General features: G+C 49.3%; 3 protein-coding genes across 4 annotated transcripts in view; 1 reads left to right on the top strand and 2 right to left on the bottom strand.

The window, feature by feature from the left end:
* The window catches only part of Igfbp1 (insulin like growth factor binding protein 1), a 9,093-nt gene extending 3,022 nt beyond the window's left edge, over positions 1–6,071 (bottom strand). The window contains exons 1-4 of one of the 2 annotated variants that reach the window (XM_050140984.1): positions 5,500–6,070; positions 3,949–4,133; positions 2,859–2,987; positions 1–1,567 (exon numbers count right to left, since the gene is read on the bottom strand). The exon at positions 1–1,567 is cut by the window's left edge and continues 3,022 nt beyond it. In XM_050140984.1, coding sequence (XP_049996941.1) covers positions 1,436–1,567; positions 2,859–2,987; positions 3,949–4,133; positions 5,500–5,878 — 825 coding nt within the window. In that variant the 5' untranslated portion in view covers positions 5,879–6,070 and the 3' untranslated portion in view covers positions 1–1,435. The other variant, XM_050140985.1, reaches the window with a different exon arrangement.
* A 9,537-nt stretch (positions 6,072–15,608) lies between these two features.
* Ccdc201 (coiled-coil domain containing 201) lies at positions 15,609–20,973 on the top strand. Its single transcript, XM_050140761.1, has 4 exons — positions 15,609–15,676; positions 17,671–18,105; positions 19,380–19,592; positions 20,798–20,973. Exons 1-3 carry the CDS (start codon positions 15,656–15,658, stop codon positions 19,554–19,556), a joined length of 633 nt encoding a protein of 210 aa, XP_049996718.1. The 5' UTR covers positions 15,609–15,655; the 3' UTR covers positions 19,557–19,592; positions 20,798–20,973.
* A 7,655-nt stretch (positions 20,974–28,628) lies between these two features.
* Positions 28,629–139,306, bottom strand: Adcy1 (adenylate cyclase 1). Its single transcript, XM_050141382.1, has 20 exons — positions 138,671–139,306; positions 124,867–125,016; positions 108,871–108,989; positions 99,512–99,623; positions 81,135–81,262; positions 73,973–74,131; positions 72,981–73,122; positions 71,694–71,849; positions 66,098–66,292; positions 65,863–65,960; positions 64,255–64,339; positions 57,577–57,666; positions 56,984–57,237; positions 56,398–56,524; positions 46,848–46,964; positions 45,951–46,097; positions 45,439–45,537; positions 41,241–41,355; positions 38,362–38,486; positions 28,629–33,547 (listed from the first exon to the last, which is right to left on the bottom strand). The coding sequence occupies exons 1-20, from the start codon at positions 139,304–139,306 to the stop codon at positions 33,245–33,247; spliced, it is 3,357 nt and encodes a 1,118-aa protein (XP_049997339.1). The 3' UTR covers positions 28,629–33,244.
* Positions 139,307–143,664: the final 4,358 nt, after the last annotated feature.

The following is a 143,664-nucleotide window of genomic DNA, read 5'->3' as shown; positions in this document are numbered from 1 at the left end:
TGCTCTCTGTTCACCTGCCTCTTCTCCTAGCCTGCCACTAGAAGCTCCTCTGACTCTCTGGCTTCTCCTTGGCTATCCTCCACTCTCTTAGGGGTTAGCTAACACCAATTCTAAGGGTTACCATGCCCAGCAACCTTACACACATTGGGAAACGGGAGATGCCTGGTTCCCTGCAGTAGAGGCGGTGGAGAGGTCTCAGCTTCCCTTTCAGACATCAAGCAGACAGGGCTGGAGGCTGCGGCCCAGGGGAATAACCTGGGAGAAGCTGTGGAAAGATGGGGAGGAGAGTGAGAGCCAGTAACAGTCAGCAGGGGGACAAGGCAGGACAAGACCCCTGGGTCAGTTTCAAGAACCAGGCAATGGAGGGAGTAGAGAAGACAACAGGGAAAGCCTAACCGGGGCTACCCTGTCTCAACAAGCACAGGAAGCCAGTGACTGCTTCTCTGTATCTGTATGTAGCTCAGTTGAGGAAACCCAGGTGTATCAATACGTTGAAGAGTGTTAAGGAGGGGAGAGGCGGAGGGCTCTGGGGAGAAAGAGAGATTCCTGCAGTCAGGAGCCTTTAAGCTACCCGCCCACTTGGGCAGAGCCTCTTACACTATTTCTGTTGCTGTTCCCCATTCCAGCAGAGGATTGTGACTTGTGAGTCTACCCCCAAATAAATAACCCTCTGTTATTCTCAGTTCTGAGCGAGGGTGGGATTTCTTTTAAGCGTCTTTCTGCAATGGGCTGAGGGGAGGTGATCTCTAGTGCGGCCCAGCGGCCTGCTGCTGCTTGGAAAAGGGGCCACAAGATCACAGCACCGACTATCACACTGTCTGTCCCCAAAGCATAGACTCAGAGGCCAGTGGGGGCGAAAGATAAAGAGATCACAGGAACAAAGATGACGCTGAGACACCACAGGGACAACAGTATTTCCAGGTAGAGTATTTATTCCAGATGTGCAGTTTAAAATGCACCCAGCACAGGTTTCCACACTTAGCTTTGATCACATCGTCAACATCTCAACTTGCCCCGACAAACGGGCATCAGACCCAGATCCGTGGCTGCAGAGAGCACATCGCTGGCTGACTCCCCTCCTTGAGACCACTGGAGAAGTCCCTACCTCAGACTGACTTGTGCATGCTCTAGGCAGCACACGCTGCCCTTTCAAAACAGAAGAATGGACTGTGGAAAAGCTGAGACACAGTATTTACATATACGGTGATGAGAAGCGCTTCATGGTATATAAATTAATATGGCACAAGTAACTGTGTAGAAAAACATAAAGTTACAGTGAATAAATATGAACCAACTTTATATATCAAGCAGTATGTGGAGTATAAAAAGTAGTTCCTGGTTATATACATATACACATATATAAAATGGTGTGCTCCGGACTATAAATATACTATATACTTAAATATCTGGTGTGAGAGAGCATGTGTGGAAGTCTTCAGTTATGGACATTGAAATACTGGTGGCAGTTGGGGTCCCCTCTGATCTCCAGAGACCCAGGGATCTTCTTCCCACTCCACGGATAGACACACCAGCAGAGACCCGCTTCTCCATCCAGCGATGTCTCACACTGTAAAGACAGGACCAAGGTCAAGAGCAGCAGGCGGTGGGGGCTCTGGGCACCCCGTCCCTGAGCGAGGCATTGGGGGCTCTGGGCACCCCGTCCCTGAGTGAGATGGTGGGGTCTCTGGGCACCCCGTCCCTGAGTGAGATGGTGGGGTCTCTGGGCACCCTGTCCCTGAGTGAGATGGTAGGGTCTCTGGGCACCCCGTCCCTGAGTGAGACGGTGGGGGCTCTGGGCACCCTGTCCCTGAGCGAGGCATTGGGGTCTCTGGGCACCCTGTCCCTGAGTGAGACGGTGGGGGCTCTGGGCACCCCGTCCCTGAGTGAGACGGTGGGGGCTCTGGGCACCCCGTCCCTGAGTGAGACGGTGGGGTCTCTGGGCACCCCGTCCCTGAATGAAGTTGAGCACTGCACAGCTACCTACTAGCTAAGACTCAGCAATGTCAGTGCCCTTCCGCTTGCCATGACAAAATGGAGTCACTGTGAGGCACATGTGCTAACGATCTCACGCATTTGTTCAATGGTGCAATGCTTTGACAATTATCTCTTCATGGCCCTGCTGACAAAGGCGTCCAGCAATGCGTCTCAGTGATTAACCACCTCTATCACTCAGCTGGGCCTAGATCTCAGGCTTTCTCAATGGAATCATAGAACTTGCACTTCTCTGAGTCCTAAAGGCTCCTCAAAATTAAGCCTTGGCTTGTTGGATCTCATTTATTACTGGACATAGCACACAGCCTACTGTACTTTACTACAGAGTTTGTGGGAAGAGAGAAAGTGGGAATTCTGTGTTTCTTTCTTCTGGTTGCAAGTGTTGATCTGAGTGACAGTGCACCTCCCTACCGACTTCACGCTGTTGATCTGAATAAAGGCAGTCCTCCCTACTGGCTGAAGTGGTCCTCGCCCATCACACCGATGCTTGGTCCTCCCTACTGGCTGAAGTGGTCCTCGCCCATCACACTGATGCTTAGTCCTCCCTACTGGCTGAAGTGCTCCTCGCTCATCACACTAATGCTTAGTCCTCCCTACTGGCTGAAGTGCTCCTCGCCCATCACACCAATGCTTAGTCCTCCCTACTGCTGAAGTGCTCCTCGCCCATCACACTACCTCTATCTAAGGTCTAGCTTCTCCCAACTGCGCAGCGATGGACCTCACGTAAGAAAGTCACCCACATTGTATATTTTGAGGCTCTAACGGGGATGTGGAAGAGCAGAGCTAGCATGTGAGACCACACAGTAGCTAAGCCACCTACCTGTTTTTTTTTTTTTTTTTTTTTTTTTTTTTTTTTTGCCACCTACCTGTTTGCTGTGATAAAATCCATTCTTGTTGCAGTTTGGCAGATAAAATTTGTAGACTTCATCTCCTGCTTTCTGTTGAGCTGCAGCCAATCTCTCCAGCACTTTATAGAGCTCTCGTTGGCAGGGCTCCTAAAAGAATAATTTTATATTAGCATGAATACAAGAAAAGAGATTTGTCATTTGAGACAATGACAGAGACAGAGCAGGAGCAGCTATGGTATTCTAGGGCTGTGCATGAAACATATGCCATCCCAGGCCTTGTTTCCCACTGTGAACGGGACAGGTTGGTCTCAGGCTCGAGCTGTGTGGATAAAAAAAAAATGGGAACACCAGCCACATCCTCACTGGGTGGTATTTTCTAAAGACCTGCTTAGTGACATCCTGGCAAACCTGGCCAATGGTATCTGATACTTCCCGATCCCTGCCATCTGCTGAGTAATTTGGGCACCTGAACTCTGGCAGGAATGACAGTGGGCTCGATCTCTGTCTATGGAATTTAGCATCAGAAAAACGTAGATTTTCGAAGAACTGTCCTTGTGGTTGAAATATGTCGTCTCCCTGTTCCTAACCCCGCAGAAAGAACAACACCGTCGTCACTGTGGAGCAAGGCACTCATCTGGATGGCTTAAGATCAGAATGAGATTTCTTATACCTACCATAATTTCCAGATAAAATTCTAAAGTGTCCCTAAAAATGGCCATTCTCTTACTTCCCTAAGTGCACTTTTTTAAGGCCTCTGTAGTAATTTAATCACTGACTTCAGTTCTCTGTCGCCCCCAAGTGGTCACATTAAAACCAGCCATTAAACTAGAGAAGTTCTTGCTGGATTGAGAATTGGAAAGGGAGGAAGAGAGCTGGGTGGTGGGGACAATTGCTGAATGTACTTAGTGACAAAGAAACCTAGACTAAAAATGACCGATTTTATGCTCTGTGTATTTTGCCATATTTTTAAGGAGGCAAAAATACAGCAGGGACAGGGGCAGCTGTGGCCCCTGTGCTCAGCTTCAGCATGCTCAGTGTCTTTTAGACATTGTCTAGACTAACACCTCCACTTAGAGATAAACCCAAGGGTCCATGTGCAGGGTCTCACCTTCCATTTCTTGAGGTCGGCGGTCTGTCGGGCCCGTATGCTGTTGTAGGTGCTGATGGCATTCCACAGGATGGGCCGGTCCTCACTGGAGGGGGCCATCAAGTGGAAGCTTTCCAACAGTTGCTCCTCGGTCATCTCTGGGCTCTCGGGAGCCTCATCCTCAGGAGCCACAGCAGTCTTTGCTTCTGAAAAGCAAGCACCACAGACCCGTGAGCCCCTGGAAGCCTTGCTCCTGTGCCCAGTCACTTCTTCTCCTTAGAACCAATCTAGAATGGCCTGGAGAATTCGGATTTTTCACCAGCGGTGTTTGGGAATGATTATGACCAGACAGCAATACTAATTCTTTTCTGAGAAAATAGTATATGTCAGGGTTAGGCAGGGGAGCCCCATGGCACAATTGGGTGGGGGAAGGGCAGGAATATAACCCTTGAAGAAGCCAAGGACTGGGGTCAATGCCTGAGTCCGTAAGTGGTGAGACTGGGCCCCTTGGCTCTCCGCTCCGCTCCACAAGAGTCTACTAAGACCCCAGGAACAGGTGTAGTTCAGGGAGAAGCAAGGTCTAGAATGTAGCCTTCCTTACCCAAACCACCACCCACCCTCCTCTCTCCTGGGGACCTTGCTTTTCCACACACCCTCACCTCTGTGCACCCCCTCACAGAGGACAGCATTAGACACTTTGCAGATAGAGGCCATAAAGGCTCAAGGAGAGGAACAATGAAGAAGCCCGGCCCCACCCAGGGGAAGTCCATTTTAGAGGACCATTGGGATCACTCTAATTTCAATTACTCCAAAGGGTCACATGCTTGCAATACAGCTTCCCACCAGAGTATGGAACCACGAGGCCCCTCCACACCCACACAGGACGTGCACGCAGCCCAGATGGGGAGATAGGGGCTGGAGCAGAGGAAGAGGCATTTCCCAAGCTTCCTACTACAAACAAACCAGTGCTTAAATTCAGGAAAGCGCCTGATTGTCAGATTCCTAGCAGGCAACATACACATCAAACGCTGTTTGTCTATAGCAATGAATGGAAGTGAAGGCTTGGGCCCGAATTTTCACATCATGTTCTGTAAACATCTGGGAAGCACATATTGCGTGGCAGGATATATGCTACAAAGAGCATTGCAAACCTCCTGGGGGCAGCGGGAGGGCTCCCATCCTAAACCTTCCTGGATCCTCCAGTCACTGGAACTGCCAAAGGCAGGACCCACTGGAAGAGGCGTTAGGTGCTTGGGCCAGCACCCCACCCACCTGGCAGCTCCATGGCTCCTCCACCGCAGCGTGTGACCAAGTACTACTAGTAGTCTGTGAATGTTCTTCCCAGCTAAGCGCCCTGCGCTTGGACCACCCTTTCTTCGGATATCCCCGCCCCCAAGACCAAGCAAGGATGAATCTCTGTGGGTGATCTGTTTGCCCATCACAGCTGAACGCTTTTCGCGGGCCTGGAGTGTCTTTGTCCCACCTAACATCGGTTCCGGCTAGGCCTCTGCTGGCCTAGGCAGTATGTGTGTCCCAGCCAAGAGATCTAAAGGCAGAATGGGGCTGTAGTACCTTCGTCTTTGCGCTCAGTGCTGGACAAGGCTCTTGTGGCTGGTACAGCGGGCTCTGGTACACAGGCTCCCTGGCCGCGGGTGAGGGCATGCAGGGGACGAGGCTCCCCGGGCAGCGCACGGCAGCTGAGTCCCTGGGCACAGCGTGCAGTGGCCACGCCGCAAGCGGCGCCCAGTGGCAAGGCACATGTCGGGCAGCAGCCACAGCCTGCAGGCCTGGAAATCTCAGGGCACGAAGCGGGCACGGGTGGACAGAGGCCCAGCTTCTCAGCAGTGCAGGGCGCACAACGCCACGGCTGGGGGGCTCCGGTGGTCACGCCAACCTGGAAGGCTAGAAGGATCAGGAACCGCCAAGAAGCAACAGCTAGGAACTCAGGCATCGCAGCCCAGTGCAGCAGGCAGTGGATGAGAGAGCCTCTAGGTAGACAGCGGTGGCGCCGGTGCTCACAACTCTCTGGGCAAGTGGTAGTAACAGCCGATGGTCACAGCTCTCTGAGCAGATGGCCGTGTGCGGTGTTCAGTGCTCGCTGAGTGTGTGGTGGCGGGCAGTGGAAGATGCTGGCTGGTTGTACCCAGAGCCTTATGAAGGGCTGGCTCGAAGGCACGGGTTAATGATTATCAGGGCAGCGTGCTAGGATCCCTGTGTTCAAAATAAGTTTGTTTGGCTGTGAGCCCTGCGCAAACTGTGGGTGGAAGGGGGGCAAAGGGATCAGGTTTCTTACTATGTTTGTCCTGTCGTGATGACCTAAGACAGGAGCTAAAGTCCAATTCTGACAGCAAACGGGTTGCCGGATGGGGGAGGGCACTTGTTTTTGTTCAAGGGGCATCAAAGACCTAGCCGACAGGCTCTTCAAGAGGACCCAATGAAAGCCTAAGAAACTGAGGAACCACAGGTTAGGCCAAGAAGGCTTCAGGCCTCAAAAGGAGGGACAGAAGTGGAGTTCTTTGTGACAAAGCCCACAGTTGTTTCTCCCACCTCCCAGGGAAGCCCCTAGCCAGCAAGGAAAGAAATCCATAGTTCACCTCAGGAGCTATCATGGCTGCAATTCCAACAGTACAACGGCCCTCCAAAGAGGAAAAAGGCCCAGGGCCTTAGCAACCTGTTCTGTGTGGCTGTGGAGTCAGACCCACGCTATCTCTAACAGTCTGACATTCCAGCTCAGATGAGATGCTTGTCAGTGATCAAGTATGGCAGCTTTCTCTTCGCCATGTTTCATCTTTTAAAATTACAAGGTAAATTCAGAAATCTTTAAGGAAATCGGAAATGGGACATACCCCAGGAGCTCCCCCAAACCTCCCAGAGTAAACTGACCAGCACCCTCATTGCCCCTAAGTATCTTCTGTGTCCCCCCAGGTCTAGATTTCACCTCCCAACCACCTTCCTGCCCCAGGTGCTAACTTAGAGCAACCAACCTCTAGCAACGGCCTAGACCGTCTCGTCTGCCCTTCATGGTACTGGTTTGGAGCAGCATGGAACCCTACAAACCACCCAAGTGTTCTACCAGCGTTCATATACCAGTCCAGCCCCTCAAGGTCTTTAAGAGTGGTACTTCAGACCTGGGGCTTTGGAGATCTCAACGTTAGCTCCTGGCTCAAGAGGAGGACATTGAAGACAAAGGTTGCAGGAGATTTCAGGTCAAGGTCATGGAGACTGCCATGGAACATCCTGTACAAAAACTCACATCCCTGTTACCCAGCAGTTCAGTACTGCTTGTCTTTGAGCCTTGGACAAATGGCTTTCTGGGCGGTTTGGCTAAAGTACTCTAAACACATGCACACTGACGTATCACCTGCTAACAGTGATTCTTACATGCAAAGGAACCAGCCTAGGTGCCCTGCTACTGCGCAGGAGTGGGGGAGGTGTTGGTGGTGACTGACAGTTCCTGAATTTGGGGTACAGCCAAAGCCCTGACAGATAAGGAATGCTATGTCCAAAACCAGAGAGATGGACACAGTGAGGAGCAGAACAGTCACCAGGAGAGAGGACTCATGGAGCGGGGGGGGGGGGGGGGGGGGGGGGGGGGGGGGGGGGGGGGGGGGGGGGGGGGGGGGGGGATTGAGGAATAGGGAGAATTACACTAGGTAAAGGGCTGGGGGAGATTTCTGGAAGGAGTAGAGAATTTAGGAACTCGATTCCACTATATAGCAATAGGCAGGCTGCAGGCTGGTCGTTCACATCCAACCACAGAAGCACTCGTCTTGATTCACCAGAGAGGGACTACCCATGGACATCACTGAAGGAGCTGGCTGGGAAGAGAAAGGGATGCTGAAGCCGAGACACCAGATGTCTGTGCAGGTCCGTGACTACAGATGACGAAATGGGAGTGAGAGCTCACTCTAAAGCTGTCCCACACACAGCCTAAATGTCCACAACCAGACAGCTAATTCTGCATTTCCTGGTAGAAAGCCTTTACGATAAGGTGTTTTTCAATTAAGGAAAACCTCCATCCTAAGACAGATTGGGAGGGTACGAGATCTGCTGCCGTCAGTACACGAGAGCAGCTGTGATTCTAAATGTAGTGAATGTCTTGAGAGGAATGCAGAACACGGAGCAGGATATCTACTGGGGCAGGGCGAGATTTAGGAGCCCGAGGACACTCTGGTTTTCCCTATCCCCTTTCTGGATCTGTGCCATGTGCTTACGCTATACAAAGAAATTATTACACTGGACTGCAGATATAGGAGAGGGATAGAAGGCGTTCCTGACATGCACAAAGCCCTGGGTTCAATTCCCCAGGCCTGAAAAAAATGTATATGGAATTACCCTGATACCTATCCCCGGCTGAACTTTGCAAAGTGACTGAAGTTTGCAAAGCTGGCTTTTGTTCAACTTGGACAGTCTCAAAGAAACACAGCTGGCTCAACATCTGCCACAGTCACTGGAGTAAAGTCAGGCGACAAACCTGCTCCTAGACACTCAGAATCTCATGAGTGTGTCTCTCGTTATTTTTGTTGATTTAATTGAAATAGCATTTCACTATACAGGCTGGACTGGACTCAAACACATAGCAATCCTCCTGCCTCAGCTTCCTGGATACTAGGATCACACTAGTGTGCTACCATGCCCAGCTATGCTTTTTTTTTTCTGATGAAAGTGCCTAAGTTTAGTACCTTGCTAAGGAGTTGAACAAATAATTCCCATTTTAAAACATTTTTATTTTAAATAAGCATTCCTTTTGTAAAGAGGTTATGCCTGATTCTGTGTAAGGCATTAGGGTTTGTGTCCACGTGATGCAGATGCCTTTGGAGCTTGGAAGAGGGTGTTGGATCCCCTGGAGTTCCAGGTGGTTGTAAGCCACCCAACATGGGTGCTAGGAGCTGAATTCAGGTACTCTACAAGAACAGTCCACTCTATCTCTCCAGTCCCTAGCATCTTACTGTAAACTATTTTAAAGGAATAGCTTAGATATAAGTCCTTAAATAATTTTATTTTTGAAAGTAGAATTTGTCCACCAAAGTTTCCTTTTGACTTCCTCAACTTGTAATCATTGTCCACACTTGAAATGTTGCCTTGATGACACACAGAGAAGGTGACACACTGACAAATATTTGGGACTTTGTGCCAGGCAGGAACCCGGGATGCTGGTCAGTTTACTCTGCTGCACGCTTGCCCAGTACACATCCAGATGTCCCTCCTCTGCTCCTGCACATAGTGGCTCTGCTCTCTGTCCAAGAATCGATTTCCCCAATGTTTCCATTGATCACCTCACAGGCACACAAACTCCACATTGATTCCCAACTCTGTCAACACACATGAAGCCAGCCCCCCATCCCACCCCAGGCCCCTGTCATTGGCCTGTGCTGTGTGGGGTGGGGTGACTGCCCTTCTCCTGAGTCACAGTCTGACTCAGCCTCCTGTCATGTCCAGCTCTAGTCCTGAACCTGGGAAGCCCACTCATTTTCCAGTGAGATGCTGCCTTGCTTATCCGCTGCCTCAGTTTCACCTTCATACTCGAGCTCTGCATCTTCACACTGGAATTCCCGTTGTCCCTTTAACCTTATATCTTTGTCCATGGTGCTTTGTCTCCCCCAGAAGCTGTCTTTTGGGACTCCCGTAGCTTCACAGGGGAGATGACCCTTCCTCCCAGCTTCTTAGATGTTTGCCCCCTTTCCTCACCCCACAGTGGAGCAGAGAGAACTGTCTTCTGGGTGAGGGGCACAGTGCCGGGCATAGAATGATAGGATGTCCCAAGCAGAGTCACAGTCTAGCATGCTCACAGCCCAGCAAGCTGTCAGTCTCTGGAGGGCTCCTAAGTTCATCCCGTGCTGCCCACGGCAGGAAGGAAGAGAGCATCCAGAATGTCTGGACACCTCGCAGATAAGGTGATGCACGGTGGGCCTTAGAGGGAAACTGAGATTCTCCAAGCAGCAAAGGTGGGGGTGACAAGACAGAAAGAGATGACAGAAGGTGAGGGAAGCCACCAAGCTCTGTGTGCCTGAGAATAGTCAGCAATTATCTCTGCCTATACGCACAGAATACTAAGTGTCCCGCATGCTGACCGTGGGAAAGCCTTAAGATGGACTAAAAACCTTAAATTTGGAGTAATCATCAGGGATGTGATGGGTGTCCTATAAGCCTCTGTGCCTTCCAAGAGCTAAGATTCTTGAATGACAAGCTGGGGGCAACCAGGGCTATCAGGAGAGGAGAATGATGTTTTTGTTTTGTTGTTTTGGGTTTTAAGTGTTGTTGCTGCTGTTTTCATTGTTTTCTTTCCTTTGGCCAGGATCTCACAGGGTTCAGGCTGTCCTTGAACTTAGTATATAGCCAACACTGATCTGAAACTCCTGATCTTCCTGCCACCAACTCCCAAGAACTGTGATCCGAGCATGTGCCACCCTGTCTGTCCAGTGTCTTGTGGGTGCTGACCCCGGACAGCTGGTGCCAAGAGGGGTGCCTAGGCGCTAGCAGATCTCAGCTAGGGTGACGCTCCTACTTTCTCCAAATCAAAGCCTGTGTATTTCCTGTACACACAGACACTCCTCCTGCTCTGTTTCAGTAAGCTCAGTGTGCTACAGAGGAAAGGTATTAAGCAAAGACGGCAGAGACATTTGCAGGGCAACCCCAGGCTGGACTCCAGAGGGAGCCAGCCGCACTCGGGCGTCTCCCTCAAGGACTCTTCACACCTCTGCCTTTTTTGTTTTGACAACTTCCGCGACGCTGACGCTGTTGAATATCACATGCGAAAACCTCAGCTCTGACAGTTTTATTAGCACCAGAAGAGGGGGTCATATGGGAGCAAAAGCTGCATTTTCACTTTGGGTTTCCTCACCCCCAGTGCACCACACAGCCAAGGCTGTAGGGAGGAGCTTAAAGGACCCTTGGCAGAGTGGCTGCTAACTGAGCTGCCAGGTGGGGGGCTCCCTGGGGGGAAGCTGTGGGGCCTGGGAATGATGAAAGCTGGAGAGGCTCTTCCATCACACGCTGTTCCCAGTCCTGCCTTCATGCAGGGCACCGCTCACCCACAGGCAGCTACAAAGTTATGCAATCTGGGATCTGGAAAAATGATCCAAGGGTCAAGGGCAAAGGGGAAATTTCAAAGGGGAAAAGTGCTGCAATCCAATTGTTTTGAACCTGAGGGAAAACACAAAAAGATGTTCTGCCCACAGCCCATGATCAACATTGGGATGATGTAAACCCATGCAAAGGCCTGGCCTGCTGCCCCCATCTCCCGAGCAGATGAAAGGTACCGCGAGCTGCCATCGGAAGCAAGGTTGGGGGTGGGGAATAGCTCACCCCTACACTCCCTAAGGATGTGAACAGCCCAGGCTCTAACACAGAGTCAGAGAAACAGGCTTCCTACCGGTGTTCAGGGACGTTGTCAAAAGACGTCAACTTCAATCTCATCAATGGCAGCCCTTCCCCAGTGTATTTGAGGACTGTGTTGAGGTTAGTCTGAGAGGACAGATATTACGTGCCAGGCACAAGGAGAGTATACACACATAATATTTCATGCTCTGGTCAGTATAACGCTCCCAGGAGCTGGGTAGCGAGGCCAGCCCCTGAAGCCTGATTTCCGGGGTTAGTGCCTGTCACTCTGTTAACAAGTGTCTAGGGTTCTGATGCACACTCCTGTGGAGCCGGCAGCTCACAAAGCCCCTGATCCCGTTCTCCCTTAAAGCCACCCCCTTAGGGGAGGGAGGAGTGGAGTTTTCAGGGATAAGGGACACATTTGGTAAGGAACAGCCCCCAACTCCCAAGAGTGGCTAAAGGTTGGGTGCTGGGAGGGGATGGAGACAAACAGAGTGCCCTCCCTGTGTGAGGACCCTAGCCTATGGTGTATTCACATCTGTACGTAAATGAGAGTGGAAACAAATTCTAGAACAGTCTAGAGGAGCGCGCTGATGAGAAGAACCTACTGTAGGCAGGAGAAGGTCTTGCAGCTCGTGGGAAAGGATACAAAGCCGATTTTTCCTGGTTTCAAATCTCTCATAAATTTTTCTCTCTTCAAGGGAGATATGTGAACTCAGCTCTCTGGGTGTTGAAATAATGAGAACCAAGGGTGTTTTCCCCCACTGCTCTGTGTTATCCGCTCCAGGCAGTGAGTGTGAAAGGCAGGCTTGCTTTCAGATCCATTAGCCGTTAGTGCAGTAGGAATTACGGGTGACTGGCCACTAAATACATGTCATATTGACCACTTTTAAAAAGTGGGTTTCTTTCAATTCTGCTGAAATCATATCAAATCATTCTATTATGTTATTTAATATGTCAATTGCATTTTTAAGGAAAGAAACCATGGAGCCAGAAGGTTGAGACACTATCGAAGTCCTTGAGTGGCCTGGTGTGTTAAGGGTCTCTGAGGTGGGCTAGGCTGTCTCTTAACATCCCTATGACCTTGAACAAATTATCTGACATTTCTTTTCTTCAATTTCTCCTTTGGCACATTGACCAGTACCTGCTACATAAGAATATATAGCAGGGGTAGAAAATGATTAACCCCTAAAAGGCCATGTTCTCCTTCCCGAAAACAGGGGTGGCTGTGGTAGGTAGCCGGGTCACTATTTTCTTTCTCAGACTGGACTCTGTTCTAAATGAGTCTTAGGGAATGCCATCCCATTTTCTCATCCCCTGTGAGACTGCAGGCCCCACCCTGGGAGACCTGTGCAGATGGGCCGCCTACCCCTTCTCCCTCCATCTTCTGTCTTCTGCTCTCTCCAGCACCCCAGGCTCTACCATGCCAAGACTTACTAATATCTTGCCTGTTTTGAAGACACTTCTTACTTTCATGAAAAGTCCCTCTGCATGCAGATTTTAGCTGGAGGGACCAAGACACGGCTATCTCTAAAAGCCAGTTCTGGGGCCACGTGTCATACTGTGACAAACCCTTGTCATGTGGTCTGACCAGTCCTTGCCTTGGACTGTTAAGGCCTGTGGTGGACACAGTGGTTTTGTCGGAAACTCACGTGCTGTCAGGAGCTCAAGGACACATCCGGAGACACGGCACTCGGTCACGTTAGGTAGCAGAGCCTGGGGGGCAGAAAAGCCGAACCCGGTTTACTAGACAGGGAACTTTATGGTTTAAAATTAGTGTGTGCTCGTTACATGATCTCTCGGGGAAATGTGAAGTAGAACTAAGTGTTGTAACTTTCATTCCTTTTTCCTCCTTTAGCCCCTCTTTCCCTTCCTCCCTCCCTCCATTCCTTCTTCCCTCCTTCCTTCTTTCCCTTCTTCCCTCCCCCCTTCCCTTCCTTCCTCCGTCTCTCCTTTCTTCTCTTTCTTTTTCTTTCTCTTCCTCCCTCCTCCCCTCCCTTCCTTTTTCCTCTCAGAAGGGTGGTTCTACTGTTTCTCCCACTGCTCCTAAAGAGGGCAGTCAGAAAGTTAAAAACCCCTTTATGGGAACAACCCAGAAGAGCACCTTTCGGCAATTTCAAAACATTGTTTACATAAAGACCAGATGTAACTGTGAAAACGGAGGCTAGTGACCATCCAGGGGATTTATCCATGCTGGGTTGTTCTTAGATACAATCTGTCTCCCAACCCAACACTCTCCAGAGCAAAGCATTTTGTCTGCCTCTTAATGAGGGAAGGGGTCAGAGAGTGGGGTGGGGTGTGCTGCTGAAACGGTAGGGAACTCAGCACCAAGTTAAGACCCTGGGGTATCTGAGGCTGGCATGTGCTTTCCGCCCTCACGATTCTGGGTGTGTGCTGGGCCATCACTGCTTCTCTGAGCTTTGTCACTAAGATGTACAGTGTTTCTGTGGATATCTCCTCCCTCAGGGAAACAAGGGGGCCCACGAGAGCTTTTCCAGCCTTGAAACCCCTACAGTTGCAGACAGCTGTGGGGCATCACATGGACTCAGCACCTGGCCCGTGGGCAGGGACAGAGCTGAGGCTGTGGTGCACACACCCACCAAGCAGGCTCACTTGGGGACCGCCCTCTACAAGAGAGACCAAGATCCCTCAAGACAGGTCTTCCTAGGACTTCAGAGAGCAAGACGGTAAGATGGGAGATGGTAGAGACTAGCGGGCTAATCTGCCACAGGTGTCAGCTCTGCGTGGTGCTGGAGAGCGCTATCTTGCTGGTGGGGCTCTGGAGGTGTAGCCCTCTGGGGGTACAAGTTGTCATTAATGTGCTGTACGTCTCAAAGTATGCCTGACTTGGAACCAGCAATCCTACTTGCTCGAATGTGCCACGGGCAGAGCTGCCTCTTAGTTCTGTGGGGTATTATTTTTAAGTGCCCAACTAGATGGCATTCACAGCCGGAAAAGACACAGACGGAGAAAATTAGGATACATCTAAAGAAGGAATCCTTTGTAGTCATTTGTGTGTGAAAGTGTGGGCAGGTACATATTTGTTCCTGTACATACGCACATATAGATAAACGTGTACACTATAGACAGGATCCCTATTTGTCAATTGAGAAAGGTTATAGAATAGACATATAATGTGCTACCATATAAAAAGTAGATATCTAATCACATATTCCCAAAGATTCAAGCCCAGTCTTTGATCTCAGCACCAGGGAGTTCCAGGCTAGCCAAGGATACATAGTGAGACACTGTTTAAAAAACAAACAAAAAACCTAAACAATAAAAAAAGATAGCTTAATCAAAAGAGTAATATCTAGGGTACTGGGAGGCAGGAGGTAAACTGAAAATAGTTGGTTAGGCCCAGTGACACCTGTTGTCTTAGCTCCTCAGGGACTAAAGGGTGAGTTGATCTTAGGAGTTCAAGGCGAGTCTGGGAAACATGAAAACCACCTTCTATTTCTGTCCCTCTCTGGCTCCACCATGCTGAGACTTACAAGCGTGCCTACCCATTTTGAAGACCCGCATCTTATTTTCACGCAAAGTCCCTCTCCAGGATGTTATAATCCCTTTGGGAGCCCAGTGCTGGTGCAGGCTGGAACTGACTCAGTTGCCTCCTGGCTCCACCCACTGTCACCTTCTGGGAGTCTTTAGAAACCTGGTTATGAGAGCCAGGCTGATCATCAATTTAACCAGGGATTTGGCTGGCCCAGTGCTCTGGGCTCTAGCAACTCCAGTCTGAGAGCCACTGAAGGGAGGAATCCTGTGCCACAGACCTGCTTAAGATTCTAGTGCTTTCCAGGACCAGTGGTGGGTAATGGCACTCGCCTTTAATCCTAGCACTTGGGAGGAAGAGGCAGGTGGACTCTGTGAGATTGAGGCCAACTTGGTCTAGGACAGGCTCCAAAGCTACAGAGAAACCCTGTTTTGAAAAACCAAAAAGAAAAAGAGAGAGAGAGAGAGAGAGAGAGAGAGAGAGAGAAAAGAAAAAGGAAGAAAAGAAAGAAAGTAAGGAAGACAGAAAGAAAGAAAGAAAGAAAGAAAGAAAGAAAGAAAGAAAGAAAGAAAGAAAGAAAGAAAGGAAGAAAGAAAGAACGAACGAACAGTGGCAGTGGCGCTCAGTGTGTCTGAATGCAGAAGTAACTTTGATTAGGTGACTGGACAGTCCTTCGTTGCGAGAATACAGCGGCATTCTAAACTGCACGCGTGGAGAAACCAGCCAGGTGAACACCCTCAGGTAGTGAGCACGCCCCGCCCCCAACCCTGCGCTGCCACGTGCTCATTAGGTGTTCACACTTGCACCTGTCCATGCCTGAGGGGGAACTCCTGCGGGGCGTATTTCCAAGCACTCTTGTTCTGAGGGCCAGGCGCTGTAACTGCCCAAGGACACCCTTTTCAGAGGGAAGGCTGGATGGAGTTGGACACAGCACAGGTAGGTATTGAGAGGGATGTATCTGGGAGTAGGAAGGAGTAGCGTGTGATGTGTGGGGGAGAATTCTGGCAGAAAGTAGTCCTGCAGATTGCTCTTAGGCTGCCTGCCAGTTAGGACCCAAGGAGTTCCTAGCCTGTGAGAAACTGTCCTAGACCCTGGATGTGCTGTGTGTTAGATGGGTCATGGCTCAGTGGCCTGGCCTGGAACCCGGGTACCACACACCTTAGGCAGCTCTGGACTTCTTGCTAGTTCCTCCTAGGTAGGGTCAGACCAGAGTTTTCCCAGCTTGATGCCGAAGACTCAGGAACATTCCTGACCTCTTTGTAGTAGAGAATCTGGGTTCCTAAATTATATAGTATTGCTCCGCCTAAGGAGTGTCAAAGTTATTTTCTAAAAAAAGAAAAGAAAAGAGAAAAGAAAGAAACAAAACTGCAAGATAGTGGTGGCACACACCTTTAATCCCAGCACTCAGGAGGCCAAGGCAGGTAGATCTCTGAGTTTGATGCCAGCCTGGTCTACAGAGTGAGTTCCAGGACAGTTAGGGCTACACAGAGAAACCCTGTCTTGGAAAAGAAAAGCAAAATAAAATTATAACATTTACTTTTGGAATATTTCAGTCCCCCTACCCCCAAGTAGCAATGGCTTCCTTAACAGTTTGGGGCTGTCACAACCTGCAGTGGACACTGTTCCTCTCCTTGCTTCATAAAGGTGGAGTAAAGCAAGAAGGACAACAGTCACAACTCTCAAAGTGACCTCAGTCAGTGCACGGTTGTGCTGCCTGCTTGAATTTGTCTAAAGCCCTAAGAAATACAGAAAACACCAACCAACAGAGCACGAGTTACTGCCCGGTGATTTCACGGGGTTGGCACGGGAAGGAGGCTCGCCCTGTGGTGGGTGAACACAGATGTGTTTAATTCCAGGTGATCAGTTCCAGGACCCTCCTCAGATTCCAGCATCCACTGACGTTCAGGTTCCTCACATCAAACACGACAGTGTCTGCGCAGAACCTAGGCACACCTTGCTTTCGCATACAGTGTGGAATTTACTGCTGGGCTGTGTTGTGTTTGGAATAACCATGAGCAAAACCCCGTATGCTCTCATGCATGCTGCTGTTACTTTGAAAATTGCCGAAATCAGACAGTTTTTTTTTTTCTTGAGCATTTTCCACCGGTACTCAGTTAAATCCACTGATGCGGGGCCTGCGGATATGAAGGCTTTTGCATCCGTCATTGGTCCCTAAGACAAGGGGTATGCATGCAGGAGCATTGTTGGTTTAATCTAGGCTTTATCTTGGAGGAGAAATGTCATCAAGATGGCTGGGTTGGGAATATTATAGCTAAACACAGCATGTCCCATCAGCTACGGCAGTGGATCTTGGTCTTCCTAATGCTGTGACCCTTCAACACAGTTCCCCATGTTGTGGTGACCCCCCAACCAGACGATTATTTTTCTGTTGCTACATTCTAACTGTAATTTTGCTATGGTTATGAATCGTACTCTAAACATCTGTGTTTCCTGACAGTCTTGGGCTCCTGTGAAAGGGTCATTTGATTCAAAATGGTGGAGAACCTCTGAACTAGAGCCACCTGCCCAGCTGGCTTCATCGTTTGTCAAAACATATTGTCTTTTTAATTCTTCCTATGTCCCGAGTCTGTTAAATGTTTCACTGGTAACATTTAGCTGTTTTCCCTGTGGGAAAGGCAGTTTCCTGGGACATTCTCTGTGCTTCAGTCCCGTCCTTGAGACCCGTCTCCAGCTGCGGCTCACTGCGCTCTCATTAACTATCCATGGACAGGTACAGGGGAGTGGAAATGTCCCATCATGCATGCCGTTTGATCTCCAGCCATGGGCGCAGACCCTCAGTGTTTCATGTTTCCTTCTCTGTGGCCTCCAGATAGGTGTCTCTGGGCGGTTGTCCTTGGATAAGAGTGTACTATGTCTTCACGAAGCATGCCGCAACTGTCTAGGACCCATATTGTGTTCTTTGTCTCTAGGTTCCGGAGTTAAGCTCCTATCTAGCAACAAACAGGCCCGGCTTGAAGAACCCTGTCATGCACAACACTCCTCAGGTGGCTATGGGCTGGAGTCCAAGGCCCCCAGGGAGGAACGTCCAACACCACTGGACCTTGACATCTGAAGACTCTGACGAGGATCTTGGGTCCCAGCTGGCAGGGTCCATTCCCACAGCCACCTTCAGAAAAAAGAGGCTTTCGACTGTCGAGGACCTGGAGAATTCCAGTGAGCAGGCGGAGCCCCAACCAGACCCTTTAGCTGCAGAGGAAGAACCACGCACGTCAGCCTCCTTGAACAAGGAGTGTCAGGAGACAGAGGCCCTGCAGGACATGAGCTGGCCAAAGAACCCGAGGATGCCTGGAATTTCAGACAGCCCCTGGCAGAGAAGACGAGACCTAAAGAAGCGGGCAGCTGCAGTAGGTCTCCTGCCTCCCGCCCCAGCCCTGTCCCTAGGGACTCTAGGTCCCTGTATGATTCCCAGCTGTGGTATGGAGGGGGCATTTACCCTCCATCACTCAGGTTCCTCTGGCCCCAAGCATGGAGCTGTGCACAGTGTACCCACCTCTGCACATGAGGTCACAAGGCCTTCCAGCTTTCTGACACCCGATTCTCAGATATCTCAAGACAGCTTTTTGTTCAGAAGGGAGGCTTTGCCTGAGGACACCATGACTTCCTGGCGCTGGTCTCTGCAAACCTAGTCCTCAGAGCAGGCTCTGGCTGTTCTTTGTCCCAGGTCTCTAACTCATGGGCATCTAGGTGCTATGAGTGTCTGTCTCCAGTACTGAGGGTTCAGTAGAGAAGCTGTTGACAGGAATTGTCTTTACTGCACTTTGATCTGTGCCTAGAACACAGCAGGATGCTGTTACTGCCTGGGAGGGTCCTGAGATTTCTGGGCCTGGCTGAGCTGCCTCAATCCCTTCCCTTGCCACAGTACTGGGACAGAGATGGCTCAGTCTCACACAGTAGGAGCACAAGCCACACCTAACCCTTGCTCTGAGGTGCTTCTGCCTCTCTAGATGCCAGGGCCAGTCTTTACCAGAGCCCTGGTGATTAAGTGACCACCAGGGAAGCATCCTGGCAAGAGTAGAGGCCAAAGCAGACGGAGCATTAAGGACATGTATCTTTAGGTCAGGTGTGGGGAAAGCTGTAACCACAACAGTGCAAGTCAGAGGCAGGAGGCCAGCCTAGGCTACATCAGGGAGACCATCTCAGCAAACACATGCTATCTGCCAGTTTCCATCCCCTGTCCACAGATCCCACTTCCAAACTCTCACCGCTGGAAGCCTGCAGTATGATGAGAGTGCTGTATAGGGAAGCTCTGGAGGAATTTTCTTCCAACTCATTTCTCCCCTGTATCCCTCCTGAGGATGCTAACCTCTAGGGTAGCAATATCAGTACAGCCAGCCACTTTCAAGGGCCCCTGCCTTCTCCCCACCGTCTGCAGATTTTAGACTATCACTCTGATAAACTTCAGGTGCTGACCTCCTCTGAGACTGAAAGCCTAGGTCTGGGACCTATACTTGGGGGAACACACAGAAGCCAGGGAGGGAAAGCTCTGTGGGTTTGGCTGCTGTCTTAGACCTGGACGAGGGTCCCAGGCCTGCTGGCACTTTTTTTCCTCAAGTGCATTGTTCATGTTGGTTACCAATAATGTTGTCTGTCAGCAGATTGTTGTCTGTCTTCTACACAGATGCAACGCTTGCAGCAATGGGAGGCCCAGATGCTTCTGGAAATTGAAGAGGCGGTCCATCATGAGCTTACCATCCAAGATGGGACCCTTAGCATGGAGTTTCCTGACCAAACCCAGGGGCCACTTAGCTTTGGCACAGTCAGTGTAGAAGCCCAGGACCCTGCCACCTTGGAATAATTGGATTATCTGCACCACACACCACAGCTGGCCCAGGTGGGTAAGGTGGGAACAGACCTTGTTACCCAAACTGTAAGGTGGGGAAGAATTGCCTAGGCCTGGGAGAGGTTGAAGGGCACATCAAGGGACAGAGCTGGCAGTTTGAAAGAGAATGAACTTCTTCATGTTCTTGAAAAGGTCACTGGGCTTGATTGAACCCTGTGACCTCTAGTGCCTGGCTGTGACCTCAGGGACAATTGCTCTGCTCCTCTGACCCTTGTTTTCCTTATCTGAAAACTGACAAAAAAAAACGTATCAGGTGCAATACAAAGCATATGGACCCAGCTGTGGCTAGCCTGGCTCCCTCTGCCCTGGGAAAGCCCTGTGCACTGGGGACTTCCTGATTCTCTGGGCTGAGTTCACTCAAGCTTCGGTGAGGCGGGACCAGAAGGAAATGGGCCATGGAGTTCTGAAATACTAGGCCAAGTGCAAGTGTGGTTGGGCTCAAGTTCCGACCTTGCCCTGGGAATTCAGCTAGGCCCAATGGTAGAGAAGACAGGCAGAGAGAGGGCAAGGTCACCTTCTGGGTGGGATTAGGGATGATACAGATGGAGAAAGGGGGTTGGTGTGTGTCCCCTGAGGATGGAAGAAACAGAAAGAGTACAGTTTAGGATTTGGGTTTTAATTTCCTCAGAAATGGATGGGATTGATTTCCCACTGGTCTTCAGGGGAGCATGGTTAGAAAGGTCCGATTTCTAGACACCTGGAGAGCTGCAGCTGCTGCTCAAGGCCATGCTGTGGGCGGGGCCAGGGGAATAAAGCTAGCCCTGTGGTAGCCTGGGTAGTTGCTTCCCTTGCCCAGTTTCTCCCCATGTCCAAACTGATGGATATATCTCCAGGTGATGTAAGGAGGAGACACTAGATGGCCACCCTTGGAGCTTCAGTTAACACCAGACTGCCTCCAAGTACTCTTGGGCTGGCCTCTTCATGTAGACATGCTGTGGCCACTTAAACGTAGAGATCGATTTTATTCTTGGATGTTTGGTGTTTCCTTGCTAAAAACAGACATGTTTCTAGTCCTAGTGTAGTCTACTCCGCTTTCTGCCTGTCCTGTCCACAGTGGCTGCAGATAAACAGTTAACACGATAGTGAAATGTTTTAAAAGGAGAAAGCAATGATACAAAAGTAGGGTCAAGGTGTATGTGGGGTCCACGGCCTTCTGCTTGCAGCCACAGGTAACAGGTTGCACTGTCTGCTTTCAGGAGGAGGCCAGTCACTGCAGCTATGGCAGGAACTTCGGATTCCGTGTGATGTTCTCTCTGAGTTGTAATTTATTTTATACTTAAACATCTGCATATTTTCGAGCCACTTCCTATTAAAATAATTCTCTATTTTCGTTTGTGTAATTATCTGGTTATAAAAATCAGTCGAGAGAGTGTCAGGGCTTTATTAATTTTTTCAAATAAGACAGAATGCTATTTTTAGACCTGATGAGAACTGTGTAACAGAGATAGAGATGAACGCATCAGAGAAAAGTCCTTCCAATCTTCGTTATTAAAAATAAACTCTTTGCATGAGAACTATTTCCAAAGTTTGTGCTTGAATGCAAATCAATTCCTATGTGTAGCCAAGAGAATTCTATTTCAACCTCACTTCTCAAAGACTGAAATTCAAACACAGAATGAGTTCAGGGAAGCAGTTTGAGGAAATGTGTTCTTAAAAGAAAGAATTGCAGGCCTTGGGGGAAGGACTTAGGTAATTTCTGGACATTTATGTTAGTTTTCTGGATTACGGTGTATTTGCCTGGTTAGAGCATACTTTACACTTTACTAACAAACACTCAGCTGAAGGCATTAGAATGTCATTCTTGGGGCTGGTAAGATGGCTCGGTGAGGTAAGGGGGCTTGCTTACCATGTCTGCCAGCCTGAGTTTGGTCCTTGGAATCCATACAGTAGGAGAGAACTGACTCTTACACATTGTCCTCTGACCTAAAATACCCGCTCATGTTCTCACATACAAACAAAACAAAATGTAAAAAAATTATGTAAAACATGCCAGTTGGGAGGACGCTTCACCAACCGGGGAGTATAAGTCGTCCACACTCATCTGCAGCAAGGTACTGATGGGCAATTCAGATAATGCAAGGTCCCTTTTGGACTCTGATACTTGCTGTGCAAACAGCAGAATTCCCTAGTTAGCAATCCCGTGATAACTGATGACTCGTGGTCCTTGGTGATGTGGTCAACATGGTTGCTTAGAGATAAGCATGGATTATTTGAGTATGCAAGACCATGTTTGGGAAACAGCAGTCCTAAAACTTACAAGAAAAAAATAGAAATAGTCTGCTTCCTGGCAGCTCCAATTTGCAACGTCCCCAGTCTCTGAGAGGATTTTCCCTCTAGCTAATCTTTTGCAGTTACACTTGTCTGCACACAGTGCCTCAACACTGGCACCCATTTCTCATGGAGTATGGTTGGGGAACAAATTTCCAATCCTATGACATGCCTGTCTTGAGTTTGAGTTACCTCATGTTCTGACTAGAAATCATGGGTCGACATAGGGCTTCCTGCTGCACTGCCATTTCCCACGGCTACAGGATGAGTGACCTGGAGCACAGAGACTCACAAGCACGCCCCTTTACCATGGCCCTGCTCTGGGGTCCCAGAGTGAGACTGAGGTCATTTCTTACCTACAATAGACAGAAGTCTACCCCCAAGTTTGTTCAAATTGGCTGATTCTGTTCCTTTGGGTTACCAATAACTGGCTGGGGTCTTTCTGTTGTACTCAGAATTGTGGGTAGACAAAGGAAAGTGCCTTTGTTATGGGCAGGCAACCAGCCAGCTCCAAAACAAGGACTATTGCTCCAGGCTCTAGAAGTCAGAGGCCATTTTTCATGCCCTGGGGTTATAGGTTTATTGCTATGGCTGTTGTCATTAGCACTGGCTGGCAGTGGCAGCCACAGGAGTGCCCCCTAGTCTGGCAGCTTTCAAGCAGGACTTGGAGGCTGGGACCCTCAGGCAGACAGGAGCAAGCATTGTAACTTCCTGAGCTCTGTGGGTGGTGGAGTGAAGACAGTCTTGCTCTCTGTGGATGATAATCCCGTTTTCAAGAGGCTGGGATATCAGGGCAGAGTCTAACAACTTAGAATTAGGTCCTCAAAGTCTATCCAAGGGAATCTAAAATTTAAAAGATGTCCTATTTTCAAAACCACCTACATGAACATTGAGAGTGATGTAACTGGTCCACAGTACTGAAGGCCATCTTAGCCCCTGCTAAGGGAGAGCAGAGCTTTCCAATCTGCTCCCCTGTAGTCGTGGGTCTGAGGTCTTGTTCCCTTGCTGGATGTCAGAAGAGAGATGCTCTGCTCCACGATACTGACCGTCTTCCTCTTCCTAGTCATGCAGCTAGCTAACCTTCTGAGTCAGTGGTTCTCAACCTTCCTAACGCTGCAACTCCTTCATGCAGTTCCTCGTGTTGTGGTGACCCGCCCCCCAACAATGAAATGATTTTCGTTGCTGTTTCATAACTGTGATTCTGCTGTTATGAATTGTAATGTAAATATTTTTGGAGTTAGGGCCTTGTCAAAGTGGTCATGGCCCTCAGATTGAGAACCACTGCTTTAAGCCATTAATGACTGTCATCCTTAAGATCCCTTCAGCTTCTGCTGCCAACAAGACAGTTTTCTGCTCTCAGGAAACATGGAAGGCCCGTGTATCGGATCATAAACCCTTGGCACAATTAGGAGTGATACCATTACAAGTGATGACAATGGGATCTTGGTGGAGAGACATCTTAGGATTTTGTCTACCACAACGTATTCCCAGCTGTGCACCAACATCAACAGCACAGTGAAAGGCTAGAAGGGGTCGGGGAACCACTAGGATTGGTAGAATAGCTAGTCATTGCTAAAACCCTGGAGTGGTTTTACCATACAAAAAAGAATCAACACCCTGTGGTCCCTGTGACATTTTACAGAGTGAAGACTAACTCTCTGTGAAGAATGTAGAAGTGTGATCTCATTGCATATTTACTAATGATGCATTGGTTATCTTTCCAAAAACATCCTGGTAAGGGTGGATATGGCATGATATTGCTTTCAATTTGTGTTCCTTTAGTTAGTAATTCATCCAATGACCATGTTTCTGCTAGGGTGTATTTCTTAATTTCAGACTTTCCACAGTTCCATATATGCCTTTTTAAAATCTATTGGAATAGTCATCCATAACTTAAAAAAAAAAACCCTTTTACTAAAACATGATTTTTTTTTTACCTTAAAGAGGCAATCTTTAACAGAGAAAAACTGTACATCCTATAGGTTGATAGTTAATTCTGGGTCATTTTGATTAAGCCACCCTCCGGCTGTCTGTCCAGACTCGATGGAGTTGTTGACATGAAGGTCCTTTAACATGGGACTGTCATTTGTAAAAGACTTAGAGTAAAGCAGGTGACCTGCCACAGCGAGGATGGCCTCTTGCTTTCAGATGCAAGCTGGGAACTAAGCTCCTCCTCCTGACAGGCTTCAGACATGCCAGCCCCCGCCCCCCAAGTCATGTGAGCCAGTTCCTTAAGCTGTTGTTTTTGCTCTCCTCCTTGACACCAGAGTACACACCCACAGCCTCCTGCCCTCCCTCTTGTTCCTTGACCACTCCAGAGAACTTTAAAACAGCGTACAAAGGAAACACAACTTGAAAGAAACACCTCCGTGACAACATGACTGTGGACATGTAACCCACGATGGGTTCACGTCTCACTTTTGAAAGAAACCTAGCACCAGTTTAGTGCTGTGCTCAGGTTATTGGTTTTTGTTTGTTTGCTTGCTTGATTTTTTATTTTATTTTTTATCTTCTAAGAAGGGACAATGAGAGCAGCAGATATATAGTAGTAGTCCAGGGGCAGAATGCTTGCCTAACATGTACAGAGATAATGGAGACATCACAGAGAGCAAAATGGAAAAAAAAATACTGAGTCCTTAGCTAGAGGAAGTTCTGAAATATTCAAGATGTAATGTTACTGACAGACTAAGCCTGGAGAATCCATATTAACATTTAAATGTTAGCAGAGAAATATCTGAGGTTCACAGAAGTCTATGACTAACATCCAGGCAAGAAAAGTGAAGGGATGGTGGTGTAAGAACTAACATGACTTTATATGACATTGAAAGGAGCCAGGAATGGCTCCAAAACATTTGTCTTTCAGTGAGACGGGCCAGAGTTTAGTCAAGCAATTTTTCTCTTTTATTTTTGTTAAATAAGACTCCAGAGAGTATAGTGCAAACACTGAGTAGAAAAGTTGCGATTAAGAAATGTACATTCACATTCACATTTCAGTTCATCCACGTTTTAAATAAAAATAGGACAAATTATTCAATTGCTTGTCTCCGTTTAACAATCTTGAAAAAGACTGGAAGGTGCTCTACAGAGTTGACATAAAAATAGACCCGTATTGATTATACAAATCTATTGTGAGAGGTTACCCAGTGATATTGAGTTATTGTGACTATAATCATTGCGTTCTCTCGGCTACGGACGGATCTGGTGAGTCTGTGTGGGAGAAAATGCCCCCTTTGTCCATGCACCCTCCATCCCACTAAGGGACTCAAAGCTTTCTTGATAAACACAGGACACAGGTGCTTACATGCCTTTTTTTTTTTTTAAGTAAGGACATACAGAAGTGGATTTTGGGGCTTATACTTGAAATCAAGATGTGATTACTGCTAAGATATGATCATAATGACATTCCCATTTGTGCAAACTGGTGAGCAATCAGCTTACGTGAGAGAATGGTGGGAAAGAGCACGGGCTGATGAGAGAGGGTGGACAGTAAATGCCCAAGTCACATGGGTTGTGGAATTGACTGGCAGAGGGGAACACTGTGTGCTCCCAAGAAGCAGTAGAGGTGACCTGAAGACAAGCCCAAGCCATCCCTTCTTTCGGGCATGCGACATAATGTCAAATTGAAACTAAGGTGCATACAATTAGGAATTTCATGGCATGCAATTCCAAAGTGCAAGTGGCTTGCATATACTCGATTTTAACAGGGGTGAAGGCAACAGAACAAGCCCCTCCTCCCCAGGCATGTGTGCTCCTGGTGGCCAGTTGTGCCCCCAGAGATGCCGGGGGCTTCCTTGGGGTCCCCACAGGATGGGAACAGTCTCCTGAGACTTGTGCTTCATGGGCCTGGGGCCTGGGGCCGAGTGGAGGCTGCTGGTGGGAGGTAAGAGACAAGTTCTGGCTGCTGTCAGGCCCACTTCCCACTGCAGTGCCACGAGGGACGGCGGCATCACCCACAGGCAGATGGAGTGGCCTGCAACTGTCCTTGCCTAAGAGATTTCTGGAACCGGTCTCAGAGAGCATCTCCACTGAAACTCAGCTCATTCTCAGAAAGCGGCTGGATGTGTTTGGAAACTGATGTATCTGACGTGGACGTCGCCTGGCATCAGCGGGTCACACTTAGAAGGCATGTGGGGCTCCTGTACTTGGGAGACTGACATACTTCCTGCCATCCGTCCTCTTTACAAGCCTGGGGAACCTTCTCTAAGCGTCCCTTTAATCCCTCGGCAGGCACCCTCAGTGCCGTGCCTGTAGGAAGCTTGTGACAGAAATGGCTGTAGAGCATTGAAGGTAAGAGCTGTAACTGGAGCCGGGCTGGCTGTGTGGAGGAAGAATACAGGAGAGGGGCTCGGACTCTGCAGGAAAGAGTGTTTCGAGAAGATTCCCACTAAACACAATGACAGTTTGTGTTTCAGAAAGTTGTAGAATTTCAAGGGCTACAAAACAAGGCTCGCTCAAGCGCGGCATCTAACTTCTTACTGGGTGTCTGTAACCTTGGAGGAATGCAACCGATGTGAAAGGAACCGGATGGCTCTAATTTAGCAACAAGAAGCCAAGGACTACAGAACCAAACAGCACTTGGCCACATGCTCCAAATACAGGGTGTAAGCAAGCCTTACCCACAAGGGACCAGCCTCCACGAGGTTCCCTACACCACAGTAAGCACTGTTGTACGGTCAGTCACATCGACAGCAACCCAGTTCTTACAGATTTCAGTTTGCTTAGCAGAGACCCTAACTGTAAGAGGAAACACACAGGCTGGCCAAAACAGATGAGGAATTGAGGCGTGGCCCCTCTCTCTGTGCATTGGGGATGATCCTACCAGTTCTTCCACAGGCTGTTCATGAATGAAAAGCCCACAGAAGGTGTCCAGGAATTGCCCAACTAGACGGGAATACTAGTAATGAGTGTTCGATCAATTTACCGTCATATGAAAGCCCCCCCCCAAAGATGGTAACTAATAGAAAGACGATGCAAGGATGATCGCCCTCCCTGTGGTTGACGGTGGACTTAGCAGGTCTAGTATCATGCTGAAGAAAGCGCAGTACATTCGTTAGATTTTAAACGACCCAACACTTGTCAGGACAGGATGTGGCACAACTCTGGTCAATTTTCTGAGTTTTAAAACATTTTTTTTCCCCAGTCACTTCTGAACCACAGCCCAAGATAGCCTCCTGAGTCGTGTTCTTCCCACTGTACAAGCCAGACAGGCAGCAGCTGGCACAACAGGTGGAAGACGTGGCCCCCACGTCAGCTCCTACAGCTTGAGGAAAGGGCTCATGTACCACTTTGCTCCTCCCTCAGAGTTCTGATGGACACTCCCCCTGGCATCTCTCTGCACAGTATCCTGCATGGGCCCTAACCCTCAAACCAGCAAGACAAAAGAAATGGGAGCAACAGATTGCCTCAATGCACCTGGGCCTGAAGCTGCTATTACAGCAGTCTCTTTGCAGAAGAGAGTGAGCGTTCCTTACTGCACTAGTTAGGGACACATGCTCATCCTACCCCCCCCCCCCCAAGGAGGGGGGTTGGCATGTGCTGCCGTGGTTTCTGGGATGCTAACTGTCAGAAAGGATGGTCAGCAGACTATTCAAATTTAGTTTTGGTCTTTCTGTTTATCACTTGATCCTAGGAGAAGTAATTTTATGCTGTATAAGACATGCACACAGGAGCACACATTGGTTTGAACTAAGTGTGGCCCCCAAGTGGTTTGTTGTTGTTGTTGTTGTTGTTGTTGTTTTTCAAGATACTGGACATATCTAGTATATGTGGAACAGAATGGCTTAAAACAGTTAATAAAACTTTAAAAAAAACCTCACACATCTAAGTTATTACATAATGACCTGTTGATTAGATAATCCGTTTAGTGATAGAATGTGGCCCTTGAAGTTGGATCTGAAGTGTTTATGAAATGGACCACAGGGGGACAAATCTCATACCTTATTACTGGAACTGCCTTTACGAAGAGTGAACACACAGGGCAAGGCCGGAGACCCCAGACATATCCCAAAGTGCTCTCTGAATTCTTGGAGGTGAGGCAGAACATGGAGGGTGTGGACACCTGCCTTGCCTGACCCAGTGTGTCTGTGAGGATGTGTTCACTGTGTATTTGACTCTGCAGGAGGAATCAGCTGCTAGAGCCTCTGACATCCTCCTACCTCAGTCCATAGAGCATCCCAGATGGGCTCCAGGCAGGAGGAGAACCCTGTGCAGCTGATGTCAGCCAGCAGCAGGACTAGGCCACCACAGATCATCCAGATGTGGAAATCAAACTCTCCAGAATTCTCCTTCCAGTGAGCTGCAGAAGCCTTCCTGAACATGCCCTTCAGTTCTGTTCTCTCTCTACCCTCCAGGCGGAGATCCTCTGACCAGGCCTCACACCCTCTGCCTTCCCAGGCACCTAGGAAGGTTCCTGGATTCTAGGCCTTGTGACTCTGGATCCACACTGGTCTCATGTGGTACCAGCTGACCAAACAGGCACCAGGAGTTGCTTAGTGCCAAAGCACATCCATATTCATCCTGCCAGCTGTGAACGTCCCAAAGCAAGCACACGCACACTGACACCCCCCCCCCACATTTTTAGTCATCAACCTATGTCCAAGCCTGCAGTTGTAAATGAAAACGAGGAACTATTGGTTCAAATCCAAAAATGGAAACATTCAAAGCCAATGACAGTCGGAGAAGCAAGATGCTTCAGGGCCCACATAACAATCAAGCTGCCAGATTTGTTCCTTATTAGCCAAACACCTGGGAGGAGGAGGGTTTTTTTTTTCTATGTTTATATGTGCCTGTGTGTGCACACGCACATAAATGTGTGCATGGGAGAGCACACTAAAAGTGGAGCCACTGAAAAGCATGAGCAAGTCCGTTTCTGGGGGTCACCTATGTATAGCCATTTCAGAGAGTAATACATCAGCATCGCTTCTGCAGCCTCTCGTGGTGCTGATGCGAGAGCAGGACATGTAGAAACGTTCTTTCCCTGCTACTGCTTGCTTGCTGTGAAAGACACACACTTGCTCTGTAACCCCCACCCCCAACGCCCACTGACTGAAGCTCTGTACGGGCTGGGAATAAGATGCCTGTGACGTGGGGAGCCCTAGAACTTACCTTGTTGAAAATGGTGATGGCTGGGCGACTGAAATGAAGCCTTCCCTAATTCCGCAATCCAAACTGCTCGCCTCGTACCCAGTCCACTGAAGCTAGCCGTTCACACAGCCTCTGCGGGTTGCTGTCAGTGCTTGTTATGGTACAAGTGTCCTTCAGACTGCACATGAATAAAATGTGAAGTCTCTGGAGGCTAATCACATCTGCCAGCTGAGCCCACAGCCTGAATCCTCGATGCTAGTCAGGGCTCCCCTCCTAGCCCTTTCCTCTTATACGCTCAGGGATGGCCCGCTCCAACACAGAGCTCTTCTCCCACCAGGATGGCACTGATAAGGGTGAGAAGTGCAGCCTTGAATATGGCACCGTTTTCTTTAAATGGCATTCCGCAAGTGCCTGGAAATGTCACCTTTTGATGCTCACACCGCTGAAACAAACCATTTCTATTTGATGCTCACACAGCTGAAAGAAACCATTTCTATTTGATGCTCACACAGCTGAAAGAAACCATTACGCTCAGTCACACAAAGCATCATGATTCGAGGGGTACAGATCCAGGATAATGTGGCTGCCCTAAGCTTTACCCCTTAGTGAGTAGTAGTGTGGGGCCCAGGACTGTCGGTTGGCTCAGTCTGCTCAGATATCTGGGGTACCAATCCTGGCTCTAGGAATCAAGAAGCTAGAGCTGAGCCTTCTGGGAGGGGTGGGGATCTGGAATGCCAGTCCTTTATAGCAAACTCACATGCACAGGTAGATTCCGAAGTATCAATCTGCTTGGGCCAAACTTGTCTCTGCAGTATAGAGTTATGGTTATTGCTTCTATGACAGAAGGGGGTCCGGAAGCCCTGGTGGCTTTGGAGTCTGAGAAACAACTGGGTTGCTGGATGTATGGGGACACACACCTGAAGGTATAGACCGTCCCAGGTTGGCACAGCCCGTGGAAGCATTTGGAAGCATTCTGGGGCTGTGTTCTATTCTACGATGTCAGGCACGGGAGGCATGCTGGGGCTGAGAAGGGAACACAAAGGGGTCATTTCCCAAGGGCCAAAGCATCACAAGCAGGGGCTGACACGGGTGCCAGGCTTTTCCTCATTTTTGGTACAAGTGAACAGGAAGCACCTGTAACTGGTGCACTATTTACAGAGCATCTTAAAATAAATAATTTGGAGAGAATCCTACCCAAATGGCTCTAACATTTGTACATGAATATTGTACAAGATTAAAAATAAATAAGGCAATATAATACATTTTTATCACAAATAAAAAGAAAGTCATTTATCACCAAACCCCGAGGAACGTTATGGCTGCAGGTGTGGATCCTGACCTCACAAGAAGTAGGTGGGGTTGGAACTGCTGATGATGGAGATGTCGCCCCTGAAGAAGAGACCCAGCCAAGGCTCCTGTGTGGTCTACTTCAGAACGGTTCTGTGCCCAGAGAAGGCAATGTCACCCTCTACGGTTGCTTTCTCTTGCTCTAATCACGCTGTGGGTAGCTTTGCCCAAGCACCCATGTAACCTCCGTTTTGCACACTCCGTGTGAGTGCGGTGCTACTGCCCTCAGCTGGCTCTGCTCAGAGTCTTAGAGGTCAGATCCGGGTGTCACCGGGCTCCTCCCTGATGGCTCTGATGCTCTGCCTGCTGCTTACTCAGGGCCAGTTTCAGTTCCCTGTGGTTGTGGGAGTGACATCCTGGCTTCTTGCTTGGCTGGAGCTGTGCTGTCCTCATGGGTCTCCTCAGTGTGTGCTCCATGCCTCTCTCAGCCTGTCCATCCTTCTGTCGACTTCTGAGAGCCCATGTGTCCACACCAACCCCATTGGTGTAGTCTAGGATCCTTCTCATCCTTCAGCAGCTACCCTAAGACCCCTTGTGAAGTTTCTTGACTGACAGAACAAACACACTGGTCCTGGGGCTATCACGTGAGCATCTTTGAGAACCACCCTCTGTCCATTACCTGGACAGCCCAGAAAGACAGCAGTTCTGGAGGCCTAGAAGCCACTCTGAGGAAACCCAGGCCATGCTCGAGGGTTTCTGCCTAGAAGACCGGGGACAGCATCACAGCCCGCAGAACCAGGGCCACAATGTACTCACTTGCTGAGTGCTCCTGTCTAATCTGACTGCTTCAAATCTGGTTAAGACAGACAGACAGGTAAGAAAGTTCTAGTGAAAATGAAGCCCATCAGGAAGAAACTATTTGTACCAAGGTTAGGCAAACAAGAGAGCAGACAGGAGGCGGGAGCTACGGAGAGTTGCCTGCCCTAGCCAGGTTCTGGCTCAGATGAAATCTGTCCTCAGTGCCCCACCCTCCAACAGTCTGAAACTTCCCTATAAATGCAATCTCTGATGGAATTCTGCACCATGGGAGAAATGCAAAGACTCTCCCCTGCCCTCTGCTCTACTGGAGTCAGCATCCCCCAGCAATGCTATACCCAAATCCCAAGTCCCCGGAACCAGACATGACCACCGGAAGAGGGTGAAGTGAGCTGCTCTCCAGCCCTGAAGGCTGCAGTGGGGTGCTGAGGTGGGTCTGGCCCCGCTCTGGGGTCTAGCCAGAGTAGGGTGTCAGAAAGGCAGCGAAGGATGGCCACACTGCCTGGCATCATTAGAAGGGCAACAGAGCTCCTCTGCAGACAGTGCCAGAGGCTCCCTTTAGCATCAACCACAGGCTCCAGCGCAGAGAGAATGTGCCGTCTTTACAGGTGTCCCACGCCCACCCGAGGGCGCCTATAGGGCAGTCTACAGTCTCAGATGCTTGGAGACTCTGCAGGAGCCTCCAGCTCTCCCTCGCTTGACACTTTCTTCCTACCAACACGCGACCTGAGTCTTTCAGGGATAGCTGGCTGACCTACCCAGGCCCCGGCAGGGCCACACACTTGAGCCAGCGCAGAGTTGAGGACCAGGAACCCCACATATGCGCCCTGCCGCTGCAGGCTGGGCTTTGCTCTGCCTCAGTCTAAGAAGACAGGACCCTAGGAAGGGAGAAAGCCCTTGGGGAGCATGAGAAGATGGGCCTCCACAGCCATGGCAGGCAGGGCCTATGCCCACCTGCTCTGTTTGCAGGCTGCCTCCCTTCCTGTGAGTGAGGCTGCGTATCTCCAGATCTCATCCAGCTATTTCTGGCCCGTCACTTCCCAGCAGCTCTTCCAGGCTCCTGTCCCCCACACTTGCGGTTTTCACCTCAGCTGCAGACATAGGGAAGCATAGATGGGAGACCCCCCCACCCCACCCCGTGTCAACAGGGACACTCTTTCCCTTCATTCTGGAGCAGGGACACCACACCCAAAACTCAGGAACACACACTCTGCCAACTCTGAAGCCCCCAAGAAGAGGAATGGTTATACCAGAGAAACGATGTCTTCCAGCAAAGAAAGTGCTTGTGGGTAGCGTGGTCAACCACTCTTAGCATAAACGAAGGCTTGATTCTTGTTACACTCACAGTGTCCAAGACACCACAGAGAAGGCAAGTCAGCATACGCCCCTCTTCTCTGAATGCGTAGCGATGGCACAGGAAGAGGAGGGCCCACTGTCGCGGGAGTCAGAATCCAGCAGGCAGGTGGGGTTGGAAGAGAATGCACAGGCCAGGAGGCTAGAAGTGGGGCTGTAGGGACCCGGAAGATTCCAGAAGACCTGCCTCTGGCTGTTAGCAAAAGCCTACTCTTGAGGAAAGCCAGCAACATTACTCTTCATGCAGTAAGAGGTGGCTTTTCAATTCTTCCTGTTCTGTCCTGTCCAAGACCTGACCAGCTCTAAGCTGTGCCCGTGGTATGAAGAGCTCAACTGTCGTGGCCCTGCCCAGCGGGGCCAACTTCCCAGTCTGGCACTCAAAACTGCTACCCAGGGTTGGAACTACCCATAAGCCAGGGCCTACGAGGGCTGGAGCCACCCATAAGCCAGGGCCTACGAGGGCTGGAGCCACCCATAAGCCAGGGCTCACCAGGGCTGGAGCCACCCATAAACCAGGTTGACTTGAGGCTCGGTCATGGTGGGCTCCTCTGCCAGCTGGACCTTCATAGTTTTTGCTATGACCGTGGAAGATATTCCCAGGGTCCCAACAGTCGGGCATCACCAGGTCACTAGGAAGAGACAGGGCTCCGTATGCCCCAAGTGGGTGACTTGGGCACATCTCCCATTGGCCTCAGGCCACACCTAGACGATGCTTCTTCTCCAGCCAAGTCGCTTGGCAACTGCTCCTCTGGCTGGTCTTGGTTGGAGCCACGGTGGCTTGTGTCACCCTGGAGCACTCTTGTGTTGCATGCATCTCCAGTGGCCCATGGGCTCCACTAGGCTTCCTTCCCTGCTGCTGTGGATGGCAGGTGCTGACTAGTGGGGGCTGGAGGAAGCCCCGGTCTGATCGGGGGTCCAGCTGCAGGACACAGTGGGGGCCGTCTGGGCTGGCCTCCACCTCTCCCATAAGGACACAATCTCCGCTCCAGGCGAAAGGTCCTGCCATGGGAACTGTTTCCTTCAGTCCTGCCTTCTAGGAAGTACGTGAGCATCTCTCCTTTGCCCTTGACGCTGACCTTGCCTCTGCACACAAACTGGTATGAGCACCTCTTCAGCAACCGGTGGACCTCCTCGGTCACCTGCCAATGGAAAGAAGCCAACAATATTCTTGATCATGCCCTATGAGGGGGTCTTCTGGAGGCCAGGAGCTCCCCCAGGGTGACGTCTACCCCTGCATCTCACTCTCCATCCTGGCTGCCCAACTCTGGCAGGACTTGGCCAACGCTCCTCTGTATGTAGGCAGGTGCAGGCAATGGGGGCTAGGGATCCAGCAGGGCTTGGGTGAACCATTGCAGCTGCTTTGTGTAGCAGTCAGGGCTATGTGGGACTAGCCTCAATGTTATGGATAGAGGAGCCGGGGCAGGTTCTCTGGCTGGGGCCTCCAGATACCTCGGCAAAGTAGTCTGGTGCTTTTACCCCACTACTCAGTTGTTGGGGTTGGGGTGCAGCTACTAAATGGCACACAGAGGGCAAAGAAAGCTAGGAGAAAAATGGCCGTCCCTTAATTCCTCTTTTCTCAGGCTTCAGACCAGTGTCCTGGCTCCAAGAATCCCTGCCTCCCAAAACCAGCAAAAAGATAAAGGATGAGATCTATCCGATCCATGGCATCACGCTAAGCCAGCAGAGGAGGCCTCTCTACCTCCTTGTCTCCTCCTCCTATTTAATGTTCAAACAATGGAATTGTCTCAACCTACCTTCCACACTCTGGCAGAGCTGGGGAGGGTGGCCCTCACATCAAACTGAGCACTAGTGTAAGAGATATCAAACAGGAGCCTTTTCTATCAGATACTAGAAATCGTGTGTTCAGGGCAAAGAATTCAAATCTTTTTGTCTCTTCCACCCCATCAGAGTTTTACGCAAATGCTTCAGTCCTCAAACCCTGCAAACCGTCTGTCTATACAAACACTGCTGTCTCCCAAGAATTTGATGGCCTATAGTAGTAAGCCCTTTCCCTTCCTCCCTTATTCCCCCCCCTTTTTTTTTTCTTTTCAGACTAACTGATCAAATCAAACTGTGAGGTTAGACCCTAGCCAAAGACACCATCACTACCCAAGTTAGAATAAAATCCAAATGCACTTCCTGTCTCTGGTGTTTGCCCTTTTGATCACGAGTTAGGTTTGCCCTGCCCGGACACTTCAGTTGGAGTGGTGGTCTCTTTCTTTGCACCCCTGACCTTACGTCTGACTCTAGGATGCCTAGAATAGGGAAGGAAGGCAGAGGCGTTGGATGGAGCAGGGAGACCTATAGGGAAGGCCATTTGAGAAGTCACGCCTGGGGCAGAGAAGCCGGGTCACTGTCAAGCTCAGAGCAGATTCTAGAAACAGATGCAATGTTGGCCTCAAGCAACAGCCCAGCGGCATAGGAGACGGTCTCTGTGATGGTGGATATTGGTTGTCAGCTGTGATGTTGTCAACCAGAATCAACTAAGAGACAAGTTAGTGGGAACCCCTATAAGGGATTTCGTTTCCTTCACTAGGTTACGTGAAGGCGGAAGACCCACCCTCAATGTGGGTGACTTCATCCAGTGACAGACAGATAAAAGGCGGCCTGAGGGGGAGTGCTCTGCTTTTGCTGCTTGCTTTGGTGTTGCTCTCCACGTCACCAAATGGGTCATCTACCCTAACTGTATCTTGCTGTGAGACCATCTGCCCTTTCGCGGCTGCCACCATTTGCTGGCATTAGAACGCTGCTTCTTTGACCTTAGAACGCTGCTTCTTTGACCTCCCAATGTGGAATGAAGACTAGTTAGTTCTCCAGGAAACTTCCAGGCCGTCAGTAGCAGACTGGGGCTACTGAGAAATCCAGCGTCACAGACAGAGCAGCTACCAGGCTCTCCGCTTCTCCAATGTGAAGGCAGACATTATTAGACTCCCTAGATCCATCCATACAGTATATTTAACAAAAATCTAATGAAATCCCCTGTAGTATATATTCATCCTACCAGTTCTGTTCCTCAGGACAATCTTGACTAACAAGCTGCTTTTATCCGGATATTTTACCCCAGCAACAGAAAGAAGCTAAGACAGAAGCGCGTATTAAGGCTGTGGCTGCAATACACCTGACCGTGCGGGTCTTAAGCTGTTGGGATGTTACCCACAGCTGGAATGTGGAAGAGTCTGAAACTCAGGGCTAGAAAAAGCCACTGGATGTTGGCAGCGGAGCTTAATGGGCCATTTCATTGGAACCTGAAAAACAGGGAATGCTGAGAGAAACATGAACCATGGAGGCCCAGCTCCTGACATTTCAGGGGGTACCAAGGACTCCATCAGGCACTGGGCTAACAACCATGTGTGTGGTATTTCAGCCAACAATCTGCCTTCATTCTGCTGTGCCCTGAGAAGTTGAGCAGAGCAGAATTTAAAGCTAATGGACCGATCTGATGGGCAGGGAAATGTAAGGAGATAAAGGCAATCAGCCTGGTGTTGAGAAGGCAGCTGTTACCATTAAAGAGCTCAGCAGGACTGAAGAGAAGCACACTGCAGTGAGAGGGGTGGCCTGAGGGTAACACCACACCGCTAGCTTGGAAAAAATCCCAATTTATTTAAAGGGAAAGAAAGCCTGAGCTAATGGCATTCTCTGCTCCTTGAACACAACTGCCTAAAAAGTGCTTCTCTAGGGTCAGGAGAAAACAGGTATAGCTATGGTCCAAGGAGTCTAGGCTCCATCCTGAGAGAGTGGCAGAGAGAGCTTGGCCGTGGCATCTGTGTGGTTGGTGCTGGTTTTGGAGGCACAAAGGATGCAAGACTGAGGGGGTCAGGAGTACAGCCAAAGCCAGGCAATAGGAGGCAGGGCCAGAGTACCAGAATAGAGGTCCCAAGAGGCTGCTGTGTGCTTTGGGAGGCTGTGGAGACCCAGGATATCAGAGAAGCCAGGCTGGGACATTCAAGCAAGGAGGGCTGTGGGCAAGGAGGACTGTGGGCACGGAGGACTGTGGGCACGGAGGACTGGGACCCAGATGATTACATTATGAGTCATAAATAAATGCTCAATAAAGATTTAGAGTTCATCCTGCTGGAGTTCGGTTCTGCTTTGGTACAACTGTTTCTAGCTATGCCCTGGCGGCTCTTCCATTTTAGAAGAGGCATGTTTAGAAGTGTCAGTATATGCTGGAAGAATGTAACTTTTTGAATTTGATATTTGGGCTTTTACAGTGTTGTCATTGTTGTTACTAATGACTATGGAGGATCTTTATTTTGGCTGGAATAGACTTTAAGATCGTCTTGAGCCTATGGGACCAAGGAGTGGAAGTTTATGACTTAAAAGGGGTTTGTTTGTATGTGAGCCTCGAGTTACCAAGGGATACTGGTAGTGGGGTGTTTAGTTAGCGTTGTCAACTGGACAGAGTCTAGAACCCCTTGGGAGGAGGGTCTCTGGGAATTGCCTGGAAGGGGGCTGTTTTGGTACGGGAAGACCCGTCTCAGTTGTGGGTGGAGCCTGGGCCAAGCTATCCGAGCACTGGCATGTGTGCATCATCGCTCTTGTGACTGCAGCACAAGATGCCAGCAAGTTCCCGCTGGCCTGACTTCTGTCACGACAGACCGTGCTAGAACAACTCTGAGCTAAGATAAACCCTTTCGCCACTGAGTTGCTCTCACCAGGACATTTTACACAGTAACAAAAGGAAGAAAGCCTCCCTTGGAAATGGCTGGTCCGGGGAAGTCGATGCAGGGTGTAAGCATACTCTCCCGGGTGACCACAGACCACATGTCCTAGACAGGACAGCAGGAGTAGCTGCACCACTATAAGGATGCACAAAGTTTTGCACGTCAATGGTGAAGACAGTGCGTTTTGTGTGTATTTTACCACAATAAAAGAAATCTGAAAAAAAAAAATTAAAGAAATGTCATCAATGCAAAAATGCAGAGCCACTAAGGAGCACTGGAACTTGGTGCTGGAACTAGAAACTGGGGCACATGCTTGTACCCCACAGTGCTTTGGGATGATGGAGACTTTCTGGCAAGTTGAAGGATCAGCGCCCAGTAGGGCACTACACCCTAACAACCACGGAGTCAGAAAACCCTGCTGTGACAGCAGCCTAGCCACAGTAGGGGACCTGCACCATCTCTCGGCTGTCCTGTGTTCATGCCCTGTTCCTACAGGTCCTGAACCCAGGGGAAATGCACCAGAATAATAACCCCAGAAGGCTGCAGTTCTCTAGTGGATGGCAGGAGGCCAGGGCACCCTTTATAGGTCCCATGCAACCCACAGGACTACGTCTAAATGACAGCTCTCATGTTATTTTAGGGGGAAATACCAAAGCTGGACCGTCCCCCACACTGATGAGGACCAGATGCCCGCCTTTCAGTGGCTCCGAGAAGATAGAGCCTCTGAGTCTCGTCCTATCTGGGAGAAGCTCCTCAGGAGCAGTGGGCATGTTCACCATCCTGCTCTCCAAACACGAGAGACATCTCTTCCCCACTATGCTCCTACAACAGCTGAATAGTGACCCTGGTATTTTTGCTTATTTGGTTTTTGCTTTTGAGACAGCATCTCACTATAAAGCTCTGGCCTCAAACTCACAGAGACCCACCTTTCTTTGCCTCCTGAGTGCTGGAATTAAAGGTATGTGCCACCAAGTCCAGGTGTGACCACGGGTTTGAACAAGGAAGAGCAACTGGGAAGCCAGGCTGTCAGGTCACTTAGTGACCCCTGATTCACTGTGATTTGCTCACTCAGGAGTGGCCCAAAGGAAGCGTGGAAAAATCAAACTGCAAAAGCAATCTGCCAACCTTAACAGTGTTGTCCAGGCTCCCAGAAGACACCAAGACACCCAGCTCGATCTGCCCTGCCACTTACTGGTCACCGACCCAAGGCTCACCTTGGATCCCTAATACCTCAATTCCCTCACTTGCTGAACGGATCGCTGTATCTTTGGGATTTCTGGGCGACTTACCTGGATTCTACCCTGGACCCCAGTGCTGTCCATCCGACTGGCCACATTGACTGTGTTTCCCCAGATGTCGTACTGGGGCCTGCGAGCGCCGATCACTCCAGCCACCACAGGGCCAACGTTGATGCCTGGAAAACAGTCACAGAATGGCCTGTGGGCAGCTGGAAAAGTGTGACCGGGCAGCCTGTGTGCTGACGCTGTTCCTGGAGAGAAGGCACGCGCCCTTCAGTCTCAGTGAGAGGACCACATAGAGCCAGGTCCCTCTCTAAAGGAGCCTCCAGCCTAACACAGAGGGCAGCAATCCGAATCAACCAATCAAACCAGCCCAGGTCTCCCCAGCGGGCAGCCCACTCGGCATTAGTGACCATACCTGCAGCAGCACTGGCTTGGATGCAGGAGAAACCCGAAGAGGTAAGATCAATGCTTAAAAGACTTTACTAATAAATTTACTTAAAAGGTGAGTACTGTGTGAACTGGCTCCTTAGAAAGGAAGTGTTGGTGCCTCAGTTGAAGCTTAGGGTTGCCGAGAAAGTTTCTGTTCACCATTGGTCACCAAGACTGACCTCTAATTAGGCTCCATCCCCATAACAAAAGGGGACCAGCCCCACCTACAACCACCCCACATCAAACAGCATTTAGGGCAGCTCAAGGGTGCAGAGTCACAGCCCTGGTTAAGCCCTGGTCTGCCTTTAAATCCCCTGTGCTCTCATCGGAAAAAGCCTAGTTCTGCCCCAAGTGGGCAAGATGAGCCAGGGCAATTATTTGAAAAGAACAAAGAAAGAATTCTGGCAGTACCTTTGCTGTGTAACTCTCCCATCTGCCCGAGTGGCCAGACTTACAATCTCCTGTCTCAGTGTACCTGGGGGCCGGGATCTGGAAGAGACTGGGGGCTGGGAGCACACGCACAGTGACGAGCCCAAGGTTTCCATAGCGTAGGGAAAAAGTCCTCGCTTTGTCACCGACTGCTCTGTGGACACTAGCCAGAGCTGGACACGTTATCAGTAAAGACCTTAGTTTTCCTGAGTGTGTGGAGTGGGTTCTCACTAGGACAAATTTCTGCATCACTGTCACCTTGTCCCTTGTGCAAAGTCCTGCTCTGCAGCTACCAGGAACTCTGGCTCAATAGCCTTGATGATCACAGTGTTCCTTGCCTCCAGGCACATCTCCTCTGCCCCCCCCCCAAAGTAGCTGTAGATTCCTAGGATACTGCTCAGAATGGGGGTCCTAGCACCAAGTACAAATTCAGATGTCCAGGAAGGAGGCCATGAACCCCGTTTCACCCCGTTTCCTTCCACAAGTCGGAGTCCAGCTGGCCTCAGGGACCTGGACAGCTCTGCAGCATCCCCTCTGGTCCAGGTACACTCAAGTCTGGGTTACCATTTGTGAGAACTTTTACAAAGTGTTCACCTTCTCTGCATGGGTTTCTTTCCCTGTAAATGCCCTGTGCCATCCTGTCCTGGCCCGCCCTTACTGGGACCTCTGGCACACTCTCATGACAGCCTACAGGTCACTGCCCCTGCTAATGGGGTCTGCGTAGATGCCACTTCCTGCCTGTCTATCTGGGCATGTGAAGCAATCAATGTTCCTGAACTTCTTCTGAAGTCACAGACATGGGTGACCCAGGGGAAGACACCTGAGGGCCACTTCACAAATGGCTGATAAGATTCTAGGAGCTACCTTTGTGAATCTCAGCTACCCATAGCCAGGTAGGGGGAACCTGGGCAGGAACTAGCCAGCTGGGAAGTAAAGCCATAAGGGACTAGCATCCAATCTCGTTGTGGAAACAACCCAGGCACCAGGGGCAGGGGCAGAGGGATCTCCAACAGATCCAGTCTGTGCCTGGCACTGGCATTGATCAGAGCCTGGAGCCCAGGAGGAGACTGGCCACTAGGGAAAAGGCCAGGGCTGCTCTGCCCCTGTCCTCAGGGGACACCATGTTGAAACAGCTTGCTCCTAAGGGCACCGACACAACACCTGCTGTGAAACCATTCACCTCCCATCAACCCTTGCACCCAAGCAAAAACCAGATGGCTTAAAAAGCCATGTTTAAGGCTACTGGACGTTTGCATAGCGGAGTGGCCATAAACCTCCAGTTAACTGTATCCCAAACAAGACAGGAATAAGGGGGGTATGGGATACAAAGAGATAGAAAGGGAAGAACAGAAATTATCCACCTCTAACTCAACTGGACTCTAGATGAGTAAGAATTGATCTGACAGTCTACATTTAGGTAAAAGCTGAAGTTCTATTTTCTTTTTCTTTTTTAAAAATCTATTTTAAGATTTATGTATTTTATGTATATGAGTGTTCTGTCTGTATGTATGACTTTATGCCAGAAGAGGGCATCAGATCCCAGTATAGAGCTGTGAGCCACCATGTGGTTGCTGGGAATTGAACCTAGGACCTCTGGAAAAGCAGTCAGTGTTCTTACCTACTGAGCCATCTCTCCGGCCCCCAAAGCGGAATTTCTAATAGGGTTTTGTAAACATGAGAAAAGGTCCCGGGTATCAAACAAGGGCCTCTCAAGTCACAAACAAGGAACAGCTGCCCGGCCCTGCTGCTGGCCTTCCTCCAAAACCTCTTAGCCAGCCTTAGCCAGCGACCAGGGCAGTGACAGCCTGTCCCCAGGTGACCAAGAATACAGAGGTGCCTCTGAGTGGCTTTAGCAGTGAATGAAGGGGCTTACTGTGTCCCTTGGGCTGCACAATGAATCCTTACTCCTAAACTCCTTTCTGCAGCACTGCACCGCCCCAGGTCACCTTCAGAGACGATGCTGTCCCCATGTGCCCCTGACCAGCAAGACCCATCTCCTGAAATCCCACAGGCCGACTCTGCCCCCAGCATCTTCCATCAGTGGCAGGGATGAGCCCAGAGTCACCTACCAACTCGGAGAACGAAGTCGTTGTAGGACTGGTAGTTGATTTCATCCAGGACGTCAAACATATCGATGGCAAAGTCTGCCAGTGTGCTCAGGTGGGAAGAGATGGACTTCTTAGCCTAGGTGTGAAAAGAGAACAGTAGTGTGCGGAGTGCCAAGACAGGAGGGGTCAGGGATTGCCTGGACAGGTCCTGGGACTGGGATTTAATTCCTACAAAGCAGCACTCCTAGAAATAGCAGGTACTCTTGCTATTTGGCTGGGGACACATCGATCCTCTTATTCTACGGGTAGAAAGCTCAGGATATTGCTCAAACTATGGCTTCTGATGGACACAGGCAGAAACCACCCCAAGTCAGACTTGTCCTAATCATACCCCCTGGAGGTATGGGAAACAGCTCCTGGGACCAGGATATCAGGTGCCCAGATGGCTACTTGGGCAGTGCTATCAATACGTATTACAGATAAACTAAACAAAGACCAGAGGCATACGTCGGTCAGGGAGGGGCACCGGTTCCCTTCCTAGAGACCAAAGCTGCATCTGTCATCTGTGTGGATGTCACTGGTGAACAAACTCCCTTCATTTATCAGACAGTGGCGGCCAGGAAGGTTTTTAATCTGTATTTCTCCAGGAGACTTATTGTCCTCGACATCAGGGAACTAACGTTCTTTTTTTGTTTTGTTTTTTATTTTGATTTTTTTTTTTAAATACAGGATTTCTCTGTAGCTTTGGTGCCTGTCGTCTTGGAGCTAGCTCTTTTTTTTTCTTTTCTTTTTTTTCTTTCTTTTTTTTTTTTTATTGATTTGAGACAAGGTTTCTCCGTAGCTTTTGGTTCCTATCCTGGAACTAGCTCTGTAGACCAGGCTGACCTCGAACTCACAGAGATCCACCTGCCTCTGCCTCCCGAGTGCTGGGATTAAAGGCGTGCACCACCACCGCCCGGCGGAACCAATGTTCTTAAAAACAACATTGAACATGCTTTATTCTTCAAAGAACTTTGGTTTATATGTAACTGAGCAGATGACGGAGTCTCCCTGTAGTAATCTCCTCTGCACACAACTGGCTGTTGCTAAATACCTGCATCCCAGCAGCCAGCGGCACCCCTGTTACAGTCAGCGAGACACTACTGGCCTATTCCCAACCGTCTTACCACTACAGTTAATGTCAGAGCTCACCCTTGATACTGTATACTCTGCAGGTTTGGGCAAAGTATAATACCATGCAGCCACCAGTGTCAGCAATAGCTGCCCTCAACTCCCCTGTGCTCTGCTGCGCCGGTCCTCCCTCCACCCCATACCCAGAAGCCACTAGTTCTGTCTCTAGTTATGTCTCTTTCGGGCAGGACCACAAGTACCTAAAGGTCACGCTGTGTCTCTTTGCCACCTGCACACTTCTATTTTATGACAGTAGTATTTAATTTTATGGACATGTCGGAAATCCTTTATCTATTCGCCTAATGAAGGGAATTTTGATGGCTTCCAGGTTTTTAGTGGTTATGGGTAGATCTTCTATTTCTAGTTATGTATAGGTTTCGTGTGGATGTGGGTTTGCATCTCATTTTGGTAAGTACCAAGGACTGCAACTGTCGGGCTGTATGGGCAGTGGTTAACAGTCTAATTGGCTTTGGAAGGAGCTGCCAAACTGTCTCCACAGTGGCTAGAACATTCTGAATTCCCACCAGTAAGGAGCAAGAGTTCCTGTTGTCCGTCATCCTTCCCATCTCTTGGTGGTAGCGGCGTTCTGGATTTTGGCTGTTCCAACAGTCAGTACAGTTCTAGGCCAATGCTTTAATCTCCTCCCTAAGAACTCAGGCTATGGGCATCTTCTCACGTGCCTCCTGTCTCTAACTCAGGCTATGGGCATCTTCTCACGTGCCTCCTGTCTCTAACTCAGACTATGGGCATCTTCTCATGTGCCTCCTGTCTCTAACACAGGCTATGGGCATCTTCTCATGTGCTTCCTGTCTCTAACTCAGGCTATGGGCATCTTCTCATGTGCCTCCTGTCTCTAACTCAGACTATGGGCATCTTCTCACGTGCTTCCTGTCTCTAACTCAGGCTATGTGCCCCTCTAACACAGGCTATGGGCATCTTCTCACGTGCTTCCTGCCTCTGTGGGGCTTCACTGACAAGGCACCTATCCAGACTGCCCACTTTTTAACTAGGTTGGCATTTTTCTTATTTCTTAATCTTACAGTTTTTAATTTATTTTAAATATAAGTCCTTTTATATAAAAAACAAACAGGTGGTTTGCAAATCTTCTCCCAGCCGGCAGAGTAATCATTCTCAACAATCCTGCTTACAGATGAGGGGCTTTTCTAATCTTTTCCTTCAGGGGTCATGCTGTGGGAGCTACATCTAAAAAGAACCGCCTCAAACTCAAGATCGTCTAGATTTTCTCCCATACTACTGTCCAGAAATTATATATATATATAGAAAATCTTTACATTTAGGTTAATCACTTGACTCAAGTTAGTGTTATGATTAGCAGAATATCTTTATCTTAGTTGTATTTTTTTCATATTAATAGGCAATTATTATAGTAAAATCGAGATCAACTGAGCGCAGCTACGTGTGTCTCTTTCTGGGCACTGCCCTGTTCCACTGACCAATCTGAAACATCCCCAGGACACTACATTGCCATGGTTGCTGAAGCTTTCTAGTTCCTTCTCCAGTGCCGTCTGGGCTCTTCTGGATCCTCTGCTTGTCACTATAAATTTAAATTCAGTTTGTCATGTTATAAGCTATCCTAATACAGTTTTGATTGAGACTGGATTAATTTCATTAATCAAATTTATAACCACTGATATCTTGACAGTCATCATCTTTTCTGTGCAGGGACACAGAATAGTTTTCCTTATAAAGATCTTGTATATGCCATGTTATATTTATACCCAGCTTTATATTTTAGCACTAATATTAACAGTCTCATGTTTATAATTTCAAACACCAAGTGTCATTTGCTACTACACAAGACTGACTTTTACATATGAACCCTGTAGTATACTGGTCATCTCCCAACCCACCGACCATTGGTTCTTTCATTTGGTGTGTGTGTGTGTGTGTGTGTGTGTGTGTGTGTGTGTGTGTGTGATGTGATCTGCACACAAAGACAGTTTTCTTTCTTCCCTCAAAGTCCATATGTGCTTTATCTTCTTTTCTTGTCTTATGGCCTTAGGTAGATTTTTCAGAACACTGCTAACTATTAGTGGTGGGAGAGTGGAGAACGGTGATACACATAATCCCAGAAGTCAGGAGCTGGAGGAAGGAACTGGCATTCTTTGCCAACTTGGTCTACATAGTGGTTCAAGTTCCAGCCAGAATAGTGAGCAAAGTCCTTACTTTAATAATTAATGATAACACTAATATCGATGCTGGTGAGAAGGGATGTCCTTGCAATTCTCCTGATCTTGGGTTGGGGAGTTTTTCCACATTAGATATAATATTAAAACTGCAGGGCTTTTATGTATGGTGTTTGTCCAGTTAGAAGTTTCCTTTTTTCTGAGTTTAATAATTTTTATTCAGGAACAGGTGTTGAAGCAAATGGACTTTGCTGCATCAATTTTTTAGGATCCTATGTTGATAGGGCAAATTTCAGAAATTCATTTTGGAACGTTAAACCAGTCTTATATACCTGGAATAAATCCACGGCCCTCGTGTAGAAATCGTTTGACTTATTATTTCATTCCGTTTGCTAATTTTGATGAGGAATTTATGCATTTACATTTGTGAGAAATAATCACTGATCTGTGGTCTTCCTTTCTTGTGGTGTCGTTGTCTAGCTTTGGTATGAGGGGGTCACCTGGGAGGGGTCAGGAAGCCTTCCCTAAGAGGCTACTGGCAACGAGCTTCCTTCATGCCTTAGCTGTGGGGTGACTCCTGCTCTGGGGGACTGTTAATTATGAACCAATCTCCTCGGCAGCTGCAGAACCACTTCATTTTCACAGTTCCACTGTGGGGGTTACAGTTTTCAGCCTTCTACGGGTAGGAGCACAGGGAGGCAGTGAGGAAGGGGTCTCAAGGCTGAAGACTTTCCTAAGGTTGGGTATCTAGAGGGAACCAGGCAATGGTAAGATAGCCTAGGATCTTCTCCCCTAACCTAGCACAGGGAAACCAAGCCCAGTATGAGGACCTGTCCAGTGTTCCAGAAACATCTACAACGAACTAGGCCCAGGCCAGAGCAAGTGGCAAGGGAATTACTTACTCTGGTTCCAGCTGTGGGCGCCAGCCCCACGGCGGCCATATAGGTGCTCCCAATGGTCTTGATCTTCTCCAGGTCCTTGTAAAAGTCCTTGTCCATGAGCTTTGTTTAAAAAAAGAAACCAGTTAAACATCACAAAACACTGGAGAGGTGTCATACAGCCATCATCCACTAGGGGGCAACAGAGGAGGTGGCCTTCAAACAGGGCACAGCAGCTAGCTCCTCAGCTTAAGATACATCCATGTCCCTGCCTCCAAACTCACAGTCACTTGGGGAAAAGGATCTCCAGTGGAGCTGGCACAGTTCCCAGTCAGGGAAAGGGCTAGAGGTTCCCACCTGCACACCCGGAGTGGACGCTGCCCTGCCCTGGTCCCTATCTTAGAGTCAATAGGCTCTGTCTTAACCATCACAGCTGCCCTGGACCCTCATGGATTCACAGCGGACACAAGAAGGATCTGTGTCCACGAAGAATCACCCTTGATGCCCTGCAAGTCGATGACGTTGCAAGGTCTCACCTCATCAAAGTCGGCAATGATCTCGTTGAGGAGCCGCAGGCACTCGACCCCCATGTTGTTGCCGTCCAGCTCGATGTAGAAGTCATTGAAGTTGGGGATGGAGGCGAACATGACGCCCACCTGGGAGTAGGACTGGTAATAGAGGTCCTGCGGAGACAGAGGGGTCAGTCCTGCACTGCTATGCCACGTATTGTCAGCCCTGCACTGCTATGCCACGTATGGTCAGCCCTGCACTGCTATGCCACATATGGTCAGCCCTGCAATGCTATGCCACATATGGTCAGCCCTGCAATGCTATGCCACGTATGGTCAGCCAGCAGGGAGAGCACTTGAGAGGGGGACGAGCCGGGCCATAAGGAGAAGCACTGGGGGCTCCAGGTTGTGCGTGTACCGCACGGGCAAATCCTGAGTGGCCGGCTTTGGACTTGAGCCTAACGAGGCGAGAGCATAGCAGGTAAGGGGGAACCATAGCTCTAAAGCTCGCTGACTACAGAGACACCAGCTGCTGGTTCCAGCAGGGCAGATTAAGGCTGAACCTCCAGCCTGCTCCTATCCTTAGAACCTTTTAAAATCCAGCCCCGATTTCTCGATTTCTTTCCTTTTTTTTTTTTTTTTTTGGTTTTTCGAGACAGGGTTTCTATGTAGCTTTGGAGCCTGTCCTGGAACTAGCTCTTGTAGACCAGGCTGGCCTCGAACTCACAGAGATCCGCCTGCCTCTGCCTCCCAAGTGCTGGGATTAAAGGCGTGCGCCACCACCGCCCGGCATCTCCTTTGGGCTGTCCAGGTGGCTGCAGTCACTACAGCAGGCAAGGCTGTGAGGAGCTCTGACCAAACAGTTCACGCAGAGGAGGGCAAGAAACTCTCACCCAGCAGGCCCCGCGAGGCCCTCCCACTTACCATATTCCGGGGATTGGACATGAGGAAGTGCTGCGCCACGTGGGCCGGCAGGAGGTTGAAGAGGATCCTCTTGTTGTCCAGCTTCACTCTCTCCATGTCATCGCGCTCCTCTTCCGCCTGGAGGTCACGGGTCATGAATGCCAGCCATGCACGCTGCCCTCACCCTCCCACCATGACACCTCCACACCGGAAAGATGATGCGATGGAGGAATAGTAAGTTACACAAAGTGGACTTCACCTGAAGGAGTGTTGCCGCTAGTTTCCCAGAAGATAAACAGCACGCTGAACAGGCTTGTTAGGGACCGGAAGGGATTATGTGTACGTCTAACATAACTGAACTTCATGCTTGCTGGGAATATGTGCCTGCTAAGATTTGTTCAACAGGATTGCCGCTAATTAGACCCTATGTCCATACCAGAGAACCATGCCTAGATCTTGGTTAGATCTAGCATAATTCTGCCAGACAGGATGACCCAGGTAACAACCACTGGGAAAGAACAATGCTGGTCTACATTAGAAGAAACCGTGACAACATCATTGTGTAAAATGTCCAACGTGTCCTAATTGTCCAGACTTGAAGCTTTCTCTCTGTGTAGTTGATCAAAGTGTATCTGTGGAGTGTTGAAGCCTACGGTCTATATAAACGTTATGTGAAGAGTTTCTGTTCGTGGCTGGTTTCTCTGTGCACTAGGCAGAGCAGGATGCGTGCTATTAAAGGGCTTTCCCCTTGTTCCCTGAGTGGCTGGAGGGGTAGACTGGTGCTCCAGCCTCCCTGATCACCCATGCAGGAATCTAGATGCACACGTGGTCCACATGACCACTCTTCATCTTTCACACCAGACACAGCACCAGAGCCTTACTGCAGGGTTGAAGGATTCTCCACCCGGCACTGTAACTTTCAGTGGTGGATAATGGCGCTCCCGTTGTCAGGGCCTGTTCCCCAGATCCCATTCCTGTCTCTCGAGCAACTCTTGGGAGCCTACGTGCCCACTCCAGATCGCACCAGCCCCAGGCAGGTCTCTAGTCTGCCTTCACCAGAAGACTCAGCACCAAGTGGCTGGCATCTCTCCAGGACGCCATATGACCCTCGCCCAGAACTTGTGCTGCCTCCACGAGAGTTCACATCCTGCTGGCACTATGACAAAAACGCTGTGAGATCTGATCTGCCGAGGATCCAGCTCATCCCAGTGAGTGCACAGTCTCTGAACCAGAAGCAGGGGATGAGGCACTAAGGACTGCCAGCCAGTCGGAGCCTGCTTACCGTGAGCTATGGCTCCATAGTGCTAAGAAAAAGTGTCAGGGATGATCCCATGCATGGGCCACCATGAGGCTCAAGCGGGCTACCAGTGCGGGCCAATCTATGGTATGCCACAGTTCTCAGAGACAGAAGTTGTATATCTCTGCTATAAAACTTGGCCCTCCGCAGGATTTGGCTTGAGAAATAGTCATATTTAAATATGTGTGTTACTCCATTCATGAACATCAAACGCCTGGTACGGTAGAAATGCCACCATGGTGCCTTGACGGTCGGGGCCTGCCATGGAAGCCATCCATGGGCCAATCCCATGTGGTAGTCAGTGATATACAGGGCAGGACAGGCAGATCTCCATGCAACAGCACCTTTTCATCCACCTTTAAACCACGGTTCCTAGGGCTGCATTTGCCAAAGGCATTGGGGAGGGCTACTCGACTCTCCCTAGAGATGACTTTACCAGCTACATGCTGCTAGGTCTCCTGTCGAGATCTAGATTACCAGTCAAGCCAGGAACTAATGATTTCAAGGAGTAAGGAGAGGAAGGTTTGAGTCAAGGAATTGTAATGGGGACACAGAGACCACAGGGTGAAAGGCCAAGCCTAGTGCAGGGGGAGGGAGGCTAAGTTACATGTATTGGTTTTGTTTTTTGTTTTTACACAAGATCAATGAGTTACCATAACCCAATAGAGAGGGGCAGACTGCAATGCATGGAAACACAAGAAAGACAGCCCTGGGCCCCAGACTCCAGGTCAAACCAGAGGTGACACTGGCCACCGCCACCCAGACAGGCTGGAGCCCACTCTGCAAACAGAGGGACATAGTAACTGGCGATTCTGAAGGGGGCTCAGAGTCCATGACCTCTGCTGGAAAGAAAAACAACATGAGGGGATTGGTCATGCTTTTGTCCTGACCCACTGTTGGGGGGGGTGGCTCTGTGGCAGCGAGTGTCCCATGAGTGACTCTGTGACTTATTCTGGGTTTCTCTCAAAGGTCAGTGGCCTCTGACTTCCGGCCTCCGTCTTTTCATCCCCCGTTCCTGTCAACAGAACATTGCAAACACCCTCTTCTCCATAGGAAATGTATTACTAATTATATTTAACTTGCTGCACACCAGTGGACCCCAAACAAAAGCCTTTAAAGGGTAGAATTAAGATGGAAAAATATATTTGAAAAATAATAGCTTGGTTGTATTAATGGCACAACATGTTTATCTTCTCTAAAATAATTATTGTTACTAGCAGTAATACTTTCATTAAAAAAATAATTGACTATTCTTTGCTTGAAAATAATGTGCTGTAATAATCCCTGACTTCTGGAGCATATGCCTTAAGGGAGAGGGGACAATAAAAGACAGATAAAATCAAAACAGAGAGGAGCTGGAAAGAGTCAAGCATGTAGGTGGGGAAGAGATGGGGAAATGAAATGTTGGCAGAGGTGTAGCCAAAAGAAATGGTGAGGGAAGAGTTACACAGAAACCTACAGGCCGGCAACCGAGGGGAAAGTTCAATTAGACGTGACCGCAGAACATGATAGGAGATGGGGAAACGGTAAAAATTTAAGTGTGGATAGGAAATGGGAAAGAAGACATGTATTAGCTGTTTTGTTTGTGAGACAGAGTCTCTCTTATATGATCCTGACTGACCTGAAGCTCACAATGTAGACCAGGATGGCCTTGAACTCAGAGAGATCCTCCTGCCACTGCCTCCCAAGTGCTGGAATTAAAGGTGTACGCCTCTACACCCAGACCCACACAAAAGTGTTATATATGTTCTTAAAAGGAAGTCTAAATTTCCTTTTATGGTTATGATTAATATATTTTATGCATGTATATGAAACTTCCAAAGACTAAAAACAGGATTTAAAAAAAAAAAAAGCACTAAAATGAAAACTATCCCTGGCTCAGCACACTGTGCTGAAAGGTTTTATTCTGGGCTCTGCTTATAGCAGCATTTGGATTTAGGGACCACTAGGGTCTTTGTTCTTCCTATGTTCGCATGTGTCTTCCTCTGTGCACAGGTCAAAAGGTCCCTGTTGTTGAATTCTGACAAATGTCCATCCTACCCAGAGCAGTTATTTTTAGAAATCAAACAGAATTGTTATATTTTTAATGAGATGAAAATCCACTGAAATTCTCTTAAGATTTTCTAAATAGTCAGAAGACTCAGATTTTTTTTTTTTTTTTAAGGAATAGCTTACTGGATGACACACATTATTCTTGTCAGCAAGGTCGCATGAGAAACACACTGAACTGTTTCTAAAATGTGCTCTCAGCACTTCTTCAAAAGGCTTCCCCTTTCTCATGTGTGCTACATTTTAGAACTGATTGGCCTGGCACATCTACCAACCATGACGAAGCATTTCCAAGGTCAGAGCTGGTGTGCTTGTAATTTTAGATAAAGTACAAAGCGAGACAACTAATGTCCTGACCTGGCAGCTCCCTGGTACGTTGACGTGTGTACGGGTGACTCTCACCCATCACCCTGAAAGAACATTCTCAGTCAGAGAACACCAGCAACCCCCAGCTTAGTGCCAGAAATAAACAGTGTGTTCCTCACAACCAAAAGCCTGCACGATTGCCCCACCCTCCCCTGTGATTCCTGCCAGGGACAAAGACACCCATCTGGAGCATGGCCACCACTTCATACTTTTTTGTTTGTTTATTTGTTTGGTTGTTTGTTTGTTTCAAGACAGAGTTTCTCTGTAACTTTGGAGCCTGTCCTAGAAACTAGCTCTTGTAGACCAGGCTGGCCTTGAACTCACAGAGATCTGCCTAGCTCTGCCTCCCGAGTGCTAGGATCAAAGGCGTGCGCCACCACCACCCGGCTCACTTCATTCTTTCATATCAGGACAGCACATTACTTGGTTTTCATATCGTCGCTGCAAAGGCGCTTCCGGATGTCCTCTTTCTTGAATCATCTAGTCTGTTTCTTTCGAGACACCCCTAGCTCTAGGAGCCACCTCTTCTGGAGCAAGCCCAGAGAGGGAAATGAACTATCCATGTACAGTGTGCAGGCTAGTTTTATATAAACTTGATACAAACTAGAGTCATCTGAAAGGAGGGAGCCTCAGTTAGAAAACACCTCCGTAAGATTCAGCTATAGGGCATTTTCTTAATTGGTGATGGATGGGAAACGCCCAGCATATGGTGGGTGGTACCACTCCCGGACCTCATCTAAAAGATCATAGGAACAATCCTTTGTTTGGTAACTGCCACATAAACTAGGGCACACCGTAAAACACACACCTTCTGCACACATAAAGACCACGGTGTAATGATGATCAGACAGGGCCTCCAACACTCCATGGTGTCTCTGCCTCTTAGATCAGGGTGGCTCAGGCCAAGCAGACTGGGCTGGAATTGTGGACCCTATAAATCTCCTGTTTATCTAATAGCAAAGGAGTCTGGAAGCAATGCGAGCCCTCCTGCCCACAACAGACTCCAAGAGTCTCCATCCTCTCTGAACATTCTGAGGTAGACGTTCTTAATATTTTCCACTGACTTCCAGTTGCCAGTGGCAGGTGGACGTGCCTCCCTTAAAGAAGGGAGATGAAGGTGCACTCTCGGCTGGTGCGTCCAGCCTGTTGTCTGGAGGACCGTGATAGTGTAACCTACAGCTAACCTGCATAAACGTGTGTATCAGGAAGAAGAATGAAGCTCGGCTAGTCAGTGCTACTGTCACGCTGGGCATGGTAGCTACTGCAGCACAATCTGCCCTGACTAGCCAAATACTGGGTTCAAAGAACTTGATCAGTAATGACCATGATCATATTCTTTCTAGCTATTCTATATAAACCGGAGGGTTTCTGTTTTGTTTTACTTTTTTTCTGAGAATAGGGTTCTAAAATGTAGGATTAGATCATGTTCTGATGAACTCTCATTTCTGTTCTGAAGCTGTTTCCATGAAAAGCCTTACAAAACATCATTGAACAGCTACAGGAAATACGTGTTCTATAGGAACACACAGACCATGGGCTGTGTAGCAAACCTCAACGAAGTTAACGGGCTTCAAGCATGAGAGTCCTCCGACTACAGGAAAATTAATTTTGAAGTTACTAACTACAAGATCTTTGTAGAATCGTCCAGATCAAAGTACACACTCCTCCTCTTTGGGTGGAGAAATGAAGAGGAAAATCCGAGAATACTCTGGAGCAAACGATGATGAAGTCACCCCACACGCCAGCACTCTCAGAACCATTAAAACCACGCTCGGGGTCTACAACACCGAGCAAGCAGAGCGCTTACTCCAGAAAGGACAAGCCCCTCTCAAGTCACCGCCAAATGGCACTAAGACAACAATAAATTCAGTTGTGACCAATCACAAGAAATTAAATAACACAATCAGGCTCCACAAATATGAAAGGAACAGCAAGGGCCGCTGTGGCCAATTCTAAGTCAACAAAGAGCAGATGTCAGGGAAGGACTGAATTCCCAAAGCCACTGCAGCAAGCAATGGAAATGGAGGCCTAGGGGGCCTCGTGGTTTGGGGGAACTTGAATTTTACTTTAACATCTCATTCGGCAGCAGATAAACCATCCAGTTCAGAGGCTTCACTTCATTCCCCCGAACATTTATGGAAGAAACAACTCTAATTCTACCGAAGTCTCCCAGAAAACTACGACAAATGGAAGACGTCCCCACTCATGTGGTTTGTGTGTTTATGTGTGTATTGAGGGGGCACACTACTCAGTCCTCAGTGTAGTGTTATGTGTGTATTTGGGGGGCACACAACTCAGTCCTCAGTGTGGTGTTATGTGTGTATTTGGGGGGCACACTACTCAGTCCTCAGTGTGGTGTTAGGTGTGTATTGGGGGGCACACTACTCAGTCCTCAGTGTGGTGGTATGTGTGTATTTGGGGGGCACACTACTCAGTCCTCAGTAGTGTTGAGAGGTGGTAGGACTAATCAGGAATGAGAGATGGACCTGGTGGGATGGTTCGGCAGGAAGGTGCTTGCTGTCGATGGCTGGCAGAAGAGCCAGCGAAAAGATGGAAGGAGAGAATCAACTCCCCGAAGCTGTCCTCAGGCCTCCATATATGTGCTGTGGCACGCTCACTGCCCCCAAACACATACATCATTTACGGCACAGTAATACAGGTGAGAAAGTTTGAAGAGGTGGGGCCGAGTGTGAGATAATTGGGAATCGTCTGGCTCCATGTGCCCACTCACAGTGCCAACCAGAGGAGAAGGAAGATATGACCTACAGCATTTCAGAGGCCCAGGAAAAGGACCCTAAGTTCCATACATGTAAAGTCCCTGCTACTGCCATATATGCGCAGAAAAGAAAGCAAGGTCAAGAACCTGTGGGGTAAAGAAAGAAAGGCAACAGGGTCTGATCTAGTTCTACTGATGGGTGCAGTCCACAGGCAACCCTCCTCAGAGTTGGTGATGGCTTCAACAGGATGGGTATTCACCCAAGATTTAACCATTTACTGGTAAGCAAGCTAAAAGCATCCATACAAATGAACATAAAAATTAGAATTATGTTTGCCATAAGGATTATGTCTACTAATTCAATGAAAATAATATTAGTTGCTGGGCATGATGAAGCACAACTTTAATCCCACCACTCAGGAGGCAGAGGCAGGCGGGTCTGTGAGTTCGAGGCCAGTCTGGTCTACAGAGCGAGTTCCAAGGACAGCCAGGGCTACACAGAGAAACCCTGTCTCAAAAAATCAAAGAAGAAAATAATGTTGAAATGGAGTAATGACAATAGTTAAAGGTGAAGAGCCAAAGAATTTCCTCAAGGGCAAAGTGAAACCTGTTTATTTATGTAGGGTTGTATGGCCAACGTGGTATCCAAAAATAATTAACCCAGCTAGTGTTTGTCCGGACAATGAGGCAAGAGTTTGAGGTCCTCTCACGTCTCTACAACCTGACTAAATATCCAGAGGGCAAACAGACAAAGTCCCGAAAGTTCCATGTTTTGCTGGGGTTACGGGAAAGCAAAAGGATGTTTCTTGTTACCTGTCTACGGAAAAAAAAAAATGTGTCGGTATGTTCCATTTAGCAACCTTGCCATCATGACATGCACGCATGAGGAACACATTCAAGGGAACACATCTGTGCCCTACACTTCCTGAAAACCTATACGGATTGGGTGGGGTGGAGAGTGTGACTAGATAGAGAACCACATGATTTAATAACATTTAAATACTACATTTAATAACAAATATGGTGGCTTAATAATGAAAGCCAAGAAAAGGCCATGTCAATCCACACAAGAAACAAAAATGTCTACCTAAGGGGTGATGTGATCGCCCCCTGAGAAGGAATTCACAGCCAGGCCCCATTTCCCCTTGCTTAGACTGCAGAACAACTGGATGTCCTCCCTAGTAAACAGCCTTCTAGACCCCCACCTCGTTGTGCCAAGCGTCCTGGCCTTCCAATCTCATCCCGTGTGCATTTTTCTCTAGTAAATATTCACTATGAGATCTGAAACCCAAGTATCTGGCTGATGGCAGGCAGGGTCAGTGGACCAGAGCAGGCCAGAGCGGGCAGCCAGCTGGGTTACGCCGGACAGACAGTTGAGTTCAACAGAGACCACGATCGATACCAGCTGCCATAGAGGCTCTTCCCATTACCTGGTGTGACTCGGGCAAAATGCAACTGGCCAGGGTTCCTTGCCAGGAGCTTGCGAATTCCGTCATCAGGGGCAACCCCCCCCCCCCCCCCCCCCCCCCCCCCCCCCCCCCCCCCCCCGCCTGGACGCTATAAGCCAATAGGCTCCTTAGTTCCTGCTTCTGCATGAGGCGAGTCAATGGTAACGGCCGCAAGAACTGGCCACCCAACAGGATCCATGACCCGCAGCCCAGGGACAGAGCCATCTGTACAACCAAGCTAAGAGAACACGGCAGGCTTCATCATGCCAGACCTGGGGACAGGGTGCCAAGAAGGGGAACGGCACTCCATTTTATGGGCGCTCACCCCGCCTTACTGCTGGTAGGAGGAGAATCTGACCAGTGTTGGCACTACATGAAGCTGTTGGAATCTGCAACTGGGACTTCTTGATGCCACACCCAGCCCTTGTCATTCCTGCTGCCACTGCCCGTCTCTGTCCTTCCACCGTCCAGGCTGCTGCTCAACTCAGCCCCCCCAACAAAGGCTCAAATTAACAGGATTTCCCATTCTACCAAGTGTGTCAGAGCTGGTCTCACAACCACAGACACCTGTCCTTCCTCAAGACTCCTGTGTCCACAGGGGCCCTCCATACCACCGTCACTGGCTCCTCCCAACTCTCCTCGACTATCTGGCATCTGAGCCCCAGCTCCGAGCTGGGACCCTGCTGTCCCGGCTGCACAGTCGAGGCCCTGGGCTGAAGACATTCCTGCTTGGCCTTACGCATTGCCCACAAGGGCTCGGAGCCTGACCAGATTATCATACAGACCAGCGATAGCCTGGCTCCGCTGCTTACTCCAGCTTGGCCACTGTCCGACACCCGCAGGTCCCTCTGTGGACCCTGTTTGCTCACGTGCCACTTTATTTCCTGGGCAGGGCTGCTCTTATAACTAAGGAAACTCAACCACTCTAACGGCAAGGGCTGTCCCGCGTGCATCCGAATCAGAAGAGAAGTTGTTGCCAAGGCTCGGGTTCACTAGCCTTCCCCCTCTTTTTCAGGTAAGGAAGGCTCAGGAGGCAATTTGCTGCTGGGGAGACCACTGTAAGTCCTGCAGATGGGAGCCAAGCCTGGGCAAGCTGATCAACTTCCCCAATTCTCGAGTGCCTGGGGAATGCACGCACCCTAGCACCAGGCAGCCCCACTCTGCCCAGCCATGGACACTGGTAAACCTCACCATGCCCCAGAGTGGTTTTGTGAACCCGGGTTCGAATAAGCACCCTCAGCTAACACTTTTCTCACACTTGGATGGAAAGCTCAGTACAGGCAACATGGCAGGCTGCCTGGCGCCCAGATAGTCAGGGCCGGAGACCAGCTCACACAGCTACTCGCTGATGCCTCCACAAAAGAGGCCCTCCTGCTTCTCCCATTAGAAACACCCTGAAAATTACTAAGTCCAGGGTGAGTGGAGCAAGGTTTGGCATGTTTATTTTTCAAAGGGACCCTGATGGGGTCCTGGCCATAGCCAGGTCCTAAGATAACAGTCACTCTGACTTCTGTCCCCAGCCCAGGCATCCTACAGCCATCTCTACAGTCATCCCATAGGCGCCGATCCTAGAGCTCAAGCCTCGAGGACAGACCTGAGTAAGTCCCTGAACAGATCTTCTGCACTACCAAGCGAGATCTCTGCTACTTTCCCCATGGCCAGCTCATGCCCCAGGAGACAGAGGGCTCCACTTACCTGTGCTGCCCAGAGGTAGTCCAGCCGCAGCCTGACATCCACCTGCCTGGCGTGCAGGGCCAGTGTGCATGAGAATAGCAAGATAGCCATGATGGGCTCATAGCTACGCCCGGAGAGAGCACCACCCCTGGGAAGGTGGAGAAGAAACCCCATTAGTGTCGGTTTCCAGGCAGTATATGGCCATCCAAGCCTAGGTCTGGGCAGAGAGCCACCTATGGATAGCGAGGCCTAAGGCTCGTGGGCCTGACCCTAGGCCTGATTCTCATCTCAGCCAAAAGTTAGAGGCTTCGCTAGAGTCTAGACTAAAGAAGAGAAATAGAAAAGCCACTAACCTAAAAAAAAAAAAAAAGCTGTATATATTTGGTTCACATTGGCTTGCTAATTGGTGCACATGCACAAGCATGTGTGTGTGTGTGTGTGTGTGTGTGTGTGTGTGTGTGTTAGAGAGGGAGAGAGTACTATGACTATAGAGTTAGTAATTGAGGCGATGATTAAGAATAATAGTGATTCATGCAAATTATTATCAGAGGAGAATGATAACTAACATCACGCTGTCTAGAGTTTTCCCTCGGGAGGCCATACTCACCCAACCTTGGTGTATCCACTAAGCTCCAGAACAAGGATGTAGGATGTTGTCAGCCCAGACAGCAGGATCATCTTTGGCAAGGAGGACACCCGCAGGAATATGGCTAGTGGGAGGGTGCCCACCAGGCAGCAGAGCAGGGCGTGGTGCGCAGACTCACAGGGCGGGGCAGGCAGCACAGTACGCCGGCCGCCAGCGGCAAGGACCACTAGGGAGCTGTTGGACTGGGAGCTCCAGGCCCAGGGCAGGCAGCCCACCTGGGGAGCAAGGGCGAAAAGGCTTAGGAAGGCCCAGTATCTGGCCTCACCGACCCCCCCACCAGCCTTCTACAGTAGCCTCTCCCCAACTTCTGCTTCCACAGCCAGGCCTCAAACTGCCTCCGCTGCTGCAGCCTTCCAGTGTCTATAGAAAAGGCTGGAGGTGAGCAAGGTGGACCAGGTAGTACCAGCCCCTGCTGGGTCTCCAAGCCAAACAACTCTATCCTGTGTTGCAGCTCCCTCTACTCCTACCGCCCCCGCTATGACTCCTAGGTCCCGGCTCAGCTTCTCCAACCTGTTGCTCCTGCCCCTGAGCACGCCAAAGTTAGTGACACTCACCACGCATCCTAGGGCTACTGAGTAGATTAAGACCACTATGAATACACACAAAACGGTGCGGATCTGGATCGTCAGGCACCCTGGAAAACACTGGAGAAGAAAACCTCATTTTAGGGTTAGGGATGCGGCAGCTCAGTGGTAGAGTGTTGCCTCCCATGTGGAAGACTCTGGGGGGGAGGTAATCCCAGTGACCCACAAGGGATGGGGGAGAAGGAAAGGGGGAGAACTTTAAAAGTATGCTGTGAGTGTTAAGGTACTTGGTGTTCACAGTGAGTTCTCCGAAGGAGGCCGGGTGTGGAGCCCTTTGCCGGCTCCAGGGGCTTACTAGACCTCCATCTGCTACGCAATGGTCTTGGTTACTTTTATCTATTTATTATCTCCCATGTGAAGAACTTGCCAAAAACAATTCATAACACAGACACACACTGACACATATGCCTACAGCACTTAAAGGAGAAACAGCCATCTCCCTCTCCCAGGCACCCTGACTGGCACCAAAGTTAACTGAGTAGAAGCACTGGGTGTTTTCATTATAATGCACTCTCCTACCTCAGGAGTTCCATACACCCCTCCCTCCCTCTCTCTACTATCTATTTCTCTCTCTTGTCATCTCTGTCTCTCAGTCTGTCTGTCTCTCTCATATTCTCAAAGTTTATCATCACAGACAGGTTTAATATAATTCTTCACTTACTAGAATTTTTATTTTTAATCTATTTATTTACTTTGAATACGGTGTGGAATAATTAACAGATGCTATCAAGGATGAAGCAGGAGGTTCTTTATTCTCACAGTCCTAAAAACAAGAGTATAGATTACAATGGCGCCCACTACCCCTTATGGAAAGTAACATATGCGGCAGAGCCTGGGTCTGCGGGACTCCATGGCAACACACATAGCTGTTTCTGTCATCCTTCCCACGAGGCTGGGAGTGTGACTTTTCTTGTTTAAAAACCGGGAGGCAACGGCCACCAATAAAACAAGCCCAGGACCATAGATTCTGGGGTCAGGACAGGGTGGTATGGGTAGCATATGTAGCTGGCAGATCTTTGGTTCGGGTTTCCAAGTCCAGACCCTACAGTGTTTCATAAGAACCCTGGTCGGTCTAGCTGACCTCAGACACCATTTGGTATGAAGCCTAAGGGCTCTTCTGATGTTGCCTCTCTCTCTATTTCCCTCTTGATCTGATCTCTGCCACTGGGGAAGGCACAGCTGCAAGTCCCTAATCATCAGAGAATGTCCCCAGCTCTTATCACAGCTTAGCTTGGTATGGTTGGGAATTCATGCAGTGGGAAAGACAGATCTCAGTCTGCGGCCCACACGGTCCCAGGAGCAAGGCCTTGGCATGCTCTACAGGTAATGACTCCTAAGAAGAGCTCTTTGCCTGCTGCTGTGAAGGCAGGCCAGCAGAGGAGAGATTTTAGTATCTTGCATGTATAAGGCAAACTATGTCCTTCAGTAAGCTTCCCGGCATGCACACGATAAAAATCAGATGTATTGTAGGAAGGGATATTCTCAGTAGAAAAAGTAGATATATGAGCTAATCTATCAATCAAAACAGAGAACTGCCCACTTTACATCCTTAGTAACCAAGTCTCTCCTCTCAAACCCCATGTAAGGAAGCACTGAGAACTCACTCATGTGGCCCACCGGAGAGTGTATCCCTTTTTAATTTAAACTATGGACTTGCTCCAATAAAATTATCTTGGTTCCTTTGAAAACCTGTGCAATCTCTTACTTTCAATTCTTTGGGTAAGCCTAGAACCTGAAAACATCTGCTCCAGCCCCTGGCAATGGTATCACTGGGACTTGGTAGAAATGGAATTGTCTGGTTACCACAAGCCCTGAGCTGCCTATCATGAACTGGGTGTTTTCTGGCAGAAGTGGCTGCACACGACAGCACCTCGTCACCAAATGGACATGGTGTACTCAACAACACTGAATTCAAGACTCAGCAACACAGACTTCCATTCACCAGGGCCAGCCTGGCTCCAGCCTCTGCACAGCCTAGGAATAACAATGGGCACCATTCATGAGTCTTACAGGAGCTTCAGAATGCAGCAGGCTCCACGGAACAGTTTAACAACCTTCTGGAAACTAGCTCACAGTGCCAGGGAGGCGACAGTATCTTGTAAGCAGGGGTCCAGGTTTTCCAGAACTCTCTAAATACTCAAAACTAGCAACTCATACAAATAGTGTATCTGGCCATGCTAGTCCAGAGCCAGAAGGATGGCCACATACACAGAAATCACACAGAGTAACTTCAGAAATTAGCAGGCAAGACTAGGAGTCTCCCATAACCCTCAGAAATGTTTCTTAGACTGTCAAAACTTCTATTCAGGTTACGAACTACAAAAAAATAAAAATCTAACTAAATGGGCATTTGTTTTGCATACTTGCTATAGACAATGGTTCTTAACAGCCCTTGAGGTTTCTCACTCCTGTTCTTGTACCAAAGACTATGAGTGCCTATGGCTGGAATCACATGACATTACAACCCTGCAGAAGGTTTGTAACAAGTCATTCAGATGGGAGTAACTCATGCATCTAATCTGATCACATGACTTTTTTTTGCTGCTCCAAAGCTCTTTAGCTGGCGGCAACCCCATTGCCCTTTCTCCCCAGCCCCATGCTTCTGGAGCTACATCCAAAGAAACAAGCTGGGCCAATGCCACAGAGCTTTGGCATCTATGATAATTAATAAATAACTCACAGATTGGGAAACATTATTTGTCAAACATACAAGTGATGAGGGGATAAATATTCAAAATAGATATGGAATACAGGCAATTCAATAGCAAGCAAATGAAAATCCATTTTTTAAGCAGCTAAAGGATTTAATATATACTTCGCAAGTCAATACAGAAAAGTCCAATACTGATCCCTGGGCAACATTCGTCACAAACCATTGGAGACATGCAAACTAAAACCAAAAAGAGATGCCCATGGCCCGGCTGGAGTGACTTATCAAACAACTGATAATTGTAGGGGACGGATGTACATTAGCACAACCATTATGGAAAACAGAATGAAGGTCTTTCGTCAAACTAAGAACAGAATTTCCATGTGATCCAGTAATCCTCCTATACATCCAAAAGAAAGAAATCAATATGAAGAAGAGAAGATGGGCCATGTAGCTAGGAGGGTGTTTGCCTAGGAGACACAAACTCCCGAGTTCCGCCTTGGGAACTACACATGACAAGGTGTGGGGCATGCTCCCGTAACCCCAGCACTCAGGAGGGTAGAAGGAGGAGGTTCAGAATTTCCCTGACTACATAGCGAGTCTGAGATCTCTCTGGGATACGGAAGATCATCTCTCAGAAATGAGGTGAAGAGACAGCTGTGCCCCCCTGTCCCATGGTCACTTCAGCACTGCTCACAGTAGCCAAGATGGGGCCAGCCTAACCGAAGGTACCCTGCTGACCAACGAACAGACAAAGAGCGGAGTGCTACTCAGCCCCAGAAAAGAAGTAAACCTTTCAGTCTGTACCAAACCTTGATAACCCTGGAGGGAGTTACGTTAAATAAAGTAAATCCGGTGCAGAAATACACCGTATGGTCTCACTGAGGTGTGGAATCTAAGACTCAAGTTCACACAAGGGGAGTGAAGAACGGTAGATGCCGGAAGATCCGGTAAGGAGCTCATGGGAAAATGCTGCAAAATTTCAGTGAGCTGGGAAGAGCGAGCTTGTGAGAAAGACTGCACAGTGGAGGGCTACAGTGAACGGCAACACAGTGCATGCTTCAGAACTGCTAGGAGTTGACTTTAAATGATCTTGCTACAAAAACAAGCCACAGTGTGTGATGCGACAATCAGTTTGCAACATAATGTATAACATCATATTGTATCCAATACATACATTTGATTAGCATTTTTTAATTAAAAATAAAAACGTAATGGGAAAAAAGAAAAGCAGAGCTTTTTGCCGGAACATTTTTTTTCCTAGACAGTGGAAAGAGGGGAAAATGAAGGGGAGTGAAAGTGAGGTTCCCTGTGCCACTGAGAGTCTGGAGCAGCAATCTGCAAGGAAATAGTGAGTCTCACAATTGCCCAGAACTGAATTCTACCAACCATAATGGACCAGGAATCAGTCATTCCCCATGGCCTTTTGAGAAGCCATGAGTTGATATCTTAGATATCAAAAGACATGCATGGACTACACTCTCTAGAGCCAGGAGCTCACAAACAGATGAGATTTTGTGTGTCTGATGGCTGTGGCTATGTCAGGAAGCAACAGGAAACTCAGATGGTTTTGACCTGCTGTTCCCCAATCAGGGACGTTTGGCTATAGTCAATGGTGTGTCAGCAAACACTGGAGTCCCGCTGCGTCTTCATGCTGATTCCCTTTCTTTGGAAAGGACTTCAGCAGGAGGAACAAGCAGGCCAAAAGAGATGTCCTTGCTTTCTCTCTCCTGGGTCTGCAAACTTTAAATTCCAGAGGCTGACAGCAGCTCCATCACAGTCAGGTTCCTACAAAGAAACTCCCTTGCTGACGGATATCCATGCCTCCCATGTTCCGCCCCTCCGAATGCACCCAGTCGAGGCTGACACCCTAAGCAGGAGGCGAATGGATCTTTTGAATGACGTGGAGGGCAGAGTCCCCTGTTCTAGATGCATGCTCATATCTAGTAGAGAAAAAGATGAAACTGCTGTCATATTGTGGTCACCCCAAGGGAGGCCAGCATTGGACCAATACTAGCACTAAGTGGCAGAGAGACCATGCAAAATGAAATAGTCGCCTGGCTTGAAGCATCCCTGAGTTCTCCCTCCAGTCCTTTCTGGTTCATGCTCAGTGTTAATTCTCTCAACGTTCTTGATGAAATAAGGAAGGAAGGGAGTCGTCTTTAGGAACGGGGACCAATGCAACTGTCCCCATGGACCGCGGAGGAAAGCATAGCTACACTATCAACGCCATAGTCTCCTTGGAGATACATCCTGGCAACTGTCCATAGTCCCACCTGTGTGGCTGGCCATGCTGGATTCGCTCCTGCTTGGCTTGACTTCCTGTCTGCTGACCTGCCCACTGTTCCACCCCCAAGCTCCTACTCCACCATCTATTCCCACAGCCTCCACCAAACCTAATCAGCCCCAAACTGAAGCCTGGTGGATACCAGTCACCATGTGCTGCCTTAGTTCATCAACCCTGACCTGGGGCACCCTCCTGGGAGCTGAGTCCCATCGGCCTCTTTTCCAGCGGAGTGCAGATTCCTCTGCTTCCCAGGTGTTGGCCCGCATGAATCTGGGCACCAGAGAAGCCCCTGAAACAATGGGAGCTGCTACTTCAAAAACACCAGTTTAGGAAATCTTCCATGCTGCTCTTCGGTGAGGCTGGGGGTGAGCAGCGGGGGCCAGCTGACCTGGCTGTTAACATCCAGGAGTTATTCTGTCCTGAGTTGCCACCCAGGAGGGCAGCTGTGTTTTCATAGGGGGTGGTTTGGGGGAAGCCGTCACAATTTGATCTCACAGAACATGCGTTTTACACAGCCAGGTGGTATTTGGACTTGAATATTAGTTTTATGGGTAAGATGCTAGGTCAGTAACTCTACCGAGGGGAACTAGGGTCCCCTGATGAAATGCTAGGTCATGAAGAATTGTGTGACTCTGCCTAGGGGTCCTGGAGTCCCCCAATGAGATGCTAGGTCATGAAGAATGGTGTGGCTCTTCCCCAGGGAACTGGAGTCCCCTGATTAGATGCTGGGTGGGGCTCCAGGGTCTCTGTGTTCCTCAGCTACACTGTGAGCTACTATGTCCAACCCCCAACACACACACACACACACACACACACATCTTCACACTTTTTGCATGTATTGTGCTGTTTGCACGTATTGTGCTATTTGCACACCACCAGGTTGACACACTGGCTCCCATCAATGCAGACAAAATGACAGCTTTAAAAATTACCATCCCGATGTCATGCTTTCATTGAAACTCTACGACAAAGGCAATATTATCTGAAGCCGGAAATTTTAAACTAAACGTCACTAAACCTATGGAAGCCAACAAGATGTAAATGTGGTCTTAATATAGAGTATCTTTTAAATCAGAAAAATAAAAGCCAAGAGGTACCTGGGAATAATGATGGAGTTAAGTGAGTGAAATCAGACTAAATTCTCTCAAGGGGTTGCAATCTTCTACAATTATACAAAAGTAAGCCCAGATCTAACATCTCCAATAGGGGTGTGTGGGAGATGGGGCACTGGGAAATAGGCTGAGCCTATGAGAAAAGAGCACAGGGCCAAGAGAAACAGACCTCTAAGGGGAAGTGAGGAGGCTCAGCCTTTGTTCCAAAAGTCCAAATTACCCTTGAGCATCAGAGTCACGACAGCACAGATAGCCCACCTGGACCATGCCCACCTTAGCCCAGTTGCATGGATATATAAGAAACGAACTGCCCTGGGTACTCCAACCAAGTTGCAAAGGGAATATATACTTCAAGGTCCTTTTTCATCAGTATTTACTACCCACTGACTGGGCCAAGGCAGTCCCCAAAACATGACACAAGGCGCAGTACACTGGACTCAACCAGCACCTGCCTGCCATATAGACAGATGTCTTCTACTTGCCACCGAGAATGAAGGATAGGACCGCTCTGCCATGAGACTATACACAGAATACTCAGGTACATGGTCTTGGACATAGGCTCACATACCTGGACACCTGTAGAAGACACACAAACATACCTGGACCCGCGTGATGTGCAGGTACAGGATACAGGCCACCAAAAAGCAGATAGAAAACACCAGCAGCAGCAGGACAACCACACTCCTGGAGATAGAGAACACAGGTCACTGGTTGGTGGGAGCTAGGTACAATGTATATCAGATAGATACCTCAGAACCGGGCCAGGTACAATGTATCAGATAGATACCTCAGAACTGGGCCAGTTACAATGTATCAGATAGATACCTCAGAACCGGGCCAGGTACAATGTATCAGATAAATGCCTCAGAACTGGGCCTCTCTTCCTGGCCTCCAATGCCCAGAATCTCAGGAGGAAGCATTTCCATTATCCATTTGACACATGTCCTTGGGGACTGACTTCACCTGGTTCTCTCCTAGTGAAGACACTTGGGGCTTCTGAATGAGGGTCCCAAGACCATCATCATCCTTACTACCTCACCCCAAAGTTAATGCTTGGCTTCAGGTCACATGACTTTCTGGAAGACCTTTCTTCCTACTGGAGGAAGTACTTGACTTCGGGGAGCTGTACTATTGATACTTGTCTGGGAAAGATGTTTCTAGAAAAAAACATAACCCCTAGCAAAACCATCCGGGAGACTGCCAAGTTCACAGTTTTCTGTGAAGGCCACAGCTGAAGTGTCCTGTCCTTCACAGGTATAGAGAACTGCTGTGTGCTTTCTGGAAACTCTTAGGAGACATTATGCCCTCAAGGTAGGTCCTCCTGGGAAACAAGTGCCTGAAGAAACAGACAACCAGAAACTTCCTGGTGTCTTCCTCCAAACAAAAGCTCCAAGCTTACACTGACTCACAGGACGGTTTAATGTCATTTAAATGGCTCTGTTTTCTTCCTTATCACAGTCTACTTCTTAGTTTAATGTCTTTTAAAGTGATGTGGATCCAGGAGGCAGAAAGGCCATGTGTTCTCTTCGGAAGGCTCTCTGAGGACAACGGTGCATGCCATTTCAATGAGGAAGCAACACACACACACACACACACACACACACACACACACGCACGCGCACACACACACACATACACACACACACAAAGTCTTGGCGTTTAGTAATTTCAAAACTAAAAATGGTAAGGATGTTGTATGCCAACAGGCTTGTCAAAGTACCAACCTGAGTGCATAAAGAAGAAAGGCAGGTGGCCAATGCCCTCCTCAAATGCCAGGCACAACAGAAGAGTAACTGGGAAGTGCATCTGGAGCACATAAAGACCCCCAGGTCCAACCCCAGTGTTTGGTTTCAGAGTGAAATGGGTTTGAACACTTAGTCCCTAGACAGTGTCACTATTTGGGTAGGTTGTCAAACCTTTAGGACGCGGTGCATGATGGGAAGAAGGGAGTCACGGAGCATGAGCCCCAGGCCACACACACTCCACTTCGAGATCCATCCTCACGTGAGCGAATGGCCTCATGCCCCTACCACCCAAGCTGAAGGTCTCCCCTGATGTCACGTGAGCCCAAATCAGCCCTTCTTCCCTTCAATTGCTTCTCCTCAGCTATTCAGGCACACAAACAAGAAACACAACCAGTACCCACAGAGACCCGGAACTCTTGGTCACCTTCCCACACCACTGATAAGCACGGGAGCAACACTTACTGTGGAATTATCAGAAGGTAGACAAGCCCAAATAAGGCGGCCAGGATGAGGGCGAGGACAACGGCGCTGGTGAAGTACTCATCCTGAAGCTGGTGGTACTGTGGGGGAGGGGGAGGGAGATGGGAGAAGGAGCATGGGTCAAGGAGGGAGGGAGGGAGAGCGAGAGAGTGATCAAGCCAGCTGGAAGACACAAACTCCTCAGGGACAGGGACGCAGGAAGCGCCAAGTCACTCACTTTTTGCTCTCGTTCAGCGTGTTTGTACTTCAGGGTGAAGAAGTTCAGATCTGCCATCTCCAGCTCTGTCTGGCGGGCTTCAAGAAGACGGCTAATGTACCTGTTGACACGTGTGCCTGGAGTGGTGTAGACCACGTTGGTAGAGAAAGATGAACGGTTTCTGAGCTTCTCCGAGGCTGTCCTCAACGCCCTCCGCTGCATTCGCCACGAAAATAGAGAAAAAGGTATCAGATGTTCCACCCGTTGAACAAAAGCACCCATGTGCACTTGGTTGTCAGCCATCCTTATCTGCTGCAGTCTGGGTAGGTTCAGAACTGTGAGATGCTGTTGTAGTGCTGCCCCCTGCTGGCTAGAGTTGGAAAGGGTGGTGCCCTAACACCCAGTATTCAAGTTCCCAGGTCCCTACTGCAAATCACAGAATGTCTGTTTGATATCAGTGAGGAGAGGGCCATGGATTCAACGACAAAAATTCAGGACAAGCAGCCACCTGCACCCACTAGCTCACAGACACAGGAATGAGACTTGGATGGGATAACCACCTTCACTCACAAGTCCACATACGTAGGAAGGGATGCCTAGAAGTTTGCTACAAAGGCAGCTAGCCTTTGTCTTTGAGGGAGGAATGGTGAGAAGTGACAGGTAGCCTGGGCTGAAAGGACCAGGGCGTGATCCTCTACTGTACATCACATGACAGGTGTGGGAAGGGCCCGGGCTGTGGAAAGGAAAACAGTGTCATCTGAAGGCACCTGTTGTGGTCTCACAGCCAAGGACTCATAGCAGGGACTCTGATGCTTCCCATGCCCCAGCAGAGGATAGACTATTAGAATACACTATAGCACAGCCGCAGAAAGGACGGAATAAAGAGACCCTCTCTGTGTTCCAACAAAACACAGACAATAAACACAGGCGTTATGGGAGGTGGAAAAGGAGAGCAGGCTTTCAGAACTCTGGGACTCAAAGAGGAACTGTGTGTGACAAGGATCTTCATTAAGAGTCAGAATGAGAAAGAATGCCCACCCTTATTGCTATTATCTAATTTAATTATTACATGGGAAAGAAGAATAAGAGCCCTGTTTAAAGTCGATATTATTACTGACCAAGAAAACTCAAGATGATTTTAAAAAGTCACTACAATTGGTTTCAATTAGCGTGGATCATGCAAGCTGAGTGTTCCCTTCAGTAAATGATAATCATCCCTCATCGTTTTTAAACAAAAGGCTCAGGAGATGTGGAAACTGGCAGAAAACACGCTGTGTCCAGCACACTGGCAATGCTCCAAGCCTTGCTAAGGTGCCATGCTGGAGCGGCTGAAGCCAGGGTTTGCACACAGCATGGATAGAATAAGATGCTAGAGAGAGCCCAGGTTGGCAGCAGCCGTCCAAGATTAGAAGAGTCTTCCAATAGCCCAGGAGTCTCCCCCAAGCCCAGGCTATCAGGCACTGCTCACTAAGATGTTCATGGAATCAGATGTGCCTAGCATCCAGGAATGCGATACAGAGAAATGAAGTCCCTGTTGACCAATGAGCCCCTAGGGGAGTCAGGCCTGTGCCTATACTTGGAGGCCATTCAGCCACAAAGAAAAGGCTGAGATATGTGTGGGCCTCCAAATGCTCGAGGTGTTTCTGGGGTGGAAAAGGCTCAGTTCACCCCGTTACCACCCACTTCATACACAAGCTGATTTCCAGAAGGGAACAGAGAAACAGGAGCAATCCAGAGCACTTGACTCCTGTGTTGCCCACACAAGTGGCTTTCATGTTGCTTTAAATTGATACGCTTAGATTTAAAACTGTATACACGGGGGGGGGGGAGGTGAAGAAGGGGTAGCGAGGGAGGGAGGGGGGGAGGGAGGAAGGGAGGGAGGGGAAGAAGGAGGGAAGAAGGGAGGGAAGGAGAGAGAGAATGAATAAATGTAGAATGGGGAGGTTTCTGAGTGTAGAACAGAGGAACAAATACATTTCAAAAAATCAGAAAACAATAATAAAGAAGGCCCTTATCCTATGCTGGCTGTGCCCCTCAGTGTCACTGCTGGTGACTCCATACTGGCTGTACCCCTCAGTGTCACTGCTGGTGACTCCATGCTGTCTGTGCCCCTCAACAGTCACTGCTGGTGATGGCGCCATAATCTCTCATCAGTGGCACACACAGAGCCCATACTTGCCAGGCACAGTTTACAGAATGCCCAGGGATGAAACTGTACTTCCACAAATAAAAGTACCATGACCTGCCTTCGTTAGTAAAAACAGAAAAGTCCCAAATATCAATGCCACATAAACCATCTCTCCTTGGGTTTAAAACCTAAGCCAAAGACTGAAAACTCAGACTGAGGGGCAGCTAATGATGTAAAGACAACTGTATGATACACCCAGACAAGAGAAGGAGAAACAAGCAGCCGAACTGCCTCTATGATATAATGAAGACCCTTAAAGGAACTCCAGGGCCCATAGTTAGGACACTGATGGAGCCAGAGTGCCAGGTCTCATCTGGGGGTGGTGGATGACAAACGTTTTTCATTTGCCTTTATTGTGCATTTTTGTATTTGGAGATGTCATTCATAATAAATTCCTTCATGGGCAGGAAAGGGTCCACAGGACAAATGGAACGGGTGAAAATGTGTTTTGGGGCTGGGGTACGCTATCAGGATCTGTCCCTGGTGTGCTAACAACAACAGCAGCAAGGGAGAGAAACCATAAGCATGGTGGAAGAGACACCACACCAGGGCTCGGTGTTATTAAAAGGAAATCATTTCAATAATGGGGCAGGCTCTACACAAGACCTTGCAGAAGGTGCAATAATGGTAGCAGGCTCCTGGATTCAACTATGAACAGCAACTGGGGGTGTACAGTCAAGAAGAAAAGAGGCTCTATGGACAGAAAACTACTCAGTAGACATCGGAGGTCAGAGCATGCTGGCTAAAGTGACCAGGATCTCTACTGAAGATGGCTCTGGCTGATCATGTATCTCCAGAACAGGGGATGGATGGGATGAGGAACCTACCAGATGTGTGTGTGTCTGTCTGTCTGCTGTCTGTGTGTCTTCTGTCTGCTGTCTGTGTCATTGGAGCTAAAATTCCTACTGTGACGGAAGCCAAGCATTTAGTATAATGCAAGCTTCCAGTTGCCTGGGCACACATAAAAGCTAATCATCCTCTCTGATGTGATCCACCATGAATGAAGTTTTTAGAATATTCTCAGAAAAAGTTCCAGCACAGAGGAACTCACATACACAAATTCTTGTGGCAAGGAACCACTATAAGCAAGAGTCCCGAAAAGCCTCTAACTGCACCAGGAAGTTTCTTTCTTTAAAAGGTATAAAACCAGTAACAGCAGAGAAAACAACGGTGGGAAAGGCAGCAACAGGGTGGAGCAAACAGAAGCAAGGTAAAGCCAGTGTAATCTCAGAGGGCCGGACAGAGTGGGCAACGCGGTATCAGGCACCTTCAGGCTCAAGCACTCCTGGATACAGTGGTTCTGGTCAAGAGCCATCCACAAGGGGGCACTAGAGCCCTAAAGTGCACCCCATGCTCTTTGGTGAAACAATGTGCGGTCTTCCCCAAATAGGGAATCAGGGTCTCTGGCTCTGTGTGGATGAAGTGAAGCCTGAGATGCCATCATCACGACCAGCACATACCCAGAAGATCTGAAGATCAAGGGCATCCTTAGCTACATAGCAAGTTTCCACCACGTCAGCCTGGGGTCTCTGACATGGAATACAATTTCATTAGTGAATTACTCATAAAATAAAGAGTATCCAGAATTTTTAAGAATTGAAAAGCTCAACAGAAGCATTGGATGATGTACCAGCCGATTTTGTGTGCCAACGCGACACAAGCTAATGTGGGGGAGTCCCTTCCCCTCTGTGCGCTGTGATTACCATTAATGAATAAAGAAACTGCCTTGGCCTGTTGATAGGGCAGAACTTAGGTAGGCAGGGAGGATTGAGTCAGGGAGACGTGGAATCACCACCAGAGATGGATGTGCTGAGACTTTGCTGGCAGCGCTCCGGCCTCGTGGTGATACACAGATTAATAGAAAGGGGTTAAATTAATATGTAAGAGTTAGCCAGTAAGAAACTAGAGCTAATGGGCTAAGCAGTGATTTAATTAATATAGTTTCTGTGTGTTTGTTTCGGATCTAAGCTAGCTGGGCGGCCAGGATCAACAAGCAGGCTCCCTCCCTCCAACAACAAGCTGGAATCATCAGAGAGGAAGGAGCTTCAGCTGAGGAAATGCCTCCATGAGATTCAGCTATAAGGCATTTTCTCAACTAGTGATTGAAGAGGGTGGTGCCATCCCTGGGCTGGTGGTCCTGGGTTCTGTAAGAAAGCAGGCTAAGCAAACCAAGGGAAACAAGCCAGTAAGCAGCTCCCCTCCATGGCCTCTGCATCAGCTCCTGCCTCCAGGATCCTGCTGTTTGAGTTCCTGTCCTGACTTCCTTCAGTGATGAAGTGTAAGCCAAACAAACCCTCTCCTCCCCGACTTGCCTTTTGGTCAGGGTGTTTCATCGCAGCAGCAGAAACCCTAATGAAGACAGATGATAAAGTTGAAAAAATACTTTCCAGAAAATAGAAGGAAAGAGCTCAGGGGAGGGAGGAGTTCAGTCAGTTCAAGAGCTCCAACACCCAAATAATAAACCTTCCAGGAAAAATTACAGAAGAAAGTGAAGGAAAAGAAATGGCAACATAATTCATTTCCAGACAGGTCCTCTGGGGACACTGGGTACCAGTTACAAAGCGACCTAAGAGAAGGTGTGCTGTGTGGCCAGAACACATGATGGGGCACCAAGGATGGACAAGGGCACACAGGTACCGTATCACAGGGAACTGGAAGGGCTCTGAATTAACAGCGGCCCTGGAAGGGAGGACCCAGTGAAGCATGCTGGGAGAGAAAGAAAGCACTGCCAACCGCGATGGCTGAACCCTTATTTCACCCCCTCCCCCCCAAATCCATGTGCTGAAAATCTAACTCCCACAAAGACAATAGAACAGGAGGAGACTTTGGAGGTGTTTCTTTAGAGAGGGTCCTGATGGGATTATGCCCTTATAAGAAGAGGAGGTGACTCCAAAGCCTGTGCCTACTACACAGGACACAGCAAGAAGACAGTTCCTGCAAACCAAGGAGAGACTAGGCCTGCAGGTACATCAGGCTGCCAGTGAGTGAGTGCTTGGGGTTAACACCTCTCAGACTGGGCGCTTTTGTGGTGGCAGCCTGGGCTGGCTAACATACGGAGCTAGAAATCAAGGCTGCATCCTGCCAGCTGAACCTTTTACACATGCAAATCTGTCCCCCCCCATCACTTCCTGTATCCTTTTCACATTCCCCATGTAATGTGAGAGTTAGGTGCATGGGACCACAGAAGCCCATGGCGACAGGATGAGAAAGGCTCAGGAAGAGCAAGCTGAAGATTAGCAGACCTGAAGGACTAACCAGAGCTCCTCGGACAGCACGTGGGGAATGCGAGCTTAGACTTGGATACATACAAAATATGAATTAACATACAGGCTTGTGTTGGGTCACCTGATCAGACAGGTATCACCGGTGAGGAGCTGCACCAGGCGGGAGGAGAGAGAGCAGGGCCCCAGGACCCTCGGCCACCCCTACCTTGTCATCATCCTCGCAGGTCATGACGTTGGAGAAGGGGATCTCCGCTTTGAACATTTTCCGGCAATGCATGAGCTGCACCAGCAGGTAGCAGACAGTCTTGAACTTCATCCTCTTGGCTGGTTTTATATCGGAGAGAATCAAGCCTGGAAATATCTATCCAAACACAAGGGGAGGGGAAACATTGTCAATGAAGCGGATCTCGACTCCCGGGCTGGAAACGTGACCTTAACAGTGATAGGAACTAGCGGGCCCTGAGATTAGGTTGCCGGATACCTCCTGCACGCCAGGTATCCAGGAAACTACACACTCGCTGTCACACGTGCCTGCACCCTCAACTAAACCCATAGCTTCATGTGAACAGGCACATTTTCCTAACCCATCACCTAAACCGGACCCTTCATCTTCAAGAGAACCATCGTCCACCTAAATCGTCATGTGAGGACCTAACTACATCTGCACCACACCCTCACCTGAGTTCACACCCTCACCTGAGCTCACACCCTCACCTCAGCCCACACCCTCACCTCAGCCCATACCCTCACCTCAGCCCGCACCCTCACCTGAACCCACATCCTCACCTGAACCCACACCCTCACATGAACCCACACCCTCACCTCAGCCCGCACCCTCACCTGAACCCACATCCTCACCCTCACCTGAACCCACACTCTCACCTGAGTTCACACCCTCAGCGACACACCATCCTCACTGAACCAGCACCCCTACCTCAACAAGTACAGTCACCTGAACCACTTCTCTCATCTGAGTTCACACCCTCCTCTGAGCCCACCCCTCATCTGAGTCAGAACGGTAATCTCAGTCCACGCCATCCAAACAACTTGAACGGTCACCTCAGCCCTGGAAGCATCTCTGCCACCCTCAATCCTAACCACATCATCTTTCTCCTGGCAGTGTGACCTGAAGCATCCAGCACAGGATGGTCAGAGTTCCCTCTAGCACAGCGTCTGTAAGTTCACAAAGATTTGTACCCCAGCCTCTTGCAGGAAGTTCAAGGCCACTATACAAAGGTCTAAGGGGCCAAAGACAGGGAAAAGAACCCAAAGTGGCACAGTCAGGCATCCCCAGATGTCTGACTCCAGACTCCAACTACTCCTTTCTCTTCTCCCCTCCTATATACATGAGCCAAAGCCCTGCAGCCAGTATCTCTGTGCCCACATCCGGAGGAGCAGCTGGGAGAGCAGCAGCTGAGAACAAGTGTTTATGTAAATCTCCGCTCTGTAAAGCCAGGCTGTCTATGACTGGATGAGGGGACTGGCTGCCCACCTTTCTCCGATGGGACGGCACAATAAAGAAGGTCTCGATGTTGTGGGTTCTCAGGAAGGTGTTCCTCTCGTGGCCATGTCCTGGCTCTACCTCGTAGTCCCCATTCAGGCATGCGAGGGTCGTCTTTGTGATGTGAACCTTCCTGTGGGAGAAGAAAACACAGCTGAGCGTGAACTCACACGTGTGGCTGTGCAGGGACCTGGGTGAGGCACTCGCTGGGGTCACAGCAGAGGTTATTCTTGCTTGGAGCAAGACTCCTGAGGTATCCACACTCATGGTCCAGTGCATGGGAAACCTGGAAAGCAAGGGTGGGGAGGCCCACGCAAGCCAAGAGATGGGGCACACGCCCAGGAAGGCAGAATAGGGTTGGTGAAGGATCAGGAAGAGACCCAAAGGAGAGAAGGAAATAGAAGATTCTAATACAGAAGATGAGAACCAAACAGGTAGAGTCAAAAAAGAAAGGGGAGCCCTCCTTCACCAGCGCAGTGAGGAGCTGCAGGTCCCGGATGCTGGTAGCCAGGAGAGAGGGCAGTGGGAAATGATATGGGAACCCCCACCTGCCTTGCTTCTCTGCCTCACAGCATTCCAGCCACCTTTCCAGACCAGCTCTTTCCAGACTTTGTGAATCCCCTGTAGGAGAAAGCCTTGAGTTCATGGTCAAACTCTGCAGCTGACTGAAAGATGGGCAAGTGGGCAGAGCAAGACTGACAGCCACGAGGGAGCCTTTAAAGTCACGGCGTTGTCCACGCACAGGTGTGAGAAAATAAAACACAGAAGCAATAATAAGACATGAGAATACCCCATGTGCCAGGATAAAGTTCCCATGCACATCTGGTCTGATCCACACTGGTTTCCTGCAGATGTGTACTGGATCTTAGCTGGGTCCTCCGGAGGGTCAAAGCAGAACTTACCCAAGTCCCCTCAGGATCAGAGCCCAAGATGAGGACTCTAACAAAGGTACTCAGCCACCTTCCACCCCAACTAAAACTTACCCAGGTAAGCCAGCAGCCTCCATGACATTGGCCAGGGTCACGTCATTGGACCACACATCGTACTGCCACTTGCGTAGGCCCAGGACACCACAGAGCACCCTGCCGGTGTGCAGCCCCACACGCATGTTCAGGTCTACTTCAGTAGCCTCAGCCACAGATCTGGAACACAGGGACAGAGGGCACAGGGCTGAAGGCTGCCGGGCAGCTACCCCAGTGGGCTGTCGCGGCTGCACTACGGAGGCCATGAGCACTGGGGAACAGGCTGCGTGCGTCTGGAGTGTGACAGGTGTGTGGAGGTGTGATCGGAGGACAGCAGCAGATCTCTGCCCGCTTGTGAGGTAAAGGCCAGCCACATCAATGTACAACGAGTCCTTCGAGCTCCCAACAGAGCATCCTCCTGCCCCTCCCCACCCAGGGAAGTCCTCAGAAGGAAACGAGCCAAGAACTTCGATGTGGATCTTCTCTCCAAGGAAACAGCTCTGGAGAGGTGGATAAAGGCAGATCATGTGCCAAGGGAATTAAAAACGGGGGAACCAGTCGATGTGACCAACTGAGGACACACTGCTCTTGGTCACGGAGACGCAAGTGTCCTGGCGTGTGAGTCCGGCTCTGCCAGCATTAGCTCTGCCAATCTCTGGACTTCTGCTTCAGAGCTGTCCTGGTGGACCTCACTGCGGGAGACGTAAGCCACCCCTTGCCAGCTTTTTCTATTCCACTGATAAAGAACACCATGGGCTGCTCCATGAAGGACTCTGGGAAGAACAGAGTCCCCTCATCACTGCAGGCGTATGATCACGTGGCAAACAGTGCAGCCTTCGGTGAGCCTCTGCCTGCTCCACCCTCAGCTCTGCAGGGCCTCCTAGGACAACACTGCAGGTCACGTTTTCAGTAATAAAATAGCGTGCGTGCATTGACCCCACCCTGTGTCTGGCTGACCTTCACCCTGACTTCGGTTTACCATCCTGCTCCCACCTGGAACACCTGCACAGCACATCCCCACACCCTCTGGCCTCCCCTCAAGCCCCACAGGTGCTCCCCTGAGCCATCTTCCAAACAGGACAGCTGTCCCCGTCTCTGCGCTTGGGTAGGCAAGACGCCAAAGCCGGCTGCAGCCCAAGGGCCAGGCCCTGAATTCCTAGCGCTCAATCAGTTTCAGCGACCCCAGAAGTGCATGTGGAAGTCGGAGTAACACTAAGTCTTTAAGACCCATTTTGCTTTTTACATTTTGAATGAAACTTTTAAAATTTTAACTTCATTCCCAGTGGTCTGCCAATCTTCAATAGGAGACACTGAGACAAAACCCTAAAGAGAAAGTTGGCATTTCCAAACCCACATAAGCAACGTTCCTTCAGAGAGACAACAGCCCTTCCTTCTGGAACACATTCAGCATTTCCATTTCTGCAGCCACAGAAGGTAAGACAGCCTAGGAGCTGCTGGGACAGGCACTTGCCTGTGTCCACAAATGTCCACAATTCCCTTGAGCCTTCCAAGCCAGCCATTCTGGATCCCTGTGAGCTGGGATCCGCCGACGCGCCCAAGGCCCCGCGTGTCTGGCGCTCAACGCCTGCCAACACTCAGTCGGTCTTTCCTGGCATCTGGCACGTCAAAGCTGGCAGCGCCGAATCCACAGCACCCAGGAGAGTGTTTTCTGAGGAAACGGCACAGCCAGCTGTTCTGCTGGGGCTCCTCTTGGCTCCCTTCTACCCAGGCATGTTTTGCCCAGATCCAACAAAGCTTTCACTTCATTTCCAGGACATCAGCATTTCTAGACCTCGTCTTCTTTATTCACCCTATATTTCTTATTTATGGTCTCAGAGTGACTTATTTTATCACAAGTACTTTCTACGAAGGAAGAATGTGGTCCTGACCCTGTTTGGTGCTGGATCCTAATAGGAGGCAGCCCACCTTGAGGCACAGGCCCCCTCCTCCCTTTCGGGGTACACAGATCCTGGAGCAAAGATAAAAGGACGAATCTGGGTTCTGTTCAATGAGAACTTACTGAGCTCACTGCTCTTGGCCATTCTTCCAGGCACTATGGATACAGCTGTGCACACAACAGACAAAATAAAAGGCTCTCTAAGAGGTGATCTGCTGTCCTCTAGGCAGAATTTCCCAGATGCAGTGATAACACAATTGCCTGAGGCAGCCCCCAGCCTCCATCCTAGCATGCTAGAAGAATACAGCAACCCCTTCCACCCAATGGGATCAAACTTGTGCCATTAACACCTGGGATCCTAAGTTCCCCTCTGGGGCCCCGGCTTTGACATCTATAAAAATGCAATCATTGGTCATAACACACAGACTCAGAATCCCCAGGTCCCCAAAACAATACGACAGAATTTTTGTCATGAGTGGAAATTTGGAAGCATACACAGCATCCTCCACCCCAGAGAAAACTCCTTCTTAAACACACCCACAGGCCAGACTCTAAAAACCAGAACCCAATAATTAGACCAAGCAGTTCTCAAGGTCAGTCTGCACTGAGAAGCCGTGTCGCGTGCTGTGGCTCACAAACAGCCCAAGAAAGAAAGGCCTGGGTATGAGAACTTTAGCCTAGAGACCACAGGCATCCACCAATGATTTATTGATGCCACAAGCTGTCCCCTCACCAGGTCACTGAAGGGGGGGGCACCCACGCATCTCCCAATTCAGCATAGCAGATGAAAGGCACACAGCTCAAGAGCAAGGCCAAGGCTAGATAACATCTATTTAGAAAAAGAGAACATTGTGCACTTGAAAGGCGCAGGGAAGAAGAATTAGGTCACTGTTCCCATCTCACTTGTGCCAGCAGGGGCTTCCCCGTGACGTGGACAGACTAGTACAGGACCACGGGCAGCACGGTGGAGGGAATCCTGGGGAAACCCTGCCGCAGAGGGCCTCCCTCTTCTTGGGTTGGCTCCCTCTGTCTGGGTACTGGTGAGTCATCCCCTGCCGAAATCCTCCCACTCAGCTACTGCGCCTGAGAGGCGCTCACTCCTTACGGGCACCATTTCTCCATTCACCGCCAGAGGAAGAAGCATTCGAGGAAAAGGAAGCATCACCCAGGCTGGGAACCAGGAGCTCACAGTCTCCTCCACATCCTCAACAACAAGAGGTCCTGGGGTCACTCAGGAAAAGTGGAGGTTGGGGCCATTGTGGGAGGGAAGGGGTATAATCAGAACAGGGAGGAGGCACAGACCATGCTGGATGGGGGAAGGAGGGATACTCAGCTAAATCATCACCAGGAGAAGAATTCCAGTGACCTCTGTCCCAAAAGCCAGTTCTCAGGGGCATCTGGGAAGAGAGCTTCGGAGGGGCTATTCTGAGGCCAGAGCAGCACAGAAATCCCACCCAGCGGAGGGTAGGGTGGAGGTAGACTCAGACTTACTCATTGAATCCAGTAGGAGCAGGCTCTGCCAGCCCTGGTACGGCAGCTGAGGAGAGGACCCTAAAGCCCTTTCTTCTTGGGTAGTGCATAGCAGAGACGGAAAGATGAGAGCAAATGCCCTCTCTCTACACTTTAGGCGGCCTTACTGCCCCATTCTGGGATCACTTCAGAGCTGTCTCAGACAAACAATACCCTTGACCTCTGAACCAACCAGTGGCAAGAACACAGGCACGGATAGCCTGAGTTTAAAGGTTACAAAAAAAAAAAAATAATGAAGTGAATGCGTGTGTCTCTTTTCCCCATAGAAATGAAGAGTCTAGGAAGCAAACTAACCACCGGACTGTTACACAGCCGTGAACAAGGGAAGGGCACTGACTCCTCTAGCCTGGGGAGAAACCAGGACCAGCCTAGCAAGAGTCTATCTGCATTCGCACAGGAGCAGTGCCTGCCATGACTGTGGGCCTTCCTCCTCTAGTCCATGCTCCTTCCCCATGTAAGCCCACCCTACATGCCTAAGTGTTGAAATGGATGGCCATGCTCACACCAGCCAGCAGTCCCGGCACAAGTGCTGCCAGCAAAGCCTCCTTTGTACTTAACAGCTGATCATGGAGCCCCAACCCAGCTGGGTCAGGGGATAGTGGCCTCCCTACCCCCCTTCATCATTACACCATGCATCTAAGAGATGTGTGTAATCTTCCAATAACCATGCTGGTCTTTGTTGTTGTTGTTGGGGTTTTTTTTTTGGGGGGGGGGAGGTTTCAAGACAGGGTTTCTCTGTGGCTTTGGAGCCTGTCCTGGAACTGGCTCTTGTAGACCAGCTGGAATCGAGCTCACAGAGATCCACCTGCTTCTGCCTCCCGAGTGCTGGGATTAAAGGTGTGCGCCACCACTGCCCAACGCTGGCCTTTGAGTCTCAGAAAGCTCTCTGTCTAGTCAGAATTCTCAGACCTACAGCAGACATGTGGCCCCTGAAAATGGGCGCTTCTGGCCCACAGGCTCAGCTATTTACTGGTCACTGGGACACACTGTCCATCACTCAGGGATCTTTTGAAAAAGAGGTCATTTCAGAATCAAAGAATCCACACCGCTGAAGCCTGCTAGCTTCCTCTACTGGGAGTTATTGCTGGTTCAGATGGCTCCGGACAGAAGGAAGATACAGGGAAGGGCATAGGCACTGCCCCCACATTGGGGCATGTGGTGCAAGGCCTAGCATGGTACTCTGCACATGCATGAGATCCAGTACTTCCCTGGTCCTCCCAAGTTCTTCTCCAAGAACCACAGTGTTCCCCAAAAGCTCCCAGATGCTCCACTCCAAGGTCAAGGAAAAAAACCACAATAATACCCTGTTTTTCCTAGACTTACTGGTCCTCTTGAGAAACATGCTGTGTCTTGTGTGTTTCACTCCCCTGAAATGGGCACAAGCAGGCTGGTATGGCCAGCAGGGAAGAGGCCAGTTGCCATATGGAATCTTCCTGGGAGATCCAGAGGCCAGCCACTGCCAAGTGCACATGGGCCATCCCTGGCTCTGCAAGTCCCACAGGAAGAAGGGCTGTTAGGAGTCTCTTGGATGAACTCAGCTGCATGTTCCTTCCAGTCCAGAGCCAGAAATTCAGGTCACAGAAAGACTCTAGGCTCAGGGGATCTCGAGGCTGTAGGATTTTCAGATGGAGTGGAAAGCAGTCCAGGAAGACTAAGACAAGACTGCCCAGCCTCGGGCTCTCTAGTCTCTCATGACAGAGCCAGAGAGTCCCAGCTGAAATACTGGAGCAATAGAGAGGAGACCACAAAGCAGAGCACATTGGGCAGGGTGGCAAGATATTGGCTCAGCGAGCAGACGTGGCACTCCACAGAAAAGGCTTAAAATCGAAGCACATGCCAACTTTACAAGAGAGACTAGAAGGAAGGGAAGGCCTGAGCCCCATCTGAGAAACCAGGATCCTGACCACAGAGGGACCAAGTGGGAAATAAAGCTTCCAGAGAGCACAGGCAGGAAGGGCATTCAGCTCACAGGGCAACAAGTCGCTGCAAGACAGCTGGAGCACCCTCCTAACTTTACCTGGGTCTGCGCAGTACACCCTCTGTCTCAGAGCTTCCTCCTACAAAGCCTCATAAGATCCGAATCAGGTCACACATCAGACCTGGTAAAATATGCGCTCTGTCTATAGATGATATATACTGTGAAGGGCGGTGCAGAGCGGTGGACCGTAGCCGGGCTGGGCTTCGGAAGGTAGCAAGGCCCCCTGCTATTCTGAGCCTGTCTCCTACAGTTACAGGGACACCCCCTCTGAGGACAAGGCTCATCAATCACGAGGCCCTAACTAATGGCATGAGATGGAGCCACATGTCAAATCCACGCTCCCCAGCCACCAGGTTTCGCCAGTCACTCCTCCTTTTCCCCTTTGGTCATTAGTGGATATGAGTGTAGAAACAATGGTTCCACTATGACAATTTCACACATGGGTAGATAGAATACTTTAACTCATCAATCGTTTCCTAATTTAAACACTAAAGAGGAGAGGAGCCTGAAGACGAGATGACACTCCCTCGTCTTGGTTTTGCTGACTTTAAGAATACATATTGTTCTTTTCTTGACAATCTGTCCTGGACTCACTGGGCTCGTGGTGAACACCGAATTACCATCCTTGGAGTCAGTAAGAGTATGGTGCCATTGGATATGCGGCATACGTGATACCAGATACGATATACAGTCCAATACACTGAAGTGCACAGGATAAAATATGATACATGGTATTGTGTAAACTATAGTTAGATGGTAGAGGATGTGAAGGTAGAGCAGCTTCTTCCAGCTGCTTTTTCCCAGGGCAGTGGCTCAGCATCTGGGGGTGCACGGTAGACACCAGGGTACTTTTCCACTCACAGTCATAGAGAGGAGCTCAGATCAGTTCCCAAGGGCCTTGGCAGGAGCAGTTCTGGACAGCTAGACCCCGCAGAGCCAAATTCGGTGCTCAGGGCAACCCCAGCGCTGGCTCCTTCCTTACACCTGCCCCAAAGCCCCAACTGTGTGGACGCTCTGTGCATTCCTGCATGCGACAGCCACTTGGCATCTTCCTTGAATAATGTTTATGCCAGTCTCGCCACTCTAAGCATGGCCTTCCCACCAATCCTGAAAACATCTCATGGAGACGACCTGCCACTCAGGCTGGGCTGGCTGGATCTACCTCCATCCATCGGTCCCATACCTGGGACCCATCTCCATCTCTGACAAGGGCAGCTGAGGCTGACCAAGAAAAGGTCGGCTGGGTCTCACAGGAGAACCCATTCCACAGGAACTCACACCCCCAGACTCACACCCCTAGACTCACACCCCCAGACTCACACCCCCAGACTCACACCCCCAGACTCACACCCCCAGACTCAGTCCCCTTCTCCCCACAGAGCACCAGAGGCAACTGACTGCTCAGAAGAACGCTGGCTGACTTTGAATGGGCTTCTGCCCTCAGCCTTCCTCAGTGCCTCACCAAGCTCAGTTACAAAGGTCCCTTCGGGGCACACTAGACATGCAAAGGGTTTCTGTGGGCAGAGAAATGCATCATAGACTGAGAGGATGGTTCACCAATGCATCACCTCCCAATGCATCATCCCCAATGCATCATCCCAATGCATCACACCCCAATGCATCACACCCCAATGCGTCACCTCCCAATACATCACACCCCAATGCGTCACCCCCAGTGTATCACCTCCAATGCAGGTGGGGCACTTTGACCCAGCGCCCTCCTACTGCTGCCTCAGCTCTGCAGCCTGAGACAGACATGCTACCAGCGCAACACTTACGTGATGGTATCGATCATGTCAAGTCCCATCTCCACACAGCAATGGGCATGGTCAGTCTTGGGCTGGGTGAGGCCTGACACACAGTAGTAGCAGTCCCCTAGGATCTTGATGCGGCGACAGTGGTTTTCCTTGGGGCAAAGCACAGCATAAGATCATTGACAGAGTTGGTGCTTGTGAGTGTGTGTGTGTGTGTGTGTGTGGCCTTCAGTGGCCAGGGTCAGGTTCACAAGGGTGCTCCCCTCACAACTCCCAGTATCCCCACCTCTTTTTACTGAGATCATTTATCTTCTCCGTTTAGCCACCTGTTAGATACATACCCCCATCCACTTAACTTACACAGCAACCTCCACCCCAGTCATGATGCATCCCTCCTGGAAGCCATGCAGTCCAGAAGGAAGTCCAAGCCATACTCATAGAGATGTCCCTGCAGCTCTGAACCTCCCACCCTGGAGCACACTTTCTCCTTTATATTAAGACATGAAGAACACATGCTGAGTCTCCCGCATCTGAAACGCTAAAAGCCAGAGGCACAGAAGCACTTCAGATCCTATTCTCTATTGTCGGCTTTAGAAAGACTGGCATAGCCCTTGCCGGCCGAGCATGCCCCATCTGTAAGCATCACATCCCTAGTTTTTGAGTGTCACATGATGCCCAACGTCTTAGCTTTAGAAGCATTTCACAGTTTGGATATTCAGGTTAAGACTGCTCACACTGTGACGGCCCCTCTGAGGGAAATCATTCACAGTGTCCCTTGAACATCCATGCAGGTGGCCTGGACAGCCCCTTAGGAAGATAAGAGACACCGCCACCCAGGAAGCATGGGTGGGTTTCAGTAAGGATCAAGTCAGTCAGTCACACACTATTCTGAAACCTGACACATGCTGACAGATCCATATATCATTGTGACTGTCTTTTTTATCTCAAGGAAATCATTAGACTCTGCAATTCTAGAGCCAGGGAAGGAAATGACTCAGTGGGTAAAGGCACTTGCCACCAAACCTGACCACTTGAGCTTGGACACTGGGACTCAGGGTGTAAGGAGAAAATTGAATCCTGTAAGTGGCTTCGAACCACACACACACACACACACACACACACGCACACGCACACACACACACACACACCATGGCACCTTTCCCATACACATGCAAAACAAAAGTTCAAAAACTAATTCAATTACGCCGGGTAGTGGTGGTGCACACCTTTAATCCCAGCACTCGGGAGGCAGAGGCAGGTGGATCTCTGTGAGTTTGAGGCCAGCCTGGTCTACAAGAGCTAGTTCCAGTACAGGCTCCAAAGCTACAGAGAAACCATGTATACAAGAGTCATGTCCCATCCAGATTAACTAATAGCAGCTACTGTCAAGATCAAGCTGGTCCAAATCCCAGCGTGATGGGCCAGGGCCCCAAAGGATGTGCCCCTAGTGGAAGAGATATAGGCAGTTAATGGGTGTTGAGAGAGAGACTCCCTCTCCTTTGGGAAATGGCTGCTGATAGGTTGGCCATACTGCTGTGGATGGCCTCACACTCCGGCACATATGGGCAGCACTAATTAGATTTGGAGATATTAATAGCAATGAGAAAGAGGACATGAAATTGGGATGGAAATGGATTGGGGATCTAGAGGGAGCTGGAGGGAGGTAGTGGTGGGTGGACATGATCAATATCCATCGTATAAATAACATTTTCAAAAAAAATTTTTTTAAACTTTTGAAAACACTTCAGTTCTCAAACAGATCCATTTCAGGTCCCCTTAACATCTGTAAATAATCAAAGCCATCTCAAAAACCCTTTGCACATGTTGGTTACAGCTGTTGACATTTGCTCAGAAGCACTCACACTGAGAAATTCAGAACAAATGTCTTTTAAGATAATAGTTGCAAAATAAACCATCTGCAATGCGAGCTAAACTCAAGTGAGAATCTTGCCTCTGGTGACCACTTCTGGGGCATCTCTGATACCAATTTTCAGAGCAGACAGAAGACTTGGTCCATGTCGTCATCATGCTAGGACATCCAGGAAGACAATGGCCTCGCCTCCTGCAGGCCACTCAAATGAGGACGGACTTCACAGGCCATAAGACACTTTCACTGTGTCCCACAGCTCCGTAGTGTCCACTCTGAAAACACTCCACCATTTAGACCCAATTTTATGCTTGAATTTACCAACCGTTTCCTGCAACTTCCTCAACTACTGTAAATCAACAAACGTCAGGCCAAGCAGGCGACCAGCATTGCACCCAGATAGTGAGGGGTCCCGATGCCTCTCCATTGAAAGATAGCACCAGAGCTAAAGGGACAGCTAACTCCCGCTGCTGCTCAAAGCTGCCAGGCCCTGAGCTGCAAAGCCTTCAAGAGGTCTCTCTAGCCACCAATGACGATCTGAAAAGAGAGTGCCACCCATCACGCAAGTGGTTCCACACCTGCTCCTTCCGTCTCTGGGCCTCCCTCCACCTGTGAGGCTTCAAAAGAAATGGGACATCTCCAAGAGGACAGGCTAGTACGGAATCTGCTCTCAGCCAATGCAAGTGTTATATGGAGAAGACCAAACATCCCACACTGTGCAGAACAAAGGGACAAGACAGGGATGCTGAATGTGACCGTCACCTCATGGTGCCACCAAGATACACACGGTGAGACTGCCTCAGGGACCGACGCCAGAGTCCTTGAGTACTGAGCACCACAGACATGCACACATCCCCATCATGTGAGCACCACAGACATGCACGCATCCCCATCATGTGAGCACCACAGACATGCACGCATCCACATCATGTGAGCACCACAGACATGCACGCATCCACCCATCATGTGAGCACCACAGACATGCATGCATCCCCATCATGTGAGCACCACAGACATGCACGCATCCACATCATGTGAGCACCACAGACATGCACGCATCCACACATCACGTGAGCACCACAGACACGCAAGCATCCACACGTCGTGCATGAGAGCCTTGTGTTCTCTGGGGAAACTGGCAGAATATTCATTTTAGAACGGCCGGTGCCACCTGGAACCTGATGAACATACACAGGTCAGTGTATGATCCCAGTTCATCCAGTATCGCTCTGGAGCGTTTCTCCCTCCCGCCTCCCCCGCTCTTCCCTGTCCCTTCCCACCTGGTTCCCACCACGCTGGCAGACACAGCCTATAGTGGATACCCACTCGCTGGGTACAGTGCTGTATTTTTAACATCAAAAGTCCTAGGCCTTGCCAGCCATCTTAAGGGCTCAAAAAGATATTTTAGTTGTTATCCATGATTTAGATCTCTAGAAGCTTCTCTATAAATATGGAAAGTCTCTGTATGGAATCATTGCAAGAAACCCCAAGCGGGGAGCATCTATGATACCCCTCAGGCTCTGCAATCTGACTGGGAAAAAGGAGGAGCAAAGCGAGGTGGTAGGAGGAGAGAATGGGAGGGACTTGAACAGGGACACGTGATATCGCCTCCTTCCCAAACTGGGAAGGCACAAGCCTGCCAGGAGGAATAAGAAGCCTCATGCATGACTTTCCAAGGCCTGGAGGGCTCCAGACAGTTTTAACCAACTATGGCCTTGCCTGGGTGGATAGCATAAGACTGAATCTACGATGTCAGCCCCCCGCCCATAGCCTTGACAGTGGCTCTGATCCCACAAGGCCCCATCAAAGCATAGGGGAAGTCTTGAGATCACAGCAAAGCTATGGTTCCATGCAGAAACTACCAAATTAAGCCCAACCAATTTGCAGGTCCAGGAAGAAGCCAGGAGTTGGGAAGCAGATGCTGCTGCTGAGTTCAGAGCCCTGAGGGGCCCAACCTCCGCTAGAGCAGATCTTAAAAACAAAAAGTGGCCCAACTACCAAAGAGTTGCAACTCAGAGAGACAGTGCCACCAACTCCTGGCGTGGGGAAGGCAAGACAGATTTAATCGAGTTCTTTTAACCCAAACTGTTGCATTTCAAGTCCAAAATGGGGGCTGGAAAGATGACTCAGCAATTAAGAGTCACGAGTTGTGGGGGACAAGTGCACGTGCCCACTCAGGAGGAGCGAGAGCAAGCCAAGAACAGCACTTAACCCTTTCTGTAGGAGGAGGGGGCAGTAACCTCTTGCAACGCATCTGAAGGGTTTTCACTGTGGAGCTGGACTTTGCAAGTATTTTGTATATATACAAAAAATGGGACAATGAACTAGAGATGTCTAAAAATCCAAACCACAATGAAATAATCTGTTACTACATGAGAAGGATGGCCGCCCAGGAACAAATCATTTCAAAGCACGTGAAAATACTACTTCACTATCTAGCTGGTAACCTTGGCCAAAAAACAAAAGTAAGCACTAGGAAGCGCTAAGGGGAACTCAGCGGTCTTAGTCTTGACAATTGACAATGATGTTCTGAACCTGCTACACAGAGAAGAAAGAAACAAACAGAATTACTGCCTCTCTTCGTTCAGTTCATGCTGTTACAGTGGCACACTGAAGACTGAGTAGCTTATAAAGAACTGAATTTTATTTCTTACAGGTCTTCAACCAGCTGAGAGACCCATGTTCCACCAGGGTCTGCAGGCTCCCAGGGTGGACAGCAGGACAAAGGAGTACATGAGACAAAGAGGGAAAGAGGGGACTAAATTTGCTTTGTAATAACCTGTTCCTGTGAGAACCAGCACAAAACAGCACTAAGCCCTTGTGGTCTCATCACATAAAGGCCCCAGCTTCCTCTTTTGATGAATAAGACATTGAGTCCCCAACATATGAACCTTGGGGATATGTTCAAATCAAGGCACGTCATTAGAATCTGCACAAATATATAAATGAAGAGAAGAGGATGAAATGAATTAGAAATATTAATATAGCTCCCCATGGCGCTGCAGAGAACAGCACACTGTCTCTTTATCTTGGGGGCTGTGAGTCACCCTTCAATGGCACTAGCTTCCATGCGTTTGCACTCAGTCACTCTTAAGTTAAAATCCAGGAGGACAATCAAGATCTGTGTCCACCTCGCTGACATGCTGATTTGAACAAACACCCAGACGCGGTGCTGGGAACAACGTGGCCGTCACCAGTCTGGCTGGGTTAGATAATGGAATGATGTTGGCACTGTTTGGACAGGCTCAAATGCAAAACTGAGCATCGTCTGCGAAGCTGGGTAACGTCTAGAGAGCAAACAAGATGGTCACGGTCAGCCCTACACTATGAATGCACGGGGCTCACACCGTTCCCTCCAGCCTGATGCACATGTCAATGTCTCCACAAGGTTTCAAGCATTAGGATCCTGAGTTATGACGCCATGCCCATTCATACAGCATCCTGTGAGCTAGAAAAAAAAATTGTGCAATCCACAGTTGGGATTCGGCAGCCATTTTCTGAAGAACACATTGTTAGAAACCTTTGCCTCCCCACGTCCTCACTGATGGACTGAGGGGTGAAAACCTCTCCACCTGGGCATGGCAGCCATACCTTCCCCACTGATTCCTCTACTTCTCACTCTGTCATTGGTGCCCACTTCCCAGTCAGCTCCCGAACTCAAATCACAGCTCAGCGATCTCTCCGTGGTGTCCAGTCTCCTATCTAATCCCACACTCTCCTTCCAGGCGGCACTTGGAGGCTTCATCTATACACCAACTGTACCTTGAAACCACCTTATTCCACAAATGTCATCCTTGCACTGAAGACTCAGTTTCTTCCCCGAGCTGTCAGGACCAGCACTTGGTCCTCTTCACTTTGTCTCTCTCCCGCAGCCCTGTCTGTACTCGACAATACATGGACCACGCCAGTTTGCTCTAAGAACACAACTGGAGTGACAGCACCGGCCGTCTCTTTCAGTTTGGCTGAGTATGTGGTATACGCAGGCTTTTAAATGGCTTGCAGAACCAGTGTGTAGGAGCAGAAGGGAATTTTATAAGCAGGGAAACTGAGGCACAACAAGTGAAGGTGATATGGCCGAATGCCTGTGGACGTACGGTGAGTCCTGTCTCTGAGCTGAAGCCTCTGAAAGGTTGCACGGGGTCAGAGGCCAGGAAGGGCACAGGACAATGGACAGCAGTGAGCAGACTCCCCCATGCCCCTTGACTCTAGGAGACATAGTTCTGGTTAGTCTAGCCTGCATGAGTCCTTCCGGAAATACCCAGAGTCAACACAAAAATGGAGTAGAGTAACTTCAATAGCACAGACCATAGTAACATCAAGTCATAGCAACTAAAAGTTAAACAAAATGGCCATATCGTATACCAGAGCCATGAACCTTTGCCACCACCCTGCAAGAAGATTCCTCAACTTGGTACAAGAGTCTTATTTTGCCCTAAAGCAAAGTGAATGAACGTAAGTGGCCCTAACTCAAACTCTGGTATCAATCAACACACTCACCTCTGCCACAAAACTCCCAGAAGCAGGGAAGGAATACTCATTTAACTCACAGACTCGAAGGTCCAGTGTCTACCAGCTCTGCTGTTTGTGGACCAGTGAAGCAGAGTATCATGGCAGAGAAGGCAGGAAGTGCCATGTTGGCCACTTGTCATGCCAGGAAGCAGGAAAAGACCCGAAAGGGACCAGGTTCACAGTGGGCCTACTTCTCAAAGAGAACTTCCCAGCAACTGCCAAAATAGCACTGCCAGTCAAGTCTTCCATGCACGAGCCTTTAGAACAGCAGTTCTCAACCTGTGGGTCATGAACCCTGTAGGGGTGGAACCTTTCACAGGGGTCACCTAAGGCCACCGGAGAACATGGATGTTTACATTACAATTCATAACAGTGACAAAATTATAGTTGTGAGGTAGCGATGGAAAAAGAGCATAACTGGGCGTCACCACAAGATGAGGAACTGCATTAAGAGATTACAGTATGAGGAAGGGCGAGAACCAGTGCTTTAGAAGAACAGATCATATTGGGTCCGTAAGAGCATTTATTAAACTACTGTCTAAATATGTCTCTGGGATCCCTGTGGATTAGAAAGCTTCCAAGGACATCTGTGTTTGAGGACAACTCTGACTACACAAGCCACCCGCAGACCCAGCAGCCCCCAAGCACGGCTTAGACCTGGGAGGTGGGGTCCTGGGGGATGTATAACCTCACCATGCTGTGCAGCTAACTCTGGCATGAGCCAGTCGGTATCTATCAATGCAGCCACTACCTCAACTCTGAATCCATCTTCTAGCCAGTGCCGGTAGCTGGCAACCTACCACACCGCAATGGGCTCCCCCTGGGGGCAAAGGGCTCCAGAAAGGGCTCAGACTGAACTGTACCAATGGCTCAAAATAAGCAGCAGGTGGCCCAGGTGATAAGAGGCCATGCTTAGCTTGGTTCTCTCTGCAGAGGGTAGACTGTGATCTCACCGTGCCACACCCTAACCTACAGGTTCCAGTCAAAGGCGTGGCGCACATCCAACCAGCTCTTGTTCCCATTAGGAAAACTAACACCCAGAGAAGAGTCCTAGCCTGTCCACGGCGGGTATAGAGGAACAGTGGGCAGCAGGACACGTTTTTCCATCATGTCAAAGAGATGTGGCCAGGTCCTTAACGACGGAAAGGACCAGTACACATCCAGCAGTATCCAGTAACTGGGGGAAAGGTAAAAAAACAATTGCTGTCTTCTGGGAGCATCAGCTGTGACTCAGAAGGCAAATAAACCGTCAGCTAGCATGGAGATGAAGGCAAACATGCCCTGTGTTTGCAGAACGTCCAGCAGAGACCTTCAGAAAGAGAAGGAAGGTGTTGGGGCTGCAGGTGTGGACAATTTTCCAAGCCTGCACCTCACAGAGGCCACCCTGCATTGCAGTGTCAGGGACTCAGAATCAAGGCAAGCGCCTCTGAGAAAGCCCACAGGCTTCTCCAAAAGGGCTCACACAGGATCAGAGCAACCATCCCCTTAAGATCACAGGGCGCTCACAGGGAACGGACAAGGAGGAACAATTTGTACAGCAGGGGGCCATTTCAACTCGAGCTTGCTAGCAGCTACTTCAACGGGGGAAAGGATCAAAATTGAACTTGTTAGCTAAAACCTACAACATAAGAGAGAAACTACACTGAGTGGGAAAAAGATGCCAGACACTGCAGAAAAAAAAAAGCAAACATCGTTCAAAATGAAGTAGCAACAGAAAAAGCATTCCGATTGTTTTAGAAAAACCATCACTGACTGCAGGATCACCTTCTGAGAACCTGATCATGTAGAACTGAAGCCACAGAGGAAGAGTATTTGAAATCGGTGACCTGACTACTTCACTGTTTCTAAATTCGGTGTAACTGTTAAAGCCAAAGATTCTACACCGAGGAGAAATACACAGCCCAGAAAGAGAGCTCTTCAGAAACACAGGAACCGAGGGAACACAGCCCCAGCAGCCCACTGACATGCTAAAGGAGAGCCCATAGGCAGGAAAATACAACACAGAGAAATTTTTACCACACGAGCACACAGCCACAGAAATGACGACTATGTGAGTAAACGGCACGACTCGGTGGTATTTACAACTCGTTAAGAGAATTCAGTGCACGGACAAAATATTAACAACATAAAATGGAGCTGATTCTATACAAGCTAAAGTATGTATGTATGCATGTATGTATATATGTATGCATGCATGTATGTATGCGTGTATGTATATATGTATGCATGTATGATGTATGTATGTATATACATACATGCAACTGTTGCCATGAATTTTACGTTTCATTTCCTATTCACGGCAACAATTTCATGAGGACTGTAGGGGCACCCCATAACTGTGCCATCCTCAGCCTGTAAATCAGAAGTCACGTGATGGGGAGCCGTTAACCAAGTAAATATCCTAATTAAGCCCTAAAGTAATGATGGAAAAAGTTGCTAAAACAAACACAGTAAAATGGAGTCATCAAACATATTCAATAAACTTGTAATAAGGTTGGGAAAGGGGGAACAAAGTACAAACGAGGGAAACGGAAGCAGCGAGGGCCAAGCTTTGGCTCAAACCCAGTGAGAGTGCAGCCTGGACATCCAGCTCAAGTAGGGATTACTACTCAGACCAAAAAAAAAAGTTAAATCACATTTTAAAAATAGTCTAAAAAGAGTCAAAAGGTGTAGGTGAAAGTTTCTTTCCCACCAGCAGCTTCCAAATAAACACACTGAGGCTTATATAAATTACAGATGCTTGGCCAATAGCTCAAGCCTGTTATTAGCTAACTCTTACTTTTAAATTAACTCATATCTCTTATTTACCCTCTGCCACGTAGCTCATGGCTTGTCACCTCAGGTTTTTTTTGTTTTGTTTTGGTTTTTTTTTTTCTTTTTTATTCTTTTGGATTTTCGAGTCAGGGTTTCTCCGTAGCTTTTGGTTCCTGTCCTGGAACTAGCTCTTGTACACCAGGCTGGCCTCGAACTCAGAGATCCGCCTGCCTCTGCCTCCCGAGTGCTGGGATTAAAGGCGTGCGCCACCACCACCTGGTGTCACCTCAGTTTTTACACATCCTGCTTCCTCTGCTGAAATCTCCCTCAGACTCCGCCCTTTCTCCTCCCAGCATTCTCAGTTTGGCTCTCCTGCCTATGTTTATCCTGTTCAGCTATCGGCCAGTCAACTTCTTTATTAAACCAATCACAGCAACATATATTCACACCATGTAAAGGAATAGTTCACACACACACACAAAAAAAAATGGAAATTTAAAAGTATTTTGAACTGAATACAAATAAATACACAACAGGCCAGGCATGGTGGCATACACTTTTAATCCCAATATTCAGGAGGTAGAGTGTGGAGGATCTCTGTGAGTCTGAGCTCTAGGATAGCTAGGACTACATAGAAAGACCCTGTCCTGATAACCAAACAAACAAAATACCAGAGTATTGAAGATGATGCTAAAAGAGCGTTTCAGAGGCAATTTACAGCTTGAAAAGTTGATATTAAAGTCCCCAAAGTTATAAAATAATGGCCCAAATTGCACCTTAAAATGTTACAAGAAGTAAATTCTACCCAGAATAAGAAGAAACACAATAGTTACGCCTAGAAGAAAATTAATGAAACTAAAAGATCAATAAAATTGAAAGCTCATCCTTTAAGAAAATCAGCAAAATTCTTCAACCAGAGTGATTAGGAAGGAGGGGGGTTAGGGGAAAGGTGGGAAGGGGACAGGAGAATGAGAGGAAGGGATGAGGAAGGGAGGGAGGGAGGGACAGAGGGAGGGAGGGAGGGAGGGACAGAGGGAGGGAGGGAGGGAGGGAGGGAGGGAGGGAGGGAGGGAGGGAGGGAGGGAGGGAGGGAGGGAGAATGAATATACAATTTACCAAAATCAGGAATAAAAGTGGTGGGGGCTGCAAAGGCGGCCACTGAGGAAGGATGTGGAAGTGTGACAAAAACCTTACTCAGCAACTGTTAACACCTGGAATAATTCCTTAAAATAAATACAAATCATTAAAGTCATTTGAGAAACATACCCTAATCGACCCTTCTGAATTTGCAAATTTCCTATCCTACTACATATTGAGAAAGAAAGAGACACCAACTTTACACAGGCATCTCGAGAGCTGGGCAAGAGGAAGCATTAACAAACTCAGCCTCGAGATCACACTCGATAGCATGGAGAGATGGAAGAAGAAACGCCACAGATGAAGATCTCAACACAGATGGGGAAAGTTCTAGAGAGATGTCGGCAAATCAAAGGCAAAAACCACACAAGGAAGAGAATAATATCACAAGTGTACGGAGGCCCCAGAAACACATAGGTTGTTTGGTTTTTTTTAGATTTATTTATTTATTTATTATGTATACAACATTCTGCCTCCATGTATGCCTGCATGCCAGAAGAGGGCACCAGATCTCATTACAGATGGTTGTAAGCCACCATATGGTTGCTGGGAATTGAACTCAGGACCTCTGGAAGAGCAACCAGTGCTCTTAACCACAGAGTCATCTCTCCAGCCCACACACAGGTCTTTTTACAGGCTAACATCAGGCGTGCATCCCTCATGCAGTGAAGTACACAGGAAATCAGGACCATCCCTACAGATGCATAAGGGGGAAAACCCAGCAAAATACAACTGGCATTTCAGATTTAAAAAATAAATCAGAGGAAACTTGGAATAAAGGGAAACTGTTCAGTTCAACAAAAAACTCCACAGAAACCCCACTGCTAATATGATTCTTAATGACGGAAGAATGCAGAGTGATGCCCCAGAAATCGAAAAGAAGCCAAGAATGCTGCTCTTGCACTTTCGTCTGACATTACACCAGAGGTTCTAGCCAGTCAAATGAAGCAGGAAAATAAAAAATCAAAGGCCTCCTGATGGAAAACAAACTAAGCTAAGATGCATTCATGTACAAACGTGACCACTGATGTGAGAAGTCCAGTGGAAACTCCACTTTCAGAGCAATAAACCAATATAAAAACTTAATTTACATTCTGCTGTTCATAAAAAACAACTGTAAACTAATATTTAAAAATCAACATGAATTATGCTATCAAAAGTAGGATCTACTTAAAGACATATCTGAGGAAATAAATGAAACACACGAAAAGGAAAAAGATTTAAAACATTTGTATGTTGTGAAAAAAAATCACACATTTTAAAGAAAAACTAAACACGTTCTATCAACGCAGAGATGAACTATGTTCACGAATCAGAAGTTTCAACATCTGTAGGTGTTGGTTCTCGTGGATTCAAAGTACAGCAGCCTTTGTGGTAGAACCAGAGAAATGATTCTCAGTGTATATTAGAAAGTACAGCGCCTAAAGTCACCGGCGTCACCTGAGAAAGAACTTCCCAGTTTGTTGGACCACAACACCTGAGCACAGACCACCATGAAGCTATAGGACCCACGGGCAGTCCGGGTGTCAAGGCAGATACACGGAGCAATGGAACAGAACAGAATGTCCAGAAAGACCCCTGCCCAGCTCTATATGAAAAGTGCAGTCCCTAAAAATTTGATATGGTAAATGTTGAGGGCCTGCAGGCAAAATAAATGGCTTTGATTTGTATATATAAAAATTAACTCAAGATGTATTGTAAACATTATCAGGGCATCTGTAGGCCCTCACTGAGGCAAACAGTTCTATTAGATTTGCTTCCCTACTGGACAGTGCAGGCCCGGCTTAGGCAGCTGGCAAGCAAAGCAAGGGATAAGATTAGCTGCCATTCTCTGTCACGTGTGTTTCTCCAAGAACAACATCTTCGAAAAGTTACTAAAAACATACGCACACGAAGAATGTGTGAGAACACAATAGATTTGTGGGTGAATATGCCTGGGCTCCTGAGGGTGGTTGTTTTCGAGTGTGGACACAGGCCTCAGAAAATACAGAATATATGTTTGCTCTCTGTGCCACAGTCTGAGCCTTAGGCAGCAAGTGTTAGGAACACGTGCTCACTTCGGCGGAGGGGAGCAGGGGGGCAATCACAGCTGGTGAGGAGCACACTGGGTCTTGAGCCTCTGCAGAGTGCAGCCTGATTTAATCACCGTGGCCGTGAGATAGCAGCTAATTGACAGTTCTCTAAAACAGACCCAGCTAGCGAATGGGCCTGTTCTGCAGCCAGCGTTATCTGGTTATGAATTAAAGACCTTGATGGGATTAAAGAAAGATGAGCTAATATCTGGGGAGAGAACACCCTAATTTTTTTCACACTGAACGTCCAGATATTTGTGCCGCTCTGACAGATGGCCTCGCTTGTGCTGGGTTCCCTGGCCAGGGCGATGATTATTATTATGATCTTTATTGCATGGCAACCCTGGGCTAGGCACTAGCCTAGAGATTTTAGAGTTTATATTACGGGAGTTTTGTTATGGAGCTTCTTGCTACAGTAATCCCTTGGAATAGTCAGAGCCACCCTCATTTCTTTCAGCAAAAGACCAAAACTCAGAGCAAGTTCAGTGTGTAGTGAGCTATGTATATGTATTTGTATGTGTGTGTGCGTATACATACATATATATATGTATATATGTCCCTCAGAAATATCAATGATATCACCTTTATTAGGCAATAAAAAGACGAATCTCCATAGATATGATTTAGTTAAAGATCTGAAATAAGAAACCTGTCCACTGCGGAGTGGGGCACGAGGGAGCGGAGGAGGGGAGAGGAGGAGGAAAGGCCACTTGAGGCAGAAGGAGACTCGGGAGACCTGGCAGGAGCCAGCAGAGGGTGTGTGAGGCAGAGGCTAGCCTCTCTGGAGTGCCTGCAGGAAGAACAGCTCTGCCAACAGTACTGATTCCAATTGCAGGCTCCAAACCTGTAAGAACAAATTCCTGTTGTTTCGAGCTTCCAGATCTTCATGGGACGTTGCCAGCGCGGCCTCAAGAAACCAGTACAATGACAGACATTGGGCAAGGACAGCGCAGACGCAACACAACAATGCAATCCCATAAAACAAACAACCTGGCCGGGCGGTGGTGGCGCACGCCTTTAATCCCAGCACTCGGGAGGCAGCGGCAGGCGGATCTCTGTGAGTTCGAGACCAGCCTGGTCTACAGAGCGAGTTCCAGGACAGGCTCCAAAGCCACAGAGAAACCCTGTCTCGAAGAAAAAAAAAAACCTGATAGACTGCTTAAAATGTTCTGCTCTTCAAAGAATACTGTTCGAAGGAGCACAATACACAAGGGGAAAACCCTGCAAGGCATGCGTCTGAAGAAGGGCCAGCTTGTGGACCGTTATGAACTCTTGGGCAGGGCACAGTGGCACACACCTGTGATCTCAGCACTCAGGGCTAAGATGGGGTGATGTGAGTTCGAGGCCAGCTCAGAAAACACAGTGCAACCCCAACCAAAACAATTAAAAATAAAGTAGACGTAGTCTCAAAACCCCACAGTTTTGAGATCAACCCAATTTATAAAGAAGAATGGTCAAAAAACACCCAAAAAAAAACCAAAATGGATACTCCAAAGATGACACATGGATGGCCAACAAGCCATTACAAGATATGCATGGCTTGTTACTAGGGAGACCACACAACCATTTAAAAGCCCAGCCACCGCAGAAGACAAAGATGCAGAGAAACTGGTACCACACACTATGGTTGGGGACGTGAGACGGCAACAGGCAATCTGGAAAGTACTGGGTTCATTTCTTAAAACACTAAATGTAAATTCAGCAAATTCTGTCATCTGCCCACTCCTACGCATTTACACAAGAAAACGGCAAGCACTCACCGGCACGAAGTCTTAGACACAAATGCTCTCGGCAGCTTTATTTGGAATAAGCTAGCCCAGAAATAACCCAGATGCCCATCAGGCTGTGAAGAGACAACAAGCTTTGATTCAGCCAGACAATGGGATGCTTCTAGGCAATGAGAAGGATTAGAAGTATTTTCTCTGAAGGGCCCTCCATGCCACTAGAAGAGCGAGAAACGAGAAGCCAAGAACAGAACAGAGCAAGCCTTGTTCTGGAGAAGGCAAAGCCTCTGAGAGAAAGCTGCTGCAGGAAGGTGTGGGGCATAGCCAGCACCCAGAAGCGAACACAGCCTGACACCTGGCACCCTTTATTGGGACATCAGTCATGGGCAGGCACTTAGGAGCCAGAGCCACACTTTGGTCCCTGTGTTTTCAGAGAGTGGCATGCATCAGGCGGAGGAAGATACGCATTGTTTAAACCTTTCCTTTGTTCACAAAGACTTCCACAAAAGACAGACTTTTCTCAACAAAGATCTTCCTCCAAAATACCCAAACTCAGCTCACAAAGTACTATGCCTTCCTTGGGGGGCTGTGGGAGGGGCTCTCATACCTTCTTGTCCCAGGAGGGCATGGCAGGACTATCCCATGAGCATGGGAGGAAGGCAGCAAGAACAGAAACTGTGCTGGGCCCCTGGAGACTGTGGGACCAGGAGGGGTGCCCGAAACCAGAGTCTTGGGGCAGTCAAGGTGAGTCTCAATTGGATAGGAGGAAGATTCAGGGGGTCAAGGTAGGGGGTAAGAGAACACCCCTAGGCCCAGCATTCTGCATGTAAGCATGTCCTTTAGCAAGTCGTTCACTCAGATGCTGGCCACAAAATCCAGTTTGTAAAATGAAGATTTCCAGGTATTTGGGACACTGATGGTTGGTTCTGGATCAGGCCCTGGGAGCTACAAACCCCTCCTGGGAGGAGAATTGAGAGAAATGACTAGAGCTTTCCTTCCAAGGACTACCACACCCTCTGGCAAGGCTGAGCAACTGCAGAAGGGCTACCTGAGGTTGGGAGCATACCCCACATCCACATGACATCCATGTCGCTCACCAAAGGCCAGTCAGAGGTGCGCTTCTTCCCAGACACATCTGTGAGCCACATTGCCACTGACTTTCTCTCCAGGTGCTCACCAGGCCAAGTTCCCAAGATCTCATAGTCACAGCGGAAAGAAGGGGTAAACAGCTCTTAGTGGCTGTCACAACTGGGAAGCAGAGCCCTCAGTAAATGCAAATGCAGGCATGCTGGCTTTCATCAGTGCTGGCCTGCTCCCTGCTTGCTCAGCAGCTCTAGAAGAGGCTGCTGCAGCCATGGTTACGGCCCAGGCTTTTCTGACTCTCCTCATAAACAGGCATCCTCAGAGCTCTACCGCTCTCAGAAGCCAGGCCAGTGAGTCCAGAGGCCACCGAAGCAGACATCTTAGTGTGGCATTGTCTCACTTGATAAATTCATGTGTCCTCTGCTGTGTGCCAGTCTCCTTGGTCATAACCGGGACCTCAGAGCTGATTTGGAAACGAGTGTGGCTTGCCCATATATACCCCGTCTTAAAGGAAAACAGCCACACAAGGCAACAGGATGAACTGGCGGCCACCTATACCTCTACTCCACAGATAGCTCAAAGGTCAGAGGCCAAATAAGAAAGCCCCCCTCCCCCTCACAGGAACCGCCTTTGGAACTTTGAAGCACCGGTGAGTACCAGTTCTACCCTAGGAATAAGGCTTTGAAACCACAAGGCCCTGGGGAGCTGGCTTCACCATAAGCATCTCCTTAACGAGGCATAGTTACCTGCCCTACCTGTCACAGGCTATAACTGGGCCACCATTTCCTATTCGCGTTGTCAAGTGCAACCAAATCCAAAGTCCATGCTCTTAAAGTTCTACCTTGATTTTGAGGATCTGTATCCAAGGTGATACATCTGGTCTCTGCCTACCACTTTGAGTCCTTGTAGGAGACTACACAAGTTCTGGGAAGTTCCTAAGTGAGGGGACAGACATCTGGAGCCGACTGAAAGTGGGTCCTCTGGGGGATGATGCCACGGGACTTCCTGGATGAACTGCATAATGGGGATGGGAAACCCATCCCTCCCCACATACACCAACTTTTAGGCGGCACAAGCTCAGGGCACAAGAAAGGAAAAAAAGGGGGGCCCTGGTAGGGTCAACTTTGATCCTCTGATCAGAAGCCTCCAAAGAATGAGCTCCCTAGTAAAGAGCAGAAGTCCGGGACAGACCTAGGACCACCGCTGGCTACCTCTGTGACAGCTCCGCGCTGCAGTCTCCTCAGAGCTACCCCGCGTCTTGTCAAAATGTGCTTTCTGACCCAAACGCAGAAGGGCTTCAGACCTGCCCTCGCCTCAGTGAGCTGCACGCTGTCGCCGACCATGCCACCTGCTCTCCTCTCCCCACAACAGCCCTCCATCATGTGGGACCAGAAACCCTTTACACCACAGCAAGACCCAGGGACTCACCTCAGAGTGCAAGGGAAGCTCTCATGAGGACAGGCACAGCCACACTCAGAGGGACAAGACAAGGCTGCAGAGACCTCACAGACAGGCAGCCCAGTGTCCAATAAAAGCAGCAGACGGAAGACAAGCCTTTCCCAGTTAGGGGTCCTACAGCACCCTGACTAGGACATCCTGTGGTACCCCAGGAGGGGCTTTTCCAGAAGAGATTTACACAGAAAGTAACTTTACCATCCAATTCTGAGACGTTCACTCCAGCAACATTCCATGGGACCTCATCAAGGGGGCAGGGGGATAGTTTTATGTCAGCCTGACACGAGCTAAAGTCATCGGAGAGGAGGGATGCTCAGTTGAGAAAATGCCTCCTTAAGATGGGGCTATAGGCAAGTCTGTGGGACATTTGTTTAATTAGTGATTAATGGGGGAGGACCCAGCCCACTGTGATGGAGCCATCCCTGGACTGGCAGCCCAGTGTTCTAAAAGAAAACAGACTGAGCAAGTCATAAGGAGCAAGCCAGTAAGAAGCACCCCTCCATGTCCTCAGCATCAATTCCTGCCTCTAGGTTCCTGACTTGCTTGAGTTCCTGCCCTGACTTCCCAGCTTGCTTTAGGTTCTGGTGTTCACTACAACAATGGCGTCCATAACTAAGAGAAGGGAGTACTGTCTCAAATTCTTGCTGCCACCCTTCCCACCTTAATCTCCTCTCTGCCCAGCTTGGGGCTACTCCCACCTGCAGTCAAACATTAAACCTGCTGTCTGGCGTCTGCCAATAACCTAACCCATGCCCACTGAGTCTCCTTACACAGCCAGCACTGCACCCAATTCTGACAAGTCGCACCAGCCCTGGCTGCCCAACTCACTTCACTAAGAAACCCTTCCCTGCTGCCTTCACCGAGGAAATGGCTACCCATGCCCCTCAGTTTCCCAGCACCCATGCCCTACCCGGGCCAAGGCTAGGAAAAAGAGAATGTAACTCCACAATAAACCCCTTCACCACCTTGAAGGGTAAAGATGGTTAGGAGGTAAGACAGGCAGTAGCACCCCAATAAATTACATGCTCAAGTGTTCCCACCTCTGCCTTCTGCTCCCTCCCTCCCTCCCTCCCTCCCTCCCTCCCTCCCTCTGTCAGTGGTTCCCACTCTTCCTCAGGTACAGCTGGTGCGCTGTGGAACTTGCCCCCACCTACACAGGCTGGGAGCCAGGATCAGTGTAGATCTAAAAGACGGGTGAGCTACAGGGATTTCAGCCTACAGGGTAAAGTTCCAGAAGTGCAAAGGACTCCTAAGACCATACACTAGGCTCTCACACAGAGACGTGGAGCCTAAGGACAGAGTGCCACCCTTCAGCAAGGCTTACCTACCACAAGTGCCAAATGTTAAGAATTCCAGCAGGAAGCCTGGTGAGCATCCCCAACATTCCTAGCATCAGCAGGGGCTGGGGAAGGGAGAGTCTGCAGTAGAATCACCAGGAGCAGGGGTTTCAGCAGGGACTGGGGGAAGAGGTAGCAGGCATTTTCCAGCTCAGAAGGAGGGCAACCCCAGAGCAAGGCCAGCCCCAGAAGAGGCACAGGTAGAGAGGGGGCTGTGATCGTCCCAGGTGCACAGTGCCAGGCTGGCCAAGGCCAAGTGCAGCCCGCAGGACACGGTTCCATCTGAACGCCTCTTGGAAGGAGCCAGTGTAACTTATGAAGTGCAGGTACCAAACTTAGGCCTAACGTAGAACCACTGACCAGTGAGGCCCCTATACTGCAGATACCGAGGCTGGCTGGACAGAGCACCACTCCAGAAGCGCTCTGGCTTAATCAAGAGAACAAAAGCAAACATTGTGCTTACCGTGGCTAACTCGTCGAACTTGCCGAAGAGTTCGTTGAGCAGTTTCACCAGCTCCTGGGCCGTGCACTGGGATGCCAGACCTGTGAACCCCACAATGTCTGCAAACAGGATGCTGCAAGAGGAAGGGGATCCAGGTCACCTCTCCTTGGTCACTTAGGAAATGATGAGCTAAGAGTTGCATAGCCTTTTCCATCTATACCCTTGCTTACTCCTGAAAGCTGACTTGTAGACTTCATTGTACATGGAAGTTTCTATCCTGCCAGGCCCCACAGTCATTCAGTCCCAAATAAACACACAGAGGCTTATATTAGTTATAAACTGTTTGGCCTATAGCTCAAGCTTATTACTAACTAGCTCTTACAACTTATATTAACCCATAATTCTTATCTATATTTAGCCACGTGGCTTGGTACCTTTTCTGAGTAAGGCATTCTCATCTTGCTTCCTCTGGGTCTGACTGCCAACTGTCTCTTTCCTCTTCCCAGAATTCTCCTAGTCTGGCTGCCCTGCCTATACTTCCTGCCTGGCTATGGGCCAATCAATGCTTTATTAAACCAATATGAAGACAAACCTTTATAGTATAAAAAAGTATTAACCCACAACACTTCTTCTTTCTTTTATAGGCAAGAGGACCTAGGCTTAGGACAGCCGCAAGGCACACCTCTTGGTCACAGAGAGATTAGTTGCTGGGCCACTTGAGCTTGCCATCCCTCATGCTGATCCCTCACCCCACATAGGGAGCTCTTACTAGCTTCCCAATAGCTCACCATGGGCATCTACATTGGGGCCAGGGGCAGGAAGTAGAGTGTCTAGCTTTTAAGAAAGGAATGGTCCATTCCCACCAGCCATCTTCTTCTGCTACGTGGATGCATGTGCCCATCAGAGTGTCAGAACCAAAGCCCTAAATAACTGTGTAGAGCAGCGGTTCTTAACCTGTGAGTTGTGACTCCTTTGTGTTTGGAGGGGGGTTCAAATAACCCTTTCACAGGGCTCACCTAAGACTATAAGAAATATGGCTGTTTACATTATGATTCATAACAGTAGCAAAGAAAAAAAACTTTATGGTTGGGGGGGTCATCATGCATGAGAAAGGATATATATTAACGCATTTGGAAAGTTGAGAACCACTGGTGTTGAAGGTTCATAGCCCCACATGACACCCCCCAAGTATTAGGTGATTATTTATTGCAGAACTGGGGCCAGTCTCTAGAACATGGTGCCTGCTCAATTTTCTACAGAAGATAAGATTCTAAAAGGTATTTTCCTATTATTTTCTCTTTCAAAACGAAAACATATTCTGCAAACATATGAGAGATGAAAAATATTGTTTTTAAACGTTGTTTAGCTTTAAGGTCTGTCTTTAACTATGCTGCTCAAATATTCAGAGCTTTCCCATAATTTCAGGGAGCAAGACGCTCCCCCTTCTGCACCCCTCTGTGGGAGCTACAAATGTCAGGCAAAAAGAAATGAGCGCTCTTGTGGACAACAGAGGGTGTTGCCAAAGATAAGCCAGGCCGGACAGTACCGGAGGGGAGCAGGGGTTAGCGCTGGGCTCTGGCAGAACAGCCCCACTCCACCAGCTACAGCGAGGAGACTGTTTGCCCTTCCTCATGCCCACTTCTCATCTGCGACGCGGAAATGAGCGTGCACATGTCCATAACCATATACAATATTTTTATCTCTTCTGTTTTTAAATTTTTTCATACAGTATATTTTAATCACATTCTTTCCCCTCTCCAGGTTCCTCCCCCAACCCATCTACCTAACTTCATGTCCCTTCTCTCTCTTTAAACAAAAAACACAAAACTAAAACCAAACCAAATTTAAAAAAATAAAATTCAAGCATGAATGCATACACACATAGAGAGAGAAACCAAAACAAAAAAAACAAAACAAAAAAAAAAACATGGCGTCTGTTTTGTGTTGGCCAACTACTTCCGAGCATGAGGCTGGGTGCTCCACTGATTTTCCCTCTTCCAGCATCTTTCAGAATTTATGTCCACTTCCCCTCCCCCTGCTGGGATTTTGTGTGGCTTGAGGCTGTGCAGGTCTTGCTGTGGTGTCACAGTCTGAGTTCAAACCACTGTTTCCTCCTGGTCCTCCATTCACACTCATCTGAAGTGTTATTTACTTGCCGGCTGCTCACGAAGGGCTAGCTATGCTGGACGGGTGCTTGGGATGGACCATAAACAGGAGATTCCAATAAATACCTCTGCCCTCGGGATTCTTCTGGCCAGGGGAAGGGGACGTTTGAAATATGTCAAGGCATTTTATTTATCTGTGGTGGAAAGAGACAAGGAGAAGGTTGAGGGGCCTAGACTTCCAGCTATGAGCGGACCAGCTTTGCCCGGCAAGAAGAGAGCAGGGAGCTAAGGAGCCACGGAGCGAATGGAGCTTCTGTGGAGGGGCCAGTGCTGCAGCTCCCGTGTCCTGGAGGACGCAGAGCTCTTCCCTTTTTACTCCAGCCTTTGAACGTACCTTCCTGCTGGCTTCTGGCCCTGCCCTCATCTCCATAAACCAAGATCACTTCTAGATAGCCCTCTCTCTCCTGTTGCTTTCAGATTCTGCCTGCATCTCTGGCTGTCATCACTTTGACTAGGATATGCCTTGGTGTGGGTCTCTAAGTTTATTCACTTTAAAACACATCAAGCTTCTTGGATAAATAGATTAATATGGTGTGGGGGGGGGTGTTGTTTTAAGGACTATTTTTAGTCACTGTTTTTTCAAAAGTCCTGTCTTCTTCCCTTGCCTAGGGAATCTCAACACGTGTGTGTTGATAAGCTTGATAGCACCTCACAGCGTTCTGAAACCCTTCCTGGTTCTCCATTTTCCCCACCCTCCTGCTGCATGGCGACGCTCCTGGCTCTGCCATTAAGTTCTCTTATTCTCCCGCTGCCGGCTCAAGTCAGCAACTGAACCCCTCCAGAAAATTTTCACCTCACTTGTACGTCTTAAATTTAGAAGTTCTATTTGATTTGGTTATTTTTAAAAAAAAAGTCTGCACTGTTGGTATCCTCTGTTTGGTGAGGAAACATCGCCATGGCTTCCTTTAATTGCACAGACAGTTTGAACACATTTAAAATCGCTGACTTCAAATGTTCGTCTAAGAATCCCAATGTCTAGGCTTCCTTGGGGACGGTTTCTGCTGACTGCTTGTTTTGCTCATGTATGAGCCATGCACACTTTTTGCAGCATATCCAATATATCTGAGAGCACAAGACAGCAACTCTAGAAATGAGTCTCGCCCATGCCCATCTGAGGGTTCTGGTCACGACTGGTTTGGACGTTCTGTGCAAACTAATTCTGCATAGGCTTGGTCTTCTGAAATTCCCACATCTGTGCCTAGACCTTTGCACAGGACCCCCATGTTCATTCAGTACCCAGCTGTCCCTTTCATTATTTCCAGTCACCTTGCTGCCTGCCTCAACTGTCACCGCTGCCGGAAGCAGCTGCAGTGCTGAAGGATCACCCTGGGCTGTTTCCAACAAAGGCTCTGAGCGGCTGAGGCTGTGGCTGAGGCGGGGCTGAGTCAGGGCTGCTGGCAAAGGCCAATGAGAGGGCTTCCCAGGGAATCACCAGGTCAGCAAACCCTGACAATTCTGAGTGCAGAGCTTTGAAGGGGCACATTCTCAGCCTCCAGAGGCTGTGGAGCTTAAGAGAAAGAGCAAGGGGACGGGTGCTGAAGCCACAGAGTCCCAGTCTTGATGCCCAGCGGTTTCTCCCGAGGACACACTCCTGGGTGATTGCCGGAGTTTGATGAATCACCAAGCTGGATCTAATTCCAGTTACTCCTGCTATTGCTGCTATGAAATCATTGCCAAAAAAACAATGTCATAGAACTCAGCCCATTTTTCTTTCTAGGATTTTATACATTTCAGGTTATAATCAATTTTAGTTGATTGCGTATATGGTATCAGATGAAGGTCCAATTTCATTGTTCCATGTGTGGATGTTTGGCTTTTCGAGCACTATCTACTGAAGATAACCCTTCCCTTATTTCATGTTTGCCACTCTTGAGGGCACGTTGGGTACATGTATTCTGGGTTCCTTATTCTATTTCATCCTGTCTAAATTTCTGTTTTCATGTCATACTGTTTCAATCATGACAGCTTTGCAGTATAATTTGTAGTCAAGAAATCCAGTGCTTTTAGGTCAGAAATATAGTATGATTTACTTCTCTCAAATTTATTGAGATTTTTTACATGACCTTGTGTGTTCTGTGAAAGAGAAAGAGTCACAGGCACTTGAGAAGAATGTAGATTCTACTGCTGAGTGGGATGGTCCAGTCTCTTCCATCTACTGGCACCAAATCTACAGTGTTAATCATCGTCTTCCTCTCTCGTTACCCTTCTGTCTGAACGCTCTGCTTACCATCAGAAAAAGTGGATTACTATTGATTTGATGGACAACTCCCCTTTCAGGTCTATCGATGCTTGCTTTGCATATTTCAGTGTTTTGTGTTGGGTGTGGGCTTTTATGACTGTTATTGCAAACTGGCTCCTCAACCATGATGAAATGCCATCTCTTCTGACCATGTCGGCAAGAGTATACTTGCTCTCCCCTGGTTCTCGTTCACACAGACGCTCTTCACCTCTTCCCCTCCAGCTGGAGGTGCGTCCTCATGAAGCAAGCTTCCTGCACACGAAGTATGGTGAGACTGCTCGGTCACTGGTTTGACTTGTGTCTGTTTGACCGATGTTCCCATCAGCCATTCTGTCTTTTGAGTGATGGGGGATTTTACCCCAGCGACACATGGAGTATTGATGGAGAAGGGCTCCCACTGCCTTTATGGCTCACACTGCCTCTTGGGCCTGTGGATCTTTTGTTTGCATTCTCTTACGTGTTAAGCTGCTGTTTGTTGGTTTTCTGGATTGGAATGCTGTGATTATTTTCTCTTTTTTGTTTCGGTTAACTTCTTGATATCATACTGCTGTTGCGTCACACAGAAGAAAATGTACTATTTAATACCTCTTCCATAATCTGCTCACCACAGTTTACATGTACTTGTATCGTATATTAAGTTATGTAAAAACCTTTGACTTTTAACTTTTTCACATTTGTTTACCTGTTTGCCACATGTTTACCTGTCTACCACATGTTTCCGGTGGCCTGCAGAAGGATGTCTCAGGCGCGGCACCTCTGGTCTATGGAGTTTCTGTCGTGTGCTTTAAATATTTGGAATATGTCACTTACGCTCTCTGCCCTGCACGGTTTCTGCCTAAAGATCCACAGACAACCTGGTGGGGATGCTGTTATTTACAGGAAGGCACTTTCTGCTGCTGTTTTCAGAATTCTCACTTTGTCTCAACTTTACAGGATTTTGTCATGTAAATTTCTTTAAGGTCATCTTATTCGGTGTCATATATGTTTCCTAGTTCTGGAAGCCCATTTCTGTCTCCACATGTCTATCTGAAAAGATTTTCTAAAATCTTTATGGTCTGGAAGGTGGTGGGCACAAACCTTTAATCTGATTTCAAGGAAAACCAGGGCTACACAGAGAAATCCTGTCTTTTAGGAAGGAGGAGGAAGAAAAAGAACAAACACAAAAGCTTTTGTCCCCTCTCCCACTTTCTCCTTCAGCAGTCCTATGATGTGCCCAACGCTGGCGTCTCAAGTCCCCTTACCCTCCTCCATTCCTTCCCATTCTCTCTTCTCTTTCTGACCCTCTGCCTGGGACTTCCCAGGGACCTGTCTTCCAGTTCACCGATTGTTTTTTTCTGCCTGAGTCCCTATTCTCCTCTAGGGAATTTTATATTCGGTCGTTACGGTCTTAAGCTTTCTGACTTTGTACTCCTTGGTGCTTCTGTTTCCCTGCTGAAACTCTCATTTTCCTCGTGCACAATTCTTTTCTAGCTTCTTGAGAGCTATTTTTATTCTCCTGTGAAGCAATCCATGTAAGTGCATTTTCTCAGATCTGTGTCTGCAGGTCTACCTTCCTCCTTTGTTTGGGACGCCTTTGCGTGGCTCTTCGCTCCCAACCTTTAGAGAACAGTCTCACGGAAGAGAGCAACCACGTCACTTATTCTAGTCAAGACGCTCAGGCCCTTTATCAGCTCTCTGTGTCCCCAGCAGGCATCTGTGGGTCCCATCGGTCCACTCTGTCCTGAGCAGGGGACACATGCGTGAGAACTCATGGAGAACATCCAGCTAAAGCTCCACCTCTGTTTTCCCAGCAAATCAAGACTGTCAGACTTTTCGGAAATTCAGGACTGAACTGCAGATGCCGCTTGTTTCGGCAGCCCCAGAGCAGCTGGGGAACTGGTCACGCTGATGAAGTCTCTCCCTCCCAGTGTGTGGATAGGAGAAGGGGAGGATGCAGAAGAACTTGAGGGAACAGGATGATCGAGATGGGGGAAGGACAGAGATGGAGAGCAATGAAAGAGATAGCATGATTGAGGGAGCCATTATGGGGCTATCAGGAAACCTGGCACTAGAGACCCCAGCTAAAACTCTAAGCAATAGTGGAGAGGGTGCCCAAACTGGCCTTGCCCTGTAGTCAGATTGATGACTATCTTAACTGTCACCATAGAACCTTCATCCAGCAGCTGGTACCACAGAGGCAGAGACCCACAGTGAAGCACTGGGCTGAGCTCCCAAATCCAGTCGAAGAGTGGGAGGAGTGAGAATATGAACAAAGAGGTCAAGACCATGATGGGGACACCCACTGAAACAGCTTACCTGAGCCAATGGGAGCTCACCAACTCTGGTCGGACAGGGAAGGAACCAACAGAAAACCAAACTAGGCCCTCTGAATGTGGGTGACAGTTGTATGGCTGGGGCAGACTGAGAGGACGCTGGCAGTGGGACCAGGATTAATCCCTACTGCATGTACTGGCTTTTCGGAACTCATTCTCTTTGGATGGGCACCTTGCTCAACCTAGATATAGTAGGGAGAGCCTTGGTCCTTCCTTAAAGCAATGTGCCTTGCCCTCTCTGAGGAATATATGCGGGTGGGTTGGGGGAAAGGTAGAGGGAATGGGGGGAGGGGAGGGATTGGGAACTGGGATTGGTATGTTTCTAAATAAAACAAAAACAAAAAAGATAGTTTTATGTCAACTTGACCCAAGCTAATGCCATCTGAGAGGAGGGAACCTCAACTAAGAAAATGCTTCCAAGGAGAGAGAGCACAAGCAAGGAACTCAGGACCGCGAGGGGTGCACCCATACAATGAGACAATGGGGATGTTCTATCGGGAACTCACCAAGGCCAGCTGTTCTGGGTCTGAAAAAGTCTGGGTTAAAACTGGTCTCGCTGAACATAGTTGACAATGAGGACTACTGAGACCTCAAGAACAATGGCAATGGGTTTTTGATCCTACTGTACCTATTGGTTTCGTGGGAGACTAGGCAGTTTCGTGGATGCTCACCTTACTAGACCTGGAAGGAGGTGGGTGGTCCTTGGACTTCCCACAGGGCAGGGAACCCTGATTGCTTTTGGGGCTGAGGAGGGAGGGGGACTTGATTGGGGGAGGGGGAGGGAAAGGGGAGGCGGCGGTGGGGAAGAGACAGAAAGCTTTAATAAATAAATAAATAAATAAATAAATAAATAAATAAATAAATTTAAAAAAAGATAGGGCTACAGGCACGCCTGTAGGGCATTTTCTTAATTAGTGATTAAAGTGGATAGGCCCTGTCTTAAAGCCCAAGACCCTCGGCTGTGGTCTTGGGTTCTATAAGGAAGCAGGTTGAGCAAGTCATGGGGAACAAGCCAGTAAGCAGCGCCCCTCACAGCCTCGGCATCAGCTCCCTGCCCTGACTTCCTTCAGTGATGGATTACAATGTGGAGGTGTAAGCCAAACCAACCCCGTCCTCCACAACTAGCTTTCGGGCATGGCGTTCACAGTGATAGAAACTTAACTAAGACACGGGAAGGCTGCAGAGCTAGTTTGTATGTTTGTTTATCTCTGCTGTTGAGCAAGCAGAAGGCTAATGCTGCCTCCTCCCTCAAGTTACCAGAAGCCTCTCAACTGTGACACCCTCCTACAGTATGCCCTCCAGGTTCTCGCTGAAACCTCCTGGTGGCCCGTGCGCCTCCAGGGCAAGCTGCTGGGATACTGAATTATGTCCCTTCCCGCTAACAAGGAGCAGCAGGTGCAATAAGGGAAGTACATCAAATGTGAATGGCAGCTAATCCTGCATCCAGCCCTCCACCCCCTGCCCAGGGCATCCTGCACATTCGTTTCACATGGCTGAATCTCAATTTCCTGATTCCCACAAGGCAGGCAGCGATGCCAGCTGCTCACGGGAGGGAGGGGATAGCAAACAGCCAGGAACTGAGCAAGGAGCGTCTCAGCCCTAATTCTGGGGCTGTCAGAGTTCACATGCTGGCTCTGCGGCTACTCTCCAAACAGCTGGGCCCCATTCCACACCACTTCAGCGTCCTCCTCTGCGGAGGGAGGAAGGAAACCGTGCGCCCTACAACAGGGAGTGAAAGAATTCACAGGTATGCACAGAGTAAGAGCTGTGAGCTGATTAGCCACAGGCGCTCTGTACCTTGATGCCTTCATCAGCGTTCACTAATCTGGGATGAGCCAGCCTGTGCTCCCCAACCTAAGAGAGCTTTTCGTCATGGTCTTGTGTCTTCACGGACACCAAAACCCAGAAGAGCACAGAAGAACGGAAGAGAAAAGTGCTCTGTGTCCACTCCATCTCCTGAGTGCCACTCACACGGTGGCACTCCCAAACAGGTGACAGCTCAGCCACTCTAAGTGCATTGAACTGTCATCCAAAGTATGCTGAAAAGACGGTACAACCCGCTAAGACAGAGGATTCAACAGAATCTCTCTAAGCAGGCAAGCAACTTCAGCCAACATATCACACACTGGTTCACATGGAAGGCTTGGGTTCCTTTCCTGTAAAATACAAATGACACCTCCGACCTCCTAGAAGGAGAAAGGGAAGGATAAGACCCCCATCTCGAGAAACACTCCACCATGATTCAGAAATGGAGAATCCCCAGTCCACAATTAAAAAAAGAAAACACACTCTTTGGACGAAGTTCTGTCTCCCTGCCAACGTAGGAAGTGTGAGTACTGGCGGAAGAAACGTGAAAGAGAACTGGCATGTGCCACCTAAGAAGCCACAGCCTCCTCTACACGGGACCAGCTTCCTTGTTGGACACCCACCCATCGCTTCTCAACCATACTGCTTTCCTCCCCCTAAACTACAGAGATATTCTAGTTCCTCTGTCCTCCTCCCCCTCTCTCCCTCCCCACCTCTTCATCCACTTCCCAGCTCCTCTACCCCCCCCCCCCCCCCCCCCCCCCCCCCCCTCCCCCCCCCCCCCCCCCCCCCCCCCCCCCCCCCCCCGCAACACACCTTCTCACCCTCCCAGTAAGCTGCTGAACGTGCCATCCCTACCTCACGTTGTCATGCCTCTGGATGTAAATCTTGTGGAAAATCCTCTCAGGGGGCTTCAGGAAGTCTTCCTTCATCTCCATGGCGACATTCCGGGGCAAGAGGCTCATGAGCAGCCGCTCCTGAGTAGGAGAAACATCATTTGGTAGACAGCAAGGACATCCCCCATTCCTGCTAGCCCAGGAGAGACACTGTTAGGTGGTGGTGGTGGGGTCTACAGACCCTGCTCAGGCAAGCCAGCACACGCCCAGGCCTGCAGGCACTGCCCAGACTCCAGAGCCCCATGGACCGATACTCAAACACGGACTTCCACGGAGCAAGCAATTGACTCCAGAAGCCTAACTCAGCATAGATGGGCCTTACCTCACAGACATGTTTCCAGCCCTCTTCCAGCCTATACCCTGAGCACTGTCTCCTACCAAGGCCCTACTAGGTCCCCTTCCCTTCCCTCTACTGGTCCAACAGGATCCAGAAATAGTCCTATAAAGTCTGACCCCTTGTTACAGGAAGAAACAGCCTCAGGGACAAGATGACCCCTTCTCTTGGCCATTGTCTTCTCATACCTCCCTGATCTGTGTAGGGTAAGCATTTTCTTTCTCTCCCCAAGAGAAAAGAATAAGGGTATGGTTTGTTTCGAAGGGACGAAGCACCCTGGCGAATTCACCGGCACCCTCCCTGGCTTCAGGTTCCTGTCTGCGAGCCGGCCTCAGTCTCTCACCTTCCAGATGTGACCTTCCCTGATTTCAACCCCAGCTTGTTCTGATCTGCCAGGCCTGTGCTGCTGTGTGCTGGATTTGAAGTGTAAGGGCCCCCTTTTCCCTCAGGCCTCTCATGCCCTATCCCATGTTGCCTTGCAAAGGAAGACCAAAAATGGTCTTTCAATCACAAGAATGGGGAAGAACAATCTATTGACCATGGAGGACAAGGTTGAGGGAGGAGGCTCAATCCCTGCTCTGACTGGCTGCAGGCTCTCCCGCAGACCCCCACCTACCCACCCTGCTGGACTCGTCCTGTCTGGCCCAGTGTCCTGGCCATCCTCCTTCTGGGGAGCTGAAGCAGTCATGCCACGGGGTGCATTCCTTCCCTGCCGATCTCAGTCTGTCCTGGACCATGGCCTACGGTGGCTGTGAGAGACCACGTCTCTGACTATAGGCAACTGCGACCCTGGTGCCTTTCTCAAGGACCTAAGCCTCTGTGTCCACAGAGACTATCAGGGCAATAGCTAAGAGGCAGCCACAGTCCCTGAGAGCCTAAAGATTCCAGGAAGTAATGGAAGAGTCCCGCCCTTCTGTTGCACACAATGGACAGTATTGAATTTGCATAGCTCATCCTATGAATACAGAGCACAATGGGAACACTGGGAAAACCCCGGAAAGCTGCTAATACAAGCAAGCTTATGTTAGGCGAAAGGAAGAAAACCAGGTGCATCACTGGAGGATGATTAGGGCGAATCTGTGCATCTGAGAGAAGCCACCAGGGTCCTGCTCCAACGCCACATGTATAAGCACGGTCTAGTGTTGTCTATAAACCTACCTGCACCAGCCCCACACCAGCCCCGCACCAGCCCCACACCAGTTCCCACGCATCTCCTTGCTGATAGACCCAGACATAGACGGGTAAGCTGGAGAAGGCAGGATCACCTGTTTACAAGTTGGGTCACAAAGAAAGAGGACACTGCCCAGGCCACTCTCGGGGACAAACAGAAGGCAGAGAGAGCATGATGGGGAGTCGTCAGGTCCCTTCCTACACTACAACCCTCTAGGGATGCAGCCAAAGATGAGGCCCCCAAAGGTGGGCCAGTAACCAGCTGGGCTGGGCTGAAAGGAACTTCTGGGGGCCGTACTCATTAATATGTCAGAAATTAACAATGCACCAACCTTGAGCTTCCGGAGAACGTTACAGCCATGAGATCCAAAAGCACAGGCCAAGTGGGAACACAAAGATTCCGGCACACTCAGAAGGCCATGGGAAAGGCTACCAAAAAGGTCGCCCCAGAAGCATGGAGGAAACGGGGGGCTCCTTGAGCTGAGGATGCAGAGACAGGCTGCTGGCTCACATTCACCCCTTCTTTCACAGCTAACCCTCTCCCACATTCCCCCCTGAAAGTCCCACAACACTCTCACCACAAACCCACAGGGGGCCTTAGACCATTGCTACGCTGCCTGCAGTGTCCATCAGTACAAGCAGAGTTGCAGGCCGAAGTACTGGAGCAGTCAGACAGGGGGATACCACCCTCCAAGGAATGGGGTGGACCAGGGCCCCAGGTGACAAGAGGGACTTAAGAGAGAAAAGCTGCTGGAACTGCACGCAACCTCTAACATGGAATCGTGAAACCCTTCACGCGGGAAGCTGAGCCACGGCATGGTGGCTGCAAGAAGCAATTTTGGCAGTCAGTGGTCATGTGACCGGCCCGTTACACCTGCTCCGCTGCTAGCGTTATTTTCATCAGGATTTTTCGCTGCCAGGGTTTTCCAACCTCCCAAGCAGCTACCTGTAGACAAGAAGATATAATTCCGACTCAGAAGTAAAAACTTTAGAACACAACCTGATGGAACACAGACTGACGCAGCCGCTGTGGGGATCAGTGTGGATGTTCCTCAAAATGTTAAAAATTGATCTATCATACGATATCGGTAGACAACTCCCGGGTCTCTTCTCCTACTGCAAAGACACTTGCCCACCCTTGCTCACTGTTGCTGTATTCCCAAGAGACAGGAAATGGAAAGCCCAGATTCCCGTCAGCTAGTGAATGGGTGATGAAAACGCCGCACAGATACACAATGGAATGCTATCCAGCTATACAGAAAAACGAAATTACGAAATTCTCAGACAAATCCATGGAGCTGAAAATAACCACTCGGAGCGAAGGAACAGAGACTCAGAAAGGCAAATGCCATATGTTCTCTCTCCTGTGGAGATGCTAGCTGCAAACCTTTAGATTTGTGCATTTAAACAGGAATATCTGCAGAAGTAAAAATAAAAATGGTAGGGGCCCATGATGGTGGGTTTCAAGAGGCGAGGGGAGAGAACTCAGGTGGCAAAAGGGAGGAAGAAGAAGAAAGGAGCAGGAAGGATTAAAGGGTGGGGGAGGGTCAGGAAAGCCCTTTGAAAAAGCCACAGGGAACCGTACTCTCTAGGAGTTTCCTAAAATATACACACATACAAGAATAGTTTAAAGGGAGTTCCCCATAACAGGGAGAAAATACATCATAGGCTGTCAAATAAAAAGCCCAGTGCCAGCTCTAGGATACCTCTTTTGGGGGACAATGAGGTTCCATAGATGCTCCCCAAACACTATAAGCTAATACTCTTATGTTTGGTTAACCTCCAGAACTTGATGGTGACACCCCATTGCTGAAGATCGCACACAATTGGGTCACAGAACATGGAGAAATCAATACATTTCTGAAATGAAAGCTTCATCCCCCATGCCGCCAGGGGAGAAAGGCAATCTTACCCGGCTTTGAACCCTGAAAGCTACAATAATGACTGGCCTGGCAAGATACGCCCACTGGTTCCACAGTGGCATGGATGTCCTGGGAGTAACCAACCATTTCTTGCTTGGAATGAAGTCCTGCTTCACAAGACAAAACTCGTATCTGGTACCATTAAGTAGGCTAAGAATCTGTGACTAGTCAATCATAGTCTCTAGGGTAGAACTTCCTGCTATTTGCTAAATGAAAATAGAATTAAACTGCCCCTAAGTTCTTATCTTCATACTCATAGATCAGTGCCTCTCTCAGCCTTCATCACAGAAGCCCATCTTTCCAGCATATGGTTATTATTACAGAGATTCATAACTGCTCAGCATGCAAGAGACTAAGAGACTGCAAAATTCTCAGCCCTAAATGAGACATCAACATCACCCCCTTCCTCTCAAGTTGGGGGCGATCATCAAGAGGAGGCAGAAAGACAGCAGAACCAGAGGGAGGGGAAGACTGCAGAGAAATGGTGTTTTCTGAACATGGGGTGTTACACACGCAGACTCATGGGGGCTATGACTGCATACACAAGACCTCCACAGATCAAGCCAACCAAATCCCAGCATGGATGGAAGAGGGGCCTATGAAGTTCCACCCTTAGCTGAGGGACTACTGGCACTTGATGGCTGCTGGGGAGCAAGAGTCAATTTTCTTCAGTGACGTGGACGGAAGATTACCTATGTTTCCGAGACAGCCCCACCCCCACACACATGCCAGCTGCACCAGACTCAGCGCATTTAAAACAAAAACAAATAATACAAAAAAAAGATATACTGGTGAGGTGGTGGTTAGGGGAGGAATTGAAGATAAAATAATGAAATTAATAATTTACTTTTTTAAAACATAAAAATCAAAATTGGAAAGCAATAGAGGAAAAAAACATTGATCTCTGGCCTCCACACGCACACACATACACACGCCATAAGCACATGATAAAAATGAAAAGAGATGACAAGAATCCTTACCAAGATGCAAGCAATTCCCAACACATAAATGAACTGCATTTCCCACCAAATGAAATCTAACCCGAGAATGAGATGCTAGCTCAGTACTGAAATATCAATGCTATACTGGGATAAGGAAGAAAATAGCAGCAATTAGTACTGATAAAGGAAACAATGAAATGTAGCTCTTACCTACGGTGAAAATCTTTATAAAGGAGAAGCCAGGAACTTCCTCATATTGACAAAGTGAAGCCCCAGGAAGCCGACAGTTCACACCACTCTAAATGGGAGAACTTCAGACCTTCCATCTAAACAAGGAATGGGGCAGTGACTCTCACTACTTGCATCTGATGTCACACCTGGCAAGCTAGTCAGCATGGGGAGGTAAGAAAAGAGCTGCAGGATAGAAGGAGCACCAAGTACATGGTGGTCTCATCTATAAAAACAGAACCAATATGCCTAGGACAAATAACCAATGTCAAAGAGTCACATAGGCAAACCGCCCTTCGAGAACCCCCTCATTTCCACATAGTAGCAATGAGCACATGCACACACACTGTTTACAGATGCTCAAAAGGAAAAGCCCACAATGTAAAGCTAATTTTAAAGGTGTAAAGTTTGTATTCTGAAAATCAAGGCTCTGAGTAAAGAATCAAAGAATTGCTAAGTAAATGGAGTCACAGTCTTCCCTCCTGAAGGGAAGACTCAACCCTGTAAGGATGCAAATTCTCTCTAGATGACAGGACCAAAGCCAAGCGACATTTACAGGAGACAAAGGCGAGATCATTCCAAAACTGGTAGGGATGACAAAAGGAAAATAACTGCTAACATTTGAAAAAAGACCAAGAGGTAGAAACGGTTAGTCTACCCAACCCCAGGACTTACTACAAAGAAACAATACTCAAGATAAAGTCCAGGAAAGGATGAATACTGACGGTGATGTAATAACGTCCAAGACCCAGAAGTGAACCTTCACAAATATACCGAGATTATGTTTACAAAAATCCAAAAGATAATGTTTTCAATAAACCACAAAGCAGCCATCCCATAACCAAGAAAGTGCCCTCATACCTTGTTTAAATATCACCTTGAAGTACATGTCACAGGTTTATCTATTAATTCTAAAACTGAAAATCTGTTGGAAAAACAGAGACAACCTTCAGGAATCATGGCTAAGCTCAGCATTCTTAGACTTGACTTAGAGCAATAAAAGAAAAGAAACTTTGATCGAGTCAAGAACTTGAATGGGCCAGAAAACATGAAAAAATGATAAATTGAATCTTATCAAAAGGTAAAATGTTTGCTCACTAGCAAAACAAAACAAAAATCTCTTGAGACGATGAGAAAACAAGCCACAGTCTAAGAGAGAACATTTGCAAGTCACGCATCTAGTGAAGGACCAGTATGCAGCCCATTTAGAGTTACCTCAGAGTCCGCCAGTTTGAAATCCTTCCAGTTCTATGGTTCAACCACTTTGGAAAACAGTTTTTGATATATTTCAATATTTTTTGCAAATACCACATCCCTCAGCACTATTTCTAGGCATCCAGACTGGAGAAATTAATATTTATGCTCATATGAAACTTAAACATGGTGTTCAAAACAGCTTTATTTATAATCATCATAAACTGGATGCTACCAGAATGTCCTTCACAGACAGAATGGTTAAACACACTGTGATAACAGCCACACTGTGGAATACCACTTAGCAATAAACCAGAATAAACTACTGATATAATCAACAATCTCCAGAGAATTACGTTCAATATAAAAGAATACATAAACCAGATGCTTCCTTTTTTTTATGATATTACAAATTTATAGAAATAGAGAACAGGTTCCTGGCACCAGCTTCAGAATGTGGGTGGTGTGGTTCTGGAGGGGCGATGAGAGGGGTCCTTGAGCCTGTGTCTGAAGGCACGTTTTCACTGTAACACTGTACTAGTTCAGTAAAACAGTACCATTGGGAAACAAGGGAAAACAACATGTAAGATCTCTGTCTTCTGCCTTGATTACACATGAATCTAAAAGCAGCCTTAAAAGAACAACAAAGCAAAACAAGGCACTAAACTAAAACAGGACAGGAGAGACGGCTCAGTGGCCAAGAGCTCGCGTGGCTCTTGCAGAGGAGCTGAAAACGGAGCCTCATTTATTTCCACCCCTCCACTCTGGTAAGAGAGAAGGTTTAGGTCCGGGCTGATCCCTGACAAAGGGTCATATTCTATACAGCTCCATTTGTATGAAATACCCAGAATAGTTAAATCCATAAAGACAGAAAGTAGATTCATCAAAGTATCTACATCTGGTGGAGGGACAGGTGGACTGGAACAGGTGTGACTGCTAATGGGCAAAAAGGTATTTTGAGAAGAAAAAGTTTCCAAAATTAAATTGTATAATAATTCTATACTAATACTATTGAGGCTAATTTAATTCATACTTAATGCACATGTCAAGTAAAGTTAATATATAAGGTTAAGGTTATAATAAATATATTAAATAACATTAACCTACAGCATTAAGACATAATTCCATGTAACAAAAATAATTGTATGAATACTGAAGAACCCATTTAATTGTTTTCATCTTTCAGTTAATCTTCATAGTTCACCAAATAACAACTGTAGTGGTTTGAGAAGTACAGTGAGACTGAATCAGTCTATTTAAAACTCTGTCTGAGTGGGCAAAGGGCTTGTCTAGTAGCCAGAACGAGTCCCATGATCCCAAATCTCAGGAAGTGGAGGCAGGAGGATCACAGGTTCAAGGTTATCCTCAACCACATAGCAAGTTTAAGGTGAGCCTAGCATGCATGAGACCCCCATCTCAATAAAAAGAAATTTGACTAAATTCAACTAAAGCTCCAGACTGTATTATTTAAAAGAAAGTATCCTTTTTCTTGATAAATTCTCCCACACACCAAGAACTCCATTTACCTTGTTAAGATAACAAATTGAATGTACTTTAGATTCTACACATTTCTGGAGGGTTCTGATTGAGTAGTGGCATCTGAGGAGCAAGAACGGCCCTTGGGAACCAGTGGCTACATCTCAGAAGGGAAGCTGGGCTCGAGAGTGCCTTCCTGGGTGGGTTGTGCGGGCACCAGGAAGAAGACCCAGGAGATGATAGTGACCTTCAGATGCCTCTTGTCCTGTGTTCTCCAGCTATGACTGGAGAACTCCAAGGTTGTGGTCCAGGGCAAGGCTATGAGCTCAAAGCTCCCTTGAAGCTGGAAGGAAGGTGACGCGAGGGGCAAGAACCAGATGCAGAGAAATAAGGGACATGGGCTCCGGTTACAGCTTCCCTGTCACCACAGGTCGGCAGTACAACACGGCCTGTCTTCCCTTCCAGTGATCTCATGGGCTGGGCACTTGGCACTCTGTCCACTACAATGTAGGAGTCCCTTGAGCCAACTGGCCACCTATTGCTCAAGGGCTGCCCACACACCGTACACATCCGACAAACAGGATTGACTTTTCTCCTCCCTGATGGAGTTAGAGCCTCCCTGAGCTCTACAGCTGGTCCTTTGTGGAAGCATCTTCATAGCTGTAGCAACCAGCCAGTGCCCTCCAGACTGCCTAGGCCTGGAGAGCACCCTTGGCAGTTATGCCCCACTCACCCCACTAGCTGAAACCACGCCCACCCCTTCTCACTGCATTAGCCCCAAGTCAGACTCCCCTGTCTACAATTCAAGGTCTGTTTCCCACCGTCCTCACCCTGAGCATCTCAGGTGCACTGCTGAGATCATCAGCTTGCACATGGAATCTGAAAGCAGAGAGGACGAAGGAGACAAAGGAGACAGACGAAGAACTCTCTTCCTCCTCATCATATCTGTTTACAGCCCATTTCTTAGTGAGGACCAGAGATGCCACCTCTGCCGGTCATTATGTGGGGGGATTAGAATTCATACTAAGAAACATCCAAGATTCATCTTTTCTGTAGTCATGAGAGTGCTGAGAAAGATCAGTTTCCCTGGTGGGGATGGATCACCCTTAGAATGACCAGTGATGGCTGAGGGGAGGACCCACTACACCCGACCTGCAATTATCCCCAGATGTGGTGCATCCCAAGCCAGAGATAGCTAATGAACTACCCGCAGCCACGACGAGCCAGAGTGGGTGGAGGGCCTGCTTGGGCTCTGCTCCCAGGCTGCTGTGCAACACTGATCAGAATCAAAGGGAATCAAGAACCAGCAGGCCAATTTCCAGTCCGGGCTGCTTCTCCACCAGCTCCATGGGAGTCTAGGCTTGCTTCTTCTCCTTGTGCCTGGCTTTCTGGAGAGGGAAAGAAGGGTACCCTCCACCCAAAACATACCCACCCAGGCTCTCATCCATCCTTTCCCCATTCTGGGATCACGCACTTGACTTGTTCTTGGTGTCGAGTGCAGATGAGACTGCGTCCCCCACAACATGCAAAGGTAAAATCCCAACCCCTAATGGGACTTTACTTGAAGACCAGGCTCTACAAAGCTGAGAACCTCTATCTTCTATATAGGATTGGGAAGCTGCACTAATGAAATCTCAACATTAGGGCAACCTAAGCAAGACCCGAACAAAACACCAGTTAGCATGCCAACGTGGAAGGGGGGATGTCACAAGACCCTACTCCTAGATGAAGGGCTACAGACAGTTAATGACTGCCCAGAGAGGGAGAGCTAGTATTTCCCAGAGATGAGTTCCCTAACTGATTGCCCAACACCAAGTGGTCAACCCTAAACACATACACATACGAACAACACTCAATGGACTCAGAAGGTCGTGTTTCCATATTTATACATATGTATATATGTAACAATAATGACTAAAGGAAAAGAAACAATCAAGATGATACATGAAAGTGGAAGGAGGGCTTGGAGACAGGAAGGGAAGCTCTGGGGCACTGGGAAGGGATGCTGATAATAGGGGCGAAAGATGATCAAAACATATACATGTATGAGATGCCATAATGCTACCTATTATTTTGTAATAAATGCTAATAAAAGTGAAAAAATAAAAAGCTCTGTTTGTTTTTTTTTAAAGGAGTGATTAAGTTAAAACAAAGTCACTGGGGTGGGGTCCTCCTCTACTCTGACTGGTGTCCTTAGAAAAGATTTGAGGACATAAGACACCAGAGGTGCATGCACAGATGGACAGCCACAGTAAGACACAGCTAGAAAGTAGCTATCCTCAGGCCTGGAGAGAGCCCTGTTCCTAATTCCTACTCCTAATTCTCCAGCTCTCTCCTAATCCTGGTGAAGTTGCAGCCATGCCCAGAAGCTGTGTTACCTATTCCTTACCTTCCAGTAGTCTCTCAACCCCATACCCCTTCCACGAGTTACTTCACATAACTACCGAACACAGCCGGGGCTGGTTGTCCAGTCTCTGCAAGTCATGCAGCAGACCATAGGCTTGCAGCCACAGACCTGACAATTCCCTCCAGATCGCCGGGTACTCTCAAAACAACAGACCCAATTTCTTGCCCACAGGGCAGGAGGTCCCCAGCAGCATCCAGAGTCCCTTCCTCACCAGACACACCTGGGCTCTACAATATGCTATCAGTGGCTCCCATGCATGGATACTATCATCAGGAGAGCAAAGGGGACTGGCTTGTCCAGGGACAGCACATTGGCCCAAATCACCAACTGTCATGCAGACTTAAGGCCAGATGAGGAACAAAACAGCTAAGTCAGGAACCTAAGGTCCACATAAACCTCTTGCAGTCCCTGGGCTATGCTGTGAAGCTTCCTGCCCAGGGAGAGGATCTAACTAGCACTGAATCCTTCCTGTCAATGCTGAGAACCACCACAGAAAAACAAACAGGAGACACTGGACCTTGTGGCTTCTGCTGCCCAAATGCTGGAGCGCGTGGGGACACACTGCATGGGTGGACTTGATCACAGAGCTAGGAGTCTGGCAGAGCCCCCTATAACATGCCTGTCACAGTGTACACAAACAGGCAGCATCCAGGCTGGAGCAGGAATCCACCACACCCCTGCTGACTATCCAAGTCCGGGGCTGGGAGGAGGAGAGGGAGGAAGGAAGAGAGTAAAGGAAGAAGGTAGGGAGGAAGAAGGGAGGGAGGGAGGGAGGAAGGGAGGGAGGGAGAATAGAAACGATCACTTCCCCTGCCCAGCATCTGACCATAAGACAGGAGGAATTGAAGCTGACCCAAGCCAGGCCAACCACCGGGGTCTCTATTCCATTTGCCAGGTGCCCTGGCTACTGTTAAACAAACTACTCTTAAGAGTCAGGTCGCTCCAACAATAAGCATACTGGCCTCCTGTCTAGAACCCCATGTATTAACAAAAGGACAAGCAGCCAATAAACGCCTTCCCAGTCTACTAAGGAACCAGAATCACACAGGCCCCTAAAGAATCGCTAATGAAAACCAGACAGGGAAACAGGCTTCCACAGTCACCCCAACCCACCTGTCCTAGCTGAGACTCCGAGCTTGGCCCAGTGTAATCACCAGGAAGGGCTAATCCCAAAAAGAACACTCTCTTGCCAGGGCCAGGTTCAGCTGTTAGCTTCCTGGCTGATATAGAGAACTCATCTGCAAACCTCTGCTCTTGCTTGGGGATTAGGGCACAGCTCCGTGGGAGAGCACTTCCCTGCCATGTGCAGTCCTGGGTTCAACCCCCAGCCTTGCAAGGTAAGAAAAACACAACGTGACAATATAACAATAAATACAGTTCTGATGGGTATTTTTCACGGCTGTAGGGGTTTCAGCTCTCTTTCTAGGATCACCTCTGGTTACTGGTGCTTTTCTAGTAATTGGCCTGTTTTATCTATTGAAGTTTTCAAGTTCTCACAGGCATCAAACGATCCCTGTGTGCCCCAGGTTTCTATTTCGGTTGGCTGTTTTGTCTGTAACCACCTTTCCGGGCCTCACCGGCCTCACGGGCGTCTTTCTTCTTGCTCCATCTCTCTCATATTTTTCTACTTCAAAGAATAAACTTTGACGCCTCTGTTCTAGCCTCGGAGCAATTCAGCTCGGTCCTCTGTGAACATGCACTTCTGTGAACGCGTGAGCAAGCCAAAAGTGACACGAAGAAGGGAGTGGCCACGGCTCCCTCGGGTAAGAGATGCTCTGTTCGGCCAGGGTTCTGCCCTCCTCCCCGAGCTGTTTAAAATCTCTGAGACCCAGGTCTTAGGTTGATCGACCAGAAGCAGCACCACAGGCTGATGCAGCTGAGGCCACTCTGCAGACAGCTCTGAATTGTAACTGGATTTAACTCCTGTCTTCTCTACAGAATGAACATGTGTGCAGCAGGCTTCCTATTCCTCGCAGATCCCACAGGACAAGATTTCCTCTTGTTTTGGTCCCAGTTTGTTTATTAAGGAAGATGGGTCATTTACTACATCTGAAATCCGCCCCAAAGAATAAACCTCAGGCATACTATACACACAGACTCATACGTACACACTCACACGCATGTTCTCTCTCACACACATTCATACATACACACACACATACTCTCTCATACATATATGTTCATGCATACACTCACACGCACATGCTCTCACGCACATACACACACACTCATACGTACATACTTTCGCATGCACACATGCTCTCTATCTCTCACACACGCATGCACACACACGCATGCAGCCACACACACACATGCTCTCACACAGTCACACATACACACTCTCACACACATGCTCTCTCTCCCCCCACATATGTATATATGCACATGCATGTGCATGCACGCACACACACACAGGGCAGAGAAAGCAGGAATAGCTCTTAGCACATTCTTCCATGCGGGGCGGAAGCTTTCCAAAGCCGCTAATTCTCTGTTAGAGACTACAGAGCATTGTGACGGGGAGCTGGAATGTTGCAGAATGAAAGCCAAATTACTCTGAACTATCAGGTTCTTTAGATAAACGGCAACTTACCTTTAACACTCATGATCGTTGCTAAGTTTAGCAGCTTAGCTTCCATCAACCCGAATGCTAAGCATACTCTACGAATGTCTGAAACCTCTAGAAAGACTTCCTTCCCCATTGCCTGTTGCCCACCTACCTGAGAATCCACACCTGATTTGCTGAATCACTGATGTATGGCTCTCTTGCCCATTGGCAATACCAGTGCATGTTCTCGTTCTCTCTCTCTCTCTCTCTCTCTCTCTCTCTCTCTCTCTCTCTCATGATGGAGCAGGTCATTCCATAGCGAATGCCATCTTGACCTTGGTCACTCATCTTTGCCCCAAAATAGACTGTATCCTTACTCCCTTTAAAGCAAGAGTGAAATAAGTTCTGCTGATTCAGGTGAAGGAGGCCTCATAGCCTAAAATAATGTGAGGAGCCAAGTTTGAAGCATCGGCAGAAGCATAACCAGATCTGCCAGTACAGCCCAGCCACAATGGGCACAGGTTTCCGGTGGTTGTATTTAATACTCCTACTTTACGAGGCTGGGACCAAAACACATTGTAAGAGGTACCAAAAACCTCAGTAGTCTCCAATGGCACATTCTCACTCGGTACCAATACCCAGGACATTCAGAGGCTTTTGCAAGATGCAGGGGCCGCACACGCTGCCAGAACAGCAGAGAACTGAACTTGGACAAGAACAGCTATGGCAACAGGGTCAAGGCCAACAAACTGCACACTGTGGAAATGGAATGAGGCATTGCAGCCCTGAGCATTATGCTGGGGCGTGGTCCTACTGTCTCTGTGATTTCTGTCTGCTCCAGAAGTCCCTGGGACAAGATGGAGAGGATGGTGATGGGAGAGAGTCATGCAGAGGTTCGTGTCTTAGATCAGCACCGCCCACTGCTCTGCCCTTTACAGACCCAGAGGGCCAGGGTGGACCACAGACACACAGTACATCTGGCAGCCACATGCCTGAGTCTCCTGAGTGCAGCACCTGCTCCGAGAACTGAGCCCAGTCTTCCCCTTGCCTGGCACCCTCAGTTACAGCCTCTTTTCCAGGGAAGGGAGAAACCGAGATCTCCAAATCCCTGGTAGTTCACCCCACTGCGTCCAGAACGTGCCTGGACACTGCTCTCCCCTTACCCAACCCATGTTTCCTACTTGTGCCAGGGACCTTGGCTTTCTGGTTCTCATGCTTGCCGTGGCTCAAGACCGTCCCCGAGCAGCCATGCAGGAACAGTTCAGCCTCCTGATCTACTCTGAGCTGAGAACACAGGAGGTCTTAATAAGCCGTACACACTATGGTGACCCACTGCGGTCCTTGCCTATGCTCCTCCCCTGAGGTTCCACCAGCTCAGCCCTTCTGAAGGCTCTTCTACCATTCCCTGCTGATGATGCGGAACCACCTACCACCACCGCCATCCAGTCCATGGGGACTGGAGGTCCCCTCATCTGCCTTCCTCACCCATAGGGCTGCAAATGGCCTTGATCCTGAGGCTGCTACAAAACCAAGAGAGGTGACGCACTCAAGCAGCGACACTAGTCACAAGAGCTAAGACAGGAAAGCAGCCTCAGTGACTGCCAGTAGCTGGAGGGATACGGAATATGAATATTATTCAGCCATGGAGTAGGACACAATCATGCCATCTGCAAAATGAATGGGACCAGAGGACATGAGGCTGAGCTAAATAGACCCACGCTCATACACAGAAGCTAAAACAAGCCAACACAGTGTAGAATAGCAACAGCCAGAGTATGGGAGCAGCGTTACAGATGAAGGTTGGGTAATAGGTGCCGAAGCACAGCGAGGACTATATTCTGGGGTTCCCAGCAGGGTGGAGTGGCTTTATCACAACCTACTGTGCATTTTAGGAAAAACTAGCAGAAAAGAGTGCAATGGGATAAAAAAATAGCCAGGAAGGAAATGTTAATTGTCCTGAGTTGATTGGTGCAAACTGCATGTGCATGCTGAAATATCACACTGCACCTCTAAATCAGCATACCTGATTAATACATACTAATCAAAATAAAATTAAATTACAGCTAAGTAAAAATAAAATTACCTCCATAGCCTTAAAGAAAAGCTAGGAAAGGAAAAAGGCTATAAGCACGGAAAGCAATAGAAAATGCAGGGAAGATAAGAGAGAAATGAAATCAGACAAAAGCCAAGGACGTAGGAAAACACTGAGCAGCAGATGAAAATGAGAGGCAGCCACGGGCTTCTTCACAAACACACACGAGCACAGCCCACACTGAAGCCTGCTGCTCCAGCCCTGCAGGATACTGTTAGCTCTGAGACAAGAAGATTTCCTGAGGATTCACTTCTCGACCTTGTGAAGCTAATAACGCCAGGGGCAGGCTGGGCCCGGTGGCGCGTGACGACGCTTCCAGCATCTGGGAGGCCGAAGCTGGGAGAGATGAAGAGCTCAAGGCTTGAGCTGCACATCGAAATCCTGGATCCAAGGTAAAAAAAAAAAAGCCTCATTCAAGAAATTCTTACAGAGTACCATGGAACTCTCAATACCAGTATGATGGCTCTAGAAGCCAAGGAAAAAGCCTGTGAAGATGTCTGATCCACATATTCATACATACGGTATACAACAATATCCGTGTGCACATGGACATGCACACATGCATGCACAAATGCCTACACATGGATATACACACAAACACATATACATATCCAGACATTCCCACAGCTCCATATGCACCCGTGTGTACAAATGCAAATGCACAGACATCCACCGACGCATTTCTACGGGTATGGACACACCCATGCACACAAACGCACACCACCCTCCACATGCCCAACCATGTGTCCGCGCACTCATTAGCACACACGGTCTAAAAATACTTATGTGATTTATTCTTCAATTAGATCCAAACTTTGCTATAAATACTACATTGCATTACAGTGTCTAGACATTTGAAGAAATGTTTTAAAATTAACAGTGGGTGTAATAATATCTTTTATTGATAAGGAAGGAAAAAACGGTTGAGAAATGAGTACTCTGTCCATAGCCTGAACACCCACTATGAGACTTTAGCAAGAGGTACACAGAGTACCTATGAGCCCCAAGCCTAGATAAGAGTCTGGCTTCTTCTAGCAAAGGCACCCGTGGTACACCAAGCCTCACTCCTAGGCTTCCTTGAGTCACTCTTACTCACCCAATGGGCTCAGTTTCCTCCCTCCACCAGACAAGGACACACAGGTGACGAACCACAGGAGACAAAGGGGCTGATGTGGGGTGCCCTCCTAGCCTACTTCATCTGCAGAATAGGGTGACAGTTACACTGTCTCACAGGAAGGACGCTGAATGCCTAAGAGCAGAGGGTCAGGGCCAGCTGCACATTCATATTCAGCTGAGGTGTGCCCAGGACCCATCTCACCCTCCCAAGCCTGGCTCATCACACTACAGATGCATCAGAAAGATAAGAGACACCCACATGCCACCCCATGGCCACCCACGGCTTACAAGTAGTTCAGCTGCTTCAGAGAAGCAAGCCACGGCTGTCTGTTCATCACATCCTCTCTTCCCGACACCACCACGAAACACTGAGCATTACAACCTTGCCCTTAAAGGGTAGACTGAGGCTCACAGCGAGAAGAGGCAGGCACCTTACAGCCACAACTGCCCTTAGTCAGATAATGTCGAAACCCAGCAAAACTGGGAGAGAGACAGAGGTGACCAAAGGACCACCTCACACTGAACACACTGACCTGCTTCTCGTTCTCATCCTCCAGCCGCAGTCGGTCCTCGATGCAGCTTCGAGCCTGCAGAAAGGCCTTCCTCTGTGAGCGCTCCGTCAAGATGCGCACGAAGACGCCATACATGTTCACGCCCACGAAGAGCAGGGCATTGGCACCAAGCTGTGGGAGAGAGAGAACAGTGGCAGAGTGTTGAGTTCAGACCACTCAGGGGCAGGAGGACCCGGGTCACCACGGAAGCCACCAAGGGGACTCTCCGTCAACCCCTCAGCCAGCTCCAGACTCACAGCCACCCAGGGACATTCAAGCCCTGCCCAGACCCACAGTGAAACACCGTGGGAGCCACACATGGCGGAAACACACTTCTGCCTTCCCAACAGACAGTGATGCCACAGCAGATCATGGGATTGAGGGAGAGCTCCATCTATACCCCGGGCTGAATTTTATTTCCTCCCAATTTTGTATGTCAAAACATTGAGGCTGGACGACCTCAGGATGTAGTTGTATTTAGAAACAGGTTATTAAAAGAGGTAATTAAAGTAAAATGAGATCATAAGGGTGAACTCCGATCCGGCCTGACCAATAAGAAGAGACCAGGATGCAGGACTGTGAGAGACCCCGAGGAGCCAGTCCTACCCCCACCCAGATTGTAGATCCCAGCCTCCAGCACCACGAGAAAAGACATTTCTGTTATATAAACCATCATCCCCAACTCTGTGGCACTCTGTTATGACAGTCCCGTACAAACAACACACCTACAACATAAGAATATGAAATGGCTGCTTTCAACACTACATGGAACACCCTAGAAAGATTCAGAGGAGTTAAGGAGACAAAAATAAAACTCGAGTCATTGATTCGGGCACAGAGTAAACTGTAGCACAAGCAGAGTAGGCCCCGCTCTGTAAACAACCCCTTCCACCACGCTTGCCAGGCCCTGACCTGGTTCTAGTCAAGACTCCACAGGAACAGAGACTTCACAGATACTGGCCATGGCCAAAGAACTCAGCTCAGATCCCAAACATCAACTGTGAATACCTTCTCCTGACAGTCTCTATCCCCTGCCTGTCCCAGGTCCTAGCGGACCACAGGACCAGAGTTTGTCATGAGTCACATCATGGCAGCCCCCCCAGAACAGGGGACACTCATCCAGCCCAAGGAAATGTGGGTCTGTCAGCGGCCAAGGTGTGGAATTTCTATCTGATTAACAAGGCATTCCCACTTCTACATGAGGGAGGAGGAGAATGCAGACTTGGAATGTTCCTGCTCCTCAGAGATAATCCCTAAGGAGTCGGGACATGGCTGTGCCACACTCTACACACAGAGAGCAAGGTCAGTAAGCACAGCAAAAGCTGGAGCAAGCATCTCCTAACAGCTGCCAGGAGAGCCTGGGGAGATGTCCTAACCAGGAGTGGGCCTGAGACAGCCCTGGGACAAGATCTGTCAGGCCCTGACACTCCCTAATGCTGACTGGGAATAAGTGGGAGATCCAGCCTGGGAAACCATAGGGGACAGATCTGGGCATCAGACAGGGATCTGGGCATCTTCAAACTCAGGTTGTGCGAGATGACATCTTTGAAAGTCAACTGAAACAAGGACCAGACCTGGGGACTCTCTTAACAAAGCACCCAGGTCTCACGAGTGGTCTTAACCTTGACTTGATGTGCAAGCACAGGAAGCCCGAAGCCGAGTTGTTTCTTGCAAAAGCCTTTAATAATGGAAACTAGAGCCAAAGCTCAAGCAATGGAAGCAACTGTTCATTCAGAGGTTTACTGCACGGACCTTCCTGGGGTCGCATCTATGAAGGTGATGGTGAGAGTATGGCCAGGCAAGTTCTTTGATTTGCTTTTGCCATCATCCTGTGACTACTGACACTCCAGGCTTTGTCATCGAACACTAGACCCCTTCTGGCTTGGTACCCACCTCCAAATTCATGAATCCCATTATGCATCTCATAATCATTTAAACCAGTAGTGGTCACCTGTACCCTAGGAACACATCGAAGAGAGCATTCCCTGTAACCCTGACTTTACCACATGACCCCAAAGGGTCTCACTGTGACCCGGAATTCATGGAACTTGCTAAGGATGAGAACGAGCGAGTCCCTCTTTGTCCTCAGTCGCTAACCTCGACCCTCACCCCGCTGTGTGTTACTTCCTCTTGGAATAACTGGACCCACTGACTGGCCCACGTGCTCAGCGCTACAGGCTATTCCAAGCCGTTTCACTGTCGTTAAGTACACCAGGCGATTGCTCAAGCAGGTGGTGCTCCAGGGGTTGGAAGACAGAGACCACAGCCAAAGAGCAGAATATGTGCAAAGCATGTGAGGTCACATGACACAAACAGCAAAGACAACTAGCGTCAGCACCTCCCAGAGAGGGCAGCAGAGTTCTCTGGAAAACACATAGTGGGGGAACCGATGGTATAGGGCTCATGGTTACTTCAGTCTAAGATCCAGGCCTGCTGCTGTTTGAAGGGCTTGCAGAACCCTGAGCAAGGCTTGTCACCGTCTATCAAACCTTCTAAAGCCACCAGTCCCAAAAGCAAAACTAGAACTCAGGGCTAAAGTCACATCTCTAGATCTGAACACTGAGCAGACAGGACATCTGGACCCTCAGCACATACTGGGTTGGACATCACAGCCATTACAAAGGTGACCCTGTATGAGATGCTCAGGGCCACATGGAGATATCAATGGTATAGCCTCTCCCTCCCCTTGCCTTCAACACAGAACAAAATCCAAGGCTGAAGTGTTGAGAGACCAGGCAGGTGGTCATCTTTCAGGACAACATAACACGCTGAGCACTAATGGAAGATCTGACCAGTCCCTGAACAGTATGGCGGTCTACAGTAGGCCAAGGCCGGAGGAATGAGCCAGGCTAACAGCTGAGCTGGTGAGCCCCAGAGAAGGGCCTCAACAAGAGGCTACTTCCACCTTTTAAAGGAAGTGAAAGTCAGGCAGACACACCCCTTAAGTAGAAACTACAGCAAAAGCCTCCCTTCTGAGATCTGCCCACGCTGGAGCTTCTTTCCTCCCGTGACATCCGCTGAGAATGTGTGGGCCCAGATTGTGGGTATGATTGGGAGTGGAGGGAAGAGGTAAGAACTGGTGCACTCACCTGTCAGTGTGCTAGGCTTCATGAACTAGCCCTTCTTCCACACACGCACCAGAGCCCTTGTATATGGAGTGGGAAGCTGTGGGGGCTGTTAGACAGTCTGGCTGCCCATCTCCACAAAGTACAGGGGTAGCCCTGGGAGCCCCCCGGCTTCTCGGTATCCCTGGTCAGAAGTGAGAAGCTCCCCTCTCCATGTCCACTAGCTAAAAGTCTGCCCGCTCCAGAAGAGAAGTATATCCAGCCACCCTGAGGACATCTAAAAGGCTGTGTCCTCAGTGAAGTCAAAATTCTACAAGATGCCGTCCTCCTGCGGGCCCCTCCAAGGGAAAGTGGTCAGTGGATCAAACAGCCTGTCCCCCACAGACAGCACTGTGGAGAAGGGTTTGTGGGAGGGAAGTGGCCCCCCAGAAAGAGTAAGGGACATCTGATAAGTACCTCTCACCTGCCCAGGTCTGCCCCACCTCGCTAACCCCTGAACTCCTGCTACAAAAGCATTCAATAACGCAAACCCACCACCCATGTTATCCATGGGTAGTGATTCTCAGTTCTCCCCATGAAGCTCTCTCTTCTGGCCAAAGTGGGAACACATTCCCCAGTACATGAAGCTGACGATGTGGCTGAGTGCCTGCTCATAATGGTAAGAGGAAGGTGGTTTAGGGTCATCATGAGCTGACCAGAGACCGAGGAGCCACAGGCTATCGGATCTCCACAGGGGAGCTGCCTAGCTCCCATTCTACCTCCATACTCCCGACGGCATCCTGACCTATGGCCGCCACTGACCACAGCGGCATTGAGGCAGTGTATGGCCCAGGCTCCTGGTCTTTGTGTGTTCTCTCTGGCCGTCCTCCCAGTCATGTGTGCCCTTTTAAATTATCTCTCCTGTTTAGCTGCAACTGCTTCCCTTCTGATTCCCTCTAAGATTCTGAGTCTTGACACTGGGCTCCACAGCTCTTTCAGGAGTGGGTGTGGCAAGGGTGGGTGTAATGCTCAAGGCGTCGCAACTAGTCTTGTGCTTCCAAAAGCCCCAATCTCGCCATACACACACGCACACTCCACACCACACACAATGATCATGCTAATCTCACAGAATGTCATCGATATTCCTCATGAACCCCACCCTGTCAGGCAGACGTTCGCGCATGGCACGGCAGGGCTAACAGGGTCTGTGGGAACAGGGCCAGCACCAATAACTGCTCCACATTGTCCTTGCATCTCCAGCTCACTCTGTGCCACTGACCCCATTCTTCAGTCAGAAACAATAAGGGCAAGGAAGAAAACAGGGCTTCCCAGGGACGATAACACGTGCACAATCCCCTGCAGTGGCCCCTGCCTGAATGACGCCCCAGTCGTGGGGGCAGACCCTGCATCCAAACCAGTGTCCACCTCACAGAAATCAGAAGCAAACTAGCAACAAGGAATCACTCACCTCCCCATCAAGATGCAGGGCAGACTGGCGTCAAACCCAGAGGACCAGCTGCAAATCAGTTCATGGCCTCTCTATGGTCCCTGATTGGTGAGGCGGAACCCAAAGCAGAAGGATCTCCCAGGAACCCAGGATCCCTCCTAACATTCTACACATGCAGCAGGTTCCAAGAAAGAGACCAGGAGCAACATCAACATATGCTTGCCCGGCATGCTCAAAACATCACCAGAGCCAGCTCTCACAGTACAGGAGGGGGTTATGTCCCAGCAAAAGAGTTGGGGCTGTCCATGGGTGACATGCTACAGTCAGAGGTATCGGGATGAACTTGTGTTCAGCTTAACTCAGAAGCAGATGGGCTCAAACACAATATTTACAGGGATGTGTACACTTGTGACTCTGTTGGCACTGCTGACAGAAGCAGCGGGGTCCCAGGAACAACAAGGGTACCCAGAGCCCAGACGGTGGTTTCTAATAAGAACCTCTGAGAGAAACTAGACCTCAGCCAGGTGTGGTGGTATATACCTGTGATCCCAGCATTCAGGAGACTGAGGCAGGAGAATGGTAATTCAAGGCCAATCCGGGCTATAGTGAGACCCTATGTCAAACAACAAGAAAGGGCCCCTGGATGGAAAGGCTGATTCTCCGACTGGAACAGAATATCTATTAATGAGTCTGGGGCATCCTACATGTCACAGAGTAAGGAAGAGGCGTGTTAAGGGTCAGAGGGGTGAGGCTACATTCAGAACACACAAAAGCACATGAAAAGGCTGCAAGTAGCCATGCCAGGACCACCTGAGCACCAAAACCAAGTGGTACTGAGTTAGTTGCCAGCCAAGTGTAAAAAGAGTCATACTGACAGAAATCAATGGCTATGTAAAACAGGATGGGGGGCAGCAGACACTGGCAACATTCCCAGCCACTCACGGCTACCCTGCACTTTGGAAGGTAAATTCCCCACTCCCCAGATTAGGGAGGAAGCACCCCCACCCCAAGAGGACAAGGACAAAGAATACAGAAAAGGGTAACTTGATGGGAAGACTGAGGAGGGCACTCAGCAACATCTCTCAGCAAGACAGTAACAGCAGCTTGGCAGTGACAAGCCACGCCCCCCTCCCCAGAGGTGAAGCACTTGCTGCTGAAAACCCAGTACCCCAAAGAGATGGGAAAAATCATCAGAGCTGGATGGGCACAGGACAGACGCCAGGAAGTCACTATAGTCACACCTGGCCAGCCCTGGCCTTGGCCACTCCCTCATCCCACCATCCTGAAGAAAGGACCTTTCCCAACCTGACATCATTATCCCACATCCCAGGCACTTGCCTCTCTCCCTGTGCCACAGGCGGCCCTGTCAAGGCCAGAGGCTGTGAGTCCCCTCTTGCCCCTCATCTCAGCAATTTCTGTCCCTTAGGGCTCTGGGCGTTCCATCTCCATCTACCCTCACCACCAGTATATCCTATGCTAATTGGAACCACTCTCTCAAAAGACCCTCCTGACATCTTATGCTCTGGAAAGAGCCTTAAAACGCCATCATGCTGGAGGCTAACCTGGCCCAGACCTACCTCCCAGTGTCCTGCCCTCTTATGGCGAGCACCGAAGACACAATGCATGTCCTAGCACACGGGCAGCATACGGCTCTAGGCAGCTCACATCCTCAGGACTGCTCCCCTAGCTGCAGCCATGACCTGGAGGCCTTTCCGACCCCTAGAGTGACCCTCTGTCATCCTGTAGTCCCCATATTTATCTGCATCCCTATTTAGTATGCAAACCTGTCCATTGAATTTGCCCCAGCTGTCAACCCGTGGTGTTCTGGGCTGCCCTGCAGCAAGTAGCAAGGCCAGGCATCATTCAAGCTGTCTGTCGGGCAAAAGAGTCCTGCAGGCAGCCTGGGCCACAAGGACGTGCGAGCGTGAGCCGGTTCTGCATTTCCCCTCACTTTTGTTTACGGCATCTTTGCCGTTCCAGAGAAGAAGCTGAATCCCACACAGCCCAAGGCACAGTTAGTGGCAAATCCACAGGCAGCCATCACCTTGAACAGCATCCCCATAGGTCAGGCTACGGGGGCTGGTCAGCCTCTAGGCGCCTGCCTTCTGGGGCTCCTTAGCTAGACACTGTTCTGTCCCTGCCTATGGGTGTCCACAGGGCTTGCGTGGGGATTGCATGCCACTTTCTTCCAACCGTGGTTGCTTTTTCAACACCACACACAAGTGTGTTTTTAAATTAATGTAATTGCTTGTTCGCTCTCTGGTTCTGAATTAGTAAACGCTTCGGAATTAGCATCATTTGAAAGGGAACCAGCAGAATGCTGATCTTGGCTGGAGGCAGGATGGCAGTCTAGGGATCATAGTACCGGTAGCCACTTCTGGGCAGGTCTGAATTTTCCATGATTAAAATAAAAACAAGTTTAAAAACAAGGATATGGTGACTCCTCACAAGCTCCGTTCACCCAGTTCCCAACTAAGGGAGCTGTCGTCACCAGGCCAGGAAATGGCTCTCGCTGTGACCTCAGAAGCATGATCCTTGGTGTTTCCTGCTTTAACTCCTTGTCTCTCAATGTCAAAAGGCTCTCAGGGGTCGTAGGGACCCACATAGAAGCTGCACTTAGTCACCCTTACAGTCCCCATCTCCAAGCAACTGGGGCCTCTCCTCCCAGACCACATACACCATATGACAAGGAAGACAAGAAGGACCTATGCAGGGACACCAAGAACTCTGAATGAAAGGTAGGAGGTAAGGAACCAGATGGGAGGCTCTAGCTGACACGGCACCTCAGTGACAGCTCTCACCATAGACAGCACCCAGCTCCAGATACTCTGCCTAGAGGATCAGGGAGCAATACCACAGTGGCCATCTAAGCCTTCCAGAGGGGAGGCCCGAGTTCACCCACTGGATCCTCAGACAGCCCCATTTCAGGCTTGCCCATTCCCCACCCCTAGTACCTGGAATGTCTCTGCATCTCGGACCTCTTCAGACACCTGAACATCGACAGAAGTCGTTCAGAGAGAATATGGCTGGTTGAGAGCCCAGTCTTGATCTTTGGATGAGACCCTTCCTGGCAGTCCCTCTAAAGTTCTCGGGAAACATTCTGAAGTATACACCAGTGAAGGAGTTTTTTTTTTTTTTTTTAGGCTCAACCAATGATTCCTAATACATGATCACTCAATTAACCCCTCATACCACAGGGAATATAATGCTGGAAGAACACCTGCCATGGTTCAAGGGTTGAGTTTCCCAGCCCTTTCGGGGCTGCATTGCTTCAGACAGCAACCAATCATCCTCCCAAACAGACACACCTCCCTTCTGTGAGAAGGGCGTGGCTGAAGACACGACACGAAGCAGTGACCTCCACACACCATCCTCATCCTCATGCTGACAGGTGCCCAGCACACCTCCAACGTGACCAATCAGAAGGCTGATGACATACTTGTCCCCTGCAGGCGTGGAACGTTCTGGAGTGGGCAGCCCCTGCATCTGGTTCTCTCCACCTGCCACTTTCCAGAGTCTTGAACTTGCCCATACCCTCTTGAGGAGACTCCACCAAATGCACTGCCAGCAAGACAAAGCTTCTTCTAGGGTTGCACGGTCATTGGGAGGATCCCACAGATGACCCTGGGCTGCACAGGCAGGTGGACAGGGCAGTACCTTACAGTAATAATTCTCATGGAAGAGCTGGCTAGTAGCCATAGGCTAAGAGCTCTAGATTTAGCTCTGTATCATGCTGATGAGTAGGGGAGGGGAGACACCTTCCAAAGAATTAAAAAATATATAGGTTTATGAAGAGCACTCAGGTCTGTTGCCTGGGGACAGCACTACAAGGACTCTATGCAGGGTTAAGAGGTCCAGTGGACCGTGGGCACTCATGGTCTGGTGCTGGCCTAGGACCATGATAATGTTCAGACAGCAGGAAATGACCAGGTGCTCTGAACTGGCCATGTTCCCCGTACAAGATGCACACACCACACCTCCTCATGGAGACTACTGTGTGAGCAAAAACATCCCTCCTATCCATCAGAAGTATCATCAGTGCTCCAGGAAAGCAGAGAACAAAACAGCAGGAGAACGAGCGCCACACAGCATGTGTCATGAGGGCAATCAGATGAGGCACAAGGCTGAGAAGAGGACACTTGAGCCTTGCAAGCACTGGGGAGCCAGGCCAGCCCCGCACTGTGTACGAGCACGGCCACTCCCGAAGGCCGGAGCACCTCTTTCAGAAACACTGTGCTAGGCCTGTGAGCTGTCCTGCGCTCTCGGAGTAAAGGTAAGCTCTGTATTCAGATCCACAACATGTTGCTCAGAGCATCTGCAGCTCAGAGGCTGGAACAGGGACACCACAGGGCCCTGTCACACTACAGGTGGCTTCCTGTTCCCCTGACTCATCTTCTGGACGCTGCCAACTCCTCTGAACACACATGCACACCCAAACATGGATACATGCACAGACACGAGTGTGTACCTGTGTGTGACCTATGTACACACATACATGAACACACACCTGAGTGTGCACACACATGAAGGTGGCCACATTGGGTTGACCCCCATAGTGCGGCATCCAGGGTCTCCTCCGTTCTGAACCCTGGGATTCAAGCAGCATGACTCTAAGCTTTCTTCTTATTCCCGACTAAAGGCAGAGCAAACACCCAACTTGGACATCAAATCAGGCCCTGCCTTTTTCCAATTCAAGGGCCAATCATTCAGGATCTACACTGCCTTCAGTCCCGGCCTGGACTGCCACCCTCCTCCTGAGGCTGGTGTCTCAGCACAGCACGTTGTAAGAGGGCGGGGCACCTTAGCATAAGAACTCAGTAGGTCCCAGCACACAACGGAGAAGAGGGCAGGGGAATGGAGATGGTTGAAAAGATCAGAGCACAGCTGGGCGGTGGTGGCGCACACCTTTAATCCCGGTGCTAGGGAGGCAGAGGCAGGAGGATCTCTGAGTTCAAGGCCAGCCTGGTCTATGAGAGCTAGTTCCAGGACAGGCGCCAAAGCTACACAGAGAAACCCTGTCTCAGAAAAAAAAAAAAATGAGAGGACGAGTCCCAGGGAGGGAAGTGGGAAACACAGGACACAAGCCCATACTGGCCTGGGTTGAGTGGTGGGAGGTCCACTCATCTCATTGAGTGCTCGAAAATCCCAGACCTAGTCACTGTCCTTATGGCACGTTGGCCCCACTCAGGCGCACATAATCTCACGGATCCAGACAAGGTCTGAGCGTGGACTCCTCATTCTACAGTCAAGACCATGAAGTAACACAAGGACATGAAAGCAGGGGTACAGGACACTGTCCAGGTACTGCTGGGACTCTGTCCAGGCTACATCTGTCCTTGAGGATACATCTCCCCCTACTGACGCATCTACCCCAAAGAAAATACACTGGAACATCCCCCTGGCCTGAGTGTCCATGAGCTTGCACAACCGAGTGTCACGTGTGTGTAAGATTATATCCACTCCTAAATGTGTGTATGCTTTGTGTGTGCACAAGAAGACATGAGGTTCTAAGTGCAGGTGAACATGTATGTACTGGTGTGTGGGCATAGGTGCACATAGGTATATACAGGCGGATGTGAACGTCCATCGAGGGTCTTGAATGTGCACTGATTTGTGTGTGTGTTTCCATGTGCATCTGCATGGATACAAAGGTGACAGTGAGCTTGAGTATGCGTGGAGGTGTATTTGTGTGGATGTGTGGGAGGGCATATAGGATCATGGGTGTGTCTACATGCAAACACAAGTGAGCGAGTGGGAGAATATGGCAGGATGCACGTGAAGCATTTGTGTAGGTGCCTGCACGGGAGTGTGTGAGTGAGTGTGCTTCTGAGCGGGCATGTGTGCTTGCACGTGAGGGTGAACAGGGGAGGGGCAGGTATGACTCATGTCCCCAGACACAGTAAAACAGTGTCCTACAGAGCAGAGGTTCCTTCCTTGCCTCACTCATCCCTAGATGAAAACAAGAGCCCACAGTTAATAGAGCAGTCTCCCTGCCCCGCCCCCTGCTAGTCCTGTCCACACTGAGGCTTGGGTCCCACTCCTCTAACCTCCTAGGCTGCCAGTCCTGGCTCCATAGGGCCTGCCAAGCAAGGGGAAGGCACAGGCCCCGGGTCGCAGGGACACCACCCCACCACAGCCACAGGGCCCTCCTGGCCACATTCAGCTCGGGCCATTGCAGTAGGAAGAGGACAGGCAGCGTGTCCTGTCATCACATCCTAGGAGTCCCTTTCCATGGGTGATCTCAACACATTGAAAGCACCTCGCTCCAAAGTGCGGCTCGCACAGCCAGAGAGAAACTAGCAGATCAGTGACATCACGCACCTGACTAAGATGGCAGATTCCACGTCATTGATTTCAGAAGGCTGACAGGACACGGAACGCCTTCCAGACATGGTCCACACATGGTACCTAGAAAACGCAGCTGTCCTATGACACTGCTCCCATTGACAGTGGGGGAAACCGAGGCACAGAGATCCTCCAGCACCCCAGCTCACAGGATTTTGCAAGCACCCCTGAAATGCTTGGAGACCCCTCACTCACAAGCCCACCTGCTCTGTGCACAAAGTTACCCGTGCACCCAAGGAACTCAGCCCTTACCCCAGAGATGGCAAGGATGTTAAAGTAAAGAGAATACATCAGAAGCCATCGGAACCCCAGAGGGCGCTGCCCACAGCTTGGGTGACAGACAGAAACAAGAGCAAACATATTCCTTAACAACCCTGATCTCCATTACAGGCATCCGACAGAAACTGAAGTCCATTTCCTCTACCCTGATAGGCAGCCTAGCTGAAAACACACAGTGTAGACAAGTTCAGTAGACCTGAGCTACTTCAAAGAGAAAAAAGATAATAACAGTAATACAGACTCATCTGGGGCAAAAAGCAAGCGCACGGGGTCTACGAAGAACACTAGGTAAAGCTCAGAGCCAGTGGGCACAAGTCTGTCTGTGTCGTCTACCCCAGGCTCAGGAAGGGATGGCAGGAGACCACTGTGGATGGAGGCCGTGGGCCACTGGCTAGACCAGCCCAGGCCCACTTTTCCCAAGAACCTCCTCCCCTCAGTAGCACGCTGAGACAGTGGCCTTCTGCTCTTCTATCTTACTTCCCCACGGCTCTCGGAACCTCCCTGAAGATGGGCAGCGGTTCTGGAAGGGACCTTCTTCCCTGCACAGGACAGGATTTGGAGCCCAAACCTCTCTGCAAAATGCAGGTCTGCTCGGAGTCTCTACCCTTGACCGGAAGGTCTGAAGTGGGGAAGCCCACCTGACTCTGGAGCTTTCCTAAGACTCAGCTCCAAAGGACTCCTGTGCAGAACTAACACCCCAAAAGCAGCATCCCCTGTGTGTGCAGCAAGGGCCACCCTACAGGGTTTCCACCATGACTCATTCTCTCAGATTCTTCTGCATAGCTGCTCCAAACCTTCTTCCCCATTACTGCCTGCCTAGAATTAGGAGGCGAGGAGGCAGCGCCATCAGCAGAGGAAACGGGCTGAAGGGAGGTGGCAGAAAGGCGGTGAAGTACACCAGCACTTCCTAAAGCAAGTGCCACCTTCTCCGGACATCTCAAACACTAAGGGGCAGAGTTCACTGACAGGCTGCAGGGTGCTTGGTATTCTGTAAGGGGAAGACGTTTGAAACCCTTGAGGACTACCTACGTGCTTCCCTTCATTACAGGTTTCCCTACCTTGATCCCCATTTAGGCGTCAATATGAGACGTGAATACAAATATTATAGAGGATAAAATGCTTTCGAAATGGCAGAGGATTTTCAACACATGCTTTCCTTATGGACATTTTACCTTCACACTGCCTCTGTGGAAGCAGCATCTTCCCCTGTGGCAGGGGCATGGCTGAGTTCAGTGAGGGATGGGGGATTTATATCAAATTGGAGGTCAGTCACTGGGAAACCTGGGTACCAGCTACCTAAGAATCCTTGTTTTCACGTGAGCTTCCTTCCCGCACTGGAGTAACAAGGGCTCCTCTATCCCAGAGGGAGGGGCACTGGCACCTTCGCAGACTCCTCCCTCTGGCCTTTTACATCTTTGCTCTAAAAGGAATGCCAAGGGGCTGGGTAGGGGAGAAAATTACCAGTTTAAAAAGGACCTGAGCCCATGTCTCTCACTAGCCCTACAATGTATGCTGAGCATGAGACCTGCCATCATGGCCTCTGGAACCATGTACTGCTTCCTGACATCAGGAGAGGGTGTGCATCCTATAGTTGCCAGGTACACCTGACTAACACCCCCCCCTCTCTCACACACACCAGCTATTCTCCCCCAATTTGGATCCTGGCGCAGCCCAGCCCCCCACAACTTCCCATGTGCTCCCAAGGCTACCTTCTTTCCTTATATGGGCTCCCCCACCTATCTGCCTCTCATCTCCCTCCTGCTGTTCTGTAGCTAGACCTAGAAACACAACACTCCCTCAGCTGCCAATCCTAGGCAGGACCAGTGCAGGGGAAGGTACCAAACTCCTGGGAACTGTCTCCCGGTCCACCATCACCACCCCCATGTGTCTGGGTACAGTGGTCTGGGAGAACAGGGACATCCGGAGTCCAGGAGGAGCCTCAAGAGGAATCCTATGCCCTTGTCCCAGCAGCCACCTCACCCGCCCAAGTTGAAAGAGACAAAGTTCCAGGCTCTGTGGAACAAGGGTAAAGGCTTCTAGGAGCAGAGAGGGTGAAGATCAGATTGTGAGTGACCTTGGCAAACTCCTCTCCTTTGGAACAGGAGTTAGGATGGTTAGAGATATAGGAGGCGTTCAAAGTCCATTCCCTCCCACTGACTGCTCCCACGGGTCCGCGGAATTGAGAAGCAAGCCCCAGACGCTGCCGCTATAGGTGAACTGGAGAGGAGCCCAGGGACTGAGCGCTCCGCCAGACTAGAAGCCTGGCCTCAAGACCGCGCATCCGCGCATCCTCCCACTTTTCATCCCTCAACGGAGATGGGTGCAACCCAAAGCAGTGGGTCAGGCTTAGGCTCCCGCTTGGGCACACAAATACTGCCTGACCTTGGGCGTTTTACACACACACACACACACACACACACACACACACACACACGCGCGGTCTCGCGTCTCCACCCTAAAGACACTGTGGACTCTTATCTCGGAAGAAACCCCAAGTGCTAACCCTGACTGCATTCCCAGCTTGCTGAGTGACCTTGAACACTCACACCTCTCTTCAGAACCTCAGTTTCCCCACCCTCCCCATAGAAAGAAGAATGTTAAACTCCTGGCACCAGCAGTCCCGCTGGCAGGTGTGTCTCCAACCCAATGGAGGGCGCGTGATGGCACTTACCGTCCTCCAGAGACGTGGGCGCTTGGCAGGGACCAAGGCGGCTGTGACCAGTAAGTGAGAGGCAGCCACCACAAGCCCGAAGCCGATGACCAGCAGGCTGCGCACGGGCAGCAAGGCATAGGACACGAAGGTGATCAAAAGGAGTTGCCAAACCCCCTGCTCAGCAACCGCGGCTCCCACTGCGCCTCCCGCAGAACCCCTCGCCGGGCCACCCAGCGCGAAGGGGCAGCAGAGTAGCGCGAAGGTGAGGCTGAAGAACAGCGCCAGCTGACCGACCTGCTGCAGCTGGGACACCTGCAGGGATCGGACATTGGTGACCACGAACAGCGCCAGAAAGAGGATGCAGTGCACGGGGTGAGACCCCTTGGCGAGGCCAGGCGCGGGACCCGGCGCGCCCAGCAGTTCAGCCAGCGCCAGGGAGCCCGCCAGCAGGCTAAGCACCGCCAGCGCCTTCAGCGTGGCCGCCTGCTCCAGCCGCAGCGTGTAGCCGCGAAACAGCGCCTCCAGCTCGGGGCACGCGAACTCCTCGCCACACGCCCGGAGCCCGCGCCGGCCGCCCGGCCCAGCCGCCCGCTCTGCGCCCCCGGGCTCGCCCGCGCCTCCGCCGCCGCCTTGGCCGCGCGGCGCCCCCGCCATCTCAGCGCCATGCAGCGGCCGCGGCCACGGGCGCGCCCCTCGCCGGCCCGGGGCGCCGGGGCGCGGGCGGCGGCGCCGGGGCGGGCGGGCGGCGGGCGGCGAGGCGCCGGGGCGCGGGGCGGGCGGAGTTGGGGCGCCGGCTGCCCAGCGCGCGCGCCCCGAGCGCGTCCCCTCCCGCCCGCCGCGCCTGCGCACTGGCGCCCGCCCGCGCCCCGGCTGTGGTCCTCCGCGGCGACCGCGCTGCGACAAGCAAGCCCCACGAGCCCCGGTCCTGGGCGGGCAGAGTCCGCGCCCAACTCTGCGCCCCACGTCTCACTCGCCCGAGAGGCCACGTGACCTTGGGTACCGCTCTTGCCTTTCCGAGCCTCGATTTTCCCACCTATGCACAGCGGAGCCCACCCATCCCCACCCCCAGGAGTCTCTTGAGGCGTTTAAAAAAAAAAAAAAAAAAAAAAGCCGAAATTCCCAGTTGAGAGGAACAGCCCTGCCAGGTGTATGTCCCCTCCCCAAACAGAACCAGGTCACCGGAGAGGAGCCCTTACTCCGCTTTAGACTCAGTCAATGCCCACCGAGAAGCCCCGTGGATCCCTGGTCACACATGCAGGGAGCTCTAAGTGTCTGGTTTGCCCACCGCCTGGGTGGGTGGTGGGAGCTCTGTCTGTTGTTCTAAACAAGAATAGAGCGCTGCAATGTCCAGGTATAGGTGCATGGATGGGTGAGGGCAGGAAGGAGAGATAAAACAGCTCCGCTGACTCCCTAAATAGGAGCTAGCCATGCAAATGATGGCAAGACGTTTTCTTCCTGCGGAACAAGTGGCAGGGACAGATCCACCGCTGATGCCTGGTTTGCACCCTCGTGATATCCATTCACTATCAGAATGGACCTTACAGAATTTCATCTGGTGCTCAGGATGGACCCCTGAGGTCGCTGCCTCTGTTCCCCTTTAAAGAGGGTCCCAGAGGAACCAGACAGTAGAAAGGATGAGAGGAGCCCTTGCCACCTTTGGATCCCATGGGTGCACAGGAGCTATGTCCCTCACGAAATTTTGTAACCCAGACATTATTCCTCCTACAGGAGGCCCTATTTCCAAATGCTCAGTTTCAATCTATCCTGCTCAAACTCTACTCTGTTTTAGAGGACCCCAGGGATTCTCGGGGTAAGAGCAACTGCCCTCCTATTCTATAGATGCAAGGATTAGAATTTAAGGTGTTCCAGTTTTCATTGGAATTAGTGTTAGTTTGAGCCCCATGAAACTGTCGTTTTTACATGTTCCACTCAACCTTTCCAATAGTTCACAACCAAGGTCTTCTGGAATCGCTTGATAGCCTGCTAATCCCTCTGCTTGGAGCAGACTCCCCAGGAAGACACTCCCAGTGCGAAGCCTGCCTGGCACCAGCCTGCACCCAGGCTGTTTTCACCCCAGTCCTGCCCCTTCCATGAAGGTTCACACCTAGTGCTCTGCAGCCTCATTCTCTGGTCATTTTTCTCTCTCTGTTCTTTTGGCTGAAACCCAAGGAGAGCACCAGCTGATGCCGAAAAGACGGTCCGGCTCTATCCTTAGGTCACTGCATTGAAAAGCACCACTGTGACCACCTGATTCCTGCTTGTCTTTACTAATAAGTCTGCAAGGTTTCTCAAGTATCTGCATCAGGTAGAATCTCTTGTCACTTAGTGTTGTATGGTTTCATATCCTAGTGGTTTTATTAAAGCAAACCTGAGCAATATCCAGAAGTGTTCCTACTACATAAAAAAAATGAAAGACATATGGTGAAGTCATTTAAATGCAAAGTTCATAAGTAAGCTGCACCTGCTTGCTTCTGTGTCGACTTGCAATTCCTTCTTCACTCATTTTTTTTTTGAGTCAGCAGCAACTGCTTTCAAGAGAACCTGGAGGAACCTATATTCGGGTTTGGAAAGAAGGTGGGTCATAGAATGACCCTTTTGCTCACTGACACAGCTACCCTTCTGCTTATGTCTATCTGACATACCTTACTTGGCATCTTGGAAAACAGCCTTTGTCACCTTTGTTTTGTTGGTAAAGAACCAGACTCCAGAGATGCTCAGTTGCTGGCTCAGTCTCAGAGTCTAGAGGGAGCATGGGGTTCCTTCAAGCCCTGTCGAAAATCCTTAGATGGCACAGGAGCCCATAATTGCTATTGTCATCATGGGCTTGTACACTACTGTGCTAACGTTCTCCCATCACGTGCCAGGCTGGAAGAAGGGCTTCAGTGGACAGTCTACAGCCACAGACAGAGAGGGAGCAGGGGTGGTGCGTACCTCCCGTATGACTGCTGTCCTTATCAAAGGAGGAAGTCTGGGCCGTTTCACACACAGGCAGAGTACCATGAATGACACTGTCAGAAGCCAAGGATCTACTAGAAAGTCTAGAGAAAGGCCTAGAACAAATCTTCCCTAGCAGGGTCACAAATAAAAACTCTAATCTCCTATGGAGTATCTGCCACTCCAAAAGATGTCAACAACTAGGGAGGCAGCATGGCTAGCCGTAGATATGTAGATATGTCTGAGAAGCCAGAATCTTGGTCACTTCCCAGTCCCTACAGCATCTCTCCTCTTCATCATCCACTCCAGTCTCTCTCTCTAATAATAACTAAATTTAATTTAAAAAACTCACGGTGCATTTTGAGCACTCTCGTCCAGTGGGTGGATTTCAGGCACAGTCTCCTCTTCTACGCATATGGAAGAGCATCGCTGGCCATCGTCTGCTGGTCTCTATTACAAAGCCTTCCCGTGTGTTTTTTGTATCGATGCCTCGAGACTGCATAGGAGAGGATCATTCAGGTGGTGCAGAGTGGCTCTGGTCTGAAGCCTCAGCCCGTCTGGCCCAGTCCTATTTCATGTCTACCCTAGCAGGTCGTGAGACATCACGGCTAAAAGAATGTGAATGCCTGAGCTAACATCTCAGGGACGCCCTGCCAGATGTGTGACTTTCAGCAAGCTATTCATCCTGTCTGTGTTCTGACTGTGAATTGTGGATTTAATTTCCCTAGCAAAATGTGGGAAGAAGGAGCCACAGTCACACCGACTACCATTCCTACGCATAAAATAAACATGATTTTGCTTTACCAATTCAGTGCTCTATATACACACAAGTGGATCACTCAAACTCTTGATTCAGCCGTCTAGACAGTGGCCCTAGTAGCCAGAGAACTCACACGGTCCTGCTTTTTAGCTCACTGATTTCCGTGGATTGCAGTCAGGGATCAGCATTTAGAAGACTGTATACCATAGTCTATTTCCACTCCATATTTAGAGACCATGTTTCCCTGTGAACCTGTAGGGAGATTAGTGTCTACTTTAATAGCCTTTGGGCCACTGCCAACACAGGGATAAGGGTTGCCAGCCCTGTGACTATAGGATGCTCAGTAGAGTTAATATTTCTGTGCTCATTTTTAAGTGATCAAATGCACATATGAAGGTCTCATAATGTGGAGCAATCAAAGCTTTTGATGTGCTGGGCTCATCCTTGAGCAAGCTGATCCCTGCTGTGGGTCCAATACGGTTTGTCTTGACCAAAATTTATGTTGGGGCTTAATTAGTCCACGTGTCAGCATTCACAGGTGGGTCCTAGTGGGAGATGTATGGGTCAAAGGGGTGAAGCCCTCATAAGTGGACTGCAGGGACAGTTAGCCGTTCTGCCCCCTTTCCAAGTCCCCGTGCACCCCTGGTCCATCCCCTCTTCCACTTTATGCCCATGTGTAATTCTGCACGAGGCCTCCAGAAGCCGAGCAGAGTCTGACATTGTGTTCTTAGATTCTCAGCTTTCAGAACTGTGAGTCAAATTACCCCTTTTTCTTTATAAAGTCCCCATCCGTGGGCACTCTGGTACAGCAGCAGAAAATGAAGTAGGACAGGCCCTGGCTTGCTGCCGTCATCTTCAGACGCTGCACACACCGTGTCGCCGCCATTTTCAGTCTTTTCCGTGTGCTTCCTTGGAGCATCCGGGCAGAGGAAAGGGATTTCTGCTTCACTTGATGACCATCAGAAACTGTCTCATGCATCTGTTCAGGACTCTTATTTTCAAAAGGACAAAAAGCCTCAGGCTGTCATAATCCAAAACAGAAAAGGTCTGGCTCTTGTGACTGAAGGTCTGGGCTGGTCACAGCTGTGTCCATTCCAGAACTCCAGAGCCTAGAAATACTACAGATGGGGCTTCCACTGCCACCTGCCAGGCTTGGACATGACCACACGAGCAGGTGGGAGGTGTGGGCTCTTCTTTCTTTGCTCCTGGGCCTGGGGACAGTGCCCAGATAGCTGGAACTGAAAATAAAGTGTTCCAGCACTCCAGGCAGAACTGCAGCTGCACAAGGAGGCGTGGGGAATGAGCAGCAGACGTCACC

This window comes from Alexandromys fortis, unplaced genomic scaffold (assembly GCF_014885135.2).
Source record: "Alexandromys fortis isolate MF-2015 unplaced genomic scaffold, M_Fortis_MF-2015_v1.1 scaffold_7, whole genome shotgun sequence".
In the NCBI taxonomy this organism is placed as follows: Eukaryota; Metazoa; Chordata; class Mammalia; order Rodentia; family Cricetidae; genus Alexandromys; species Alexandromys fortis.
This window is presented reverse-complemented; position numbering and strand designations above follow the sequence as displayed.

Coding starts and splice junctions, on each gene's coding strand:
- Ccdc201 (XM_050140761.1), top strand. CDS start 15,656: ATGGAGTTGGACACAGCACAG. Junction 15,677..17,670: donor TGGAGTTGGACACAGCACAG/GTAGGTATTGAG, acceptor CTTTGTCTCTAG/GTTCCGGAGTTAAGCTCCTA. Junction 18,106..19,379: donor TAAAGAAGCGGGCAGCTGCA/GTAGGTCTCCTG, acceptor TCTTCTACACAG/ATGCAACGCTTGCAGCAATG.
- Adcy1 (XM_050141382.1), bottom strand. CDS start 139,306: ATGGCGGGGGCGCCGCGCGGCCAAGGCGGCGGCGGAGGCGCGGGCGAG. Junction 57,238..57,576: donor CAGTAGCCCTAGGATGCGTG/GTGAGTGTCACT, acceptor CTTGCTCCCCAG/GTGGGCTGCCTGCCCTGGGC. Junction 45,538..45,950: donor TCATTGCCGACTTTGATGAG/GTGAGACCTTGC, acceptor TTTTAAACAAAG/CTCATGGACAAGGACTTTTA.